This window comes from Pollachius pollachius (genome assembly GCF_949987615.1).
Source record: "Pollachius pollachius genome assembly, chromosome: 17".
NCBI lineage: Eukaryota > Metazoa > Chordata > Actinopteri > Gadiformes > Gadidae > Pollachius > Pollachius pollachius.
This window is the reverse complement of record NC_136950.1, coordinates 4,067,687-4,180,186: the sequence shown is the minus strand read 5'-3', so window position 1 is coordinate 4,180,186 and position 112,500 is coordinate 4,067,687. Positions and strand designations below refer to the sequence as shown.

General features: G+C 42.1%; 5 protein-coding genes across 6 annotated transcripts; 3 read left to right on the top strand and 2 right to left on the bottom strand.

Moving 5' to 3' along the window:
- Nucleotides 1-8,101: 8,101 nt before the first annotated feature.
- eci2 (enoyl-CoA delta isomerase 2) lies at nt 8,102-17,772 on the bottom strand. The gene is made up of 11 exons (XM_079754494.1): nt 17,632-17,772; nt 16,830-16,891; nt 15,338-15,441; nt 15,097-15,195; nt 13,298-13,486; nt 12,732-12,801; nt 12,363-12,465; nt 12,123-12,243; nt 11,868-11,957; nt 10,962-11,105; nt 8,102-9,046 (listed from the first exon to the last, which is right to left on the bottom strand). Exons 1-11 carry the CDS (start codon nt 17,685-17,687, stop codon nt 8,891-8,893), a joined length of 1,194 nt encoding a protein of 397 aa, XP_079610620.1. The 5' UTR covers nt 17,688-17,772; the 3' UTR covers nt 8,102-8,890.
- Nucleotides 17,773-19,369: 1,597 nt separating this feature from the next.
- On the top strand, nt 19,370-23,890 carry rheb (Ras homolog, mTORC1 binding; the record flags this gene model as incomplete). Its single annotated transcript, XM_079755231.1, has 8 exons — nt 19,370-19,547; nt 20,213-20,284; nt 20,601-20,668; nt 20,786-20,868; nt 21,519-21,575; nt 21,756-21,803; nt 22,687-22,768; nt 23,798-23,890. The coding sequence occupies 8 exons, from the start codon at nt 19,370-19,372 to the stop codon at nt 23,888-23,890; spliced, it is 681 nt and encodes a 226-aa protein (XP_079611357.1).
- A 9,292-nt stretch (nt 23,891-33,182) lies between these two features.
- Nucleotides 33,183-35,601, top strand: crygn2 (crystallin, gamma N2; the record flags this gene model as incomplete). The annotated part of the gene is made up of 5 exons (XM_079754349.1): nt 33,183-33,203; nt 33,998-34,089; nt 34,397-34,553; nt 34,952-35,097; nt 35,466-35,601. 5 exons carry the CDS (start codon nt 33,183-33,185, stop codon nt 35,599-35,601), a joined length of 552 nt encoding a protein of 183 aa, XP_079610475.1.
- Nucleotides 35,602-36,037: 436 nt separating this feature from the next.
- On the bottom strand, nt 36,038-49,916 carry nub1 (negative regulator of ubiquitin-like proteins 1). Of its 2 annotated transcripts, XM_079754720.1 has the most exons (15): nt 49,794-49,916; nt 49,388-49,522; nt 49,035-49,202; nt 48,878-48,942; nt 48,481-48,545; nt 47,924-48,088; nt 47,696-47,784; nt 47,429-47,535; nt 46,166-46,352; nt 42,229-42,336; nt 41,988-42,140; nt 40,285-40,431; nt 39,300-39,377; nt 37,729-37,951; nt 36,038-37,549 (listed from the first exon to the last, which is right to left on the bottom strand). In XM_079754720.1, exons 2-15 carry the CDS (start codon nt 49,502-49,504, stop codon nt 37,407-37,409), a joined length of 1,815 nt encoding a protein of 604 aa, XP_079610846.1. In that variant the 5' UTR covers nt 49,505-49,522; nt 49,794-49,916; the 3' UTR covers nt 36,038-37,406. The 2 variants fall into 2 exon arrangements, with proteins under 2 accessions (XP_079610846.1, XP_079610845.1); XM_079754719.1 differs by having other exon boundaries at nt 49,388-49,908.
- A 1,915-nt stretch (nt 49,917-51,831) lies between these two features.
- Nucleotides 51,832-77,916, top strand: xylb (xylulokinase homolog (H. influenzae)). The gene is made up of 20 exons (XM_079755256.1): nt 51,832-52,353; nt 54,051-54,152; nt 54,737-54,819; nt 55,346-55,415; nt 55,759-55,839; nt 56,099-56,185; nt 56,433-56,561; nt 56,789-56,854; nt 57,765-57,837; nt 59,720-59,838; nt 60,218-60,299; nt 60,454-60,494; nt 60,844-60,959; nt 61,916-62,031; nt 62,196-62,269; nt 62,715-62,811; nt 65,184-65,242; nt 69,520-69,607; nt 75,563-75,660; nt 76,760-77,916. Exons 2-20 carry the CDS (start codon nt 54,099-54,101, stop codon nt 76,820-76,822), a joined length of 1,596 nt encoding a protein of 531 aa, XP_079611382.1. The 5' UTR covers nt 51,832-52,353; nt 54,051-54,098; the 3' UTR covers nt 76,823-77,916.
- The last annotated feature ends 34,584 nt before the right edge of the window (nt 77,917-112,500 follow it).

Genomic DNA, 112,500 nt, shown 5'->3' with positions numbered 1-112,500 from the left:
GAGAGAGAGAGAGAGAGAGACATCTGAAAGACAATACTGGTCTGGCTGATCAAACCGTCGTAGCAGGCTCTCCTTGCTTCACTTAAAAATCTGTTCCCAATATGCAAGAGCATTCAGTCTGTGCGCACCCACCATCAGGTACACAATAGTTGGCAATATACAGCCCGGTCCCATACCAGAACGGTGTATAGCTACGTTGGTTCACAGCGAAAACGGAGTAGATTTATCATAACTGCTCTGAAATTGTGAGATGCCAAGATTTATTAGCCTATTGTTTTCTATAGGCCTGTGTCTACTTCACATGAATATTCTTTCAGGTCTCACCAGATAATTGTTCGATTACAACGTATTCCACGTTGTTATGGTGGTAAATACGGACACTGCTGAGGCTGAAAACCAAACGTGGCTGATATTCATTTTATTCTCAGTAGAAAATGCAATATCACGATTTCTTTGGCCTTACAATACGTCTGTACAACATTTCTAGCGAGAAATGTGCCTTTTATTTTCTAGATTCTAGATTCCTGTGATAGGAGCGGGACGCTGTGATGAGGAGCGTTGAAGTACACAATGTATGCTCCGTTCACGTTACTTACGTCGCTTATTCATGCTCAGAGTGCATTGACTATTTCTGTTGTTGAGTGCAATGATCATCGCAAGCAGCATATTTATAGGAATAAGGAATAGAGAACCAGATTAATAGTTTAATTTCTAAGGGTATTTAACTCTAATGTGATATGTGAAAGAGGACCTAAAGCATATATATATTCTCTTATATATGAATCTGGGCATGAAGCTCTGCTATACAATTTGGGGGCTCTATCCCTAGAGTAAAGGCTCACAAAGCATCAAATACTCCATTGATCTAGGTTTGTGCAAATGACACACACTCATAAACTCGTAAGCAACGTGAACGGTTCATCATTGTGTAAATTAATGTTCCACAGTGTCCCACTCCTATCACAGGAACCTAGAATCAATATTCTCAGGAGTTGTTCAGATCATTATGTTCGTATGTCTGGTTCATGGATTAGATACAGGATGTATGGGTGTATGTTAAAGAAAATGAAATAATGGCCATAGGTCGTAAACAAAGCACATGGATATATAAGATAACTGGGGGGCAGGGGGTATTCAGAACAAATATGGATGTCATTGCTCCACATTGGTGGAGCAATATGTGTTATATGTGTTGTTTAATAACATATATCATTTCAATTTGGTCATTTTGTATGTATCAAAACCCATTTTAATGCTGAAACAATCTATAAGAAGAATAGAATAAATGTCATGTTTTGTTTTCAGTGATAGCAGCATCCATATCAACGACCATAGCAACCATTTAAAACATTGTATCAAACTATTTTCTGGCAAGACCTGAAAGAATATTTGTAATTATATTTGTGTAGCGCCCCCATGCCATGGCTATGGGCGTGACCATCTAATGACCTAACAGTTTACTGGGACGCTCCTAAGTTCAATTAAATTAACTGACCACACATAATATGTGGTAATCTACACGATTTATGTTATTTGTATTGTAGTGTCTCGTAGAGTATTTTATAACTATACCCTTTTCAAACTAGCCCCTAATGAATGGGAATAACTGCATGGTAATTACAATAAAAACACACACATCCTTTTTAGTTATGAAAGATATGTTTCTATGTATTACCCGTTAAACATCAATCAAATCATTGTTTCCATCAACACACAGGTAAACCAATTCACACATTGAATCACATCCAATGTGGAAAAATAATGTATAAAACAAAATAAGTCCTATGCCGGCACAAACTAGATTTATCCCCACATTGTGTCGTGTCGTCGCTCGGGTGCGTGGAGGCCAAAACGAGAACGTCCGCTTCACTCACATGAGCAAACAAACATATTGTACCTTTTACCACACTCCGAGAGTTGTGTGTGTGTGTGTGTGTGTGTGTGTGTGTGTGTGTGTGTGTGTGTGTGTGTGTGTGTGTGCGCGTGTGGAAGTGAGCGAAAAGTCACGGCCCTTGTGTCGCCTGGTCTACACTGGCGTCTTCTCTTCACCTCCCTCTTCGTCTTATCCAAACAACCGGGAAGATCCTCATTTCGATGATAGTTATCTATCCGACAACCGGAAACAGTATAACTCTCCTATATCCTAGACAGAGTATTCCCATGTATATATGGTAAAATGGATAGCAAGCTCGAACTAGCCGTCTACACTCTTCCTTCGCACCCCTTCTTCCTGATGCCAGCTTCTGACCTTTGAACCCTCCGGTTCAGAGGTCATATTCAGATATCAACCAAAAACGTATATACTCAAATGAAAATAAAATACAGGCCATAGGAAAATAAAACATTCTGCATAATGCATTCAAAAACATTTTAAGCATTTATTAACACCTTTTAATTTAAATAAAATTAAAGGAAAATATAGCACAGGGATACAGTTGTAATAACTTACAAACAAAAGTGCATAAACAATCACTGAATGAAGAGTATGGCAATAAAATAAACATCTCTCACTAGAAAGGAAATCAAAACCCATTTGATGCCGAACACTATATCAAACTATTGCATTTTCCACTGACAATAAAATAAATGTCAGCCATCTTGTTTATTTTCGCAGGTGACGTGACTTGAAAGGAGGCCTATATAAAGTAATAGGCCCAAAAACATAAGCATCTCATCATTTTAGAGCTGTTTTCCGCTGTGGACTAATGTAACTGTACTCAATTTTGGTCTGAGACTGGGTTGCAACATAACACTTGAGTCTTTGTGGTGCGTCATTTTCTGAAGTACGTGTTTCACTGTAACTTTGTTCACAAACTCCATAATGACCAGAACATTGACTCCAAAAGACGAAAGGGCTACATTGCAATTGTAAATATTTGTGGCAGGCATGCAAATGTACATGCTCGTAATGCAGAGTCTGTATATTGAGGTATTTCTGCCAAATTATACAAGTGACAGAAGTTTTTGTGAAGCCGGGAGAGACATCTACGATTGTCTAATCACACAGACCGGTATTGTCCTCTAAGAGAAGGCATGAAGACCAAGGGACAGAATCAGCGCATTGAAAGAAAATGGGAAGCAGGTAACTAGGAGAGGACAAGGATAAGAGACAAGGAGTGATAGAGGGACTGATTGGAAAGTGAAATGCCAGCCACACTTATATTGAAACTGCCAACGTTCCTGTCATGCAACAGGTTGCACAATTGATAAAAGAACAAAGTGCTATTGAGTAATGTTTACCATTTTCTGTTCCTCGGAACTCCGACATCCACACTGACTTAACACAAACACACTTAATATAGGAATTGTATATTTAGCTCTCAGTTAGCCTTCTCAAGGATCCGGATCCCCGCAAGTGAATGATCACTGGCAGATTTGCAGAGGTCAAAGTTCACCAAACGTGAACTCCGAGAGACACATGGCGAATGGTAGAGAGAGAGAGAAAGAGAGAGTGACGGGAAGGAGAGAAGAGAAGAAGCAACATGGAGAGGGTCTACGAGAAGAGGAGGATGGGCTGGAGGGGACAGGGTCCGGAACGACGGGATGAAGAGAACATGGATGAAGGACGGAGGTGAAGGAGTGCTGGAGGGGAGGGACTTGGGGGGTGTGCCTGATCCCCCTGTGTCTACATACAGGCCACACACACACAAACAATGACAAACACTTCTCTGGCACACACACACACACACACTCGGATTTGTGTGTGTGTGTGTGTGTGTGTGTGTGCGTGTGTTTTTTCAACAAATATTTTAAGTAAGTGGAGGCGTGCCTGATCTCATTTTGACAGAGTAATTATTCCCGAATCGACAAATCCCATAAAAAGGTTCCTATATTGAAATGATTGCTTTGTAACAATATAGTGTCGACATTCCTGAAAGACACAATCTGGAGATTGTCAGCACATCTGTGTATTCCCTTTACTTCTCAAAGGGCTTATTTTAATAAACCACAGGATTCCTGTACCTAGTCTAAAACTAGTGCAATGCAAAGACAGATTTCCACCTTAGTGAAAATTACATTTAACGTTCAGCAGCTGTAAAAAAAATGTAGATATTTATCTAGATGGTGTCAATTCACCCATCAGCCCTAAAACAATGTTCATAAAATAGATGCTTAATCTACCATCTAAGAAATCCACAATTGTTGTTTGTTTGGCCATCGGAACTATTCTAAAAATATATACATGTTTGATTTTAAATAAATACTTACATGTTAATGATAATTTAGCTTTATAATAAACTGATGGGACTATAAGTGGTACGTTGTTTGTGTTTGTGTGTTTGTGTGTATTTGTGTGTGTGTGTGTGTGTGTGTGTGTGTGTGTGTGTGTGTGTGTGGTTTGTGTTTGTGTGTCTGTTAAGCTATGCTACTGGTACTGCCTTCAACCCTTCATTCATTGAGCCCTTGAGCACAGCATTGGTTGTATGCATGGACGCTCTAAGGGAGGGGTATATAATCTCTATTCCAAAAAAATGTTTACCTCTCTTTCTTGTGAAGAATACAGCTAGGATCATTCTAGAAGCATTCTTGTTATGTTTGTTTTAAATGTTTTGACATACCAACATCGATGAATCAATCAAATGCTCTGAACATGCTAGTATCTGTTGCTGTAGCAGGCCTGTATCACCACATCCAATAATTTCATCATGCCCGAATAAAATGATAGGATGGACTGTTTATCTGTCTACCTACCCTGCTACCTTTTAGCTTTTATTCTACCTTTTAGATTTAAGTCCTCATAAAGGCTAGGCTGACATAGTGGTAAAGCTTGCGAGCTAGAATTTACTTTAGCGTCTATCTTTTTTATTGTATTGTATTTTATCCACTGTGTTTTCCACTTCTGCTCGGCTGTTGTAAAAAAAGGAATTCCCCTCCGGGGGATTAATAAAGTTATCTATCTATCTTTCTATCTATCTATCTAGTCACAGGTTTTGGGGGAATGGTTTTAGAGGGAGGGGTGGTATTTATTTTTGTTGAATACTTTGAAAACCTAGCTTACTCCGGCTGGTTTCGGCCTACCCTAGCTTTAATGTAATGACAGCAGTGGACAAAAGAGTGTAGATTCCAGATCCTTCAAAGAAAAAACATCTGATGACAAACCTTTGTGCAACAGGACAGACGAGCCAAAACACAAATAGCTTCCATATACTCCATATACCAATATCATGCATGTCTATATCAAAAAGGTAGTCATTAATAAAAAGATGCAAGCAAAAATAGTTAACAACACCCTGTCAGCTTAAAAACAAAAACCTGAATAATGGAAATGCTTTCTCTGTGTTCTTCTTGGTTTTGTTCTCTGTGTTGAGCTCACCAACGCTGACCAAGGCTAAAACCCAAAGGGTCACACTTCATAAACACATGCCCCCACCTCAGTATATGAAAGAGAGCCCGCCTTATTTCTTGTGTACAAGCCAAAAGAAAAAAGAAAACTCCCTCCCTCCATCCTGGATCGCAGATGCTGATTTATAGGTGTGGATTACCGCCGGGTTTAGAGGAGTGGCTCTCGGGAGGCAGCTCTCTGGTCCAGACCATCCAAACATGTTTCAGAGAGCCGAGACAAAGTGCCTTGTACTGCGCTCTGGCATAAATTCATCTCCAGGGGGCCCCCTCCGAGGAGTGGGGTCGGAGGGGCCCATCTTTGAGGCTTCACCCCCCCACCACCGCTTCTCCTGGAGGTCACCACGACATTCTTAACATACAACAATAGCTTTTTATTTATCGTGTTTATTTTTTAGGGAGTGATTGGGAAGTGCAGTTGTGAGGGGGCGACAAATCCTTCTCTTCCTGCTCTGATGAATTTATGGTCCTGTGTCAAAATCACAAAACAAAGACGACATAGACGTCGGCGTTGACAACCGGTCCCAGCACCGTAAACAAACCGAGGGGAAGAGATTAGTCTTCCCAGTGTCCAGACATATTTCGATTTTTAGTCAGCACTTGAGAGCTTTTGGGAGTTTTTTTTATTGGTATGACTGAGATATAGCACCGATGTTAACCGTTGACTAGCGAGGGTCTCAGCTGGTTTTTTAAAAGAGGTATCTAATGCTAAGGTTTCTAACGCTACGTTAAACTGCCTTGCTAGGCGGTCACAATTGATAGCTACTTCCCGTCTATGCGTCATGCAGAGTTGTCCCGCTATGATACACGATAAGCCCAAAATGTAACATATCTCGGTCATATCGGTAGTGATCGATCGGGCTTACACCGCAGGGGGAAAAGGTGAATGGTCACAGGTTTGATGCCTGAGAGGATCCCCTCCCCTGTGGAGAGCCGTCTTTATTAAACCAAGACACGCCCGCCTGCTCCAAAGAGCTGTCAATGACCCCTGAACCCTCTGTTGAAATATGTACAGTTGGATGTCTGAGAGAGATTCAGCAGGTGTGCGGTTCTCATCTTGCCGTATTTTTTCAAACACTCCATCTGGAACTGTGTGTGTGAGAATCTGTTTCCCCGCAGTAATCTGGTCAATATACAATGGTTTTATGTCTATAGACAGGGGAGATGATCTTTTTCCTCTGCATGGGATGGGAGTAATGTAAATACATGTGTACGCGGTGGCGCCCTCATAATAGACAGACTGAACCGCTAAGTGCGGTGCGATTTAAGATTATGTTCAGGACAGCGGTGGCTGTGATGTCAGGCTAGTGGTGGGCAACATTATTCACTGTAGTCTGCACTCAGCGCCCCTGCTGTGGCCTTCCCTTCATAAACACAACTGTCATCCTAAGGCTTCCCTGGAGTCTGGCAGAATGGTTGCTAGAACTCACTTCGCGTCACCTTTCCATGAGGGAATCATTTCTGCTCTGTGGTCTGCCTCATGGTGACTATGACTAGGGAAATGAATAGTAATTTCCTCCTAGAATATGTCTGTCACGGCAGCACTTAGTCCATAGGCTGATGCATAGCACAAGCAGAAATTTTGGATCAAATAAGGAAAGCAATGAGCCATGTATGGATGTGTGTTTTATGTCCAGAGTTCACTTTTTTCGATCCGCCTTGTCTCAGAGTGTTGTATGTGTATTTCTTCAGTTTTGTCTCGGTGGTGCCACAACTAACTTTTGTTCACAACTATTGACTTGTTAGAGGAGCTACTTTTAAAATACATGTGATGAAGGAGCATGTAGGGGTTGGCATTATGTTCAGGGATACCCTGGGGTTGGAAACCCCAAGCATCAGTCTGCGAGTTGCCCCTATGACACCTACCTGCTCCTTCATGAAATGTATTCGGAAATCTGAGGATAAGTTGCTGTGAATACAAGTTGCCTGCCGAGTGTCGGAGCACGGCAGTCTCTGGTTCATCCAAGCAGACTTGTGAAAGAAATAACTCATGGAAGTAAATCCAGTTGGGATGTGAGCCTGCATTCCAGGACTTACTTTTAAATGAGCATAGATTTAAATTTGGCTTCAACAGCAATATTTTGGTACATTGGATGCCTATGAATTAGTAAGCTTTGAAATGTACATGTTGTAGGTACATTTAATATCATGTGGATTTGACATTTATTAATATAATAAAGAAAAAATTGTATGCATGAGATTATTTAATTTTGATGCAGTAATATCGTTGCCATTCCTGCATTTCTAATTAAACTGATTTATATAGCTAATCTAAGTTTTTGTTTACCTTTTGGCTGGATTTCTTGGCAAAACCATCAACCCTGAGACTGTGAGATAAGAATACTGGATTCCATCAGTAGTCAAGTCATTAAACATAACCCTTTTTGTTACAAATATAGAGTGGCCCCATGTGGAGGAATTGTGAAACCGACTTAAGGTAATACGTCTCAAATGCCACCCTCAGACTTAAAATAATACTAATAGCCACTTTCCCATTTGACTCAATTTCACTAATGTGCAACACGGATGCATTCTATTTCGTTTTTTTACCCTGAGGCTTTGAAAAAGTTCCTATCGCTACCTCCCTATCGCAAAAAGTTGAAACAACAGTTGGCTTGCTAACTTTAGTGGATACACATCGCCATCTGGTGGTTCCAACATGACACTACACAAGGACGATCGATTCAACAAATGTTATGTCAACTCAATTTAATATTTCCAAATGCCTTCAATTTAAAGTTACAATAACAGCAGTCCTCCGTTATGGCATTTTTTTTATTTTTTACAAACCAATACATTTCAATGGTAATCAACAAAAATACACCCTCTAATTAAATTAAAAAGCAGTCAACATTATCGCATAGTAATGTTAACAGCATTAGTTCAATTCATTTGAAGAAGCCAGTGAAACTACGAATGTTGGCAACGAGGTGCCCCTTTCATTCCTTGATTCATAAGGCAGTCTACTTATGACATAATCACATGTATGACATAATCCAACATAGCTATCCAACAGAGCAATACAAATGTGGAGGGTTTCATTGAAAATGTATTTTCTTTACATTTGACACACAATTTTGTGCAATACGACAAGGCAACTAAGTGTTATTGTTTTATAGGAAGGCAGGGAGAGGGGGTAACCTCCTGTTCCTTCGGTCCCCATAATCGACCCTCACCGTCTGACAGTTATACGTTAATGGTTCTTACAAAAATAATTGTTACCGTGTTTTTCCTTACCAAGTTGAAGATATTCTCTCAAAATCTCATGTCCTTTCTTTTTGTGTGCGTGTGTGTGTGTGTGTTACTAGCAGGTCCACGTTCTGATTCCGGTCCTTGGAAGAACAATTATATATCTTATATATATATATCAAACGGCCTAAATTCTTTTTTATCTATCTATCTTCTCACCCAATCTCTACCCCTTGTGCATCTAGACGTTGCCTCACGGTTGCTCATGGCTTTCTTCACCTTGGTCTGAAAAGGCGACCATTATAAAGTGGAGTTCCCCTCTCTCCCTCCTACCCCCACCAACCCCCCCTCCTCCCTGTCTCTACAACTTGGCCTTGCCCTGGAAGAAGCCCATGATGGCGGCCATGCACTCGTCTGACTGCCAGCGCTCCACCAGCCGCTCCACCTCGGCATCGTTGGCTGCGTGCAGCCGCTCCAGCTCCACTGAGCGGACCAGCTGCTTGGACAACGCCAGGGACTGAGGGAGAGGGAGAGAGAGGCGATGTGTGTTAATGGTGGGATAGAGGTGGGCTGTACACCACTACGTCAAACAGTGGAGGGTTCAGTGGCATCTAGCGGTGAGGTTGCAGATCCACCCGGCCTCCTCCAATGACGTGGGAGAAGCTACGGTGGCCTGCAATGGCCTGTGAGGGGCCAGCAGATACTTCCAGAAGGATGGCATTGTCTACAACAGCATATAATAGCCTAGGGTCAAGTGATGAGGTTGCCTGATAGATTAATACATTGTATTAAGTTATTTAGTCCTAGTTACCAGAGATGTGGACTCGAGTCACATGACTTGGACTCGAGTCATGATTTTGATGACTTGAGACTCGACTTGACAAAATGACGCATGACTTGCGACTCGACTTAGACTTGACTGCTATTGACTTGAGACTTGACTCAGACTTTGCCTCTTTGACTTGGAATGACTCGACATGTCTTGAGTCAAAAACATTTATTGTTTTAGATATCTAACCTATTTCCCGCTTAGAGGGCTAGACACCCAAGACGCATTCACTTCCGTGAAGATGAAAAAAAAAAAACAGCGAGCGAAGACAAATCTACACTTCAATAGTATCAAAACAAAATTTCGATATTGTTTTTACTTTATTAAGAATAACAGTTTTAGTTTCATATAGGCTGCGTTTTGAGTTGGTCCCATTGAAGCCGTCTGGCCAGCCTCTGACACTTAAGACATCGTAACAAAATCATTGTTCAACTGTTTACCTTCGTTCAAAAAATGTAACAAATCTACACACTCGTATCTTCAATAATATCTAAACTGAATTTTGATATCATTTATGCTTTCTTCAGAATCACAGTTTAAGTTTCCTATCGGCTTCGTTTCAGTTGATCTCATTGATTTACGTTGACGCTGGAGGTGAGGACGTTCATCATTGTTGCCAGATTGGGCGTTTTTTACCGCCCTATTGGGCTACATTTTGAGGACGGTCAGGCAGTGTTGTCAGATTGGGGGGTTTTCCCACCCTATTGGGCTACTTTTAACAATATAAGATTTTGGCGCATGCGCATATCATAACACATTTGAAGACAGAAACAATGAACATATTATAACTGTATTGATAAGAAATGACTGTACATTAGAGTGATATGTTGAAATTATGATCAATAGCCTTATAATTGCATTAAGTAAAAATACATGGTGACTTGTTCAAGACTTGAAAAAGTTTGGGACTTGGACTTGGACTCGACTTGGCTTTGGTTTGACTCTGACTTGGACTCACTTGCCTTTCCCTGTCTTGACTTGACTGCTAAGACTTGGGACTTACTTGGGACTTGCCAAACAGTGACTTTGTCCCATCTCTGCTAGTAACTATAGGTCTCGGCTGACAAGTAAGACAGCGGTTATGAATATTAATTGAAAAGGCAGCCTCGCTAGAGAGGCTGTTCCTTCATCGTATTGATCCCGCCTCATATTAGACAAACGGTTGAGATCGATTGGTCTATCTCGCACCGGGCAGAAATATTTCTGTAGGGGAGGGGAAACGGACCTTATCTGCAGAGCAAACACACATGAGCCTCGAGATACGTCTGCTTCAAGGCCATGTCTGTTCCGCTAAATGCCCCTCATTTCTACACACTTCACCTTGCCTTCAAGTATGCATTGACTCAAAAAGGGCCCTTGAATGTGTGTCTGTACACACAAGCGTGTCACTGTCTGTGAAAATACTGGGAATAACTAATATACCAAGTTAGGTGGACTGTGATGCTTTGAGCTCTTTTCTCCAAGGTTAATGGATGAGCTTTCTTTGGACAACCAACTAGTGATACCCTCCCCATGCTCCCACTGCTACACGGCTACATCCCAACACAGATGTCAGTGTTGACATTGATTGTATAATGTCAGTGTCTGCAGTGTGTGTCCATACGTTGGGAGGCAGCTGGGCGTAGGCCTTGAGTCTGTTCCACACCTCCGTCTGGAAGGAGGCGTCAGGGAACACCTCAGTGACCAGCCCCTGATCACAGGCCTGGGCCGCCGTCAGCATCTTGTTGAACAGCAGCATCTCACTGGCCTGGGGAGGGAGAGACCGTGAGACACACAGAGGGAGGGACGTGGAAGAAGACAGAAGATGTGCACAAATCTGGTGAATTTAGATTGCAAATCATTGTGTTACATTGGTAATCATGTGTTGGCCACTTCAAATATTGTTAGATTAACATAATCCCAAATTGTTAAGAGTTTATTAGTATTAGCATAGTCACATCATAGTTAAAGGTTTTATCAGCGATTCTAGGCCGAAACATAAATGGTCACATTCATCCGATCTTTCCTCATGATCCGCTAGCTGCCCGCCCAATATACAGGCCGTCAAAAAAAGGCGTCTCTGTAAGCAGTCTATGCTCCGAGATCGTACACAAAAACAAATGGTACTACCAACAGCTCAAAACCAAAATAAATTCTATTCCAACAAATCCCCGACAAGGGGCGCCTGTTGGGGGGTTTTGCGCTGCGTTCATGATGAGGTTTTACTGGATGCAAGAAACACAGAAGGGAGGGGCGAGCGGGCTCTGTTTGTTTGGGATCTCGCTTCAAACACCAACAGAAGTAACGTCACCCAACATCGCTGACACAACCTTTAACATACATTTTGTTAACATAAAAAAAAAAAACTTTACATTTAATAAAGACTTAAAGCTTAATCTATGAGTGTTTCAACAATACATTTTAAGTATTTTTTTTCTAATCCTCAATTAAATTGCCATTGTCTGACAATACAAACAAACTGTAAAGATAGGTGGTTATTCAGATTGCGCTCGCGTAACCTTGTGCGTACCTTGGAGGCCCCCATAATCTTGGGGAAGGTGTATGAGGAGCATCCCTCTGGACTCTGACCCAGCTTGCTGAAGGGAGTGTGGAAGGTTGCCTACCCCCCCGACACACACACACACACACACACACACACACACACACACACACACACACACACACACACACACACACACACACAGTGAGCATAGACCGACAACGCAGTATGGAAATGAATTGACTGTTTTGGTTGTGTGGTATATGATGATGCATACCAACGTACCCTATCTGTGGCATACACCAGATCAAACAGCGCCAGCACTGTGACTGACACACCGACAGCTGGCCCGTTCACCACGGCAACCAGAGGTTTCGGAAAGTCTATGTAAGCGTTGATGTAGTTCCTGTATACAAAGGAAGTGGAGAAAATTGAAATTTAGTGCCCATGACGAAAGTCAATTAATAGGTTGTTAATGCAACAATAATCAGTCATCATCCACCCTGCTAACCACTCTGTGTTCACCTAAGCAGATCCCCACTTTTTTTCGCCAACGCATCAATTCCACCTTCTGGGATCTTGGTGAAGTTAGACAGGTCATTCCCACTGCAGTAAAAGTCCCCAGCACCTAGAAACACACACACACACACACACACACACAAATGTATAAGTGTGATCCTACGATAGCTCCTAAACAATTTTTCTAATCACTATGCATTTACTTCGTAAAATAAAAAGATTGACAGCTTTGAGCTTTGTGGACTGTGAGACCATCCCGATATTTACGTTGCATTTCCCAATAAAACTCAATCTCCAGAGTGAAACAGAACATCAACGACAGAGATCAGGATGGTCTCAAGAGGCTGTGTTTGGACACGTAAACAGTGTAACAACCGGTAATGACTGTGAGCACAGAGCTGTCCTTCGCTGCTTGGTCCAGGGCAGAGATGATCTCATTGTACATCTGAGAGGGGAACAGAGGGAAGGGATGACAGTTGACCATCTTCGCTGCTACAAAAATCCTTTAATAATTTTACCAACAGGCCGATTCAGCTCCTTCGAAAGAAGACCTATAATGCTAACTTAAGGGGACTAGGTGTAGGAGTTTGGATTAAAATCGCTTTGCCTAGGTGATACATGGTAGCATTTTAACATAAAAGAATGTAACCTTCACCTACGCTCTTAATTGCATAGAACTGGTTATGAAAGGAGAAAGGAAGGAAACGACGTTGAAGCGGATAATAGATAATTCATAACTTTCAAATGTTAACAGTTTATTCATGTGATTCTTATCTACTGGACCAACGGAACTCAGACTCTAGTGCTCTGAAGGCAAGAGCCGGAGAAGACTGCAGTTCACACACGGGCCAGAGGGGCCAGTAATGAGAAGGAACTTCTGATTCCTGAGTACCGTTTAACATATAGCCAAAGTATTTTCAATAGGAAGTTTCATTGTTCACCTCTGTGGTGATGGCGTTCTTCTTGGCGGGCCTGTTGAGCATAATGGTGGTGATCTTATCTTCAGTGGTTACCACCAGCTCTTTATATGTGGGGCCGCTACCAGCAGCCTGCGCCACCACCGGAGCGGATCCTCCTTCCGCCGTCACCAGGGAGCCAATCAGGTCACAGTACTGCTGCCTGGCTTCTTCCTGATTGGAGGCAGAAAAAAAACAAGGCAAATGTGAGAAACATCCATTTGTTTTCTTGTTATCTTTGCTTTATCCAAGTTATTGCTGCAAACTAAGCACATTGCCATCAGGATTAGAGTTAATATGCACTTGGTCAGAGATGTTCTCGCAACCCTGTAAGGGACCAAAGACCAGGCCTTAATGGTAACATAATAGCATAATAACCTAGAGACTGGAAACTCTGTAGTTACATCACTGTTGAGAATAAAGGAAATATTATACTTTTGCTTGGAATAGCCACCTTAGAACACCGCATATGTGTTTATTTAGATAGATGTATACTTTATTGATCCCACGGGTAAATTCAAAGACACAGTATCTTGCATAGGCATAGCATACACATAGAACATAAACAAGATGATAAAATAAAATAAAATATCCATATGGATAATATGTACGATAAAAGATATGCTAAGGTACTCTTGGAGAATGTGTGTCCTGATGGCAGCGCAAATGAGTACGTGCAGCAGTGCAGGGATCAAATCTAGAAGCCAGCATTAAATATGGACAATAAAAAGGTCAGTACACTGTTTACGGGAGGTAGTGACAGTGGAAGGGAGGCATATTTTTGCATATAGAGCGGGTAGTGAGATCCGACCACAAGTGTTCACTGGTCCTCACCGCCGTGTAGGAACAATGCCACCTGGTGGTTAGCGGTAATACCGCAACCACACTCCCTTGTGTTACATTTTTCATCTGCACTGATGAGGTAGTTATTTGTGCCGTTGTTTGTCTGTCTGTACGCAGAATTAGAAAAAAGCGATTAGCCCAATGTTCGATAAACCTTGGCAAGGGTGAAGTGTCGCCAAGGAAGGGCAGAGATCCAGGTCTTAAGTTTCACTTTTGATAACATCTCCACCTTCAATCTACTCTCCTTGCGCCCTTCTAGTTCGATCATTGTAATTGTTCCCAAATATGTTCCAATTGTGGAGCTGAAGAGTAAAAGGAGTTATAAATAAACAAAAAAATACGTTATAGATAAAATAAAAAGATGTTGTGCAGTCATGAGGATTTGTTGTGATCACTAGCCAAACAGCCACTTACATACATGTCATTTTTTAATGCAATATTTTTTTACTTAATGTGTGTTTTCTGAGCAATTCATTACATTTTAAAGTGTTGAGGCAGCAAGCCTCCACACAGAAGGATGCATCATTCTCAGATGCGATTTCAGATTAGTTGTGTTCGCTCACTTCACTGATATCTTTCTAAAGAGTCAGTGTACCCAAAACTTTTTTTTTTTTTTAAACGTGGTAATATATATCACATCCTAATGTAATATGCCATTTTATCACCGTTACTAAAAACGAATACGGAAAAGAAAAAAACTAAAATCCTGTGTTCTCCTGTGCACTATGTTAACGTTCCACTCTGCTGTGATGCTGGTGGCATATTTTTGTTGATATCTGTCTTTACAAGGAAGAAAGTTTGAGAAAGTTTAGCTTTTCTGACAACTATAACTTGCCTAAGAAAAAGCGCCTAGTTGAACAGGGCAGGTTTCTAGAAGATATTCCAAGGGTCTGTTCAAACATAGTGCTTTGGTGCTGAGAGAGATGTTGAGAGGACATTACCTGAGATATGGAACCAAGTGACTTCCATGCGTCCCATTTAGCTTTTTTGACAAAATCTAGCATCCCGGGTTTCGACGTGGTGCACTGTCCTTCAGTGGACTGGATGGTTGGTCGGCGGTTGTGTGTTGATTTGGATACGATAGGATGGAGGAGGATAGCATTATAAGAAAAAACAATTCACTTAAATTACAAATCATGTCATGCACAATTGAAGGGAGCCCTGTCGCATGGTCGATGTTACCTGTTTGAAGAGAGCATAGATTTGTAGTTTGGCCATATTGCCTGGGTCATTCTTAAGGGTGGCCAGCTGGCCCTTGGCCAGGTTAAACTGCTCCACGGTAGCACCTGCAAACCCATGGATCACTGCTTACCGATGGGACTTTTCAACCGATGGAATGTAACACAACTGAACAATGGATACAAAATGTCTGGGATATAGTGTAGTAAAATTAATAGTTGTGCAACGGATCTACCCTCACGGTTCGGGACGCAAGTGATCCGCGGATGTGCTGATAAAAAAAGAAAAGAAAAGTTGTGCGTTCACGTGATCGGCGCATGTTTAAAGGACAATTCCGGTATTTAGCCCATTGAGCCCCCTTTCTGGTTTGTCTAGGATGAAATATAGTGGTTGACACACCGAAATGTTGACTATTGGTCCTGTCTCAGGTATTTGGCTCATTTTGAATCGCCCCTGCCTGCTTCAGAATGGCTGGCTTTGGGCATTCACAAACCTGTCCTTAAATCAACTGTAAACGTTTGTTTTCAGAAATGTGCAATTCACCGAGTGGTTAGTGGTGTTCGTTGATGTTCCTAATCAAGTATCGTAGCGAAATACAGTTTCTGTCGTGTTTTATTTGGCATTTTGTAAATCCCATTGAAACGGAAACCGAACCGGAACCGAAAATGCTGTTTTTGTTTGGTTGTAGTCTTTTTGCTCGGTCCTCCGTATCAACAGAAGGGCTAGAACCGAGCGAAAAGACTACAAACAGCCCCTTTCCGTTCCTGGTCAACGAGCAATGAGTCTTCAAACAGAAATCAATGGATTCACAAAATGCCAAATAAAACACAACAGAAACTGTATTTCGCTATGATACTTGATGAAAAAATAAAGATGAGGGTGTCTGCATTGCCTGGGGAGAGCGAAGACTCTAAACTCTCCCAGGCAATGCAGACATCCTGAATTTAAGGTTGTAAATCCAGGTCTGCTGTGCTTCCTTTGGACACAGGTTTTTATTTTTTTTATTTACTATCCATGTTAAAAAGCATTTTTTTTTAATATTTACTATGCTTAAAGGAAGCATTACCTAATTTTTCACTTCATTTGTTTTTTACACATTTGAAGATTTTATTTAAAGTCACATTTGTCTTGTAATCTTTTTTGTTGTTGATCCGAAAATGATCCGACCCGTGACTCAAAAACCGCGAAACGATCCGAACCGTGAGTTTGGTGACCCGTTGCACCCCTAAAAATTAAGATAACAAACACAGAGCTTAGCTGATGTTTTGACTCATATACATTGAGCATAGAGCAGATAACCGCTAAAGCAACATGTGAAGTAATATTAACACGAATACCTTTAAAAAGCTGCAAAACAGTGGTGCAATATGACGATTTCATATGCCATGTGAGACTTTTGCGTGGGCACATCGTGATGTTGTTGCTGAAACGATATGTTGCTGGCCCTTCTAATACCCCAAACACTACATGGATCTACTTATTTACATGTACTCACCCATCAATGGAGAAGCGTTGGTGTGGAACTTGAGCACGGGAACAGCAGTCACTCGGCCAACCCTAGAAGAAGAAAAGTGAGACATGAACATTTGTTGCTACAAAAATAATGTGCCTACCTTGTTTACCATCTATGGGCCAAACTCAGAAGTGGGAGTGAGCCTATTTGGTACCATGCCGCAATGAAGCTACAAAAGTACAATGCGGGTCTCACCTGTAATGAGCTGTACTAAAGCAAACTAGTTGACGCATTACACAATGAACCGACAACTGGCCCGGGGTCACATGATGTAGAGCAAAGGTCGTCGGGACATTGGCTTTACCAGACCTGATCTCAAATGGCATAACATGGCATTAATAACCTTACAGTCACAATAAAGCAACGGTCAAAGACTACTACAATTTAGCAGGAAAAAAACTAATCATTAGAGGACCTTGTATTGAGCGTGGTTGTACGAGCTGCAGGACATCATTGAAGACCTTGTATTCAGCCTGGTTGTACTAGCTGCTATGCTAACTCCCCTTTCATTGAGCTTGCAGACAGAGGATGGCTATTGACATTTAGTCATTTAGCACTCAGTGACATTAAAAAGACTAGTGTTGTTAGTATATGTGAGACAGTTACTCCCTAAAAAACATCAGAGGACCGTGCTACCTAAAGCTAAATCAGCTACCTTGAGCTGTTCGAGAGTAATGCTAAACGGTTTACCCTTGTAACACGCGTTTTAACTGGGTTCAGACAAGAGTGCGCTGGCTCCCAAACACCCAGCAAGCTGTAAGGTTGCCGTGCCGTGTTCTCTTACCTCGACAGTCTGACGAACCGCCACGGGACAAACAAGCTACGAGCCACAGCAGCCATCTAGCAGTCAGCGTCACACGGTGCAAAGTACAGTTGGTGCCCAGAAGGGTTCGCTCTGGGTTAGCGGCAGACCGGTTAGTGTCACCTCAGATGGGCTGAATGAAGGCTCGCTGTTTGCCAACACAACAGACCAAAACAGGCTTGAAATAATGAATAATATTAAACACCAAAAAACTAAAGTTTACGAAAGTAAACATGGGAGCAGCGGTTTTTTTGGGATAAGAAGCACTTCTCTGCTGTTTTCAATTATTTGTTTGTTTTCAAACAATTAGCCCTATGTAGAATATCACGTATGTAACAGATTTAAATTTAAAATGTGCAAAAACAATAAATAGAGGTAGTCTGTACAGTAAATAGAATAAAATTTATACTATTTGAGGTTGTCTTTATATATATGTGTCTGCGTGTGTGCATGAGTTTGTTTGACTTGGTTTGGGGCCCTGTCGAGATCAGTGTTTACAGTCCTGGTGGCCTGGGGAGAGAAACTCAGTCTCTTTGTTTTCGCTGCATGACAGCTGAGGCATTTGCGGGTGAGGGGAATCCTTCATGATCCCACAGGCTCTGGTTCTGCACCTCCTGGTGTATAAGCGAGCAGTACTATTGCCAAACCAGGCTGTGATGTTGCCCGCAATCATGATGCTCTCTACAGCTCCAGAGCAGAAGGATTAAATTCCACAATCATCTCCTTGGTCTTTGTGACATTCATGAAGAGGCAGTTCTCCTGACACCAGAGTGTCAGGTCGGCCACCTCATGAAGGTAGGTCTCATCTCTAGTTTTCAGAGATGAGACCCACCACTTCGGTGTGATCCACAAACTTAATGATGGAGTTAGAGATGAACCTGGCCTCACAGTCATGTAGGGAGTACAGTATTGGGCTGAGGACGCAACCCTGTGGGGATCCTGTGTTCAGGATGAGGGGTTGGAGGTGTGTCTCTCCACCCTGACCACCTGGGGCCTGGCCGTCAGAAGGTCCAGGATGTAGGCACACAGGGGGTAGTTCACACCTAGTTCAATCAGCTTATCAGCAAGTCTGGTGTGGATTATTGTATTGCAAGCTGAACTGTAATCAATAAACAACAGTGTCACATAACCTCCCTTCTGGCTTCATTCAATCCTGCAAGAATATGTTTCTTATTTTAAATATAAGTCATTCCAACCCTAACATCTGACTAAAGCAAACACTTTTTTGTGATCTTCTCATCTCAGCGAGAGGCCAGGACATTTCAACCAAGCAGCATCCCATTATCGCTGAACCATGTCAGAATATCTATACACATTTATCATTTATTTTGTCCTGCCATAATCTCCTTTATTTCCCCCCCGAAACCCATACCATTTTGTGAAGCTGATACCCTTTATACACCAGATGGTTCTTCGTTCTGTTCAAACACAACCATTTGCTCAGTAATGACTTTTGGTTGAACCACGAACAACTACAGCCCTTTAACTTTCGACAGTGCTAAACCAAAACGCTAGGGGAGCTAGGGGGTTTTACTCTGACAACTAGTAGTAGCATCCATCTGATGAAGCCGGGCAGCGTTAGACCCTCCTACTTCCCAGAGTTGTCCACATCCATTGGCTGGAGCGTCAAGGTGTCAAAGTCTTTGATGAATGTGATAGGACCATCAGTCCATGTCCAGCAACCCCATGGTCTCTAGTCCAATTGAAATAAACGTCTATTATGGGAGTGACTTTAATATATTTGCGTGACCAAGGGATGTTGAGTAGGCTACTCATTAATAATGAATTGGGTTTGAAAGGAGAGATCTGCTGTTCGGCCCGGTGTTTAGACGCTTGGAAGAAGATCATGCCGCAGCCAAAATCACGGAAAATCGCCGTATTGGGTTACAGATCCGTTGGTAAGTGACTCTTATTGCTTCTTAAACTATATATAGGCCGACTTCAAGAGAAAAATACGAAGCGAATGATAGGCTACGACGTATTTCTCACAACGCGCATCTGTATGCATTGTTTTAAATAGTAATATATATATATAGCCTATATATCACTCAAATAGGCCAGATGGACTTGACATGGGTGTGTCTGTGTTAGGGAGGAATTACATCCTAGTAAAAAAAATTCAATTGTATATTCAACGTAAACTTAACTAACTATTGATAGGCTACAAACACATCTGTCCAAAATGAAAGTTATATTCATTATCGAAGTTTTAAAGATTGGTCCACACTGGTCTAGCAGGATGTAATGAAGGATGTGCAGTAGACCAGTGGTGATGCTGCGATCATTACGTCAAAACACATGATGGCAGCCCTCAGAGAACAACGTGGTCACTAGTACACTAAAACCCCTAATATCCTTCAGTTGATTTTAAACATGTTGCACTAATAATGTTGCATGCGTTCTAATGCTGATTATCATTTTTGAGTTGGTAATTCATAGTTCAGTTCTCCATTAATAACGGATTGATTATCATCGTTACGACTCATAATATGATGTTCATAATCCTAACTGAATTCTAAACATAAGCCATGTTCAAACGTTGTGAGTGTTTCTGTTTCTTCAGGAAAATCTTCCCTTACCATCCAGTTTGTTGAAGGACAGTTTGTGGACTCGTATGATCCCACCATAGAAAACAGTACGTTGATACGCTATATGTAATAACTGAACCTTTCCTGTACCGGCCTGTAGACTTACAAAAGAAGGAAGAGGAACACAACAATATGACATATTATTGTTACTGCAGTCATGAGTGCGCTATCTGCTGTTGGTTTTTGAAATCCCTCTAGCTGTGTGATATGACATTGCATACCACACACAACAATCAATGTTAATATTTCTCTCTCTCTCTCTCTCTCTCTCTCTCTCTCTCTCAAACACACATGCTCGTTCACTCACTCACTCACTCACTCACTCACTCACTCACTCACTCACTCACTCTCTCACTCAATCAGCATTTACTAAGACTATAACAGTAAGTGGTCAGGAGTACCACCTGCAGCTGGTGGACACAGCCGGTCAGGTGAGCACTGGCATCCAATCACAAGCCCCTTCTTAGAACCTTCTTGTATGGGCTTATGCATCTTCCCTTCTCTCTTTCATTTCCCTCATTCTCTCTTTCTATCTTTCTCTCTTTCAGGATGAATACTCCATCTTTCCTCAGAGTTACACGATTGATGTGGACGGATACATCCTCCTGTTCTCTGTCACCTCCTACAAAAGGTTCTCTACCTCTTCATTTCTTTCATTCGGTTCTGTCATTTTCCATCTTCTATTGGTCCCTTTCACTCCCTGCCGTGGCCCCTTGTTCATCCCCTCCGTTCTTACCCCTTGTCTATTGATTGTGGTGTTGTTGACATCGTTAGAGATCACATTAGGCCCCGCCCTAACAAGCTCTCAGAGAGAGTAAGTGACCTCCTGTTAGTAGAGTGTTGTTACAGAGGCTGATGCAAACACAGGTATGAGTGGTAGTATCCCAGATTCTAGGTATCCCCCACCTATGAATTGACACTTTATCTGTTATCAGAACAATGCACAGCTCTGAATGATCAGAATACCTAATACAAATAATGATGTTTAGTCTCTTATGATAAATAGCCTCACTCATTTGTAGTTCATGTTATTGCTTGTATTAAATTAAGTTTGAAGCGTGTCTTCGACTCAAAGACCAGAAAAGACTAACCTTTGTGATGGTATTGAAGTAAAATTGAAATGACAGCAATAAGCAAGATGTTGGAGTTTTTAGTTATGAGAGAACTGTGGGAATATGTAGTTGGAAGTGTTATTAACACTTGAGTCAATGTTGCCTACCTCATGAATGTCCAGTAGAGTGAGTAAAACGTAAACACGATGATATGTGTATGTTTTCTCAGTTTTGAAGTGGTCCGAGTGATCCACGAAAAGCTTCTGGACATGGTGGGAAACTTGCAGTAAGTAAACCAAATCCCTTTGACCTTTCTCTTCCAGGGGAAAAGTTATTCCCCAAAAGATCCCAGATACACTTTTATTATTATTTTAATATAATACACAGGTCAATAGGTGTCTGTCAATAACAAAATCTCTCTCTCTCTCTCTCTCTCTCTCTCTCCTCACCCCCTGTGCCCTTTCAGAGTACCAATAATTTTAGTAGGCAACAAAAAGGACTTGCACATGGAAAGGTGAGCAACTGTATCTTAACAAACTCACACAAAACTCTGACCTCATCAAATCTGTACCAGGAAACATTAAAGAATTTGCTCTTGCCTTTGATTGGCTTTGTGTGTGTGTGTGTATGTGTGTGTGTGTGTGTGTGTGTGTGTGTGTGTGTGTGTGTGTGTTTGAATGCAGCCAATTAGTTTGTGTGTGTATCATTGAGGAACCAAAGGATGTCAAATGTCCATCTGAATTAATGTTTAACAAAGCATCTTTCTAATAAAATAATATATTACACTGAGCCTTTTTAGTACAATATATGTTTACATTCAAATGTAGGCCGCAACTATTTTTGCTGCGGAAAACACCTTTGAATTTAAAGATTAAAAGGGGGAGCAAAGGAAATGGAGGAGAGGAAGAGAGAGAGAGAAAGAGGGGGCAGCGGGTAGAGGAAGTGAGAGGAGGAGTGGTGAAAGAGGAGAAGTAGAGAGGTCTGCTCGCAGGAAGGGAGGAGAGGACTTTATATGCAAGGCCAGAGCTGCAACGAGATCAATACGTGTGTAAGATCCAATCACCAGAGGAGAAAAACAACTCACAGCAACATGAGTCATGTAGTCACAAGCTCTCTGGAGAGGGACAGTATATGAGGAGGAGCACAAACAACACAGGAGGTGTGCGTGTGTGTGTGTGTGTGTACATGCGTGTGTGTGTGCGTACATGCGCGTGTGTGCGTGTTTTTGTGTGAATAATCAGTGGAGGGAGAGGAAAGGCATCCAAATGGTTTTATAGTTTTTAATACACTGAATCGCTGACGCAAAGATCTTTCTCGCTGTTCTACCATTTCCGGTTCTCCCTGGATCTATGGCCGGGGCTGGTTCTACCGTGTCCTCTGGGGTCTCTCCATGGCAGAGTGATCAGCTTCGAGGAGGGCCGGGCGCTGGCCGAGTCCTGGAGCGCTCCCTTCCTGGAGTCCTCAGCCAAGGAGAACCAGGTCGGGAACGCTGAACCCTGTGCTCATATGTTCACCCCCAAACACCAACACACAGACCCACAAACCGACAACTCACAAACAATGCTGGGAATATAACAAACAAGTACATTCAACTTACACTTTCTATTTCCTTTTTGCTGTTAAGTGGAATGTGTAAACATCACTCGGTTCTGTGATGCTGACTAAAGCAGAGTCAATTTTAAAATTGTACCAATTAACAAACTAACAAGTGTAACGAAACAATTATCGCTCACCAACTAAAAAACAATTCCCTATTATCACTGAGGAAATTAGTTAGGTTAGGCAATTTGCACCCCTGGTAAAATGATCTGTATATGCCATTTGTACCCTGGTGCAATTAAGGATGATGAATGAATATGAAAGAATAAGATATGTCTCCTAGGCATAGTTCAACAATAGCCCATGTTAATAAATTATTTTCTTTCCAAATATAATTTGATTGCATTGGATCAAACTTCACTAACTTTTTTTATCCTCCTGACTCCATAATGGACACAAGGAAGGGTCAATTTAGAGTACTTACATGTACTTGAGACAATTGTATCTGAACAGTGTATCTTTTCAGATCGGTCTTCATGCATTGGATGGTAGCCCTCTGCACTCCATGCTTTCATTGCTAGGTGGAACTCTTCATCTTCAACTGTCAAAGGTCTGCCCTGATCATATTTTTCTCGGCCGGTGTTCCTTTTAAAGAAGAAAAAAACATTGTAGTCAGGTGGAATTATGAGAAAATTAGCAAAAGTGTGACATAAGACACTGATGCAATTTTTGCATTTAAATTGGCAGTTTAGGGGGAGTACATGAAATATAGGGTGTTTTCAGCCCAAATGTTTGAGCGAGGCTAAAATCACTAGGGGTACGAACAGACACCTCCGAATTAGTTTTCACAGTTGGTACATAAAAGTAAATCCACACTTGTATCATAACACATATCGGCAGACCTGACTGACTCACCCTGAATCGTTGTCTACTTCCTGTTTCCTGCGCCTGTCCTTCCTGTGTGTGCAGACGGCTGTGGAGGTGTTCAGGAGGATGATCCTGGAGGTGGAGAAGATGGAGGCGGGGCAGCCTCCCGGTCGCACCTCCTGTCTCATCATGTAGTATATCCGGACCTACAACCCTTTCTTCCTCAAACCTCTGCCCGCTTATTTCACTACCTCCTTTTTCTCCTCCTCCATTCTCTCTATCCTGTCCTTTGTATCCTAGTCTGTCTGTCACTCTTTCTCTCTGTCTTAAGGTAGAGTTATGGTTGGACGTTGACGCAACGCAACGACCACACGGAACCTGTTTAGGTTCTGAGTCGGGTTTACGTCAGGTTTACGTTAGCCGACCAATCACAGTCCTTGCTGCTGCTGTGTTGCCTTGACGCAAGGTTCCAATTTTTGGGAGGCGCACGTCACACCCATGGGTGGACGCAAGGAGGGTCCGCAATGACGCAATGGGTCCGTAAGCCCCCTTGCGTCGACGTCCAACCATAACTACTTTTTCTCTTTCTCTCTCTGTGTCTACCAGTCTCCATCTTTATCTCTCTCCCTCTCTCGCTCTCTTGACCAAACACTGCAACCTTCGAAAAGACCAGCAATATTTCAAGATGTCCAATGAGGAACATTGAAAAGATTGCAATGGTTTGGGCACTAATTTGAGCCAATCAGAAAACAGCATGTGCAATAACCCTTGTTTTCAACCAAAGATTTTTCACTTTGGTTTTAGTATTTTTAAGTGTGTGATCACTTTGTTTTTGTCTAAATATGTTTATGTTATTTATTATTATTATTATTATGATTATGATTATTATTATTATTATGATTATGATTATGATTTCAGTCATTGGTGGAAACCAAAATCCAAAACTAAATAATTGATGATTTCATCCCAAACTTCCAGATTATTACCCAATGTATATCATTTTTTATTTGCGTGAAATCAGACTAGACTAGACTAGGCGATGACTTTTCTATTTTGAGCTTGTCATGCTGGGGCATCAGAGTTACTGTTATAAGTTGATGCAGAAAGTGGCCTTGACTAACACCTGCCAGTTCCTGTCTAGCTGTGTCTTGTGTTTTATCATTAACTCAATTTGCCCATAGGAAGGGAGGGACATTGTTATGATATTATTGGTTGGACGTTTAACCAATAATGCAATGTAAAGGAAGTTTGGTTCATGAGATTTAGATGTTATTAATTTATTATTTTCCCAACCTTGTTGAATGTGAATAAAATGACTATGGAAATTAGCTAACAAGATGAAAAGGTACTTTTAACTTCCATTACAAATAATTAGCACGCTGGACTATTTCTACATGCTGTTGAAACCCACCAGACAGGTCACAGCAGTTCCGGTAAAGACACACACACACACACACACACACACACACACGCACACGCGCACACACACGCACATGCACACGCACACACACACACAAACATCTTTACTTGAAATGGTTTTATATGGAAATAAGAACAAATAAATCCAGGTAATATTGCTTTCATTAAAACTGTGTGCTATTGCCTGTTTAAACATCTGATTGTAATGAAGATGCCTGCCGATGATATTTTATGGAGGTGTTTCATCTTTGTTTTATATACGGATTATTAGTTGACGTGTTAGATTATTTCAACAGGGGGTGCTGTTGATTCAGTAATTTATTACAACTTTCTGTTCTGACAAAGTAAAGGAATAATCATCAATCAAATTCAGTTCATGCCACGGGTACCTTCTGAGCTCAATACAACCATAACACAGTTATATATTATATATATATATATATATATATATATATATATATATATATATATATATATATATATATATATATATATTTATTTATATTATAAGTATATGGGAACTATCAGGATCCAAATGGAACAAATTGCTACTACTGTTTACTACTCTCTGAGTTCCTTCCCTCCTCTGGCACTATTGTGATACTCATACGGATTTAGGTTATATGTCATTTGAAATTAATAATAATAAAATCATTCATAAATATGGCTATGAAATAAATAAATGAGGCCATAAATATATTTAATGATATAAATTATTCAACATATTTAAATTAATAAATGGACTGTAGGACTACTATTGTTTATTTCAATGTTTATTTCTCTTATTTCATAATTCCACATTTATTTCATAATGCCACATTCTCTCATGAAGACTCATTAACCAATAAACGCGAATAAAGAATTATTTTTAATGATAACATAAGAGAGAATATTTTGCATGATAAGTCTTTGCCGTGAGCCCCGTCACGGATCCAGGACGACGTGTGGACTTGGCATATCCTGCCTGGACTAGCAGGGGCGGAGCCTTCCCCTGGACCGGTAGACTGGGGCAGACCTGGTGGGGGTGGGGTGGAAGGGGGAGCATCGAACGAAATACCTATGCAGCAAAGAACACATGTTAGACTACTCTTTATAAAGCAGGTGATTGGTGATTGGCAAACTGGCGCGTGTGAGTTGAGTCCTCCTGGTCGAATTTGCGCTAAAGCTTACATTTCCTATCTGGTATATTCAAATGAGGGGGGCGTGGTTATCCCTGACCAAAGCAACAGCACTGAATCATTGAATATACAGCACTGAATATTAGAGATGCTGGGAAATGTCTGGGGGAAGGAAAGATATTACCTAAGGATAGAGTCCGGGGAATATTTGGGGGGGAGAAGGCTGCAGATGATCTATCCTTAACATTCATCATGAGGTAGGGAACATGTTGGTATTTTGTAGCTTATAGGCTGAAGTACATTCCCATTGCCTGAGATATTTTGCATGGATGTTTATTGGAGAATCAGAAAAGTATGTTCCATGTGTGAGACTCCACTGTCTAACTTATCCCTTTAGAGTTGATTACGCCTTCCTTTACATGAGCCAATTTAGATTTTAGCGCGCAGCTAATTTTTGGATAAATTACGGGATCTCTTTTGTGATTGGTTCTGGGAATCCTGTCAATCGCAGGTGTGTGAAATGCAAAACACAGCGTTGCCAGATTTGGTGGGAAATCTTGCCCAATCTGGCAACACATCTCAATGGTGAAAAAACGTTGCGAGGGAGGAGGCAGAGATGGAGGGGATGTTTGTTTGATAGTTTAGTCCCTAAATCTTGCACTCTTTTTTTATCTGTGCTCCCTCTTTACAACTTTCAAATCGTACCTACAGCACCTTTAATAGTATTACTTAAACAATTACAAAAGGATGACAGAAGTGCTATGTCGTCATTCCCAAGGGCTCAATCTTGGGTCCACTATTATTTAACCTTTACATGCTGCCGCTTGGTTAACTTATAAAGAAGAACTCAATCGCCTACCACAGTTACGCTGACAACAATCAAATTGATCTACCGCTAATGCCTAATGACTATACCCCAGTGGCGTCACTAGGCTGATTAATTAGCCCCGAATCTTATTTTAAAAAAATAATAAAAAAAATCAACTTGCTTTTTCAATTTCTTTTACACTAGAAACAAACATGGGGTCCTAGACCTTCTAGAAAGTCCTTCTGGCAAGAGACTAAACGATTTAAAAACATAACCAGACTGTTTACCACCTCGAGTGAATTAACCTATCCTATCTCCAGTCATATATATATATATATGTAAGGTTTGTCTCACTTGTATTAATTTTACTCTGAAATAACTTGAATGGAACTGATAAGCAGCACAGCAGCCAGGAAGCGATTTAAAGCTATAATAAACTGAGTATTCTGTATATTTATGGAAAGCATTATGAAAAAGTTTGCATGCGCATGAAAGCATACAAATAAATTTGCCGCGCGCCACGCCCGCATTTTCCCTTTCCCTCTGGGCTAAGCCCCGGATATTTCAGAAACCTAAAAACTCCCCTGCTATACCCCCGTTAAAAGTCTCTGTCATTGTATTTATGAAATAGATAAATGGATGTCACAAAACGTTTTACAGCTATAAACTGAGGTTGTATTTTTTGGAAAGAAGGAGGAAAGGCAAAAGATTTCTGCCTTGCTTGAAAGGAAAGGCCTAATAGCAAAAGATGTTGTAAAAAACCTAGGTGTCCTTATAGATAACAACCTACATTTTAGCAGTCACAAAATCAGCATACTTCCATCTTAAAAATATCAACAAACTTAGAGGATATATGTCAAAAGAGGATCTGAAAACATCATGCATGCTTTCATAAGTAGGATTGATTATTGTAATGTACTTTTCACAGGACTTCCAAAAAACAGTATAAAACCACTTCAAATGATACAGAATATAGCAGCCAGGGTCCTCGCAAAAAAAAAGGAGAGATCACATCACTCCAATCTTAAAGTCCCTGCACTGGCTCCCAATTAGTCACAGAATTGATTTTAAAGCACTTCTGCTTGTTTTTAAGTCTTTGAAGGGGGTTGGGCCAAACTACTTACATGACATGTTTAAGCAATGTTCCCAAACAAGGTCCCTTAGATCAGAACATAAACAATTACTACTGAAAACCGACCGTCAGAACAAAGCAGGGTGAAGCAGCTTTTAGCCACTATGACATCCATCTCTGGAACCAGCAAAAACGCCCCATCTGTCACCATTTTTAAAACAAGAGTTAAGACCAAACAATTTTTAGACGCTTTCAGCAGATAATGCACATTATTTTTAAAGGTATTTTTTATTTTCTCATTTACTTTTAAATTCACTCTTTGCTGTTGGTGTTCCATGTATATTTTACATTTTACTTTTATTATTGCTAAAATTGTGCTTGGTTCCATATTTTTATCTTTATTTTTTTCATTTTGTTTTTGTTTGAAGCATATAGGGGCCAGAACAGTCTCATTAATAATGAATGCAGAGGAGGATTCACAAATGTATTTTGTGATTTATACATAAATTACTCTCTTCTCACAAATGCATTTCAATGCACACACAAAATGATAGCGGTATGTATAAATGTAAAATAAATCCATAAACAAAAATAAGTTTCACAAACACATTTCTGATCCACACACAATTGTGTCTTGTTTTAAATAAATGTAATATTAATCCATAAATATATGAATAAAAAAAATATTTGCAATTTTTCATCAAAAAATTATTTGCATGTTGTTACATTTATATACAAACTGTTGAACTTAAATTTACAAGACGCTTTTCATTTGTGAACTTGTTTGCATTTGTGTGTGAACTGGTCTGTATTTATATGTGGATTTTTGGGACTTTCCTGACGCGGCTGGATTAATAAATGCATTTTTTTCAACAAGGAACTCTCTGTAGCCAATCAGATGCCTCCCTCGTTTTCAGCCAATCACATGACTGCAGTGACTGGGTTTTTAGATTGTCGGTGCCGTTAAAGTAGCATTAATAATTGTTTACTACTTTAATGGCACCGACAATCCCAAAACCCAGTCGAAACTAGATGGAAAAAGTGTGTAGTTCAAAACGTGACGCAGCTTTTATTTCTTCGCCACCTAGAGATTGTTTATGTACGACCATTCAAAAACCCCATGTTATTTCCCATAGACATTTGACCGAGGGAACCGGAAGGCTCGGAGGCTTCCGGTTCACATGACTGCAGTCATGTGCTGAGGGGTGTTTCCTGAACGCTCTTATTTCGGAAGAAGGGAAGGTCTACGAAAAGACACGTAAGAGTTAACGAACCTCCGAGCCGTTTTGAAGGCGGCATAAATACAGACCAGTTCACACACAAATGCAAACATGTTCACAAATGAAAAGCGTCTTGTTAATTCAAGTTTAACAGTTTGTATATAAATGTAACAAAATCCAAATACATTTTTGATGAAAACTGCAAATATTTTTTTGATTTATATATTTATGGATTTATATTACATTTATTTAAAACAAGACACATTTGTGTGTGGATCAGAAATGTGTTTGTGAAACTTATTTTTGTTTATGGATTTATTTTACATTTATACATACCGCTATCCATTTGTGTGCATTGAAATGTATTTGTGAGAAGAGAGTAATTTATATATAAATCACAAAATACATTTGTGAATCCTTCTCTGTGCATTCATTATTAATGAGACTGTTCTGACCCCATAGAAGCACAGTGAATTGCCACGTGTATGAAATGCGCTATACAAATAAATATGCCTTGCCTTGCCCTTGCCTATGTTGATCGCCATTGTTACTCTTTTTTTTTTCTTTTTTTTAAAAATTTTCTGAGGTTCATGTGGGCGGAGATACAGATGTTTACCGTCATGGGCCCTATCTTGCATCCGGCGCAATTGACTTAATCACTGGCGCATGTGTCGTTGCTAGTTTGCACCTGGCGCAGAGCGTTCTTTTCTCTCCTGCGCGACGCGTCGGTAAATTAGGGAATGATCTTGCGCCCCAAGGGGCGGTTCGGCGAAAGGAGGATGCGTGTTCTGGCGCAAACGTTCCCTGGTGCTATTTTGCAGTTTCAGAAACCACTTGCACCGCAAACCAGGAAATACCTGGTTTAAACTCAGTGGCGCGTTGTTCAGATGCTTTTTTAAGGGCGCATACATAATGTTGCTTGTGCACCTCGCGCATACTCTTTGCTTCTCTCATCTACATAGCCACACATTCTTGGTAAATTATTTGGGAAAGAACAGCCGATACAGCGGTAATAAGTTGTACTTTTAAATCAATGCATCTGCAAACACCGTACAGCAAACACATATTTTCTTGACACAGACATTGTGTACATGCCCATAACTTTTAGGATTGATGAGTATTTGATCGTGAGAAAACATTGTTTTAACACGAGTGAGTGTTAAAAAGAATGAATGAATGCGGGCGCGCGTTTGTGTATGTGTAAAAGAATTAATGAATGCAGGCGCGCGTTTGTGCGTCCATCTGTTTAAACACACGCAAAAAATAAAATAGCGACATCGCCATAGAACCGCCCACAAAGCTACTTGCGCTTGACGCTTCTCACTTGCGTTTCAGAGCGTTAAAATAGGGCCCCATGTCTTCTAAGTATACGGTGCAAAGTGACTGGTCTACAGAAAACCCTTCATGAACCTGTTACTATTATTAGTTTCTATAGGACTACTTTAGCATGATGGGCCTTATCAGAGATGGCTGCTTAGTGAATAAGGCCCATAGGTTCCAGCCTGGGTAAAACATGCTATAGTATACTTCCAAAAAAAATAATATATATAGGGGTCACCTCTGCTTCACCAATACTGCCACTTTGGGGATTCTTACTTTTTATGAATGACCAACCGGTTCGCAACCATTATTTTGGTTGCATCATTTAAAAAAATCAAGCCTACTCTGGCTAGTTTCTTCATAGTTTCCTACCCCAGCTGTAAGGGATAGTAATGAAAAGTTGAACTTCAAATGGTTGGTAATTCATAAAGAGTAGTAATCCCAAAAGCAGCAATACTGGTGAGGCAGAGGTGACACCATACTAAAGCAGTGCAGCAACCCACAATGTTTTCTCCTAATTACTGCTTATTGAGTAAAGAAGTTGTATGGGCCTTATAAGGTAGCACAAGCATAGTCTCTGTCCCTTAATAACACTTAATAATGGTATATTCTAATGTAACAAACCACTTAAATACAAGTGTTAACATTGTCCAAATAACTCCAAATTAAGTATTTATCCCTCAGAATATCTTCAACATTCTATGAGGTCTTGCTCATATTGCTTGCTCTTATTCACCAGTGGTTTAACACTTGTCAACCCACACAGATTCCCTGTTCTAAAGCTGCCTCCTTTTCACATCTAATTCATTATAGCTCACAGCTAGAGCCTATTCTTAAGTGATGGGTTACACCCTGAAAATAAGTATTCTATTAAGATGTACAGGTTTTATTCTTGTTCTGTGGTAAATGAAAATCAAAGTCAGCAAAGGTAGAATTATCTCTTTATTTATGTCCCAGTTCAGAGATAGGTTTTATATTTGTGCAGTTATATTTTTGTGAGCGAAATGCTAATAGAGAGGTTCACTAAAGTAGACCTACCTAAACCTGAAACCTTTGTAACTTTTCTACTCAATTTTCCCCACAGCGAGTAATGAAAGCTATTACTATTTGGTCAGAAATTAGGCGGGCGGAGGTACAAATAACATCTTATGGAGACAGGCGTGCAGTGAATCTAACCAATATTCTCCAGGGCGTTTCACTCACTAATACCTGGTCCATGACTACAGAATTTCTAACAAATGACACTCACATTATAGCTCTGCTTTGTTGATCTTTGTTGATCCTACTGTAGGATCAAACAAAGTACTGTATGTTTCATCATGTGGGATATAAGGGCTTTGTCCACTATAGACTGTAGCTCATTTCCCAGCGCCCATGGTCACTATGATCATCAGACCCACTCTGCCCGAGGAGGCTTATCAGCACTAAGTTCTCTCTAGCTATTCTTCCCCCTACCCACTGTAGGCCTGAGCTGCTGCTGTTTGAACAATGATAAAACTCTTTTCATAGCCCCACTTTCTGTCCTGCCCAACTTTTCAGTTCCCTCCCTATCCTTTAGCAGCATAACACAATAAATCGCAGATTTGAGGCCTGTACGTTCAGTTATAAACATAAGAGTATGTTGGTGTTTTGGAGAGATGTCATTCCATTGGGTGGTTCTTATTCTGGCATCCCTCTTAGAACACACGACAGCTGTGAAATGACCCAAGATCATTTATTAGCCTTTATTGATACCTATCCAAAGGATTTTTCTTTTTTTGTGTACACATTAAAACAGTTGCTGATATTCACAGAGGATATGGTTATACGTTTTAACTAATATTCATTAAAATTAGGCCACCATTAGATATGTATATACATATGATATGTAGGCCAATACCTAACTGTAACCTAACTGTATATTAAAAAATATATATATCTTGATGGGTAAGCGTATGTGATCATTTAAGTCCCCTACGAGGTCCTCATAAGAGAAAACTGCTCACTGCAGTATCATTGGCCCAGCAAAAGGCAGGCCAAGCACATTCTATTGTTATGTAGTACACTTACACACTCTCCATTGATCTATCTCACTCACGCACAAACACACTCACGCACACACACACACACACACACACACACACACACACACACACACACACACACACACACACACACACACACACACACACACACACTCCTGTGAAATAATCACATAGTTACATGTATTTTTCTTACATGTATTTATTCAGTTCACACACACACACACACACACACACACACACACACACACACACACACACACACACACATGCACATGAGCGAACACAAATGCCTGCATCAGCAGAGCCGCTGGATGAAGAGAAAAGGCTGCGGCAGGCAGAACTTTTGAAGACCTGTCCTTTGTCCCCTGTCTGTCTGACCGGCCCTGCCATAGCCCCCTGCGCGTCACCGGTTCGGCCCTGGCCGTATAAATTGGGGTGTCCAATTTTTTGCTAGTTACATTGAGAGTTTGTTCGTAGGGCAGGTTGGAAAATAACCAGTGGTGAAAATGTCTCAGTACTCTGGAAAGGTGAGTGACGAAGCCGACACAGGCTTCAATAGGTCTCTGTCACTCTCTCTCTTCCTCTCTCTCTCTCTGACTCTCCCACAGTCTAGCTTGAGTTATTCCTGCTGGCCCTCTTGACTGTGGATTTAAATGAGGGGGTTGTTTGTTTAATGGAGCCTCTGCAAAGTGTGGCAAACCTGGGTGAAAGTATGTTCATTGATCTTCAATCACAGTGCACTTTGTAGTTAGTTCACAGACTTTGTAGGCCTAATTTACAAGCATACTTACTATATATATGTATATATATATATATATATATATACATATATATGTGTGTGTGTGTGTGTGTGTGTGTGTGTGCGTGTGTGTGTGTGTGTGTGTGTGTGAAACAAGAATGTAAGAATTGATACAAAAGCTAGAAAATATTTTTTCTAATTATTTATAGTTGTATCCTTTCTTTTATTTTAGCTAATAGCTATGGCTCATAGATCACTGGAACCATGTGTAGCTTTTCTAAAAAATCTTCTCTACCCATGAATGGATTTTGACTGATTCTGTGAACTGGACCTGTTTAATGTAGTCTCGATGTAGCTTGTATTTAGTAAAAATGTCAATATAATATATTTAATATAGCTTTTAAAGGCTTTATACAGCCACCTGCTAGTGGTATTAGTTGTAAGTAATTACATTTACATTAAAGTAGTGAGAATATTTAGATTCCTGCCTCACAGCCAGCGATGGATGACAGGTTCCACTATTCACTCTCTCACTGCCCACCCCCATCCCTCTTCATCCCTCTTCATCTTCTTCCCCTTCAGATCACCTTCTACGAGGGTAAATGCTTCACCGGCAGGAAGCTGGAGGTCAGGGGAGACTGTGATAACTTCCAGGACCGTGGCTTCATGAACAGGTGAGATCAGCCTCAGAGAACACACCCTCAACCTGCTATCAATCTGAAAGTAATCAAGCCAAGAAATGCTTTCCCTCAACAAAAGGCCCAAACAGAGGAACATCTGATTGGAAAAAAACAATATATACATAAATTGTGAATAATATAATGCATGGAATGTACAGGATAGGTTCCCTGATTAATCCTAAACAAAATCGATTTGACTCACTCCACCAACCCCTCTCCTCTCGCCTGTGTGTGTGTGTGTGTGTGTGTGTGTGTGTGTGTGTGTGTGTGTGTGTGTGTGTGTGTGTGTGTGTGTGTCCAGGGTGAACTCCATCCGTGTGGAGAGCGGAGCCTTCATCTGCTACGACCACCCCGACTTCAAGGGCCAGCAGTTCATCCTGGAGCGCGGAGAGTACCCCGAGTTCCAGAGGTGGAACTCCCACAACGACCACATGGGCTCCTGCAAGCCCGTCCGCATGGTGAGTGAGAGAGAGACATAGAGACATAGATGGAGACAGAAAGAGAGAGACTCGAGGCTAGACCTAGATCTGAACGTTTCTGAGGCAGGGCCTGACCGCCAAATCTGGGTGTAGATGATCTGTTTGGTTGAAGGTAGTGGCTATAGGACGTCTCCCACACACATTATTGTGATCTTCAATAACAAACCAATACATGATTGGCCATAACGTTGTCGAGTTTCAGCATATATAACTTTATGGAGGGTCTGCAACAAAAGCCATTCGGTTGGCAATTTTAATCCAAAGTGGTTTCAAATGTTGTGAGTGCACACATTCTTATTATGGCTGGACCCTGGTGGGATAGATTGTGCTGTGTGTGTGTGTGTGTGTTTCTCTAACTTCAACATGTATTCCCGCAGCACGGTGAGCACTACCGCATTGAGCTGTTCGAGGCCTGTAACTTCTCCGGCCAGTGCGTGGAGCTGTGCGACGACTGCCCCTTCCTGCAGAGCCGCGGCTTCTCCAAGAACTGCATCAACTCCCTGAAGGTCTACGGAGACGGAGCGTAAGTGTCGACGGGCTCCTCTGCACACACAGATGTCAAATGGGATGTGAAAAAGGGAACCCTTTCATGAGGACACAGAGAGAAAGCGTCATGGGATCTTAGAGTAACATAACTTTTGTTTTATCCTTCACACACACAGCATAATATATTAATAATCCTGTTCAAATCAGGACAAACAGTCACACACAGATGTCATATTTGATCATTCGATCCTGGCTGCAAACAACCCAAGGAAGCCAATAAGTAAACTCAGCCTGTCGACAATACTACAATGTTTGATTCTTCGTTCTAGTCTTACTCTTAGTGAGTTCCATGTTCTTAATCTTAATCTCCATTTCCTGTGTGTGTGTGTGTGTGTGTGGGTGCAGCTGGGCCATGTATGAGGAGCCCAACTACAGAGGTCGTATGTACGTCGTGGAGAGGGGAGACTACTGCAGCCACAATGAGTGGCAGGCCCAGAACCCCAACATCCAGTCTCTGCGCAGGGTGGTCAACTACTTCTAAAGGCCTCCCCTCACCTCCTACCTTCCAACCCCTTCCTGAACTTGAACTGAGGAACTACTTGACGTCGATGGAAAGCCACTCTTCATGTTGTAAAATTCATGAAAGTAAATAAAGAACAAATACACAACAACCAGCAAGACTCTCTTTTTCTGATCGAACATGAACTTTCTCTGCTTGCCTCTACTGCTTGGCAGGTGTTTGACCTAAATGAAGTAGATTCAAAGCTTTAGGTTTTGATATTTGAGGTTCTAAATCTGGTACTATGGTAAATAGAAGTGTGAACTCAAGGTGTATTATGAGTGGAATAAGGAATATAATTGTAATGAAAAGCCTAAGACTAAACCAGGCTAAATGAGAACATTTGTCTAAAAGTGAGTTATTCAAGTGAAACATTCAACATTCAGAAACAGTCAGACAAACCACATCGACCACTGAAGATAGTCAAATCTGTATTTACTGAATTATAAGAACAACAAATGGCTTCAATGTAACAAAAAGTGCTGTTGCATCGGAAACTTCAATACGATAGAATTCCAAATCAATGCAATGCAATTAAACTCCAGAAAATATGTGCATGTTGATAAAGCAACACAAATGTCTCCCCTAAACAAATGAAGAGTAAAATTTGACATGAAATGAACACTCGCTCAGCATGATATGGCCGGTTATACGGCAAATGTTAACATGTTATTGCAGTTTTAAAAACCACATGAAATAATAATTCAGAACAACAATAATAATATTCTTTACCAACGACTTCAAACACAAAAAACAGACAAACAAAAAATCTTGACCCTTGGTCAACCAATATATTTTTCTTTTTCAATTAAGGAAAATAAATCATGCAAATTGCAATGAGTTCTGTTATAAAAAAACTATATTTGGAGGGCAACATATTTACTAACTTTAAATAAATGACATTGAAGGTGTTTTACAAATCATTATCAGAAACGTTAGTCCTTCAGAAAAAGTCATTATGAAGGCTAAACTGGGATTCATTTCAATTGAAACAACAGCGACCCAGTAACCCTTCTCTCCTTGGTTGGTGGTGGATAACCGATCAAGCTTCCCAACGATTTAAATTTGTAGAAACTTCAGCTCAATATCAAACCACTGTGTAAAAAAACACCAACATCATCTAGGATCTGACATGCTTTATCATCAAACATTATGAATTTCAACATTTCTAAAGTAAATTCATAATTTCAAAGTAAAAGTCAGGCTTAGGACAGTTGGAGTTTAAACAATGAATTTCCCCAAAATAAAAAAACAAATACAAATAAATCTAAAGAAGAGATTTAAATTGTAATACAGCCAAGCAAATATTTTAAATATGAAAACTAATAACAGATCGTCCTAGATCATTTCGTTAAATGTAAAGAATTTATCTGAGATCTTCTCAAATAACTTGAAAACAAAGAATGCATCAAATGAAAAGCCAAAAATTCTGTTGATTACAGAACAACATATTATCATCAGATTATGTATAGGGGAATGAGACCAGGGAAACCACTAAATCCAAGGTTGGCTGTCTCACCTTTGAAGTTATTGCTTTTGATGACATACCCTGTGTGTGTGCAGGTACGTGTGTGGGCAACTGCGAGGCACAATTGAATATTATGAAGCATGTACAGAAGTTCATGTCAACATTGTATGACATTATTGTGTGTAAGACTGTTGAGAGAGTGTGTGTGTGTCAGTGTCTATATTAGAGAAAGAGAGATTGTGTCTGTCTGTCTGTCTGTCTGTACGATGTATGCATGTGTGTTTATGTTAGAGAGTGAATCTAAGTGTTTTTGTGAGTGTTAGACGGCGTGTGTGGCGCCCCGGCTGAGGTAACTCTTCATGGTAGCGATCAGTTCGCTCTCCTCCTCCAGGGTGAGGTCCAGGTAGTCTTCCTCGTGACGAGAGATGTCCTCCAGCACCTCGTTCACCAGCTCCCGGTCCTCTGCGCACACACACACACACACACACACGCACACACACACACACACACACACACACACACACACACACAGAGTTGTGAACAGTTTCTAAGTGGATGGCTGTATCTGTATGGACTAGAATACACATGTAGTTTCCACATCTATATTCTATGCGTGCGATGTGTGTTGGTTGGAGTCTGACCTTTGGCTTTTGAGGAGGTCCTAGGCCGGTGCCGGGAGGTGCTGGGGTCATCCGAGGAGCTGCTGTGCTCCTCTGAGGAGGACGAGGGTGGGGAGGCTGACAGCAGGTCGGGGGACAGGAAGCCCTGGTTGTCTAGCAACAGCTGAGTGGCTAATTGGAGGTCCCCGTCCGTCAATCTCAGAGCCGTCTCAGACACCTGCCTCTCAAAGCCCAGATACATGAGCTAGAGAGCCGAAGAGAGAAAGAAGTCACTATCCATCGCCCAATGAGGTAACTCAATGGTTATGAGCTTATTGACCGCTGATGAAGACAGATTAGGTTGACACATTTGCATTATTATCAACGTTACGAACTGGGTGTTGGCGGTCACACTGTTGGGATCTATGGGGAATGAGCGCCAAAGAGAACAAAACTGAAATCTTTAAGTTAGTAATAATATATAAATATTTGAAATAATTATTTTGATCGCAATGTTTCTATACAAGGGTTAGCAGTCAGTCTAGTCTCACAAATCTGACTTTAGATTAATATCTAAATTAAAGTCTTATATTAATCTAAGGTTAATATGTGAAGTCTCATGGCATACAAACTCTAATCTAGGTGAACAGGGCTTTTCACTTTCTTTGGCTTCATATTTGTGCTGACCGATCATGTTTTGTAGGTGGGGATCTGTGAGCGCATGGTTGGTTAACAGGGAACACAATTTTGGACAACAACATTAAAGTGTCTGTTAAGGTTTCAAATCAAAGCAGTGGAGACTAGCCACTGTCGGAATACACCTTCAAAAAGCCTCATACACTACAAGGGTTAACAGTTGAATATCTCTGCAATGAAACAGGAAAACAGGCTTGACTCCACCCCTTTCAGTTCTCGGGCTGCAGCCCTGGCTCTGTGCCATCCCCCCCAGAGGTTCTGCCATGGCACAGCAGGGCTGCTGGGTCCCAGATTAGGTTGATACAGATCTAGTGACTCCCCTTCTCTTCCACAGTATTTAAAGGTCCCATATCCTGCTTTTTTAGGGTTAATAATTGCATTTGGGGGTATTACAAGAATAAGGTTACATGCCTGTATGCTAGAAATACCCTTTATTAATCACACACTGTTAATTTCTGCAAAACCAATTTCACCGTCTTTAAAAAATGGTCCGTTTTGTATCATGTCGCTTAAAGGCCCCCCTCCCGAGTAGCCCAGTCTGTTGTGATTGGTCAGCACGCCCACTTTGCTGTGATTGGTTGAACGCTTTGCGTGTGCTTCGGCAAATAAACGCCCCCGAGAAGTTGTAAACAATGCAGCTAGCCGGGAGGCGGGACACCTGCCCTTCAGCACCGCCCACTGCAGTCTGACGTCACACTGTTACGGAAGTAAAGATTGAGCGCAAACCACCTGTTTCACACACTTGGGGCGTTCTCGGTCGATGCTAATACTCCCCCTGGCTCAGACTCCGATTTTTGTAGTTATAAGACATAAAACGTTTAGACATACGTCTTATAACAGTCTAAAGCAAAGGGAAAAGTCGAAAAAGCATGATATCACCCCTTTAACACCAACCACTCTGTATGACCTCCACCTACCTGTTGGACCAGGTCTTCACTGACGGGTCTCTCCGAGTTGTTATTGGTCACCACGACAGTTTGGGCATCGACAAGGATCTACCCAGTAACGCAAAGCAAGAGGAAAGATGGGTTAGTCAAGAGATGTTTGGAGATTCAGAAGTTGTGTGGTAATAACTCAAAACACATGCGGACAAAGGAACTATAGGTAAACTATCCTTACAAACGATGGACCAGGATTCTGAATGTTAAGCATTCTGTCAATAAAACACAATTGTATTGAACTGAAACCTACGTGAGTGAGCGGGTGAGTGGGATGCACAATTATGACAAGCCAAACGTTTTAATTATTTTTTTTAAATTGGATTGAACTGAAACCTAGCCGAGTGATTGAGTGAGGTGTGTGTGTTTGGGCTGCACCATTATGAATAAATGGATTATTGCGATACTTTTCCAGACATTGCGTACTGTGATCATTCATGGCGTTTATCACAGTTTGCCAAAGTCATCCTAGCCGAGGAACCGGACAAATCTCGCAAGCTCGAGTAGAAAGATCTGGCAAGAAAAATAAATTCTGCCAGGTACGAAATAGACCGAACATTCACAACCATTTATCTGACATGAGGCAGGATAAATCTGTTGATCCTTCTATAAAGACAGTATTAAACAAAGTGGAAGGTATATTTTAACTGGAGGAAGAACAGACGACTGCACTTAAAGCTAGTTGAAAAGAAACAGGTCATGTTTTCGTGGCTCAGAGCTGAGTCACCCATTTCATAGCTCTGATTGGTTGAGGGCCTGACAATGGCGTCCAGAGGCATTTTGGTCTGCGCCCGTTGGTGATGGCATTTGGAAATAAAAAATGACACCGGGCAGAGCGCGTACCATAAAGGCTCAGTCCTCATCGCAGCGAACCAGGTTCGATTGATGCGCGTGGTCCATTGCTGCATGCCCTCTCTCTCCCATACACTCCTGTCTACCTCACTATCATAATGCAGGTACTCACAGCGTAGGCCCGGTTCACGTCGCCCTGGGCCTGGTGTAGGGCCCTGGAGGCGTCGGCCCTGGAGTAGCCCAGCTCTGTGAGCACGGCCACGGCCTCCAGCCTGCTATTCCTCTTGGCCTCCTCCCGCTCCTTCAGCGCCTCTCGCTCCTGATGGGATTCAACAGGGTCAGCCTCACCGCTTACTGATGGGGTTCACCACGGTCAGCCTCACCGCTTACTGATGGGGTTCACCACGGTCAAGCTCACCGCTTACTGATGGGGTCCACCACGGTCAGCCTCACCGCTTACTGATGGGGTTCACCACGGTCAGCCTCACCGCTTACTGATGGGGTTCACCACGGTCAGCCTCACCGCTTACTGATGGGGTTCACCACGGTCAGCCTCACCGCTTACTGATGGGGTTCACCACGGTCAGCCTCACCGCTTACTGATGGGGTTCACCACGGTCAGCCTCACCGCTTACTGATGGGGTTCACCACGGTCAAGCTCACCGCTTACTGATGGGGTTCACCACGGTCAGCCTCACCGCTTACTGATGGGGTTCACCACGGTCAAGCTCACCGCTTACTGATGGGGTTCACCAGGGTCAGCCTCACCGCTTACTGATGGGGTTCACAATGGTTAGCCTCACCGCTTACTGATGGGGGTCACCACGGTCAGCCTCACCGCTTACTGATGGGGTTCACCACGGTCAGCCTCACCGCTTACTGATGGGGTTCACCACGGTCAGCCTCACCGCTTACTGATGGGGTTCACCACGGTCAGCCTCACCTCTTACTGATGGGGTTCACCACGGTCAGCCTCACCGCTTACTGATGGGGTTCACCACGGTTAGCCTCACTGCTTACTGATGGGGTTCACCACGGTCAAGCTAACTGCTTACTGATGGGGTTCACCACTGTCAGCCTCACCGCTTACTGATGGTCAATTAATTGAACCTTCATTGAGTCAATGCAGTTAATGCACGGTTTCACCATACATTGGGGTAGAAAACACACTATAAATGACTACGCCGTCAATTTAAATAACCATGAACACCCTATACGCTGGTTCATGCTTCGGATAATAGTTATGTTTCTTTAGAAGGTATATTCAAGTAGTTCATAAAATGATCTTGGGCAATGTTGCATTGCCCAACACTTGGTAATCCTAAAGAAGCAATGAGCTTGACCCCATAAATGACATGTCTCTGGAGTTAGTTTGATCTTTTACTTGTAAAAATGGAACAATACAAACAAAGGCATGAAATCCATATACCTCTGTGTTCCCGCGCATGATGTCACTTCTTTTGACGTCATGACTCTACGCAAGCCTTTTGGGTCCATGCTAATATGCAATGTTAATAATAATCATATAAAATAAAAAGCAATAACTCAAAATAGGTAAACTAGATATTTGCTAAATATGGCTCTTACAGGCATCTTGTCCACAACAATGGGGAGCCTGCCTGCGTGTTCACCCGTCTGCGTGCGTGTTTACCCGCCTGCCTGCCTGTGTATTTACCGGTCTGCGTGCGTGTTTACCGGTCTGCGTGCGTGTTTACCGGTCTGCGTGCGTGTTTACCGGTCTGCGTGCGTGTTTACCGGTCTGCATGCGTGTTTACCTGTCTGCGTGCGTGTTTACCGGTCTGCGTGCGTGTTTACCGGTCTGCGTGCGTCTTTACCGGTCTGCGTGCGTGTTTACCTGTCTGCGTGCGTGTTTACCTGTCTGCGGTTGGTGATGTGCATGGCGGCCTCCTCTACGTCTCCCTGACAGGCGCGGAGGCCGAGGCGCGCCTCTCTCTCACTGAACCCCAGGCTCATCAGCTGGGTCATCTTATCAAGGTCTGGACACAGACGGCTGTACAACGACTCCACCTAGTGGACACACAACACGTCTCCAACCTCAAACCCATAACGATGGTTACTTGAATGCCATTTTAGCGCTAAAAGTCTTCTTCTGTACCTTCTGCAACTGTTGTGCGGCCTGGCTGTCGTTTCCTTCTACGTAGGAGAGCAGACTCTGCAGCAGGTACAGTCTGAGGAACAACACCTCCTCCCTGCCTTGGCTCCCCTAAGTACCACACACACACACACACACGCACACGCACACGCACACACACACACAGAGTGGGTGACAGCACTGTGTTTAGGAGTAGGTAAATATGTATCAAAGCGTCTCCAGGCAAATGATGTTGGTTTACTGTAAGAAGTCTGACAAGGACATCATGACTTTGCTAAATGGGTTTGGCTGACTGGTTGACTATAGTCACACTATAAATAACCTTACAACGACAGGAATAAAAATAGGCTCTGTATGTATGGACTTTAGCAGAGAGGTCTGTAAAACAATTTGATTTTAGATGACAGACGATGGTTAGGAGTTAAGAGTGTTATTCTTATTTTATTCAACCTTTATTTAGCCAGGAGAAGTCTGATTGAGATTAAACATCTCTTTTGCAAGAGAGTCCTGGCCAAGACTGGATATGAGTTTTAAAAGAGGGAGCATCATCAATTATAATTCCCAGATATTTATATTGAGACACAGATTCAATGACAGAGCCCTGCAAAGTGGTTATAGGAGGAAGGTCCGAGGGCTTAGATTTAGCTTTTGTGAACAGCATGAGCTTTGTCTTGTCAGCATTTAAAACAAGTTTTAAATCACACAGGTTACGTTGCACAGTGTTAAAAGCAATTTGGAGCTGACAGAGAGCCTGATTTGGGGTAGACGCAGAGCAATATATCACTGTGTCATCGGCATAATAATGAAAATTTGTGTTCGGGGCTTTATAATCCAGACAATTAATGTAAAAAATAAAGGTCCTAGAACCGATCCCTGTGGCACACCCTTGAATACATTAAGAGAGCTAGAAGTAATACCTTCTGCTCGCACACACTGAGATCTGACTGATATATAGTTTTTAAACCAACCGACAGCTTGATCAGACAAACCGATGCTGCAGAGTCTGTATAACAATAAGGCATGATCCACAGTATCGAAAGCCTTTGATAGGTCAACAAAAAGGGCTGCACAATGTTGCTTATTGTCAAAAAATTCAATAAAATCATTCACCACTTTTAAAGCAGCTGTTGACGTACTATGTTGTTTCCTAAAACCAGATTGAAATTCAGATAAAATACTGTTTGTTGATAAAAAGTCCTTCAGTTGTTGGCTTACAATGGATTCCAACACCTTATTTAAAACAGACAGTTTGGAGATGGGCCTATAGTTGTTTAGCACAGTGGGGTCCCCCCCTTTTAACAGTGGGAGAACAAAGGCAGATTTCCAAATAAGGGGTATTCCGTTTGTCTCCAGGGATGGATTAAAAAGATAAGTCAGAGGCGATGCAATAAAATCAGCAGCTAACTGTAGGAAGTAGGGTTCAAGCTGGTCTGGACCTGCCAATTTTTTTGTGTCTAAACATTTCAGGGTCTTATGCACCTCTGAAAGTGTAAAAGTGCCAAAAGTAAAAGCTTGTCCCTCAAAAAAACAACTACTATCAAAGCAAGCAGAAGAGCCTTGAGCTGTGTTTTGAGAGTTAAAAAGTGAACCAATGGCAATAAAATGCTCATTAAAACAGGATGTCAGCCTTTTCATAAATTTGGGTAGAGTCTTTGACAATGCATGGAGGTAGCTCAATAACATTTTTATTTCCAGTTATTGATTTAATGGTTTTCCAGAATTACAATGGATTGTTTAGGTTATTTGAAGTTTCAGTAAGGAAATGATCAGCTTTGGCTTTTCTAATTGCCACTGTGCTTGCATTTCGCAGCTGCCTAAAGAGCAACCAGTCTGATCTAAGACCAGTACTCCTGGCTTTAGACCATGCCACATTGCGCTCATGGAGTAACTTGGATAACTCTGGCGTGAACCATGCATTATCCCTGCCCTTTATTCTATACTTCCTAAATGGAGCGTGCTTGTTAACAATTTCAATAAAACCATCATAAAATAAATTCCAGGCTTTTTCAACATCAGAAATTACATTAATTTTCTCCCAGCCAAATAGAAATGAAAAAATGCTGGCTCCACAAAATGTTTTGTGTCCCGCTTTATGATGACACGCGCTTTAGTTTTAGGAACTTTTGTATTTCTTACTGTTGCAATGACACAGTGGTCCCTGATGTCATTGGCAAAAACCGAAGCAGCGGAATATTTATGAGGAACATTGGTTAAAATAAGATCAATTAAAGAGGACTTTTCCGGACATTTCATATTAGGTCTAGTAGGGCTGTCAACAATCTGAAATAAATTAAACGAAATCACAAAATGCTTTAAAATCGTCTGATGCTGGTAGCAGCCAGTTCCAGGTAAGGTCACCAATAAGGACAATTTCATTGAAGTTCAACCCAGATAAAAGCTCCATTAACGATGGTAAAGAGCAGCTGATAGCTGAAGGTGGCGTATAGCAGCCGACGACAGTGATGTGGAGAGTTTTTGAGATTTCCATGTCAAGAGCCAGAAGTTAAAATTGCTTACTCACTGATACGGAGATGGATCTTCACATGAAATTAGATTTGACATAGACTACAACCCCTCCACCCTTTTTGGGTCGGTCAGTCCTATACACATTATAGCCGCCATCATACTGGGCACATTTAAATGGATGAAACCAAGTCCAGACCTCATTTTAAATTCAGCAGGGGTGTTAAAAATAACAGCAGACTCAGCAGAGCCTGGGCCTGGGTTAGGTTGAACATTCCCTGAAATCAGCAACAACAGAACAATTCTACACATATAATCAGACCTTATAGATTTGTTCGAAGGATCTTTTTTAATCTTTAAAATGATTAAAAAAAAGTCACAAAGGCAACTTGAAGGAATAGTAAAGTTGTCTTGTAAAGCCATCAGGCTGACCAGACGGGCCAGGTCCATAGATGCGGGGGGCAGAAGAGTCATAGGTAACGAACTAATGCCCAGTGGTCTGCCAGAAGCGCATGTCCCCCGGCATGGTAAAACCGGAGTAGAGTTTTCCCCGGTGGCGCTCCAAATTAATAGGAAAAAGGCAGCCACGAGCAGCGTCATTGTACGTTGAGATCCCGAAACACGAGGAGAAAAGCAGCCAGACTATTTCGCCTCAATCAACGACGCCACACATTAGTGCAGGGAGAGTCCTCCAGGAATCCGTTCCGTGGTACTGAGGGCAATACGTGTTGTGTCGTCAGACGTAAACAGGAAATCAAGCCGGTACATCGCTCCGAACAAAGTTAATAAACTGGACCAGCGGGGATCCCAAAACCAGCCGGAGCCAGCCCCGGACAGTAGCAAAGAGCAGCAGGAACATGCACTACCCTGATAGATCAACGGCGTGTCCTCCCAGCTCTGCGAGGCGACAGGCTCCGATAGTCCACGGAGAGGCGTTCCAGGTCTTCCCGAGATAACGAGGAAATAAGCTACTACTTCACTTTAAAAAAAAGTCTTGAATGGAAACATGTCTGAATGATAATGCTTGCAGATGACTTACAGAAAAATCACTCAGCCACTCAGTCATATTAGTAAAACAAACAGACAAACAGACACAGTTAGAGACAGAAGGAGACGTGTGCTGCCATCTTGGATGCCTGAGTGATGGGAAAATACTCAGTGTTGAGTAAGTGAGTGAGTGAAGGAGTGAGTTTCTAACAGAGTACCTTAATCATAAGTGGGTGAGTGAATGAGTGTGTATCAGAGTACCTTAATCATGAGTGAGTGAGTGAATGAGTGTGTATCAGAGTACCTTAATCATGAGTGAGTGAGTGAGTGAGTGAGTGATTGTGTATCAGAGTACCTTAATCGTGAGTGAGTGAGTGAGTGATTGTGTATCAGAGTACCTTAATCGTGAGTGAGTGATTGTGTATCAGAGTACCTCAATCATGAGTGAGTGAGTGAGTTTGTGCGTGCATGTATGTTTGTATCTGAGTACCTTAATCATGAGCAGTCTCTGCTGCTGCTCTCCGTAGCAGTGCAGGAAGCAGTCCTCTGCCTTCTGCAGCCTCATCTTGCCGTCGTCCAGACAGGAGAGCGCCTCCAGTGCCTGGTAGCACCACACGATGTCCAGCTGGAGCACCGCGTAGTTATCCACGCTGGTCAGCAGGGCGGAGCCACAGCGCCTGGAGGAGGACACACCCACAAGGGATCACACCCAAGCCACTGTCAACGGACACACTGCTAGATAAAACACACTAGGGTCCAATACCCGTCTTACTCCCTGGCACCAGAGGGTCCAGTTGAGGGATATATATGCTGTATATAAAAGACACACACACACACACACACACACACACACACCTAGGCGATATGGACCAAAAGTTATATCGATATTTTCAAGCAGATTATCGATATAAGATATATTTATCGATATTTGTTGCGCAATAACATAGTTGCCGCGCTCCAACTCGTCATTCTACATCGGGGAGCCGCTGTGCTTTCATTTCCATCCTGCCTGCATCACTGTGCTCATTAACCTGCCTTGCTGATTGCAAACACAATCCTAAATTTACGGCCAGGCTAGCTAAACATCAAAAAATTAATCAGTCAGAGCAAGATGTGGCAAATGCGTTAGAAATGTGACGCGAGTGGAAAAGCGGGGCCTGGGCAGACTGTGTGGGAGCAGCACTGCCAGATTGGGCAATATTTCCGCCCAATCTGGCAAACCTGGGACCAACACGCTGCACCCAGTTTTGCCAGATTGTGCGGGAAATGTGACCCAATCTGGCAACACTTTGTGTGAGCCAGAGGCAGAGCAGGACGGAGAGATAAGCAAAGTGAGGAAATAACAGGCGCGGCTCAGAACAGCTTTTTTGGAGCATATGCGCTGTAATTTCAACGCAAATGAACTATAGTGATGTTGACGATAGCATCTTGTTCCATATCTCGTTTGAAAAAATAACAATATATTTCAAATATCGATATACCGCCCAGCCCTAACACACACACACACACACACACACACACACACACAAAACTGTTTCACCCACCAAACCACAGTTTGTGCAGTCAACAGATCACATTCGTCTGAAAACTGACACCTACTTCACTTTTAAATAAATTATCCTTTATCAATTCAAGGTCTGTTATTAATCAGGCTTGTAGGTCTTAGGTGGGCCCTAGAGGCTAAGGGTCAAGCACTACTTAGCCTTATATTCCAACAGTATGAGGAAGGCGGGACCAGAGAATGTCTTCCTACCCAAACTGTTGGTCGGCCTGCAGCAGGTGACACAGTGCGTTGTCGTGCTGCTTCCTCTTCAACAGAGATCGACCTTTCTCATGGAAACCCATGGCCAGGATCAGAGCCTGGTGAGGAGACCAAACAATTATAATGACACACACACACACACACACACACACACACACACACACACACAAATACACACACACACACACACTGTTATCAGAAGCAATAACTTCACAGGTGAGACAGCCAACCGTGGCTGTCTCAAATACACACACCAACCTTCTTTTCCTCGTGAGGAATTTGAAGCGGGTTTCCCTTCTGGTCAGCTATCTCCAGGAAGGGTGTGGTCTCTGGGTCTTCACTGCCGTCTGGGGCCAAACCAAAAGAAGAACATCAAATTCAATACAATAAAACAAAGAAGACCCATTAGACCTTGATAATATAGGAACACACACACACACACACACACACACACACACACACACACACACACACACACACACACACCTCGCTCTGACAGAATCTGGAAGCCTTTCTGTGTTCTGTCGATGCTCTCCTTCTGGTTCTTCTTCTGCTCCTCCTCCGTGATCTGTCTCCTGCGGTCCTCCTCGTTCACCCTCAGCACCATGATCTTGCTGTTGTTCCTTACGCCCTGCTCGTCCAGCCGCTGCTCTGGGGGGTGCACAACATTCATCTTGTACAGCCATGTTTCCATTCGGCTAAATGTTTTGCAATTCAAAGCGTTCAGTCAGTTCTAAAGGACAGTATTTTCCTTTCATTCATTTATACTGACCTGTAAAGACGTTTGGCTTTACATGTAATATATGTTAATACTGTTGTTCCATTTGATATGTGTGAAATGTACTCACGCCAGCCCCAAATATATAAAAAAGAAAAACTGAGGCAGAGGCAACGTGCTAAAACACATACGACAGATACCCAGAGCTAAATGTTGATTTGTATGCAACCCCCCCGCTCAGAGAGCAAGAATCCCTGTAATCCCTGTTAGCCAGTAGCCTGTTCTCTATGCTACACCTCCTAGCCCACTAACGGCTAACACTCACCAGCAGAAAGAGTTTTGCCGTTGAGAATCAACTTGATGTACTTGAAGCCGTACTCCTCTCCAATTCTGCAGCGGGAAAAAATCATCAGTTGACCAAGAACACATCACACATGACATGAAACACGACCCTCTAAAACACTTCAACACTTAAACACTTCCTCCAAGAAAATGTCAGTACTTCAGCAACACGCTAGTTTAGACAATATCATTCTCAATCTTCCTAGAATGAAAAATACTAATTAATACCGAAGATTTATTTATTTGGGGAACAAGATCGAATGCATTAGATTATCAATCTCTGAATAATGATCAAACGTGTTAATTGTTGGACCATTTGATGTCCTAATGTTTAGAGTGGTTGAAATGCATTGTGGGAAGAGTGAGATGCGGCAAGTGACCTGTTCATGATCTCCTGGACTGGAAAATCAAGCTTGGTCTCCAGGTAGTTTTTTTTCTTGGTTTCCTTTAAAACAAATAACAGTTTGTTACTCACTTGATATCAAACACACACACACACACACACACACACACACACACACACACACACACACACACCTTTTTCCCATCCCTGGGCAGCAACAGTTCCAATGTGGCAACACAAGTCTCTTTGAAGGCCTTGTTGCCCTGGCCTCTCTTCACCGTCTGGGCTCTGATGGCCTCCAACACAGAGCCCACCTCAGACACAGAGAAGCCTACCATAGGGGCATAGCCTTCTGCCAGGTCCTACAAACCACAGAACAGATCGAAAGAGTAGTAAACAAGCACACATACGTTGCTGAAATGAAACAGCCATGGTCATAGTTACTGTAATGCACTCAAACCAGATTTGCCCTGTTGCGCTAGTGTATATGAAGGCCTACTTCTGGGGGGCGACTAGATAATTTCATTGTCCTGTATGTTTCACTGACCTGCATCTGTGGTTTTCCGGGCTCGTTGTTGTCATTGGTGTACGGTGGGTTCCACAGCTGGATCTTATCTTGTTTGAGGTGATGTTTTAACTTGGCCTCAAGGTTTTCTTCCGCCATGGCTTCTATCAAACAATACTGAAGGGAGCAAACCGAAAGTATCAAGCTCTCTTCCAGCGAGCACGTTTAGAAACGGGAAATTATGACACGTTGCTCCACGTCATCACATATCATTATGATTAAAACATTAATCATGGTTAAACGTAGAACAGTCCGTGGACGGACAACATTGTAGCCAATGGGCTAGCGGTTCACTGTTGGCATATCGCAGCTCATCTGCATCGCTAGGTCCTGGGACATGCCACGGCTAGTTCCTGGTAAATTAAAACACACGGTTGTCATGAAATACCTTTAGTCAATATACAAGCGGAGACACCTGTATTAAAAACTATGTTATATCTCTTTCGGTTCAGGGAGCTACATTGAGCTGTCGTTTCGCCAGGTCGATGTTGTGTTTGTTTTTGTTTTCGTCTTCTTTTGACACGTGACGAAGACACGTCACACAAGCCCCGCCCCGACAGCCGACACAAGCCCCGCCCCGACAGCCGACACAAGCCCCGCCCCCGACGGATGCCCTCATTATATATTAAATGTACACATTATTTAATCTATATCATACACACATATATATATATATATAGATATATATATATATATAATAAACGCTTATATTGTTTGCATTGTATGCATAATATTATATTGCGTGTAGGGCTAAAATAATGCACATACACATTAAATGACAAATTACTGAACTATTTATTTGCCCACATTATATTTTTTACATAAGATTTATTCTACACACATTAAGCCTACTAATATGTAAAGGAATAAAACGATCGGGCGATCAAATAACATTTTTATATGATCAATAATGCACAATGCTGCAATATACCATAACATTATATAATGCTATAGCCTCAGTTGTTTATACAACAGTGCCCAATAGCAAAATAAAATGTTATTGAGCCTCTTATTGCAATTTCCTTAACAGAAATGCAACAGGATACAATCTATGTGTCTTTTAATTCACATTCAATAGTGTCAATATTTCATTGACAGACACCAATATAAAAAAAATTACATTGATTCTGATTTAGTCATTCATAGATTTTCATGAGTTAATATAAGAGATAAATAGTATGGTAAGCGTTGTTAATTTCTCATGTTGGATGACAATTAAATCATAACAGCAACACAGTAGTAGCAGAGAAAAGTGGCAAACGCATCAAATGAAGCATTCCTGAACAGATCTTTTGAGCCAACTACTTTAAAGCAGTGTTGATGACCCTCAAAAGAGATTAGTTAAAAGTTACAGCAGCCCAATCCACGCAACATCTCTGTTGCCCATTGCTGTCTACCTTTCAGTAAAGCATTTCAGGGATCCTACATTACATAGATTCAGAGAGTACAAATTAAAGCATAATTCATAGAGCATGGGTACATTCAACACATCCATTCCTCAACATTAACAGTCAAAGATAAAGAAATAGGAGAGTAGTTCTCTGATGCGCAGGGCGTTTCATTGTGAGAGGGTCTTATCGTCATGCTATTGTTCCACAATCCAATGCTCAGGGTTAGAAGCTGGAATACATGCCCAGTTTCTTGGCTGCCTCAGACTTTTTTATGGACTTCCTGTTGGGGAAAGGATAGTAGGTGGGGTAATGGTGTTGATCAGGAACGCGGGTAGGCCGTAGTGGTTGCACCCCAAAACTCTGGTTTCGGTTGGGGGTTGGCACAGGCGCAGCAAGCCTCCCGAACGCAGGATACGCTAGGCCGTAGCCACCATGGCTATCCTCCAGTGGCTTGTCATAATCCTGGGCTTCATATGGATCAGCGACTGAACTGCAGGCTGAGGGCGTGAGGGAATAACGAGGAGAGGTGTAACTCTCTTCCAAACTTGTGAAAGAGCCTTCAAAGGAGAAGCCCTCCGAGGTGCTGGTGAAGGACGCACCTCCGCCCTCTTCTCTGGGAGCAATCTTGAGGAAACCGTCCAGCTGATGGGCTCCTGCCATGTGGACGTAGCCAGACAGCGGATCCTTAGAGGAGATGTTGGGGCAGCTGCCCTTTAAACCTCCTGCAGAGTCAACATATCCTTCAACTTTGTTCTTCGACTTAAAGCTCCCAGCCTCGGAGAGGGAGGAGTGCCTCCTGGAGAGAAAGAGACAACAGCCTAGTCAGAAAACCCGTCGGTCAGCCATTTTGTTTATTTTGTTCATCAGTTACTTGTTGATTTTTATGTAAGTATAGTTCCAGAATATAACCCAATTATGCCCGTCTTTGCTGCAATAATGACGAGAAACATCAACAACAACAACAACAACAACAACAACAACAACAACAACAACAACAACGAGCCTGTGTGGTGGAGGCCAATGGGAACCAGCGGTGGTGCTGGTCTGTGCCGGGGGTGATATTGTGACCACAGGAGGGGTGCTGGGGCACCGGTGGAGGGCCAAGTGAGCGTGCCAGGGGTCAGGGGTCGCTGGAGTTGGGTCAACAGACGGTAGGGTCAAGTCCGGTGGCCTGTTGTTGTTGGTTAACCACAGCGAAGAGGACAAACCCTGCGCGACGGGGATAATGCGCACGGCCTCAGTGAGGTCCTCTGAAACTGTAGGCAAGATGAAGATGGATATAAAGATAGATATAGACAGAGAGACGTAAAATATCAAAATGGAGAAGAGAAATGGACAGCAAACATCCAGAGCAGGTCAGGTATGAGAGTGAAGTGTAGGTAGAAGGTTACTGGAAATTAAAATATATCAGTTTAGGCCAAAACAATCATCAGAACAAAATATTTACAAAGAACAATCCCATTTGTGGCGTAGGGTAACTGTTTAGTAGGCTCATCAGATAATTTAGATGACCAAGTGACAGACGTTTCCACGCAAAAGCAAAATGAAGCACCTAAGGTACGTGTCCGGGTCTCTTTTAAAACTTTTTATTGGCGTTAAAATAATTTTCGAAAGGAAATTCTCCTGCAAATAGAAAATGCGTCATTCATTTCGCATATCCCTTTATCGTTTTCTCCTTGAATGGTCGTTAAGTAGAAATAACAAGGAAAACATGTACATGCCCCCAAATGTAATCGCAAAGCAAAAAGAAATACTGAACTCCCCATTGAACAAAACAATAGGTCTAAAACTCAGTAACTTAACTTTTACTTATTTGTCTTATTCTTCTAAACGACTGGCAGCTGCACACAGGTGTACACCTTAATAGATAAGCGTGCCAGCGTGGACATCTCACCTCTTCTGAACACGACCACCCGGTTCTGCCTCATCTTGTTCTCTTTGGTCAATCTGTACTGCTCTCTGAGTAACGCTACGTCCATTTCAGTCCGGCTTGTTGCGTATTCCAGATAATGGACCACTTCTTCTGCAGTTGACGGGACGAGCTGCTTCCCTTCGCCTAGTCTATGCGCTGCTGCTCCGAAGGGGTTTGGTGGTGTTCTCACGGGGCAAGGAGAGATCAGACAGCAGCATGAGCACATCCTGACGAGCCACCCTTATCTCTTGCAAAATTCAAAAAGTTTAATCTGATTCATGATTTTTTCATACAAATCTTACAAAAAAAACCAACTAAATACTTTAAAAAAAAAAAAGACGGGGCAATCCTAAAGGGGCCGAGATTTTAAATTGCACGAGATTGTTCTTTCTTGGCTGCTGAACAGAGCAATATGAACTACGAGAGGTCAGTTCAGGTCTTGATCCATTGGTCGCGCCTTGATCCATGCACATAGAGGGTGTACTGTACTTTACTGTTTGAGATTTGATAACTGTGTCAACAGTGGAGCACAATGATTCCGGAGGTCCTTGCTGGCTTTTTGTTTGACATGGCTAAAAACCAAGCACCGTTCACAAGGAAATGCAATTTAATTATCAATAGAATATTTACACAACACAACATTAAATAATATAAAAAACAAGAACATTTTATTCACCTCGTCTACAGGTCAAAAGGGCTTATGTGTTTAAGGAAGCCTATCTTAAAAAATCTTCAGAATGACATCTGTAGTTTGTCCATTTAAAATATGCTGAATATGCTGAAAAAAAGTACGAGGCCCATACTTCCTGTAATTGTTCAGACTTTCCTGCTGAAGTCTAAAATCTCAAAGGGGGAGAAAAGAGATTTCAGAATAATTTATTTCTCGTTACTATACACCTCATAACTTATTATTAGTTATTACCACTGTCTTAATTTATTTTATTATAACTTACTTTTTTGATTTTATTATTATTATTTATTATTGTGATCTATGCTTCTAATTATTTCTTTAATTTTTTTTATTTTTACTTCTCTTTATTTACCTTATATTGCATTTTTGCTACGATGTGGCTGTTGAGGAACCAAGCCTATCAAAGTTGCCTACTTATAATTCTGATTCTGAATCTCATTATGTTTCCCCGATTGTCTGTTAATGGATATTGATATAATTCAATTCGTGTGCGGGTTTGCATCATCACTTGTGCTATTTCATATTTTCTTTAGAAATATTAAATTTTTTCGTCTCACTCCAGGTGGCCTTTCGTTGTAGTGCTCAGAGTGGGACAGGCAGGCAGGAAGACGCTGTCTCTTTAAATATTTAACCCTTTTCTTGACAGTTCAGGACCCTGCTAGTGTGTCCTGCGTGTCTCTCATCAACACACAATCTGCCATGGCTGCCCCAGAGGACTCGCTCTACCTGGGCTTTGACTTCAGCACGCAGCAGGTACACTTTTCGATCTTTAATTTTCGTGCACGTCTACTGACGTGACGTATCGTACGTAAGTTTATGTTGCACATGCGCATAAGCGAGAGAAAGCTGTCACTGTTGTTGACGTTAGCTTGTGTTTAATAAAAGTATACTAGATGTTTGTTTTTAATGAAGCGATTTTCTTTATCGGCGGACTAGTAATTTTTAATCTAATATCTTGGCTGTTAGGGTTAGCTTTTATTTCTTCTTTTTTTCTAACCTCTTCCCACAATGTTGAACCTTGTTCCCTTAACGTTAGTCCGTTAACCCTTCGCTGTGTACTTAACCCGTGCTTGATGGAAACATGCACATTATGCATCTGACTTTGATTGTATCGTCTGTAGGAAATGATAGCATGTTTCATCATTCACATTATAACATGTTAAATGCACACGAGTTTTCTGACATCTGGACAATTCCAGCATTAAGCTAGGCCTTACTATAGTCGTAAAGATGTTCAAGCAGCAATATTCAAACTGTGTTTGTGCGTGTGTTTGTGCACGTTTGCTTGCGCGCGTGTGTGTGTGTGTGTGTGTGTGTGTGGTGTGTGTCCTGTAAAGCTGAAGGTGATGGCTATAGATGGCACTCTGACGGTGGTTCACCAGAGCAATGTGCAGTTTGACTCTGAACTGCCCGATTTCAAGTAAGACATCAAAACTAAAAACGTCTTCTAGTGGTTGGCACACAGATTTATATCTGAATAAATTCTGGCTGGATGCAAAATGATGCCATCCAAATGGCCTAACAATACAATGAGCATGCATTCGTGGCATTCATGGGTGGCCCTGTGAGACTCAAACCCCTTATCCTTGCATTGTTAATACCATGTTCTACCATTTGCATTGCACAATTATATTATATAAATTGAAGATGCAATGCCAGAATCAGAATTAGAGTTACTTTTATTTCATCTTATCTTATAAGTACACAAGAGCCCAATTCTTAGACTTGGTTATTCAACAGCCACATAGCAGTAACAATACAAGATAAAATAAAAAAGTAGCAGCATCAATGGATCATAATAATAATAAATAATAATCATAATAATAAAATAAAATAAGTACTAATAAGTAGAGAATGTCAACATTATCTAAAGCAATATTGTACTCGTCACAGGTAAAAGCTATTTAATCACCTCTCTCTCCCTCTGTTTCTGTAACTATGATCAGAACTCAGGGAGGGGTTCATATCCATGCTGACAGGTTAACTGTCACATCCCCTGTACTGATGTGGATACAGGTAACACACACACACACACACACACACACACACACACACACACACACACACACACACACACACACACACACACACACATACACCCAAAAGACTGGTTAGAGGATTAACTAATTTGCACACTGGTCTTTATTCCCAGAGCAGGAGAAAAGGCCATCATATAGACGTGCTACACAAGTTTGTTTTGCTTGATATGGTTGGGTTGGTATGATGTTATTTTTAGATTATATTCAACTCCATTGTCATTGCACAGAGTACAAGTACTGATACAACGACATGCAGTTTCTCATAACCATAAGGGCAAATCATACGTGCTTGTTCAGTGATTTTTGTTCCTGTCCCAAAGGCTTTGGACCTGTTATTGGACAAGATGAAGAAAGCTGGGTTTGACTTCTCCCTGGTCAAAGCCCTGTCTGGCAGTGGACAGGTGTGTGTGTATGTGTGTGTGTGTGTGTGTGTGTGTGTGTGTCTCTCTCTCTCTGTGTGATTCACCATGTAAATTAAATTATTGTATTGTAAACACACTGCCAGAACCACACTTAGAGGTAAGAATGCCATAACTACAATCACATAATCAGATGTTGTACAATCACATAACCTGATAACCTAAGCTGGTGTGTATGTACGTGTTCATTCATTGCTTTGGGCAATGTCTTCACTCTCTCCAATCACTTCAAACTCTCCAGCAACATGGCAGTGTTTACTGGAGCACAGGGGCCAATCACACCCTCAAACATTTGGACCCAGAGAAGAGCCTAGGCCAACTGATGCAGGTGTGTTTGTGTGTGTTATTGTGTGTTTGTGTACGTGCATATTTGGGTGCAAGTAATTAACCAGAGTGCCATCATTGTTCAAAATACAAGCCAGCAGACCATTGGTAAAACAATTCTAAATTGCATTCTTCCATGATGTTATGTGGAGCGAATTGCAGCTTGGATAGGTGTTTGAGGTTATACTGTTGAGTGTGTGCATGTGTGTGCACGCACAAAGCGAGTGCATGTGTTTTTGTGTGTGGACCAGGAAAGCTTCGCCGTGGCAGACAGCCCGGTGTGGATGGACTCCAGCACGTCGCCACAGTGCCAGTACCTGGAGTCAACCCTTGGGGGCGCCACTACACTAGCGGACATCACCGGTTCCAGGGCGTATGAGGTCATTATCCCCAAAAAACCCACACAGCCGCACACTCTTTTTTTCTCTATTCTATTCATCCTTTGTTCTATTCTTTTTTTTCTTCTTCCCTCCTGCTATCCTTTCTCTCTTCTTAAGACGTTAACTATTCTCTCTCTCTCTCTCGCTCTCTCTCTCTCGCTCTCTCTCTCTCTCTCTCTCTCTCTCTCTCTCTCTTTCTCTCTCTGATGTATTTTCCTCTACTGCAGAGGTTTACTGGGAGCCAGATCGCCAAGATCCAGCAGACCAGACCGGACCAGTACCAGAACACGGAGGTAAGTGTACAGAGTACGTTGACCTTTTAGTTTGACCCTTGACCTAAAGACATTCAGCCCTATTCTTGTGTACAGTTACTGTGCATTGCCACCAGAAATATTCAAATCTTCCTTATAGATGGTATAATGGTAACATGTTGTCCATATTTTATACCTGTTTCTGATGTTATGATTGCGAGTGTTCCACCACAACAGCATTATGATTCTTCCACCGTTCTGTATGCACGTAAATCGTATCATCTTTAAGCATGCACTGAGCATATAAAATGGTCATTATTCAATACTTGGCATCTCCAATTGGCACTGCAATGCTTTCCTTCAAATTCCTCCTGCAGTGAACTCGACGTATGCAAGTAACTGATTTCCGTCAACAAGGTGAAGTGGGGAGATACCTCTAAAGGCACGTACCCCTGAGAGGCCAGCCAAGACTTTTACAATACTTTTAATACAATCCTGATATTATTAGATAATGTCTCTGGCTGAAGTACCCCCCCCCCCCCCCCCCCCCCCCCCCCTCCCTCCCACCACAACTGCTCTCCAGTCTTCATCATCCCAGCATCAAGAACCCTCCTCAGGGCTCTTGTGGAAGCGGTACCTACCATGTACAGCGTCTGCCCTTGCGAGAGGTGCTGGGCCCTGGGCAGCTCTCAGCTGTAACTGTGGGCGGGCACCGGGCGGGGAGTCTGGGAGTCTTGTGTTCTTCTGTCACCACTAAAAATAAGGAATGGATAAGTAAGACGGTGTTGTCGGAGTGGTAAAGAGAGTGAGAGATTACGCCGGAGGTGTCAAACTGCTGGAGCAGTGGTTCCATCGCAATAAAAATCCATTAAAGTCGTGTGTGTGCGTGTGTGCGTGTGTGTGTGTGTGTGTGTGTGTGTGTGTGTGTGGCTGCGCATGCTTATTGTTTCAGAGGATCTCATTGGTCAGTAGTTTTGCTGCCTCTCTATTCCTGGGTGCCTACGCTGCAATCGACTATAGTGATGGTGAGTTTTTCTCCCCCTTCAATCCATGCTCGCCTTGATCTGTGCGTCCCTTAACCCCACCCTCTACCTATCTATATCCATCATCTATTATGAAAGTATGTTATTAGATCAATGGTCGTTGCTGAATTCCAAAAACGTTGACTCATATCCATTCAATTATTTGTTTTATTTTCTAAGGGAGTTTCAAAATTGTCAATCCAACTATCTCCTTTTAGTTACCGGGCCACCAAGCATCTGTCTTTTAACAATCAGTCTAATGAAGTGACTGAAATATCAACAATGCATTCATTTAAAATTAACAATTTATTTATTAATCAAGTACTTCATGTTTTTTAATAAAACCCATACACCCATACATTCATTCTCTCTAGGTTAATTTGGTTCCATTGGAAGGAGAATCTTGAGAGAAAGGAACACAAATGACCTCTAACTATTTGTAAATGACCAAATAGCGGTTCAAAGTGGGAAACATAATTGTATATACAACTAGGATTGCAGTCACACAAGGTATTCACAGCCGATGCACCTCCTCTCCCAGTGGCCGCCCTTTTCAAGTGGATCACAGGTGTAGTCATTACTCCTAGACACAACTATGCCCCCCGCAGGGAAGGGTCCTTGTTATTCACTCACTACACACACACGCACACACACATTCACCCGCACACAGACATGCACACACTAACTATGTACACATGTTAAGGGAGGGGTCCTCTATGTTCCTGGCAAGTTTCAAGTTCCTTACTCATTCCGAAGCGGACTTGCGTTGGAAATGGTCTATTTGAGCTTAGCTTAGCATTTAGTTTGGATTTTCAAATTGCCGCTTCCTTCTGAAGTTGACTTCTGGTTGGTATAATAATGTAAGCAAATTAGCAGATATTTAATATACCATACCTCTACCATTTTTACACGATAAGTATCAATACCAATTCCTGGAATTTTAATCAGACAACGAGTCCACAGATCATGTTTATGAAAACTTTCATTTCAAGTTATGATTCTGAAGAAGACATTTTTTAAGCCTTTCCAAAATGTTCACTGTACATTAGAATAAATACTGACAGACAGTATGGGTCCCAAAATGTTTAGCATGAAAAATAAGGCATGTTTCACCAAGTTTCCGAATTTTTCATAAATCGGGGCGGACATGGCGAGTGTTTAACTAAGACCGGAAGTTATAGCCCCCCCTATGGGAATTTTGGCACCAAACTATTTGGAGACCTGCTTACGGGGGATATGTGTATGTGCTCCCCGTGTTCTGGTGTGTTTCCTCCCACACCTCAAAAAACACGCAAGTTTACCCTCTTCAGTTACTCTCCCCAGGAAATAAAAACAAAAACAAAATAAATCCTATTTTCTGGTTGGGAGGTGACGCATTAAATACTGCGATAAGCATGATTGAGTAAAAACTAATAAGTACGGTGTATGGTTATTTTGACAGTTATATTGCCAGTGCTTGTCCTGTGGGAATTGCACTACACACGTGTAATAGTGTTATTCACAGCTCTCCCTGTCTGCGGACAATTAGAGTGTGACTCTGGAGCTGTGTCTGGTTCAGGCTGATAACAAATGTACATATTCTCTCGCTCTCTCTATTTCTGTCTCTCACTCATACCCACACACACATTTTTAACAGTATGCAATACATTTTTTCAAACGTATTGCATAACGGTCAAACTGGTCAAGGTGTACATACATACCAATGCTGATATGCATATGCAAATACACATGAAAACCACATAGGCACGTAGAAAGTGTGTGATGCACACAAACACACACACACACTTCTCCCTGTTAAATGGAATTAAAATTTATGGACTTTATGTTGATGTCACAATTTATGAATTGATTTATTGGATTTACAGATTGATCGATTTTTCTTCAGGTTCAGGAATGAATCTTCTGGACATCAAGACCCGACGCTGGTCTGACGTCTGCCTGGAGGCCACGGCTCCTGGTCTGGAGAAGCTCTTAGGGGCCCCTCAACCCTCCACTGCAGTGCTGGTAAGAGGACCACAGGCAGGCTGAACCAGGCAGGATTCGGCTCACATTCGCGGGGTTGTTTCACATCTTTGCTCCGTTTAAATTCCCCATCGACTTGGTATCACTTGTACCTTGTTATCAGCTGCTCTTAACTGAAATATAATATGTTGCCAATGAGTTAACGAGCACTGATTCCCATCAACAAGATCACACACTGGAGAAGAATCAATTAGCAGCCAATGCTGCTGCTAATTGGTCACTATTTGAAGATCATTTTATTGGCTGAGGGACTTTAATACCTGGCCTTATGAAACGTAGTTTCAGTATTAAGATGCGAGGATTGAACTAAATGATGAATAGAGTTATTCTCTCTCTCTCTCTTCCCCCCCCCCCCCCCCAGGGCTGCGTCTCTCCTTACTTTGTTGCCAGGCATGGGTTCTCAGAGGACTGCAGAGTAGCAGCCTTCACTGGAGATAACCCTGGTAACCTCAACAATGTAAAACAATGCAACTGATTGTTTGTTTGGAGAATTGCTATTTTTAGTTGAACAATCATGAACATGTCTCACATCTTCTTTCTTTCCTCTTCTCCTTCCCCCTCTCTTCTCTTCTCTCGGGATATCTATCGGCCTCTCAGCCTCTTTTGCAGGGATGGGGCTTCGGGAAGGAGACGTGGCTGTGAGTGCCTCTTTTCACAGGACCGAGTCTCACTCAGTCACGCTGGTTATAGTGGATGTGTAGGAGAGAACACGTCTTACTATGATAAGACACGAAACAGTGGCACGATAGATATGGATGATAGACGCATCAATTACAATTATTTTAGGTTCAGGAGTTTTTTCAACAGTGTAGATGCCAAGCACATAAGCAATACATTTCCTATCTCCCTAGTCCAGTTTGATTGTATCTCTATCAATCTATATAAGTGTGTGTGTGTGTGTGTGTGTGTGTGTGTGTGTGTGTGTGTGTGTGTGTGTGTGTGTGTGTGTGTGTGTGTGTGTGTGTGTGTGTGTGTGTGTGTGTGTAGGTGAGCCTGGGCACCAGTGATACAGTGTTTTCATGGATCAGGGAGCCCCGTCCTGCGCTAGAAGGTCATGTATTCTGCAACCCGGTAGACTGGCAGTCATACATGGCTCTACTATGGTACACACACACACACACACACACACACACACACACACACACACACACACACACACACACACACACACACACACACACACACACACACACACACACACAGAGTTTCACAAAAGCATGAAAGCGAATCACCTGAATTATTATTTTTTTTAATTTTGTGTTTTTTGAATAAAATGGATGCAAATTGTATCACACTGTGAGGAGAGCTGGCAAAGAAAAAGGCTATGTAAGACAGTGTAAGAGAGACGGACAGAGAGAGAGCGAAAGCGGGAGAGAGCGTTGGACAGAGCAGGAATAAGTTGTAAATTAACAACCTAGCCTTGGGTTTGTCCAAAGGCTGTAGGTTGCTATCTTCCACAAGGGCAGAATATCCCCACATTACAAACACTAAAAAGTCCCTGGCAGTTTGACATTTTTTTCTCAAATATTATGGAAATCTTTCCCAGCGGGCCACATATTTATGAGGATCGTATACGCGCGAGCGATAAACACTGTATATGCTACACCACGTCAGTGTATCCACCTCCACAGAGCACATCCATATTCTGTTCATTAATGCTGATACCACCAGCCCTGCTCCTCCCCACGGATCGCCTTCCTAAACTGCACAAACAACGACAATGGAAAGGACAATTTCAATGGGAATGAATTGTCCACACGTCGTTTTAATGAGCTTTATTTTGAAAGACCAGTTCACTCAGCATCCCCATTATGGTTTAGACGGTTCAATTTGGACTGACAGCCAGTCAGTTGAGCAGTTAACATTCAAGGAAAGGGCAGGTTCAGTGAGTTGTGCTTTGGACTCCCAGCCATAAGGAACTGGCTTAAATCTCTATTGTCTGCTTCCTACCTGTAAGCATTCTAGAGCTTTCTCTGGGAAAGCTGGGGTAGAATAAAAAGGCTTTGATCCCCATCTTCATGACGGTGTGTTTGTGTGTGTGTGTGTGTGTGGTATCTAGCTTCAAGAATGGCTCCCTTACCCGAGAGAGAGTTAGAAACGAGTGCGCTGAAGGATCATGGGAGGTTTTCTCCACTGCACTTCGGGATACACCCATCGGAAACCATGGCAACATAGGTAAAGGTTTACCCTGGCAGCTCTCCCTAAAGCTTTGTCCTGTTCTATGGTTGTTGCTCAACTGCCTACTCTCTGACTGCCTTATTCACATGGAAGCTAGATTGTGAAGTTCTTATTATTACACTGTTTCCGTTGTGATTCGTTAATGGCTTTGTTTGTGTCAGGGTTCTATTTTGATGTCATGGAGATCACACCGTCTGCTGTGGGAGTACACCGATTTGACTGCCACGACAACAGGGTCCGTCCGTCCTTCCGTCTGTCTTATTGACTGACTGGCTGCCCTGGTTAGCCAGCTGTCTGAGTGTCTGCTTGTCTGACAGCCCGTCTGTCTGTCTGTCCGTCCGACTGCCTGCCTGCCTGCCTCTTCCTCTCCTGCACCCTCCCGTCTCTCTGATTGTCTCTGCAGTCCCCCCCCTCTGCCCCTGCATATTTGCCTATCTCTGTCTCGAGATTCAACATGAAACGGCTCTGTTGGCATGGAAAACGTACATTTAAATTGGCAATGCAGAAAGGTAAAATAATGTAAAACATAATGATACTCATTAGCACAACATTTGTTAAAAAAATCTGAAATTATTAATACACAATATAATTGAAATAAATGTCAAACCATAACTGTAAATGAACAAGATCGTTAAGCACTCTCTCGCTCTCTCTCCCTCTCCCTCTCTCTCTCTTTCTAGGTGTCGAGTTTCAGTACCCAGGTGCAGGTGAGAGCCTTGCTAGAAGGACAGTTTCTGTCAAAGAGGCTTCACGCGGAGCGACTCGGGTACAGAATCAGTAAGAAAGCTTTGCCAACCTCCCTCTCTCTAATCAGGCGAGTGCTACTTGACAGCGAAGCTCGGTTGACCTTTTAATATTTAACACATAAATCCTGTGATTGTGCCCCAGGTACAATAAGCGGACTAATATCAACGTGCTTAAGTTAACATAAACTGTGTTACAACAGGGCCCATTTCACTGCCGTCCCTGACCAACTGTCAATCACCACGGTCACCTTTTCAGCTTGCTTCTTGACACAACTCCAAGCACACTTCAGTTGATTGTTTTAACATAATTCATTTGATTGATTCTGAAATAATTATGAGGTTTCCAACTGCACAAATGGTACTTGAATAAGCATATACATGCGTTTACACACACACACATGCAGGCAAATGCACATAAGCATATAATGTACCAATAGTCTAACGGGGGAATTACTTCTGGCACAGAGGTGTTGCCATGGGAAACGCTTCCCTTCACGTAATACCGGATCCGTCTGTCCATCTGTCTGTCTGTCTGTCTGTCTATTTTACTAGTGTATCAGTGTTTAAGCAACCCCCCCTCAACACACACACGCACACACACACACTCAGATGCAAACACACACACACTTACACACACTCACAGCCACACACACACACACATGCGAGCACACACACTCACACACGCACAAACACTCACGCAAGCACACACGCACGCACACGCAGACACAGACACACACACACACACACACACACACACACACACACACACACACACACAGGCACACTTCTACTCACTCCACAACCTTTAGAGGAAGATGAAATATGCCTTTGGCCTTTATCTCGGGCATATTCTGTGTCTTTATCTGCGAGTGTATGTGTGTTTCCGTGAGCCCAGGGGGGGAATTGAAGAGCGTAACACAGGTAACCATGCATACAGAACAGGGTTTCCCAGGCCCACTCTCCCACTCTCAGGGCTACGCTTAAGGTTATCCCCTGAGGAGAAACTCCAATCCCCTCCTACACGTTTACATTTTCCCCACACATTACATTTCACGTCATTTAGTGGACAGCTTATTTTTCTCCAAATTGACTTGTATATTGAGGCTGACTACATTCAAAGCATACGACCCGAATTTGAGTACCTTAAAAAAAAAAAATGCTGCACGACCCAATTACAAATATAATCCGAGCTGAACAGACTATCCAAAATGTATATTACTTTGTTTAATTTATCTTTTAAAAAACATTATCAGAGTTTGTTCATTTCATAAGATCATTCAATTCAACTGGTTCTTATCAAACTCCTCATCCAACCTGAATTGTTTTTAAAATCCCTTATCCATGTGATTATTTATACTTAATAAATTCATGCTTAATCCTCATCTTTCCAGTAATCCAGCCTTCGTGGCTGGGTCTGATTCATCCCCCCTCTCTATCACTCCATCAATCCAACTAACAGACAACCGTTTTCCATCAATATAATTGCCTTTTCTTCTCAATGCTTGGCTGGTCATGACTGGTTTCACCTGATAGCCATAGAGGTGAGTGGAACAGAGCTACCAATCAAGTGCCGATTGGGAGTTGACAGGATCTTTTTTAGAGCCCTACCGACCCCTCTCCATTTACATAACTGCCAACGGTATAACTCACACCGTCCACGCGCGCGGAGGGATGTGTTTCAGTGCATGCATGTTGGTGTGTGGGTGAAAAGGAGGGGAATGGGTGGGGGTTACAGCACATACTCATTAGAGCGATGAAAGGATTTGAAAGGTTGAGGAGAGGAACGGAGGGGAAGAAGAGGACAATTAAGGTTAATAGGAGAGGTAAGATGAGAGGAGGCAGATAAAGGTGGGAATAAAGGAGAAGAAAGGGTAAAGGTATATGGGGGAGGGGGGGAATAGAGAAAGATGTGTGAAAGAGGTTAGCCAAGGATGATGAGAATGGAAAAGAAAATGTGTGTGCAAAAGACAGAAAGACAGAACCAAATTGAATAGATGGAAATCCTAAGAAAAAACTTTTTTTTGAAAGCACAGAACATGAATTATTGTTATAAAATCTATTAGTTGACCTTGAAGTAAACCATTTAGAACGTTTGGCAACACACATGAGTGCTCCACTATTTTATGAAGTGTATAACTATTCACCGTATGATTGACAGAACAGAGACCTTGTCGAAAGAAAGTGATAAAAAAAGAAATGTCTCGCAGCGTTTCTCCTGAAAAGATGGACTATACATATTTCCCATTTAAAATTATTTAAATATATTTTATTATGAATTATTTAATATTGTGTATGCATAAAATGTGTGTTCTCTTAATGTTCCAAGGTTACCAAATGCATGTGTGTTGTATGTGTGTTGTATGTGTGTGTGTGTGTGTGTGTGTGTGTGTGTGTGTGTTTTAGTTCCTGGAAGCAGAGTGTTGGCCACAGGAGGAGCCTCTTCTAACAAGGACATTTTACAGGTGTGTGTGTGTGTGTGCGTAGGTATGTAAGTTTGTGTGTATATCGTGGTGTATTGTTTTCAAATCATGTTTTAGTAGGTACGTACCCATAAACAATACAAAATATATATAAATAAACTATACACAGTATATATATATAATGTATACATATATGTGTGTGCTTGCGTGCGCGTGTGTGCCGGTTTTACATGCTCTTATAGCTGTACCTGTTCGCTGCCTATCCATATCCATGCATAACCATAAAGAACATCTGACTATAAATACCTGTTCCCGCACTCCTCCTTGAGCACCTCAGATCGTTCTGTACCAGCCCCCTCCCCAGATGGCTGCTAACATTCTTTGCCACATGATGTGTCATCGGGCAAACTACCCAACACATACATGTGTAGCTACATCGCACTGATTACATATTAATAGCGTATAATAGGAAACCAGAGGCCTGGGTTACAGAACGATGGTTGACTCTGTAGCCGGGACGCCTTAGCTCTTAGTCGTACGCTCCCCTGTAGTAAGGGCACCCAGGGGAGAACACTGTGCGGTTAAATAACTTGAAATGGGCGGTGGGGGCGGTAAAAGCGTGTGAGGGGGGGCTTAAACCTGGGTTTCGTTAGTCTTGTGTGTCCTTAACAACATGGTAATTGAGCATTACCCTGTTTGGTCCCCCTGGATTTATCCATTATCTTTGAGCTTGAATCGGGGGAGGATATAGTGTAGGAGGGGCCCAGGTGTCGTCTCCCTGCCCAAAGTTTCTTGGTTCAAACCCCCATGTCCACAGCCCAGCCTGTAGGCTCGCTTTAGCCAGACGGACTTACCCCCTTCCTGCTCCTTTATTGACCTTGACCTTAACCTTTAAAATGTGTGCTAGTAAATATGTATAGTCCATCTCCAAGGTTTTGGTTGACGACATATTGTAGTTCCCATCCAAACCTTTTCCTTGTGCTCTCCACATTATTTTATACTTTATACTTCCAAGGCGTCTCTCTCCCTCTCTCTCTCTCCCTCTCTCCCTCCCTCCCTCTCTCTCCTTCTCACTGTGTTGTTTGAAGGTTGCCCACGATTCACTTGGTGGTCCAGAGTCACGCTCAACAATACATTCATGTTGTTATGTAATCATTTTCTCCTTTTGGAGTATTCTTATCCTGCCATCACTGACACTAAACATACTCCCCCCTCTCTGTCGTTGAAGTAGCAATGCGCTTTAATCTTTCTCCCGTTCTAATATGATGAAATAAGTATTACTTTCAAGTATCTCAAACGTTTTGTGACGTCAGGTTTGGGGTATTTACAACTATCCCCGGTAAGCAGCTCTTGAAAGAATTTGTTGCCAGAATTCCCATAGGGGGCGCTATAACTTCCGTTCATAGACAAAAACGATCGGCAAGGCCGACCCAGATGGAAAACAATTCTGAAACATAGTGTACAATTTATTTCACATGCTGGACATTTCTGCCTCTTGGATCCCCTGATTAAAATTGCAATGAATGGGTTTAATATGTGTGTTAGGGCAAATTCAATAAATGCTTATTAGCCAATGTTATCCTATCGTGTGTGTGGGTGTGTGTGTGTCTGTGCCTGTGTGTGTGTGGTTGTGGGTGTGTGTGTGTGATTTAGTTCCTGGCAGCATGTGTTGGCCACAGGTGGAGCCTATTCTAACAAGGGCATTTTAAAGGTGTGTGTGTGTGTGTGTGTGTGTGTGTGTGTGTGTGGGTGTGTGTGTGTGTGTGTGTGTGTAAGTTTGTGTGTGGGTATTGTTGTGTATGGAGGAATAGTTGCACCATGGGTTAAAGACTACACCCGTGATTTGCTTGAAAATGGCGGTGCGTGGGCTGTGAATATCTTCTTTTTCTGTTTAAATAAATTAATATTTAGTCATTTTAAGAGACTCTTTAATGCAAATCAAGTTGCTCTGAATTGAAAAATATTCAGAAGCAGATGTGGCAATGGCATTTTCCTCAAGGACGCTTACAGGCTAGGCTCCAGGCGTTAGTGGGTCGAACAAACTACCTGGGTGCGTGTTCGATGTGGGCCTTTATTTGTTTGTCCTTTTTAGTTTTAGCTGTTCCCTGCATACATATACATTCATGCATCTTAGTATATAAGACTAGTAGTAATCATTGTTCATCTTTTTCTTCATTCTTGGTAGCAAAGTTGTTTACATAAATTCAAAACATGGCCAGTGAATATGATTAATGCTCCTAGCTATTTTTTTAATTATCGGCAGTGTTAAACCTCTTTTTTTTTATTTAGGCCCTCATTTGAATATTAATATCGATTTGATGGTTTAGTTGTCCTTCCGTTGACTAATGACTTAGTCGTCACTGAAGGACACCTTATAGTGAATCATTTAGTTGAAAAAATAGCTGCTAAATATGCAGTGGAAGTGGAAAATATTAATAATTGGATCAATCAGATTCATCTGCCAGCATTGACTTTAATATGTTAAATTGATATCCCTCTCTTTCCAATCCCTTCTTCCTTATGCCTTGTTTTCCTTCCATCACTTTTGTCGCTCTGTTTACAGTATATATATTTTTCATCACAATGAATAAACCCTCTCTTTTTTTGCATTTTCGATTTTTTTCTATACACCGTATAGAAAAGTGATTTTGTCACAGCTCCAATATTGAATTTATGCTTTGCTTTTCAGTTTGGGCATGGGGATTCACTAAATGACTCAATGTCAAGTTATGTGAACAGATCTATAGGACACTCTTAAGGTATAATTGATGTAGACACTAGACATGCATAGAGTTTAGGGAGAGTCTGGGAAGAGTTAAAAGACACATACAAGATGCAGTCCTCAAGTCTTGGAAGCACACAGAAGCAGACAACACAAGGGTTTATTGATACAGAGAATGGGGAGGGATGGAGAGAGGAGCAAAGAGCACTGTGTATAGATCGGCTTTATATGAAGTCTTTACACCGTAAGCAGTGTTTCCCCTAGATTTGTTTTGTAGCGATGGTGCTGTGAGTTGGTAACCTCGCTAGGAATAACATTTTGAAAAATAAATTTAAATGGTTACTTCTGGTGAGATTTCTTGGGGAAAAATGTACAGATTTAGCTTCCAAATATGGCATAACAACCAACTGAGTCAAGGGTTCTGCTGAGACCAGATCATTCTGCAAATGTGCCTTGAACTTGGCACAAACTTTTTTTTTTTGCAGTGGCGCTGACAATAGGGGAAACACTGCAGTAAGGGAAGAGAGATATTCAACCATCCATCACGGACGGCATGTGGCTCATGAGGTAGAGCGGGTTGGCTGGTAACCGGAAGGTTGCTCGTTCAATCCCGGCTCCTCCTAGCCGGGAGTGTTGAGGTGTTTCTGAGCAAGACACCTCATACTTACTGCTCCTGACGCCTTGCATTGCTGACTCTGCCATGAGGTTATGAATGTGTGCATGAATGGATGAATGTTTGACACTATTGTGAAGTGCTTTGGGTGGCTACATGCAGTAAATTTACCATTTATCAGTCTTGGTATGTCTAGTATATTTCAACGTGGAGCCATATTCTTCACATTCAAGAACATTTCTGATCTGGTACAAAAGATCGCACGGCTCATGAACATGGGTCATGTCATGTATTTTTAAGTTATGTTAGGAATGCGCATTGTACACTGGCGATTTGTGCTCTCATGTAGAGCAGAAAGGATGCATTCTTTAATTATATGCGGAACTCCAATTTTCTCCTCAGCAACATTGGAGAGATATTGGAAGGCTATTGGAAGCTAGCTAAAGGAGTGTAACGTAACTGAAGAGAAAAACACATTGACCATGTGGTGTAAAACTTGCCTCACGGCTTTTAATTTTTTAGGACTTTTGCAGGCTTAGGCTTAAGTGTTAAAACCCTGGTGGACCAAGTCACTAAATAATATATGTAAAAACAAGTTATTTAATAACTATGAAGATGTCGGCAAAGGCATGTTGTTGGAGAATTACCAGGCATCACTTTTAACTGCACCCTTCGCCTCTTTGCTTAGCACAAGCAGAATGCCCATGTCACCTTGGACACCACAAGCTACTAGCAAGGAACCCATTCAATATTATCAAGTCTGAGAATGTCCACATGCCAACACATATAGGACTAATTACACCTTACAACCACATGGGTGGGAATGGTCAACAGGGCAAATAACAAGTAAGTGGTAACAAGAGCTCATTAAAATGGTGTAATATTGTTTGATAGCGATCACTTGCTGTGACTCCAACTTAAATCTCTCTCTCTCTCTCTTTCTCTCTCTCTCTCTCTCTCTCTCTCTCTCTCTCTCTCTCTCAGGTGCTCTCAGATGTGTTTGACGCCCCGGTTTACATTAAAGACGTGGCCAACTCTGCGTGTCTGGGATCAGCCTACAGGGCTCTCCATGGTAAGACTACTACTATATTGATAATAATTTTAGTACATATGTTATGAATACTAATACTTGTATTATAGTATTAGAATATTGCAACCACACTCAACCTCTGCTTCAACAACAGGACAGCACGGGGTGGTTTATGCTGTTCAAACCACTGTTAACAACATGATTATATGAGTCACTTTCTATTTCTATGGTTTGCATATAAATGCAGACCATTTACTTGCATAATGTTATATATAATGAAATTAAAACATTCCTGTGGGGTGCACGGAGCATATTGCTTTTGAGTTGTCAAGGAAGCATCTGTTCAATAGTTGCACCTTGTACTATTTTGTACTTTGTAGCTCATTGATTCATTGTTGAAAATGATGCCCACCCTTGGATGTAATTTACCAACCAGAATACCTTAGGTTTTCATTTAGAAGGCGATTTCATTGATTGTCACTTACAGTGAATTGATATAGATATCTTAAGTTAAGGTTAAGTCAGGTTTCTCGCTAAAGGACACCTAAGGGTAGGTTGAGGAGATTGGGGATTGAACCTAGAACCTTTCGGCTGTGATTATTCTGCCCTGCTTAGAGCTCTGTCTTTTTCTATCAGTTAGACATTTGACAACCAATCAATCTGGTGAACCGTCGGCTATTGTCTGACGATTTAGCTCTACGGGACAACAGGCCAAATAACAGATAATGATATCAAGGGCCAGACTTCCTCTCCGGTGCCGGTCATTGTTTTTCTGTTATTTCTTTATAGGTCTTTAAGGTTCGGCCGACATTGAAGTTATTCTCCATAAACAAATATCAAAAGTAACTAGACACGTTGCCGCTTGTGTGTTTTCTGACGAAAATGTGTGTGGCTGCGCCAACTCTGTTCTCAATGTTCCGCAAGCATGCTACATGCTAACGCCACGAGGCTAACGAGCAGCGCACAGAGGTTCAGGTCCCTGGGCCGCTCTGAAGCAGACTTGAGATTGAGTTATGGGGCCCCCTCTCGCCGAAGAGGTCCTTTGCTTTTTGGAGACCTTTTTTGGAGACGGTTTCTATACGTGTACCGACTTTGACAACTCCCGGTGTTCCACCTTCTGAATGGTTGAAGTCAGCGATATTTCCCCATTGACTTCCATTGAAAAAGAAATGCTGGTTGAGCAGCTGCAACAGTGTTAAATTGTAATTGACCCTGTGACGTTGTTTTGTTAGCTATCAAACTAAACTTTCCAAATGACTTACCTTACTTAAGGTCGGGCAGTAGGAGGAGTATTTGGACCAAATTACGGGTCAATTTTCAAGGTTTTCCAAAGCTTTCAAGGTACAGCAAAATCTATCCTGACGGACCTTATGGGTCCTTAAGGCAAAAAGATTCAGCATGTCAAATAAGTTTCAGATTTCATTATAATATAGGGTACGGTTAGCGGCCGTATATGTTCGCCCACAAGTTATAGCGCCCTGCTGTCGTCATAGCAAGACATTTTGTTTAGGTTTGGTGTGATTGATTTTCGCGTTTTGTCCCATTAACTTTCCATGTTAAATATGAATATTGCAAATATAGATATTAAAAGAAGTCTGTTATGGTTGGTCTCTAAGAATAGTAGCAAAGTGCACTGATATATGCCTGACGTTTTGAGGTGGTTTGGTGTAAAACCCTCATCTGTAAGAGTAGATATTTAACCAAAATTGGCGGAAGGAAAATAATAAGAAACATGGCTAGTGAGCTGAACCGTCAGACAGTAAACGATGGGTTCAGATATGGTTGCTCTCAACACAGACTGTTTACCTGAATGCAGCTAATGCCCGCTCAAGCGTGATTTGTTAAAACTACAAAGACTATAAACAAAATCCAGAGTGGGTAACACTTTATAATAAGGTGCAATAATAAATAGCAAACTAGTCATTACCTAACCCTTTGTTAATATTTGTTAATTGTTACTAAAATATCTATTTGGTACAAGTTAATAGTTTTTTCATCATTAATTAAATATTAGTTGTTTGCATAACCCTAACCCTAACCCTAACACACGACTCTAACCCTAACCCTAACACACGGCCCTAACCCTAACCCTAACCATAACACACGGCCCTAACCAGCGACACTCTGTGGTCAGTGAAAAAAAAAAGATTAACTTGTGCCAAATAGATATTTTAGTAACAATTAACAAATATTAACAAAGGGTTAGGTAATGACTACTTTGCTATTCATTATGGCACCTTATTATAAAGTGTTACCCAAGAGTGCTTCCAATACCGAAGTCTTGTCCCGTTGCCTACAGATTTAGCACTCAAATGAAGATACTGCCTCAGTTCATAGATATTATTACTAACAAATGTGATTGAAAAAGACGACCTGCAGTCCACACAGATCAACCCTATGCTACGATGTATTAATTTTTATCAAGTCAGACATATATTTCAAAATGGACAATAAAAAAAGATATTGTCATTCTCATGAGATACTTGTCGGAATGACTGCTCACCTGTGGGATAGTAACAGGATTAAGATCCGCTAAGGTGGAGGCATACCATATGTTTTTTATACAGGTTATAAGGTCTTACTCAGTATTATCCTTTGTGGGATCATTTTGTCCTCTGTGGACACAGTACAAATACATTTAAAGGAGGGTTCATCTTACACAATGTCTACCATGTGTGCTGTTACGATTAAGTATTTATCCCCTCTTCTCCCCCTTCCAACCCCCCCACTTGTTTCAGTGTGAGTCCCTCCAGCTCCATCAATCTCCACATGCTCCCAATAGGATCATTAGCGGTTAGCATCAGCTGCGTTACGCTCCTGTTTGAAGTCGGCGCAGTTTGCGTAAGATACTAATATGACCCTGTGTTTTTTTTCACCTTTTCATTTCTCCACCAAATTACTGCCGTAGATGGTGAGATTTATCTTTTATACTCCTTGGTCTTACCAAATTATGTAAAATGGGCCTGCCATCCTAGGCATAAATACTTCATACATATATGTTCCATATCTCGTTCTGGCCTGCATGGCTGCGTTTGAAGCGGGTGTAACACGGTGGGTGTTATTGGGCCGCCTCTCTCTCCCGCACTGATGAAACGGTGCTGTGGGGCTCCACGGAGATCGTTTTCATCTCCTGGTGTACGGACAGAAGTCTCCATGTTGCCTGGGCGATCTTACCAGCCCTCTGCGGAGTCGCTGCGTCGACGCGTACGAGCCGCACCGTGAATCAACTCAAAGAAAGCGAGAGCATGTAAAATGTTCTGTTTATCTTTTATATATGCTGAGCGGAGAAGGCGGCGGTATGTCTGGTGCGCCTGATGCGATAAACAGGCCCTGATGCTGCAATAGGGAATATATGAGCCGGGCCATAAAGGCTGTTGAATATTGCGGCCGTAATATCACATGCAATATCAATATTGTGTGAAAGCAAAATAGATGGATGGAGGGATAGATAAATGAATGATGGAGGTATAAAGGATGGATGATAGATGGATGAATGGATGGATGGCTGGATGGATGGATGATAGATGGATGATTCATGTTTGGATGGAGCGATTGAAGAGGGAGCATGGTGATGACTTCTACAGGCGATGACTTAAATAAATCATAGGTGAATTGGATGTTTCATGTATTTTCCCAGTAATTTCAACTTTGATGAGAAGCATCAATGAAACTAGTGAGCATTTAGGCCTTTGATAGTGGATCCTGTTGAGGGTCTGAACAGCACAACGAGAGAGAAATTAATTACTTTTACATAGACAGACAAATCACTATGAGATAGATACTGGTGTGTGTGTGTGTGTGTGTGTGTGTGTGTGTGTGTGTGTGTGTGTGTGTGTGTGTGTGTGTGTGTGTGTGTGTGTGTGTGTGTGTGTGTGTGTGTGTGTGTGTTTTAAGTGTCTATCTGCATATCCACCAGGGTGTGTAACAATCTCTTCCAGAACTGTCTGTGATTCTCTGATCCCAGCTCTCATGTATGCTTCACTTCAGTTTAGCTAAGATAAAGACTTCAGAGAGAGAGAGAGAGAGAGAGAGAGAGAGAGAGAGAGAGAGAGAGAGAGAGAGAGAGAGAGAGAGAGAGAGAGAGAGAGAGAGAGAGAGAGAGAGAGAGAGAGAGAGAGAGAGAGAGAGAGAGAGAGAGAGAGAGAGAGAGTGTGTTTGGGGGCAATGGGGTTGTATTCAATAGTGAGAGAATGATTTAGTAGTGGAGGTTCAGTTAGATTGATCTTTCAGGTACAGGTGTTGCTACGGCGTGTGTGTGTGTGTGTGTGTGTGTGTGTGTGTTTATATCTTTAATTTGTTTATTAGCTTAGCAAAGAGCCATTTTAAGTCATAAGTCAATAAGCCATAATAATAACTAAGCTTAATTCAGAGCCATAGAAAGACAGAGTTGTCTCAATGGAGGGTCAAATAGCTTGATGGTTGACTGGATTCATGTAGCTCAAGATACTTCCAGCGGCATTTGAATGAGGGGAATTTGCACATGACTTTGCTGACCTACCATGAAGCAGCGATGTTTGGTAACTAGTTAACATAATACAAATTGATTTGGAGTATTGCAAACCGAAGTTAGGAATTGAATATCAGTCCATCTAAACCACGGGTAAGCAACCCGTGGCTCGGGAGCCGAATGTGGCTCTTCCAACCCTCTGCAGTCTACTGCTGACTTGTTTAATAAATAATAAGAACTATCAATATTTTTTATTTCAAATGCAACACCTCTTATTTTGGAGATCACGGTGATACTGATCAAAATAGCAAAATCAAATGTTTCAATATTTTGTCAACTACCAACTGCCAATAAATGTCACATCCTACACCCACACCTTTCATAAATGCAACAAACTATAGGCTATTGGTTATTTCATATGTGGTATAACTATAAATAAACAACCCCTGATATATACAGAGCATTAGCCTCTCCAAGGGATCTGTATCCACCAACAACACTAATGTACAACAAGCATGACGATCAAGGTGTTGCCTTTGAATGCTTGACTGCATTCATGACCTCCTGTGTAGAAGCATACCACTGACTACATCAACAAACTTATAATCATCTCATGATTCAAAATATGAGGCACTAATTGAGGCGCACGTAGAGAACATGACTAGATACAAAGATGAACCCCATTTACGCAGTTGAGTGTACCGTCAATGTGCTTTGAACTGATCAGCATAACAATTTTGACATCCAACTTGATCTGGATGTCAAGATTGTTCTTGATTTTCTCCCTGTAACATAGCTTAATTAGAGTCTACCAACTGCTAAAAAATTAGCAAGACACTGTAAAACATGTTGCTATCTAAATTAATTCTGATAATAACTCCTTTGCAGTGCTGCTGCCATAAGTTCCTTCTGCCAATTTGCCTTTTAGAGATGATGCAACTCCCTCTCTCTATGGCTCTGGCTAAATCTGTGTAGAATGGTGGCGGACGGCTAGTCAAACAAAGTTAAAATTGTATACCCAGTATGTCTGTCGTGGTTGATCGAGAGCGGAATGCTAATCAGGTAGCGTAGCGTCTAATGCTAATCCATGCTAATCCATTTAATGTTCCCAAACTTGCTACAGTCTCAGTTAAAGAGTGACTCCAATGTTGGAAAATATGGATTTGTTCACAGTGCTTTTCTGCGTGTGTTTGGTGCTTTTGTGGTTTTGGTCAATAAAACTTGTCTCCGTCTTTTTCTTAGTATCTTTGGCATTTTGCACATTCCACAGACAAACACATTTGAAGACCTTTCTGGAAGCAACCCAGTATAACCATAGACTTCCACCGCGGTCATACTGGGTCACCTTTTCAGACCGAGAGAGTGAGAGAGAGAGAAGAAGTCAACCATTAGTCAAACAGAGCACCAGAGCACCAACATTTAAATCAGGCCCGGGAGGGGGCGGGCAGGATAGTCATCACAACGCATTCCTAATCAAACATATATTTAAACGATTGACCAGAAAGAAGACGTCCTCTCCTCTGATGTTGTTGGGGTGTTTTTTGTTGCAGGGCTGCAATCTGTAGAGTCCGGGGTCCCCTTCTCTGACGTGGTGAAGAACGCAAAGGAGCCCAAGCTGGCTGTGACCCCCAACCCACGGGCAAAAGAGGTCCACACACACACACACACACACACACACACACACACACACACACACACACACACACACAGGATAACAATGGTGGTGAGCATCATTCATTCGTAATTCTGATTCCCCACCTGGGATCCTACTGTGCAACATCTCATTCATTGTCCTATCGTTCTTATATATATATAATAAATGCCTGTTGGGCTCTGTTTCTTGTTATGCTACCTGTGTGATGCATACAGTACAGTACTGTATGTATTCTCCTTCTGCAAAACAACTTTCCCCTTGGGGACATAAGAGATTGTTCAACTTAGATGAATATGCGTATATATATATTTAAGGAAAAAAGCTTTGTTTGGGGTATCCACGATCTACCCATTGAGCATGATGACATGATAGAACAATGTGGAAGTGCAGTCGCTAGCAGCCTGAGCGCGGTGGTCGCTGCTTCAGCCCCGCGGGGAATGGAAGACTTAAACACAATACTGTGAAAATCAGGTCAGCCGCGCGCCTCGCTGCTCGTCTCGAGGATGTGGGTTGAATCTTAAAATGGGGGGGGGGGGGTTTAAAGAACCCATGACAGGAAGACTCAAGGGAAGAATTGTGTGCTACAATTACATATATATATATATATATATATATATATATATATATATATATAGCAGAATGCATGAACACGCAATGAATGTATGCACACACACATTCAAACGCACAGATGAATAACTACATCCATCACTAATACATACATCCATATTAACAGACATAGGCAAATATGGACACACATGCACATGCTTTGGCACAGACGCACACACACTGACACAGAGTAAGATGCATACACATGCACACTTTGACGCAGACACACACACAAACTACGATGAACAGACTAACACACACACATATTGTATGCGTGTGATTTTTATGCATGTAACAAACACACATCCACAGACACATATAATTGTGGACACACACGTATCCACAGACACGTGTACTCAGAGACTCAGAGATTGTCCTACTTTCAGAAATGATTCTTATTAAACCACTTGTAAGGAGAGAGAGAGAGAGAGAGAGAGAAGAGCAGTTGATATGCCTATAATAATGTTTTTGTGTGTGTTTCTTCCAGGTATACAATCAGATGCTGAAGCGCTACGCTGAGCTGGAGGACAGAATCCTACAGGGAAACTAGTATTAGGTCCGTCAATCACATACGTCTTCCGATAACACCTGATTGGCGTCTGGGACTTGTAAAGCATCACGTAATTTTTGAGGCTCAAGTTCTGGTGATGATTGTAGGAGTTGATTTTAGGTCAGAGCTGAACTGAAATCCCTACTGGGACCCACCCATGCTCAGAATGTATAATGAATGCACTCACGGTATTGTAAGACGCTTCTGTAAAAGCATCCATCAAATGGTATGTATAGTCTTCTGAGTGAGTCAAAATTACAGAGGTACATGACCTTGAAACATTGAAATATACCAGAGAGATGATTGGCCATGGAGTAAGAGAATCTGAAGATGTATTCAGTTTGTGATTGGTTGAGTTGCTACAGGAACAGACGCTAGTGACTGAATTACAATTGCTTGTTTTTTTAGATAAGCTTTTGTGTTTCTTTCCTATTAATTAGTGGTAGCTTTTGATATTCTTATGTTTTTCTTATTTTCACTGATTAAATTAAGCTTTAATACGCCCCACCAGTCGGTATCTGCTTTGTCACACAAGTCAGGAAACCTCATATTATTTCTGTGTTCGGTTGTTGTTGCTGCCAGCTGCGATTGTGCCCGTAATTAGATTAGTAGTCTCAGTTGGTTCATCAATTAATGGGAACCTTCAGAAAGATCATGCCTGAAATAGTTTTGCTTATTATTAATTACTTTCCATGTTTGAGACACCAAGATAAAGACAAAATTTTGATTTAAGTTTTGGTCACTGCCTGCTGTCTCTCTTCTTGAAGGTGCTATGAATATAATATTAAAGAACTATACTTTGAGTGTCATTTTAACCACTGAAATGCAGGGCGGGAGGGAGCAGATTGTGAGTTTGTATTTAATGGTGTTGTTTAGTTTCAGAATGTTGCTTTCTTCAGTTCTCTTTTGCTTTGGCTCATTGAAACCCTCAATTCATACCTGTAGCATCTTGAATTTCTATCTTTAGTTTTTTATTCAAATATTAACTCAAAAACCCAATCACATCACAAGACAAAATTGTTTTTGTTTTTTTCAGTTGTAGGGTACCAACAATGGTACCAAAGACTGTCATGATTAAACCTAACTGAAGAGTTGTTCAGATTCTGATTCAGGAAGCTTACAAGTCTCTAAAGGAGGTGACAGAAAAACAAGACTTGCATCAAAACATAAACACACACACTATCAACAGCACATCTACAGCAGACAGTAAACCAGAGCAAAATTGTTTAAAACGTTTAGAATAACTTTTTTATATTTTTTTGTTTTAGATGCTGTACAAATACAGGTTTATTATCAGGATTATTTTATTATAAATGCCAACCACAGTTTTAACATAGGAGTTCTTATAAGTGTAATCGAACTTTAACAGTCAGCGAGCCCTTAAAGTTGAAGCTCAAAAGACACAGTAGTCAATAGTTGGCATTAAATTGTGTTAATTCTACTTCATTCGTGTTTGCAGATAATTCAGTACGCTTATAAAGAATCGTATAGTTTCTCTGAGTTCTATACTGACATTGGAGTTTGACTGTCTCAAGTATACAGACAGCAGAGCCCTCAGCACCACCCAGCACCCATGTGAGACTGAGGCCGGTCGTCTGTTCCCACCCACTCTTCTGTCTGTCTTTGAAAGATCTAGTCATTCAGCACACACTTTCACCGCAAGTTAGGCTGCCCACAATCAAAGCATACCATCACAATTGAAGTAGCTAAATCTTCACTGTTCTTTACATTCAGGCACTTTAGACCATTGGAATCAATTATGTATGTTGGTGCATGAAGGCAGAAATCTTCTATGAGGGTGAAATGATTTAAACAAATAAAATAAAAGTAAATATTAAACTAACAACAAAAAATACTCTTGATTTCAACTGTATAGGAAATAATTGAATAAAGACATTACATTCTTCATTGCAGTCATCTTTCATACAGTCAACTCATTTTCATTGGTCGCTATTTGATATTTAAAATGCAGACATCCATATGCAATTCATTTTATTTCAATGAATGCAAAATTAAAAAAGCAAAAGTTGTTGGTCAGTGTGAATTTTCTCTTGCAAGACTAACCATTGCCATAACTTCAGTGAAGGACTCATTATTATTAGTCTTTTTTTTATTGATTTGATTTATTTTTTCAATTAGGATATTAAGTAATCAAATTGGACCTTTGCAGAATCATGGTCTTGGCATCCGGTCAGTTGTACCAACCAATCAACTGATAGTATTCTGTATAATTATAACCTGCAAGTTGATTGGTTGGTTTATTTTCAAGTGCAGAGAAAAATGTAAACTCTCAAAATCAGTCAATGTAAAGGGTTATTGTGTGTTCATTTAGGGATTATTATGAATTAAAGTTTAACTATAATCTCCATCTATATAATTTGCGTCAAATAAATCTTGATAGGATCGGTAAAACAAACAAATATTGTGTATTTCTTATGAATTCAATAATTGTTCTCATATTTTTTCCTGCACAAATGAAAAATAAAGGGACAGGTGTTTATTATGTTTAAAAAATAGACTGTCCTTAAAATTGAAGCGTAATTTATTAACACAAATAATATTAATAGTTGGTCAGTTTACAAGGAATTGCTTTGGTATCCAAGCAGCTAGCTAGCCATCTGATCGGGTTATTATATATTCCCCCATCTATTCTATATATGCCATAACGGTTCCCGTCCATATGTTTTTAGCTGGTGCATAAACGATTTAAGGCTTAACAGTCATTCTTTCTCTTCTGGAACAATCTGTCGTCTTGTACACAAGGATGCATAACGTGTTTTTATAATGCACAAACACAAACAACAGTTCAAGGCCTCCTAAATCTCTCGGGATCTTCTGTGTCTAATACTTAATTTGGCAAAACATACTTTATTAAATTTTGTGTGTGTGTGTTTGTGTGTCTAACTGACAAATCCATTTTCGTACTGTGCTCATCACCCTTTTTCCAGAGCTATCTGTAACGAGGTCCATTGCCACACTCCTCCTATGGGGATTTAATGCGCTCCTCCACACAAAAGAAGCAGGTTGGCGATGTTGAAAGCCAGTTTATTGTAGAAGTTTGTCGACGATGAACGATACCTGCTGCTCCATGTTATCATGCAGGAGATCTCTCCCGATTACGCAATGTGCAACAGGTCTGCAGCCTCACCCAGCCTCAGAGTATTAGGCAGGTCAGGTGAGGCCGCTTAAACCAGCCATCATCCACACACACTCCACGGAATCACACGTGTGTCGCACGCACACAGCATATCGGCATGAGGTGCATGTCAGAACAGCTCCTGCTTCAGGGACGGATTTGTCTGTACCTTTACCTATCTATCGTCACACTCTACCTTTTATGCTGGCTCTCTAATGCACTCTTCCCGCTCTTTCTCCTCCGATGCATCTATTCATTTATCTGCAACTGCCGTCGCTCTTGTGTCTCTTATTGACAGTTATCTGCCCAGTCCCTCTCCCCATTCTCCTCTCTCTCTCCCGCTGTTCCTCGCTCTCTGATCCTCCCTCTGTCCATCTCTCTGGCTCTCGCTTTCTTTTTCTTCCACCTTCCCCTCTTCGGTCATTATTCTTGGCTCTATATGATCCATAGGTTACATACTTGTATACAAACAACATTACCTTAATGTGTGTGTGTGTGTGTGTGTGTGTGTGTGTGTCTTCAGGTGTGTTTGTTAGTTGTTCTCATAAGTGCCTTATGCATGGGAGACCATAGATTGTTTAATTGACAGTACAGTGAGAGTGTGGACTGTGAGTGTGTGTCTGAGTGTGTTTGCGCATACGTGCATGTGTGTAAGTATGTTAGCTGCGGCAGAGAGAAAGGGGGAGGTTTGGGGGATGTAGTGTGTGAGTTCAAACGAGGAGACTGCCACTGCAGAGACTAGTCACGTGTGTCTGTGTGTGCGTATGTGTGCAGTGTCCTGAAATGACTCTGGAACACAGTCCCAGGCGCACAACAATGCTAGGAGGATGGGATTCTAGTGCTGTGTGCATTGTGGGCGGCCAACAACATGCAATTTGGATACATTTGTATACACTATTTTATATCAGGGGTGGCGTATCAAAACACAAATGAGAGAGTGTGTGTGTGTGTGTGTGTGTGTGTGTGTGTTTGTGTGTGTGTGTGTGTGTGTGTGTGTGTGTTTGTGTGTGTGTGTGTGTGTGTGTGTGTGCGTGTGTGTGAGTGTGTGTGTTATGTGTATCTGTGTGTGCACATGGGATACAGAAAAAACCCTTTGTCTTTCAACAGTCCCACAAAATCTTGGCATGTAATCAAATAGATCAGACATGTCACTATGAAGATATAAAGTAATCAATAAACATAAGTAAAAGTAGACGCAATATGTGAGGATCTCTGTCTTATTTTATTTACTGTTAAACCCATTGGGGACCTTTTGGAGAGTGAGTATTGATTTTCTGTAAGCTCAGTTGATAGATCATAGATACTGTAATAGGTTAGCTCTCAAGTTTTGAGAATAATAAATTCAGCTTCTATACCAAGATAACGATTCATCCCTCGATCTTCAAAATACAACAAACTCTCTGGGGACCCCATGATGCCTTGGGGTCTGCGCCAGCACGGACATGTTGTGTTGAGATTGGGTGGTTGGCAAAGAGCAGGTGATCATAGGTAAGATATTAGACGGTCTATGGTGGCTAAAGAGCACTGGCATTGTTCCATTACACAAGGCAACAATGCAACAAATTAATTAGCTTGTGTTTCTGAATGCGCAAGCCTTTGCTACGAAGTCAACACCCAGCTGACTATTTTGTGTGTATTAAAGTTTAGAAAGTCAACTCTGTGTAAGGTATTTTGTTACACTTTAAATCTAAAGAATAATCAAAATCTCAAACGTACCCAGCGCTTTGGACGACGGCCATCAGAAAGGTGCAGAACCTAGAATAGGTTCTGCACCTTTCAGACTAGAATCTAAGAGCATGGGTATAAAGTTAGCATGTAGTTATATTTTCTTCAGCCATATTGGGGTGTGAACACAGTCTGAATAATCCATTTAAAAAAGTTATGGTTCCATCGCAATTTTATGTCAGAACTCAAAATGACAAAGATATATTATTGAAATTCATTACTTACATGTGAATTATTTATGAAAAAGTGGACACATGCACATTTTTCACTCGGTATATGGCTCATGGAAACATGGGCTGTTCATGACAGTACAATGAGCATTATCACATTTTTTTCACCCAAATCGCGTTTTAACTAATGTTACATATTTTAACGTAACGTTAAAGTCTTAAGAGATCTGACAAGATGTAATCTTACCAAAGAATGTGATGAAGAAAAACTTATTTTTAGGACACGTCGACCAGCAAAATATTTGATTTACTTTTAGAGTATGATCATGGGAAAGTAAAGGCAGCAAAGTTACAAAGGATACATGCAGTGAGACAATGAGTGAACCAGATTCTTATAGGGAAACTTTTACATTGTGGGTAGGGAATACAAAGGAAACAAAGCTGAGTGGGAAGGACCATCGTGGAGAGTTTAGGATTGCAAGAGAGGCCAAGTTAAACTACAATACACCATGATGAAGTGGATATGTCTGCAAGCAAGGCTGCAAGAAGGAATCTACACAACAAAGAAGTCAGTCGATTGCCATTGCCTGCTGCAGTGGTAATGCAAATGCCAACAATCTCAACACCTCTCAGAGGGATGAAGGGAGGTATCTCTAGGTACAGGGAGAATGTATAACATTTATTTTGAATCGACCAGTAATTATATAAACAAAGTTAATATAATTTGTTTATAATTGTATATTGTAGATATCATTGATATTTCCACTCCCAACTGTTAGTCTTGCAAAAGTAGCAGGCGCGTGCCGTGCATATGAGCAGGTGGGGCAGCAAACTACTTGCAAAAGCATGCTCCCAAAAAAATAGTTCCTCAGTAAATCATTGCTACAAGTCTATTTTTAATAACGTGATTGTCACATTAACTATCTAGTTTCTGTAGATTTTCCAAAATTGTTTGGTCTTTTACCATCAAATTTTGGATGATGGTGGTGATTCTAGTTGAGTTGAACGTGCCATGCAATGTTGGTGCAGGGCAGCTCAGTGACCGCGTTCCTCCGTATGTTTATCGCATAACCCTGCAGGCTGCAATAAGAATTGCAATCCGTGCTAAAAGACGCCTACATGGTCGTAAAGTAGTCTGCCCCATGGTCATATTCTATAACTGTTGTTGTTTAACTCCAATTATTCCGCCAGTATCTTTCGTCGTTTCTATATCAGATGCAGATATGGCGAGTGGTGTTGCACCTGTGATTAACAGTGTTATAGTTTCTGTTAAAAAACACCATTTGAGAAATTTTAATTGGAAGAGAAGTTAGCCATCAAACAACTTGGCCCCGACAGACCGGACACAAACATTATCCAACAAATAAAGGATAGGGGGAAAACTTACAACAGAACTTTCTCTCAAGCATGGTAAGGAAAGAAAAAATGGCCATGTTGTTGCTCAAAGAGAAACATTGTTTTTTGTTTCCCATGTCTACTTTTTCAAGCAAGTGTGTGCACACAGGACAAGGGAATTTATGTACCACGCGTGTGATTGATGTGAAGCAATCATATATATATATAATAAGATATAATACAATATATGTATATAATATGTACAACATATAAAAAAAAACATAAATTGTGGGTGGGGTCATAGACCAGTAGTTTCTGCCCTGAAATGCTACTGAAATTTAGGGTCACCGCACGCTACTGAATAGTAGTATTGAAGTGTCAACACCTGGGATATTTTGGGATGGGGTTAGCATCCGTCCTGTGTGCATTGGTATCAAGGCACTACCGAGAGCAGCAACTATTCAGTAGAACTCATCTAACAAACACATCAAAATTCTTGGATATGTTCGATGTCTGTAACGTGATACAGATGTGGTATTTATCACATTAAAGAGACACGGTGTGATACTTTATCACAGTACAAGGAGAGCGCTTTGGGACGACATCACAGTAAAGTGATACAGATATGGTACCACAGTAGAGTAGTAGTAGTAGAATTTGGTACTTTTTCACAGTACAGCAATTCAGATATTGTACTGTATCACATTAAATACAGATATGGTACTTTATCCCAGTACAGGGATACAGATGTGGTACTGTATCACAGTACAGTGGTACAGATGTGGTACTGTATCACAGTCCAGTAATACAGATGTGGTACTGTATCACAGTCCAGTGATACAGATGTGGTACTGTATCACAGTCCAGTAATACCGATGTGGTACTGTATCACAGTACAGTGGTACAGATGTGGTACTGTATCACAGTCCAGTAATACAGATGTGGTACTGTATCACAGTACAGTGGTACAGATGTGGTACTGTATCACAGTCCAGTAATACAGATGTGGTACTGTATCACAGTACAGTGGTACAGATATGGTACTTTACCACAGTACAGCAATATAGCTGGTGCTGCGGTGTAGTGATACAGACATGGTACGTCGTTGCAGTACAGGGATACAGATGTGCTACTTTATTGCTGTAGAGCAATATAGGTGTAAATTGTTTACGAGTTCCCTGACGGCATGGCGATGGACGGCCTTGCTGAGAAGCCCTTAAACCCGGGTCTGATTGGAAGGCAGAGGACAGCAGGTCCAAGGGCCGATGACTGCTTACTGGAGCCGGGGCCCTGATGCAACGACTGTTATTGTCATGGTGTCACGCTAAAAGGAGAGGGTAAGTGAGGAGACCTCTTTTCCCTTCTTTTTGTTCTTTCTCCCGCACTCTTTCTTCCTCTCACTATGAATAAGATTATCGTTCTCTCGTGTTGACCCTCATTAGTGAAGGAAAGAATCCCTGCTCTTTCGTCTTTCTCCTCCTCAAATTGTTAGTCTGTCCATGTGCTCCCACCTACCACCCTCTCTTTATTCAACCTGCTCTGGTCACTCTCCCTCCCTCTCTCACCTTTTACTCATCCACAGTCTCCTCATTCATTCTCTTCCCTTCTTTTCTATGCGTCCCCTTCTTCTTCAATTCCATTTCGTGACCCTTTTCTCAATCCACTCTCCTAACTGTTTGCCCCACTCTCATCCCCTCACTTCCTACTTTTACGAATATTTGTCCTCCATTTACCCTCCTCTCCCCTTCCCCCATCTATGCTCCCACCTTTGCCTCTTCAATCTCTGCGTGGCTCTCTCTCCTATCGCTCTGTTTTAATCGTCGGTTCTCTCCACCGGTGTGCGTTTGCTCCATATCGATTTGTTTCTTTTGAGGCATTTACCTGGTGAGCATTGATTTCCCCTTCCGCGGCGGGAAAACTCTACCTTGGTGTCCTAGCGCCTTCTGCACTGCTTGGATGTTGTAGAACGTCTGTACCATGACTTCATATTCTATTGATTGAATCTGCTTCGGAATGCAGGAATGGCCACGGATACTGTGCGACCTCAGGGGCCAAGGATCTCAGGAAGGATTCCTGGAAAATAATCAAAGACAGAGGGTACTGGGTTCGTTGGCTGGTTCAGTGAGTCCAATGAAGGCCGAAGCTGTGATGAAAGCTTTCGCAAATGTCTGACTGTCTGTCTCTTTATTTTGTCTCTTTATTTTGTTTTTCCTTCTCTACAGAGCTAAAGTCATACAAGGATTAGTCAGACAGGAGTCATTCAGGGACTACAGTCTTGCAGGGACTACAGTCATTCTCTCTCTCTCTCTCTCTCTGCTGGCATACATTGTAGTCAGGAGCAGGGCTGGCAAAAGGCTTAAGCTTTATAGAAGGTCTCCTTGGGAGAGTCATCCTCTGGGGTGGAGGGTGGAAGGGGGGGTGGCCGGTCACCCTCAAAGGAAAAAAATAAATAAAAACAAATTTGGCCAGGCGCCCTTCCTCATTTTATGCTCACAACGTTTTCCACAATGAAAAGGTCCAAGCTTTCAGGTGACTGATTTATAAAAAATTGAAAAGAAAAGTGGAGGAGGAGAGGATAGCCCAACAAAAAGGTATGTCATCCTATGATAACATGTTTCAAAACATGTTGTTGAAGCAAAACAAAGACGCTATGACTTGACTGTCTTTTTTCAGAATATTTTCAAACCTGCACCCACACTTTTGAATGGAAAAATAATACTTCTTTAGCCTAATCGAGGTTCCTAATGTAATCTGAAAAGGGGAAATGTTTTTGATTAAACCCCTTTTTTTAATTGACCTCACTTTAATTTGAATTTACAATTTTGAAAAATATATATTTGTCTTGAAACCATTCTGGTGTGGATGTTCTTTGGCTATATTTTTACTGTAAAATGACTGGGTGGTGAAGAGGGGTATGTTTGGGGTCTTCGGCGTGAGGTGGTGACCCCAAATGGGCCCGGAAAAAAAAATCGTGGCCCTACAAATTTATCGTTCTTTGCCCATTGGGGCCAACCCCCTGATATCCTTTAAAATGACATAAACCTCTGTGGGGGGAGGGGGCAACAAATCCTCACCTGGCCTAGAGCACCAAACTGGTAAGAGCCAACCAGTAGCCACCTCTCCCTCCATCATGTCCAAGGTCTCTCGTACGAAAATTTGGGGAGCAAAACGGCAGTGTTAGCTTCTATCCGCCCCCATGCGGTGGGTCGGTCAAAGGTAAGAGCCACAGTATTCCAGCAATATCCCACGGTCAGGATGTCGGGGAGGGAAGTAAGGTGGATTGAGACAAGAGGAAGGGCGAGGTTATCTGAGGTAAGGAGCAACAGAATGTGCTCGTGATGACATGATGCATGCATGAGAGACATTAGTGTTCCCTCCAGTGGCCTCTCTCTAAAGGTCACCGTCAGCTCTCTGTTCAGAAGCCAATTGGGGTAAAATGGTATCCAAGGAACCTTCAACACGCACGCACGCATGCACCCACACATTGAAAAAGAAGGCAGCATGAATGTGTACTGGTGTCGTCGCTCTGACGGATGCCAGCTAATTAGTTGGCTCTCAATCTGAATTTGGGAAAAATCTGGTGCTGTAATACACAGGTTACAGTCATAAAGGAACTGCAGCCATACAGGAACTACAGTTATATAGGAACTACAGTGATACAGGAACTACAGTCTGAAATGAACTAGAGCCATACAGACACAACAGTCATAAAATAACTACAGCCATATAGGAAATACTCTCCTACAGGAACTACAGTCATTCAGGAACTACAGTCATACAGGAACTACTGTGAGAAAGGAACTACAGTCAGAAATGAACTACAGCCATACAGGCACAATAGTCAGAAAATAAGTACAGCCATACAGGAGCTACTTTTATACACAGTAGCATGCGTTGACCCTAAATGTCAGTGGGGCAGAAACTACTGGCGTGTGACCACACCCAAAATGTATATATATATATATGCTTCACATCACTCACACCCGTTGTCCATATATCCCCTTGTCCTGTGCACATACTTGTTCTTCTCCCCCTATTCTTCGTTTGTTGGATAATGTTTGTATCCGATCTGTCTGGGCCAAGTTGTTTGATGGCTAACTTCTCTTCCAATTCTAACCTCTCAAATGTTTTTTTTTTAACAGAAACTCAACACTGTTAATTACAGGTGCAACACCACTCGCCATATCTGCATCTGATCTAGACACGACGAAAGATACCGGAGGAATAATTTGAGTTAAAACATCAACAGTTGTAGAATATGACCAAGGGGCAGACTACTTTACGACCATATAGGCGTCTTTTAACGCAGATTGCAATCCTTATTGCAGCCTGCAGGGTTATGCGATAAACATACGGAGGTCGCTGAGCTGCCCTGCCCCAAAATTGCATGACACGTTAATCTCAACTAGAATCACCACCATCATCCAAAATTTGATGTGAACTGTCACGGTAAACGGGTGGCAGGTAGGCAGGTAGGACCCAATAGCAGACAGTTCAGGTAAAGGGTAATTAATTAACGCAAAAAGGCAAGGAAAACCGAGAACACAGGTGACACAGGTGACACAGGTAACACCGGTAACACCGGTAACACACAGGACACAAGTCACCACAAACCATAATGATCCGACGAGGAACAAAGGAAAGACAAAGGCTTAAATACCAAACACAGGGCACGCAACGAGGAACAACTGAAACACATTAGGGGAGGGAGCAGTAATCACACAGGAGGGAAACTTGACAGGACATGGGGAGAAACAAGACAGAGATACCAAAGTAGAACAGGAAACACAGGAAAACACCCCAAAACAAGACAAGGAAACAGACAGACCATGCCAGTCAACAGACAAAATAGTCGGAGAGCCTACAGAAATTATAGATAGTTCTTGTGACAATCACATTGTTAAAAATAGATTTGGAGCAATGATTTACTGAGGACCTATTTTTTTGGGAGCATGCTTTTGCAAGTAGCAGATTTGGCCCAAACTCGTCCGAGGCTCCCAAAACGTTTCAGATGGCCAACGGCTGGCCAGTGTGTTCCACACTTTACAAGCGACTGCAGGGATACAGGGACTGTCATACAGGTACTTGATCAAAGTAGGCATCAAAGTCAAAAGCATACATAGGATCATGCTTGCAGTACTTAGTACACACCAACAAACAAGGATGAAGGAATACAAACTTTGACAACACACACCATCAAACATAAAAAACATTGACCATCAAAGCGCACTTTACCATACTGGATCTGATTATAGAATCAAACGGGATGAAAGACTTGTATTGTCCTTAAGGGTAAAAAAATAAATCCACTCTACATTATATGGTAACATTAAAGGGTTGATATTGTGCTTTTTTCGACTTTTCCATTTGCTTTAGAGTCTAAAGCAAAGATAATAGTCTAGAGTTTAGACTGTTATATGCCGCTTGTATACACGTTTGAAACGACTCTGCGCCCAGCATTTACTGCGTGATATTGTGACGTCAGACTCTGCAGTGGGAGGGGCTGAAGTACAGAAGTCCCGCCTCCCAGCTGTTAGCCACGCCCTCAAACAAAGCTGTTTACAGCAGTGACTGGTGGAGTTTGGTTAGCCACCAGAAGATGATGTTTCATGGCGAAAGCAAATTCCCAAAGAAGACGACGGGAAGAATGAGTGGTTACAATTCATTTTCACCACATCCTCTGCAGTACAGCCTTTAGAAGTTGAGAAGATGGTGTTCAATGTGCATTGTGTTTGCTTTATCTTACAGAGGAACCAGGCTTTATATTACTGAGAACTGCGCACCGTGCGATGCAGGATTTTGGTGTCGGTTAGACCTTACAGACAGGGCAGGTCCCACTTTGTTGGCCAAACCTGGAGCATAAAGGGGACATATTATGAAAACAACACTTTTCCTGGAATTTGGGGTGTTGATTTTGGTCTGTGGTGCTCCAACATGCTTACAAACTTTGAAAAAAGTCTGTACAATTTTTTGAGTGAGAGATGCATTTCAGTGAGTACCCCGCCTAAAGTTACCAAACGAGCGAGTCAGTTTTGGCGCCCCCTCCTACGTAGGAAGGGGTTACATATGAATATTACCTCCCACTTCCCCATCCCCCTCCAATCAGAGAGTAGCTAAGACTTTGTGGACCAGCGGACGAGCAGCTCGGTGGCAGCCCGGCAGCTCAGCTCCGGGAGTACAATCCCTTTCTCCTCCATACCTCCTCCTCCGGCGGAGCTGCCGCCGGAGGAGGAGGTATGGAGGAGAAAGGGATTGTACTCCCGGAGCTAAGCTGCCGGACTGCCGCCGAGTTCCCCCCGCCGGACTGCCGCCGAAGCTTCGGGGAGAGAGAGAGAGAGAGAGAGAGAGAGAGAGAGACTGCCGCCGAAGTGTCGGCGGCAGTCCGGCGGCTCCGGCAGGTGTTCTCCGGGAGCTGAACTGCCGACGGCGGCTCCGGCGGGGGGAGCTCGGCAGCAGTCCGGCTCTTCAGCTCCCGGAGTAGCTCGGCTGCAGTCCGGCGGCTAAGCTCCCGGAGTACACTCCCTTTCTCCTCCATGTCGCGGTTCAAAATGGACTTCATGGAGTCAATGACTTCAAAGGAGTCAAGGCCAAAGTTCCTTTCCCCCAATTCTTTTCAACCATGGCCGAGATAACCCCCACAACAAGTCTTTGCTTGTTGTGGAAGTACTAGGAGCAGTCTTTATGAATCATAATATCATTTGAGGCGCACATAGCTTTTGGCCGTGAAATAAGATATAATACTATATAAATACCTATATATTATATTATATTATCATTGTTATGTTATATTATATAGATATAGAGCTCCAGGAGTCCGCAAACGGCAACAATCACTTCTCTTCCATGCTGTGGTTCACTCTGACAGCTCATTGGTCAATGGGCAGCAGCTAATTTGCATTAAAGCTACAGACACCAGAAACAGCGCATTCTGAAGGGACTGAAACAGAGGGAAATAGCGGTAGGCAAGATTTTTTTTTCTAAAAGCTATTTCCAGCTAACAGCTTCAAAAACTTGTTTTCTGGAACTCATATACTATGTTTACTTGTTGAGAAAGCACCATAATATGTCTCCTTTAAGGATCACAACCTGTAAGTATGCTATACTAGGGTTAAATTGTAGAAAACCTATTGTATTCGTTAGCATTATTAATTTGTTTCTTACTTTTTTGGCTCCAAAGTTATACAAATTAGCAGGTGTGTAGAACTCATAGAATGAGTAAGGCATGCAAAGGATGGTCCATAATAACCTATAGGTGGTACTATAATAAGGTCTGGAAGTTCAGCCTTACACTATAAATTACTGTAAGTTGTACACAAATTACAGTTAGAACTGTTACATCTGAAGTTAGAACTGATACTGTTACATCTGAAGTATGAGACAACAAAACAACGTACTACTGCAGAACGTCCTGCTCCTCTCTGGGTTGTGACTGTGTTTCGGCTTAGGTCTGACTTGATTCTGTATCAAACTTGATTCTCTATCGAACTTGGGCTTGAACAGTTCGGCTCAATCACAGGTGTTGACACCGGCAATGTTTAAGCAAACGCAAAAGATGGACGTGCTGACCAATCACGGCAGACTGGGCTCCGTGGGAGGGGCGCCTTAAAGCGACATGATACCAAAATAATGTTTTTGAAGGGTGTGAGAATAATAAGGGGTATTTTTAGCATACAGGCATGTAACCCTATTCTAGTCGTACGTCTAAATTATTAACCCCATAAAAGCATCATATCAGCCCTTTAATAAGCCTTTACATTTTTAATTCAGAAACAAATTGAGTTGACCTTGTCTCTCTGTGTCTGTTTCCCTCTGCATGTCTTCCTCTCCTTCTTTCACTATGTTTCTCCCTCTCTCCATCCATGACGCTTTCACACCTCTTTTTCCTTATTTTGTAGTCTTTTTTCTCCCTGTTTCTCACCCTTTCTCGAGGCTTCTCTTGCTCTGCCTCTCAGCCTCTCCGTCTGTGGGGAGCTGTTCTCCCTGATGTTGGGCTGTCAGTCAGGCTCGTCTCTGTGTTTATTAATTAATCAACCCATAATGATCTGTTTTAATTAACCTCCCCGGGCCCAGTAAGACAGGTTTGTTTCCCACACAGGGTTGTGTGTGTGTGAGTGTGTATAAATGGACAGATGTGTGTGGCTGAATTCGACATCATGCCCCTAATTAATCCCTGTTCCTTTTCCTTCCCTCGTGCAACCTCCTGGAACCTCTGCTAATCAACGCCCAGATTAGTAATTAGCATATGCATTAATTGGACCAATTAACGTTGTCCTAATTTATTGATTTACACTGGGGGCCGAAAGGCTGAAGAGCCAAACCCCTCTGGTCTGGCCTAAAATTATGTGTGTGTGGTGTCTGTGTGTATGTGTGTGTCTGAGAGAGCGAGAGCAGGTGGTTAGTCTCATACATTCCCTCTTGATCTCTCTCTTGCTCTTTCTCCCATCCATTTTGCTCATGTATTTTCTGACCTTTTTCTATTTCCTTTTCTCCTCCCCGACCTTCTTATATATCTGGGTGTGCCCTCTGTCAATGACTCTTCCCTCACCCGCCTCCCCACCGCTGGGTGCCAGGGTTGTTGCAGAGCTAGGGGGAGAGCTGGGGGGGGGGGCTTTTCCAAGAAATATAATATATATTATTTTTCCATGTAGAAATAATATCAATCCCCAAATGTCAGCATTAAGGGTGTACTCATTGTCCTACAGGGACTGCTCGAGTCACTGCACTCCATTAATATAGCTTCTTAAATGTGTACAACAAGTCACTTTCAGCTTTGAAGCCCGTCCCAGTCAGTAGGCAGGTAACAGTTAGAAACAGTGTTCTGTCCTCTAACTGGCTGTCGGACTGAACTCAGTAACAGTGTTCTGTCCTCTAACTGAATGTGAGACTGAACTCAGTAACAGTGTTCTGTCCTCTGACTGTGAGACTGAACTCAGTAACAGTGTTCTGTCCTCTAACTGGCTGTCGGACTGAACTCAGTAACAGTGTTCTGTCCTCTGACTGGCTGTCGGACTGAACTCAGTAACAGTGTTCTGTCCTCTGACTGGCTGTCGGACTGAACTCAGTAACAGTGTTCTGTCCTCTGACTGTGAGACTGAACTCAGTGACGGTGTTCTGTCCTCTGACTGTGAGACTGAACTCAGTAACAGTGTTCTGTCCTCTAACTGGCTGTCAGACTGAACTCAGTAACAGTGTTCTGTCCTCTGACTGTGAGACTGAACTCAGTGACGGTGTTCTGTCCTCTGACTGTGAGACTGAACTCAGTAACAGTGTTCTGTCCTCTAACTGGCTGTCGGACTGAACTCAGTAACAGTGTTCTGTCCTCTAACTGGCTGTCGGACTGAACTCAGTAACAGTGTTCTGTCCTCTAACTGGCTGTCGGACTGAACTCAGTAACAGTGTTCTGTCCTCTAACTGGCTGTCGGACTGAACTCAGTAACAGTGTTCTGACCTCTAACTGGCTGTCAGACTGAACTCAGTAACAGTGTTCTGTCCTCTAACTGGCTCTGAGACTGAACTCAGTAACAGTGTTCTGTCCTCTGACTGTGAGACTGAACTCAGTAACAGTGTTCTGTCCCCTCTAACCTGCTGTCAGACTAAGCGACGTACACTAGCGTCACTCGGCATGCAGAGTGTTGTGAGGGATGGGATTTGGGAGGGGCCATAGTACGATTCTTGTAGACTAAGAAAGAAGTATGGGCAGGACAATATTTGTTATTTGTAGAATATTTCAGTTGTGTGTCTTATTGATAACATTATTGAATTCGCTATCGATTAGCATTGTACTGATTGTTGAATGACACGGCAGCAAAACGTGATTCACTAACCCTTTGCGGCAAATTTAGATTGATGCTTGGGCCAAACAGCCTATTAGCATTCACTCCAAAAGTCCAGAGTGAACGGCAACATGGAGGTGAAAGGGATTGTTGCTGTTTGCGGACTCCTGGAGCCCTATAGTATGTAATATTATATAATATATAATATCATGGCCAAAAGCTTTGTGCTGCTAGGATGATATTATGAACCCATAAACAAAACCTTTGGGTGAATGAATTGATGAAAGGAAACGTTGTTGTTAAAGGTCCCATGGCATGCTACTTTATGGATGCTTTAATATAGATATTAGGGGGCCGCTAACACAGTATTTTAAGACGTTCCCGAAATCCAGCCGTCGTGCAGAATTACAGCCACTACGAGCCAGTCGCACATTGAGCCGTTTCAGTGTCTGTGGATTTAATGCAAGTGAGGAGGAGAGAGGAGGAGAGAGGAGGAGAGAGGAGGAGGGTGGGGATGTGGCCCTGAGCAGCTTGCTGACAGGGTACCATGCGCTCTGTTTACAGTGGATGTATCGCAATGGCGATGCGCACACAGCCTTTGGCCGTGTTCTGTAAATATTCTACAACACTCCGGGTGCTCCGGCGGGAGTCCTGGAGCTCTTTATCTAAATAATATCATATTATACATAGATATCTATATCATATAATATATATTATCAAGGCCAAAAGCTGTGTGCACCTCCAGACGATAATATGAATCTCAAACGACTGCGTCGGGTTCTCCGACGTCTCTGGTTCATCCACGTCCACATCAATCTGAAGTAGACTGAACCACGACATGGAGGAGAAAGAAATTGTTGCCCGCGATTGACCACCGCCTCGTCGCTGCCCGCAACCCGCTGCCGAGGCACCGGGCAACGCTGTGCCTCAAAGAAGTGTACAACACTTGCGTTACAGTGTGTGTTATCACACACACACACACACGTGGCGCTCGCACGGTCGTAGCTCATTGTCTCATTAGCTGGCCAAATTCTCCTGGGCGGGCGGGCAAGGCAGAGAAGGGGGAGGTAGCTTGGCCCCTTATGATGACATATGGGGCCACATTCCAAATCAGCGCGCCTGAGCTTCCATTTTTTCAAAGGCGAGCAGGATACCTAGTGCTCATTTTACAACAAACGCAAGTTTTAGCCACTGGTGGACCAAAGGCAGGCTAGGGGAACTCATATTAATGTTAGAAAACCTCATAAAGTGAGATTTTAATGCCATGGGACCTTTAACAAGAGAGCCCCTCCTCCACCAATATGCTTAAAAAAAAGTCTTGTGCTGTGTTCCTATATCCATACTTCCATGAGTACATTTAAACGTAGTACACTATCCGCACTCACTAAGTGCGCTAATTTTCAGATGTCAGTGTTGATCCAAACCCAATACTCTTTGGTGCACTAACCGGAAATCACGACCACGACTGCCACCGCGGCTCCTCCCCCGCAATAAACATCCCGCTTTGAACGGCGAAATCTTTACGCCTAACAGCTCAAAAAAGCAATAAAAGCTATAAAAACTACAAAATAACTCTATTAATGCAGGCTATGTGGAAAATGTGCCGACTTTGGCTCAGTCTGGCTCCGCCCTCTTCCGCTACGTAGCTAAGATGGCTGCCGTTGAGCACTTATTTTCGCCCGATCTGAATTGGAACGCCCTACGTACTCAAACTAAGGCTAGTAAGTACAGATAGTATGGATATTGGAACACAGCATTGGTGTGACCGCACAATAAAGATGCATTCACACCAAACGCCAACCTTTCTCGCGAGAGATTTTCAGCATCAAGCGAAAGTAGAATCACACCAAATATGGTTGAACCAGGTCGTTCTCACCGCGCCATTCAAACCATCCACCTGCTTGGACTTCTGTATCTACTCTCACCACGCCTTCGCTTTTGGTGTGAACCCACTGTTCTGGACCCTATTCGTCGCTGTTTATGCCGAGGCTTTTATTTTATCGAGCTGTCTTTATTTATTAGTACTTCCGGTCGGGCATCGGAAGTGGCTATTCCGGAAGTGATTCCGCTGACTACTGAGTTACATTAACACTATAGAAATCACATCTTCCACCATCCTAGTCTTGCTAGCTGTATGGTCGCAATGTTTGTAAGGACTGCAGCTTGTTAAGTCCTTAGCTACGCATTAGCAGCATTATTTTGGTAATTGGATCATCAATTTGTACCATTTTATATGGCGCCAGCTATGTTTTCCATATCTGTTAATTGCCTGTGGAGAGATACAGCAAATCTCTAACTTTCGTTCACTTAGTTATTGCAATATGTTATATTGTATTCTTGCATTTTGAGTGCATCCGGTTTTGTAACTGATATATATTTATGTTTGTGTTTCAGTTTCACTCTTTGAATTTGAGTAAACCTTCCTAATAGGCACCCTGCTTCTTGGAGTTATTCATTATCAATTAGTTTAGCTGAACTGGATTGTGGGATTGCTGCTCAGATCCACCCAGACCAGTACACCCACGGTAGGGGAAACTGGCACCGCGGTATTTGTAGACGTGTGGAGCCTGGGCAGCGTTGGACTTTAGCATCCGAGGGAAAGTTGAGCTTTCCGGAAACTTATTTTATACCGCTACGGTGTGTGGGTGGTGAAGCTCCGTCTGAGCAGAGATTTATTTTAATACCCGCGTCCGAGGGTTAGGATTCCCGGTTACCTTTAGTATACCGCTACATACTTATGCACAATGGCGGTATTAAGAAAGTATCATAAAGTTGCCGTGGGCTGTAACCATGCCAATAACACACCTCCCTCTTTCATAGAACTCTCAGCCAAAACAGATTTTTTTTATCTCATAGTATTCAAATTACCACTGTTAGTTGGTTTAACGGCTCTTTAAACTGTAGTGGTTTTACTAATGCTAGTGCACATATTGCTACTCGGTATCGGCGAGTACCCAAATGTAACTAGTTGTAAATCGGAGCATCCCTGATCATTATCAGCTACGAAATGATAACTACCCGCTGAACCTACTGAGGAGGACCCTACTTACTAAATATATGGGGCTAATAACGTTCTTACTATTGAGTGTGGATACTGTCCATTTCACATATGAAATATTGAGGTTGAGGATCCTCTAATGGAAAATAGTGTGAAATGTATGATTAGCCCCGGTGCTAATCATGTAGCACCAGGTCACCTAATTCTACCTCTGATCTTTAAAAATTGTTTTAATTAAATAGTAATTACTATGGATGTCTGATATTAATAGATGGGTGATTTTTCAGATTTGTTGTGTCTGTACTGTTTCAGGGCAAGAACACAACCCCAACTCTGCTACAAATGAATCAATGCTTATAGCAACGATTCCCTACCTCTCCATAACTCTGTATTATTAATTTACATTTACATTTAGGGCATTTAGCAGACGCTTTTATCCCAAGCGACTTACAACCATTCATCCACACATTCATACACCGACGGCGGAGTCAACCACGCAGGGCGACAGCCAGCTCGTCTTGACCAGTTAGGGTGAGGCGTCTCGCTCCTCGACACTCAGGGTGCTATGAAAATGCCTACCCTCTGTTAAATCTACCGTGGTTGAATCCATAGTATTATGATCCTCTCTACATACAGCCACTACATGGTATCACAGGATTTCATGCTCATAGTCAGGAAAATGTATGCATTTTCCCACTGATGATCAGATGAATGTCTGCTATGTTTGGTTTTTCAGCGATAGCAGCTTCCATAGCAACCACCAAAACAACACTAAGAAATGTAGATGTGTCACATGTTTAGAGCCGTTATTGTAAAACTGTTTTCCGCTGTGGACCAACGTAGTTATACTCGTTCTGGTGTGAGACTCGGTTTAAGGGTCGTGGTTAGTTTGCTGCAAAAATTTGAAAAAATATTTCTATAAGTATCAATAATACATGGCATTTACCCTTTGTTGCATTTGTTGCTTTGACTAATACATAACTTGATGGTGCAAAATACTATGCCGCCATGAATGGTATTCAGTGATAACAATGTCCATAGAAACCCCCATAGCAACGATGGGAAATGTCGTTCAGTCCAGCACGAAAATTGTCAGAAAAACACTCCCATTCAAAATGCATGGGATTTACATTGTGGCACGAAGAAAGTCAGAAAATCTAGTCTCTGGGACAGGATTCAATAGATTCATATTCAGTGACGAAATCAAATGATACCGGGTTGACAGCCAAGAACATGTGAGCCTCGAACTTCCTTCAAAATATATAAGTAATAAGTCACGAGAATGTATTCTATATGGCAGACATTTTGATCCAAATGTTATTTATGAGCAGGTAGGGTGTAAGCATCCCTCCTTCATGTAGACTGTTGATTACTCTTGCTCGCTCGCTCTCTGTATCTACCTTAATTTTAAATTAATAAATTAACAATAACATCAATAATAATTAGTGCTGTCAGTTTAACGCGTTATTAACGGCGTTAACGTAAACCAATTTTAACAGCGTTCATTTTTTTATTGCGTGATTAACGCTCTTTTGGCTTGGCAAACGTTGTAGTTTTTTCACCTGCTGTCTAGCAACAACTAGTCACGTTAGAAAAACTACAACACCTTACCGGTTGTAGCTAAATCGGAAACAAAACAACAAGCACGCCGCACAAACTTGCTGGGGCAAGCAAGGATACGGAGCGGGTGAAAAACTCCTTAAAAGTGTGTGTGTGTTTGTGTGTCAACCTGTTCGAGCCTGCACGAGAGTTCAATGTTGTCATTAGCTGTTTCGTCTTTCTGACCAATCACAGTTCAAGGCCCACCTGGGCTGTACCACTTCGGGAGGGGCCGCTCAGTTACTCCCCTCTAGACAAAATCTACTTGGTTGCGACGTTGACGGTTTGTGATGTTGCGTCTGTTGAGTGAGTGAGAGGTTGCGGGCGCGCAGCTCAGGCTGCCGGACGGCGCTGCAAAGAACTTTTATAAATGCAATATTGTTATCCCGCAGTAATCAGCCCGACAGCCCCGAAACGTTAACGGCCCACCGGGAATTCTCCCGACTACCACTCCGCCACCGTGTGTGTGTGTGTGTGTGTGTGTGTGTGTGTGTGTGTGGGCGTTATTCGATAGCCTGGTAATGTACGTACTGCAGGAATATTCATACAGGTTTAAATAATGAATGTTATAGTATTTCCCATCTTTGCTGAGCAAGAGTTTTGTTCGAAAGTTTAGTGATTGAAACAAATAAAAGCCTGGGCTATTGAAGTTTTACGGTAGGCCTACCTCTGTCATGCACCTACCCGATGTCAAGTGGACCGGGTTGAATTCACTGCGGGTCTCTTCTTATATCAATCTTACCAAATATATTTTATTACTGTCCTTCTCAACACTCTGATCTCACTAAAAGGCTAGCGGCACGAAATCAAGGGATATTTAGAATAGAAAAAATTGTCATAGTCATAGTAAATGCCATAGTTACTATGACATCAATCGCGATTAAATATTTTAATCGCTTGACAGCACTAATAATAGTTATATGAGAAATAATGAGAAATAACAATGCGCAGATTACTGATCAATCAATCATTAAACAAGTATGAAGAGGATCTCATGCTCTCTCTCTCTCTCTCTCTCTCTCTCTCTCTCTCTCTCTTTCTCTCTCTCCCTCTGTTGATCTATGTTTTTAAGAGACCATATTTCTGCTGCTGTTTTCTCCATGTAGATAGTGCTTACTGCTTACTGCGATCACTCCCCACCACAACCATTAATCTGTCAGATGAGATTTATCCCCATTTTATCACACATGCATGCCCACATGCGTTTAAATATATGCAGACACACAAACACACACACATTTTCACATTTAGCGGTACAAGAACACACAGGCGTTGCGTGACATTCAAGTTGGCTTGAATGTTTACTCTGTGTTCACATGCACGTGACTGCACGCACACATGCATACAGCACATACACAAACGCACACAAACATACGCATCACCTAATCTGCAGGAAGAGGTATGACAGCTCGCCACAACAATAAATCTTTGTGTCATAGTATGCTGACACAACACTACCGCCCCCAACACACAACAATATGCACATGCAGTCACACACACACATGCATGCATGCACACACATGCACATCCACACACACAGAGGTGAATACACCATATGGTCAATAAACAACTCTTGATCCTCCCACGCTTGAAAATACATTAATAATTTGAGGTTCAGCAGTCATTAGATCCACACACATACAGACACACACATAAACACACCTGTGTGTCTGTGTTCTGTCCTGGACATTCACACTGTTTTGCTTTCGGTGCATTTAAATGTGCACCCGTCCAACTATTGCTTGCCCGCTAGCTTCCCCTTTTCAGATGTTTGCTCTGCACTGGGAGCTCTGCTCTCCCTGGTTGATTACTAGTGCTCTGATCAATTCCTTTGGAGTCTATGGTGAACCCTGTTTGTACACCAGAGCACACTCAACACAAATCCCCTTTTGTTGTGTGTTGTGTATTGCGTTACAGTTATAAACAATTAAAGCTACCCTCTTTTCTTTTCCTGTCTTTGAAAGACTGTTTAATATCCTAATATCTATGCATGATCCCCGTGTTGTGAATCAACATAGCAACGAAATAGTCAAATAATTCCTTTCTCTGGATAATAGAAGTGTTTGCTGATAATTGTCTAAATAACGGTAATGTAAGGAGAAACATTTAAGAACAGGGCCAAAGCTTTCATGGCTGCAGTCGCCTGTAGACAAAAATAGACATGGAGTCAGTCCTTCGAATGAGAAAGCCCTCTATTTTTCAACTTGACCTTCTCCTAATTTTTTTTCTTCCCATCAAAAGTGGAAGAACAGAAACGGTTAGTTTCTTTAAAGTGATCCAATTTAAACCACGCTTCCATTCTCTGAGTCTTCATGTGAAGTGCTTAAGTGCCAAGTGAATTCCAATCAATAATCAATAATCAAATTATATATTATGCATTGTTGTTTTGCCAAGGTATATATTAGTTCAACCTTAACCCTAAACACATACTCCCTGCTTGGTGCCTCAAACATACAAATATAACATGTGCAGAGAGTGCCTATGTATCAATTTGACTTTCACAATGGTTCTTCTGCCTTAAGTATCATTCCAGCTAGAGGAGTCACACGCATTCAACCATGGATTCTATACTTTTAAAAAGATTTGGAACTGGACAGCTCTAGGCCATGTCCGTGTTTCAAAACTGAAAGTGTTCCCATGAACATATATTTATTCTTATTGTGTGCATATATATTTGTATGAGTGCCCGTTGTCCTTTCTCTGTGTTTTCTCTGTAACCGTGATGTAACCCCATGTTTAACTAGGGATGAAAAAAGAAGAACATCTCAGAGCTGGATATGGAGTAACCATGAAGACTGTCTTCAAACTACAAGGCTGCATTGCTTCCACAATTGTTTGTATTGTGCCATTGTTTGCATTTAGTTTCATGTGAGTGTTCTTATCTTTACAAACTTACCCAAACTCAACTCAGGAAACACACTTAGGTTGGATTCAAATGGACCAGATAGGCGAGCAGTGCGTGTTTGTTGATGACTGAAGGGGCCTCCACGGCCCCAGAGCCCCAGAAAGGTCTGAAACATTGGGCCATATCCTAACTCCCTCCCTCGTGGTTTAAGGGTGTTACGGCGTCTGCCGTAGTGTCTAGCAGGAGCTAGGATCACTGAAAATCTAGGATCAGGATGTTTGTTTTGTCTTTGTTTTTTCATGTTATGGGAGGAGCTAGCGGACTCCAGCTTCTCCGGAGTCCTCCTTCTCCACCTCAACCAGACCCACCTGAGGATCATCTTAATCAAACTTTCCTGTTCATCTAGTCCGGCTTCTCAATCACTCATCGCCAGATCGTCAAACATTCTACCTCCGTTAGTATTGTTCCTAGTTCTCATGTATCTTTCTTCCTGCATTCGAGGTTGTCGGGTTCTAACCCTCTGCACTTGTCCAGACTACCACCACGGCTCTGTTCCTCCACGCCACCTTCCTGGTTCCTACTCCGAACTGGCTGGCCTCCCGCATCAACAAGCCTCTTCTCCTTTCCCATCGGATAATCATCCGTACTGTTGCAACCCTCTGTGTCGTGCGTTTGACTCCTCCAACCTTGCGCCGTAACAAAAGGGTATTCTGAATTCCAGGCGTCCTACTATGTTATGGCAGAACATCTAGGCTGAGATGGCACAGAGTCTGGGCTGGAAACAAGAAATGCAAGGGGCGGAGTGACACTTTGTTGCCTAGTTTTTCTGGAGCTATTCTGCAGAAGAAAACAAATTAGTTTTTGTGGTGCCAGTCAACACAGTGTTGATTTGAAACACTTACAGACACTTTTTACAGTTCACTACTGCTGACCGAGTTTATGTTTGCTAATTACGCACTTACAGAGCCCGCCTAAAGCCACATGATTTATTGAAACAAATACGGAGCTAAAGAAAGTGAAATCGTCACCCATATTTCAACTTCGAGTTTAGATATACATTTTGAGTCTGATTTGTAAGACTAGTCCAGTGGGAACGGTTCTTGCCCTTGAAATAGAATGCATCTCAATAGGTTCATTTTTGGGCACTACTGCCCTGTAGTTACCACACATGTATTAGTGTAGTAGCTATAGGGTGCAAGCAGTCACAGAACTGTGCCTAGCACCCTTTTTGTGCCTTGAGGATATGAGGATCTAAAGAATAAAGGCTGGTACTGACATTGCCTACAGTAGTATTTATATTGCAAACTCCATCTAGATAAATCCTAGTGGGTGTCTATGGCTGGGTACAGAGGAGTTCTCCCTCTCATCACTCTCTATTAGACCAACCCAGACAGCCAGTACCTCTTGTCCTGAAGCCTCCAGTTGTATCAATTGTTCTTCCTCACATTTCTTTTGAACCCACAATCTGTAACAGGTCCACGGATCTCTGGTTTTGACTATTACAGTTACGGACACGTACCGTCCCAAAAACGACCCAAAAAGACCAGCATGATCTTCCACACTTCCTACTGTTCTACTTACCCCTACCCTTTCGCTGTATGCCTAGGATAAACAGCAATAAAACAAATCTCTGGAACATGAACGGGGAAGAGTTGTGTTGTGTGTGTTTGGTGATTCTCTACTCTAAGATTACAGATCAATGTTTTTGTGGTTTAATACCTAGAGCTGGATTCTGAGAGTGAGGACGTTTTTTCACTGTGTGGGTTTCAGGCGGAGGTAATCGAACCGCAGAGCTACTGTGCAGCTGTTGGAATTCTCAAGCCACGATTTGTTACCCGCTAATGTGTCCAAGGGGGACCAGTGCCGATTCGTACGTTTCCTTAATGGTGTCTTAATGAAGTGCAATCGGAGCATCACGCTACCTGTCTGTCTGTCTGTCTGGCAGTATGTAGGTTCCTCCCTTTGCCTGAATTTCTGTCTTTCTCATGCCTCTTTTTACATCTCCATTTGTCTTTTTGTCCTCTGTTTTACCACCCCTGTCCCTCTCTCACTCTCTCTCTCCCTCTCTTTCTCCTGTTCATCATACCTCGGACGCCCTTTCTTCACCTCTAACATCATGTCCCTATCCTCCGATGAACATTAAACTTTTATCACCCAACAAACAGGAGATGGATTTTGTGTGGCCATGACATTCAGGTAAAAATTAATAGGAAATAATTATGACAGGAAGATAGAGGTGATACCCACATGCATCTAACAAAGGCAAAATATAAGTTGTGAATAAATTGTTTGTGTTTTATGGAATAAATGAATTCCTAAAATCAAAATAGCAGGTAAACAGAGAGAGTTGATGGATAATATGGTTTTGAGAGTCTTGATTAAAGGGTTGTCATTGGTACCGTTTTTTTCGTCTTTGTCTGTTTTTCATGAGAACACTAAGGGTGAACCGAGTACATGCTAGACAATTACATTACAACTTGGCTACAGATCCATGAAAAGCATATGTCCTCTATCTGTATAGGTGGGATCTCTGAGTTCACCTACATTTAAAAGAGGGTATTGACAGAGAGATTGAGAGAAGGGGGGGGGCAGAGGAAGAAATGAAGAAAAGGACTGATAGACAGACAAACAGATAGCAAATAAGAGCAGGAGAGACAAAGAGCACACAAGTGTAAGAAAGATAGAAGCATTGAGAGAGAGAAAGGCTTGGTGGAAATAGAGGGAGAGAGCGAGTGGAGAAAAAGGAAAGAAAGAAAGGAGATATACACATAGGAACAGAGAGAGGGGTGGGTGTGGTTGATATAACACTGCCACTCTGATGTGTGTGTGTGTGTGTGTGTGCGTGCATGTGTGTGAGTGACTCATTAAAGCATGCGCGAGGCCAAGTCGTAAAACATTAGAGGGCGAAGATGAGAGGAGAGGAGAAATGGAAGGCAGGTGGGGGGAGATGAGGAAGAGGAAGAGTATGTATTGGGGGGGGGGGTTGAGATCAGAAGGCAATGTGGAGAGAGGACAAGAAAGGAGAGGAAGATTTAAAAGGAGAGGACAGAAGAGGGCTTAGAGAGTAGAATCTAAGAAGGCATCTGAGAAATGTGTGACTCTGTGCAGTGTTGTGTGTGTGTGTGTGTGTGTGTGTGTGTGTGTGTGTGTGTTTTAAGTGTCTATCTTTGCATAGAAATCCACCAGGATGTGTCACAATCTCTTCCAGAACTGTCTGTGATTCTCTGATCCCTGCATTTATGCTTTTCTTCAGTTTAGCTAAGATTATAAAGACTTCAGAGAGAGAGAGAGGGAGAGAGAGAGAGAGAGAGAGAGAGAGAGAGAGAGAGAGAGAGAGAGAGAGAGAGGGAGGGAGAGCGAGAGAGAGAGAGAGAGAGAGAGAGAGAGAGAGAGGGGAAGAGAGACCAAATCAGAGCTCCCGGCCAACTAGATCAGTGCCAAGTTCCTCTTGAATTGAATGATTTCAGAATTCAGACCCTTAAGTACATTTATTACATATGTTGTCCCAAAGCTGTCCCCTTTAATGTTAAATCTTAACATCCAATAACTAATTAATTAACGTTCAACTAACTATATAAATAAATAAATAAAGGTCAATCTAGTGGAAGACATTCTCAGGCCACTTATTATTATCATGAATATGAAACATAGAAAACATAGAAAATATGACAAATATGACAGTTGATGTCACCTAGACAATCAGCCATTAGCTCACTGTTGGTTGAAGTGAAAAACCAAATACAACAACAGCAGTTACACTTTAAACGACACAAGTTTGAAAGGGAAAAACACATCACTAAATTAGATATAACCACCGCGGGGCTGCGTGTAAAAAATAGAAATAGCAAGTCATCAACTATCAACATAACAGTAGCATGACGCAAGACACTGCAAGCTTTATTCTGGTCTCTGTTCTATTCTGGGCTCTAATGAAGCCTGAGCATACGGACCTGTGGTGAATGTTCACCACCGAAGAAAGCTCATCAAGCATCATTATTACCCCCCCAATACCCCCCCGACCCTCCCCCCACCACAATATTCTGTTGGCATCCGACAACCCTGTGTTTTACAATGGTGTCGTGTAAAGAAGGGACAAACTGGTACTGGTCTGTCAAGGTGTCCTTAAGGGAGAAGCTGATTGGAGGACGACCTGGTGAGTCACCTGGGTGGTGTTTAACTACAGCCGTATGACGGTAAAAAAGGGCTAGATGTTGTTTTACTTTCACACACACACACACACACACACACACACACACACACACACACACACACATACACACACACACACACACACACACACACACACAAACACAGACACACACACACACAAACACACACACAGACACAGACACACAAACACACACAGACTTATGCATATGCAGACACACACAACTGCACACACTCACTCACACACACAGACCTGCACACATTCAAAAGCACACACACACACACACACACACATACACACACATGCAAGCATACACACATATGCATAAGCACTCACATACAGACACACACACACACACACACACACACACATATGCACCCTCTCACACACACACACACACACACACACACACACACACACACACACACACACACACACACACACACACACACAACAGACACATGCATAAGCACAAACACACACACACACACACACACACTCAAACAAGCACATACACCCTCACAAGCATGATATAATGGATACCCTGCATCACATATGAATATTTAAGCGAAGGAACAGGTAGCAAAGGAAGTACAAATACTCGGAGCACATGCGCCGAAAAACAACCAGAGACTCACGTGCACACACACACACACACGCACACACACACACACACACACATGTGGGTGAGCCCTGCCCCCTCACGTTCGGCAGAGAGGTGATGGAAGGGATAATTTCCCAAGAGGACACTACCTCTATCGTTTCAGCTGCCGAGGGGAGGAGGAGGTGAACGAGGAGGAGGAGGAGGAGGTGGAGAGAGCTGTCAGGTAGAGAAATATGGAGGAGCAGTTTCCTCAAATGCACCCATCAAAAGACTATCTGAGAGGAGGTGGTGACGGAGGAGTTTGAAGAGGTAGAGGAAGAGGAGGAGGAGGAGGAGGAGGAGGAGGGGGAGGTAAAGGTAAAGTCGGAGGAGTAGGAGGTGGAGGAGGAGGGAGGAGGAGGTGTTGGAGGAGGAGGGTGGAGGAGGAGGAGGTGAAGGTAAAGTCGGAGAAGTAGGAGGTGGAGGAGGAGGAGGGTGGTGGAGGAGGAGGAGGTGAAGGTAAAGTCGGAGGAGTAGGAGGTGGAGGAGGAGGGTGGAGGAGGAGGAAGAGGAGGTGACGGTAAAGTCGGAGGAGGAGGGGGAGGAGGTGGAGGGTGGAGGAGAAAAAGTCGGAGGAGGAAGGTGAGGAGGTGTTGGAGGAGGAGGGTGGAGGAGGAGGAGGAGGAGGAAGAGGAGGTGAAGGTAAAGTCGGAGGAGGAGGGGGAGGAGGTGTTGGAAGAGGAGGGTGGAGGAGGAGGAAGAGGAGGTGAAGGTAAAGTCGGAGGAGGAGGGGGAGGAGGTGTTGGAGGAGGAGGGTGGAGGAGGAGGAGGAGGAAGAGGAGGTGACGGTAAAGTCGGAGGAGGTGTTGGAGGAGGAGGGTGGAGGAGGAGGAGGAGGAAGAGGAGGTGTTGGAGGAGGAGGGTGGAGGAGGAGGAGGAAGAGGAGGTGAAGGTAAAGTCGGAGGAGGTGTTGGAGGAGGAGGGTGGAGGAGGAGGAGGAGGAAGAGGAGGTGAAGGTAAAGTCGGAGGAGGAGGAGGAGGGGGAGGAGGTGTTGGAGGAGAAGGTGGAGGCTGGAGGGCGAGGGTGGAGGAGCCGGAGAAGTAGGGGGGAGCTGGTGAAAGAGGAAGACGGAGGAGGAGGAGGTCGATGAGGAAATGAAAGAGGGCTCTCTCCAGGACAGTTAGTTACGTCAAACAGATGACGAGCGGTAACGTGGTGTTAAGCCCTCCAGGTGTCAGAGGTGGGAGGGATAGAGTGTTTTCAGAACACCGTCCCTCAGGTCACTCAAACATCATATTTACTGTTGACAGCCATTCAGCAGATGCTTGGATCAAAAGCGATAGATGATAATGACGAAGTTACGGTCTCTCACTTGAGGATGCCAATAGGCGGACTGGTGGACATTGGGCTTCAAACCCAGAACCTTTAGGCTCGGAGTCAAAGACCACAACAACTAAACTATCCTCCCCACATCCACCACCTTCGGAATGAAATAATTATTAATATATATATATTTATAATATATGTATATTATATATACATATATTATAGATGTTATTAAACAATATATATTACTTACAGATGGGCGTGGCCCCGCTGTAAGCTTTCCTCAGCACTGACTTTGTGGCTGTAGTATCGTAATAATCCAGATTGGTCTAAACTCAGTATCAGTAGAGGAGGAGGTGTGTGTTAAGCTCATATGAGTTCAGCCCCGTCTATAACACTGCTTCTGATTTATTACTTCAATACATATTTTATTTAATGCGATGCTCTCAGTACTGGGCCATTGTCAGACCGTCTGTCTATTTAATTCTCTTCAACTGTTTTTACTGTTGCTTAATATTTTTTATGACCTATATGTTGGATTTTTCTCCAGTGATTTGAATTGTTTGTCTATTTTTATAAAGGTCTGCTGTGTGTACCTTCACAGAAAACCTGCCTTGTTTCCCTGAAAATAAAATGAAAGAAACAGTTCAAAGTCAAGAAGGGTGATATGAACCCATTTGTCTGAGTCCATGTAAATAAGCACGACTCCCTGGGCCTGGATCACAAACTACAGCCACATACATGGACATAGAATTGAACACACACTCGTATGGCACACATATGTTGAGGTATCTAAAGCATAAGTTTGATAATCTTTCCCTAGTCATGATGTAATGTGCTCGGTTTCTTTCAGAACGGCATGCTAATTTACATCCATGTTATTATTTAATAGTTTTTTTCCGTCTTACACGCATTGCTGTTGCAAGAGTCCTCCAAAAAAATAAGTATATTAATGTTTTAGCTTGTGTAAGTTAGTTTAGTTTCACTTTGAGTGTACAACTGCTGCTGCATCAGTGTGTGTGTGTGTGTGTGTGTGTGTGTGTGTGTGTGTGTGTGTGTGTGTGTGTGTGTGTGTGTGTGTGTGTGTGTGTGTGTGTGTGTGTGTGTGTGTGTGTGTGTGTGTCTGAGAGTGCTTATTCAGTAATGTTTGGGGGGAAATCTATGCATTAGTTATCAACCCCACTCTGCTCTTTATTCCCTACAGCCATATCTGATGCAACTTAGCCAGCACAGTTCTGTCTGCCTGTCTGTCTCCCTGTCTCCCTGTCTATCTGTCTCAAAACCTGTCCCTCTGTCTGACATCACACATGTTTGGCTGGCTTTCTGTCTGCCTCGCTATCTGTCGGCCCATCTACCTGTCTTTCTGAGTGGCTAAATATATGTCTGCCTGTCTTTCCAAACAGTTTGTCTGTCTATCTGTCTTTCTGCCTTTCAGACAGACAGAAAGACAGGTAGGCGGTGCAGCCAGCTATACATATAGGCAGACAGATATGAAGGCAGAAAGACAGACGGACAGATATTCACTGAGACAGACAGGTAGATGGGCAGACAGAAAGACAGCCAGAAAAACATTTAGGCTGACAGTCAGAGAATGAAAGACAGACAAACAAGTTGGCGAAGGGCAGACATATATGTTTTCAGTCAGACAGTTAGACGGCCAGACAGAAGCCATCCAAACAGTGTTGGACTGACAGACAAAGAGACAGGTTGTGAGACAGACAGACAGGCAGACAACAGACATATATATATATATATATATATGTTATATACAATGTATATCTATTAAATATTTTCTATTACGGCACACACTTGTTGCAAGGTCCTTAGCATAAAAAAAGTCTAAATGTCTGCCTCCCTGTCTTGCTCTGTCTAATATTATAGAGCTATTATGTATCTTATTATGTTATTTTATATTTGATTGTTGTATATATATATATATATATATATATATGCAACAATCATATATATATATATATGTATACATATATATGAATTACAACACCTCCCACAAATAACAAATATGCTTCTGTTTTAAATTGTTTGTTTTAAAAACTTTCTAATGACATTTAAGACAGTGTGAGAGCTACTAATGTTTTCAGAGGTGTTGTGTCATTCGAGCTCATGGCAGACCAAAACATGCTATCAGGGACACTTATACAATAATAATAATAGAGCTAGCTAATGTTCTATCCATACATAACTTACACTTTAATACAACATGTATTATATTGACATAGCATTGCATCAGATGATGGCAACCAGGCAAATAGTGACGTGTGTGTGTGTATGTTTGTGTCTGTGTGTGTCTATGTGTGTGTGAGTGCGTGCGTGACGTGTGTATCTGCATGTGTCCCTGCTTGCTAGCAAGTGGGCGTCCACATGTGTGTGTGTGTATGCATGTCTGATTGTGTATGCTTGCCTGACAGTGTATGTGCTTGAATGTGTGTGTCTGTGTATGTGTTCTCTTCCTCACACCTCACCACATCCAAGTCGGATGAAACTTGTGTAACGATGAACCTCCAGTGACCGCGTGGATATTTAAAGCCCGGTTGAAGAAGTATTATTCACACTACTGCCGGGATTGCTCAAAGTTGCCACATTAAGTTCAGAATGTCAGCTGAAAGAGTCATAGCCACACACAGACACGTTGTTTAGGTTCTTTTTCCTATAGAAATGTGTCTCAAGTGCTCCAGGTTGAATGTATTGTATGGTATTGTTTGTTATTTTTTCTCTGTGCTGCGTTCACAGATATGGTGAGCTTCCTTCTCTCTCTGTCTCTAACTGGAGGTAACGTCACTCTCAAGGACTCTCGTTCATTCTGCTTTTCACCAAGCACTAATGAGTCGGTGCCCTGGAGCCGATCAATACGGAGAGAGGAGGGATGGAGGGACATATCCACCTGGATATAGGACAGAGCGAGACGGAGATGAGATGGAAAGAATTGAAAAGTGAGAAGAACACTTCAACAACAGAACAACATGGAGGCATAACTGATAAAAAAAAAACATATATACATTAGGTTATACATTAGACAGCGATATATTGTTTCACTTCTTATGACAAATGTACTTATTGTAACAAATGCACTTATTGTAAGTCGCTTTGGATAAAAGCGTCTGCTAAATGCCCTAAATGTAAATGTAAATGTAAATGTTATTAATAGGTTTATACATCTGTTGCAAAGATTTTTTTAGTTTCAAATCAGCTTGTTATCATTGGAAAGATAATTTGCTATTAGGAAGCCTAATTAAGGAGATTATTTATCCAACAACTCGTAGGGATTCAGATAATTCATCATCATCAAATCATCAGGTAGGGGTGAGGCGTCTTGCTCAATACTGCCTACATTGGGGATCAAACCCAGAACCTTTTGGCCGGGGAGTAACTTTACTATCTCACCCACCCATATGATATGGCCTGGGAGTGGGTGTAAAATAAAATATATGTTAATGGTTAAATCACTATCGAAAAGTCAGATTAAAAGTATTAGTAATACATCCCACGCCATGATACTATCTCAGTTCATCACACACTGCATTGTGCTGTTTGCACCGATGAACTCACCAAAACTTTTTGTCTAACAGTCATATCTCAGGGAGGAGGTGTATTTAACCTTTTAAATCACCTTGTATCCCACGGGTGGCGTTTAAAGGCACATACACACATCACACACACAAAGATCTCACATACACATTAACACACACACACACACACACACACACACACACACACACACCCCCACACACATACACACAGTGTTAAATGTCAAGTTCATCTGCTTATTTTATAAAGTGTGTATGTGTGTGTGTGTGTGTGTGTGTGTGTGTGTGTGTGTGTGTGTGTGTGTGTGTGTGTGCGTGTGTGTGCATGAGTGTGTGTGTGAGGGTTTGTGCGTCAGAGTTGTATATAACCATGAATAAAGGCATGCCAATAAGTATTGTATGTGTGTGTCTGTGCACTTGCCCGAAAATACCAGACATCTATCCATCAATATATATATATATGTATGTATGTATGTATGTATGTATCTATCTATCTATCTATCTATCTATCTATCTATCTATCTATCTATCTATCTATCTATCTATCTATCTATCCATCTATCTATCTGTCTCTTTGTCGCTCTGTCTGTAGAGGTGTGTCTCTCTCCATGTGTGTGCGTGTGTATGTGTGTGTGTGTCTATGTGTGTGTGTGTGTGTGTGTGTGTGTGTGGGTGGGTGTGTGTTTGAATGAGAGAGAGAGATAGATAGTGAATACGTGTGTGTGTATGTCCTTTCCATTTAGATTCCTTTGTGTTTACATTAGATGAATTTATAATAGTTTTGTCTGCAACTGTGTTTTCAGTTTTCTTTTACCAAAAATTATTTTTTATCAGTTTAAATATGTTTCTTCAGAACAATGTGAAAGCTAGGGTAGGCAACTTTGGAGTTAATGTCCAGAGTAAGCAACATTTTTAAAGAATCCAACTGAAAAAAGCCCACCCCACCCTTCGGGCCTCCCTCATAGGCCACTCCCCCAGATCAGCAGACTAGCTCGCTAGCTTTAGCAATAGCTCTGCTCAGCTTTGTCGAAGGGCGGTCAGGCGCACTAAGTACACAGGCAGAACGTGGCAGTGAGCCGGGTAGGTAGGTAGAAAGGTAGGCCATCCAATCATTTCACTCATGCAGAATTAAGTGATTTATCTTACTGGAGATTACTAAATCACTGGAGAAAAATCCAACATATAGGTCATAAAAAATATTAAGCAACAGTAAAAACAGTGGAAGAGAATTATTTTTAGTGATTACAGGCTAGCTCCGGATCACATTTATAATTGTTTATTTCAGAATGCTCGTTATATTGATTGATTTCAGGATGCTTTAGCCCTAAACGTCAACAAATGTAAAGTACCCTAACATTAAAACTCTATGTGCTTTGTGTCCAGCAGTGCTGGAAGCAATCTTTCCTTGGAATACCTGCATAACACAATACTTAATGAACATCATTCAGACATTTTGTGTTGTCTGTGGGATGAAAGAGATTTCCAGGTCCATCGTGTTTCAGCCAGACACGCTCTTATTGTGGTACATCACAGACAATCGGCCCTCCATCAGAATGAATGGCTGGGAAGCCAACAGGCTGTGCTTTCCTGGCTGCACTCCAATACTGTACTTTACTGTTACAACGAATTACAGCATGTGCAACTCCCACACACACTATGCATGATGCACACAAATGGACCCTCTCTCCATATGTGTGCGTGCTTGTTTGTATGTGTGAGTTCACAGTATGTATACTGTCTGTATTTGTGTCTTCATTGTGTTTTCTGCCACACATGATTTAAGTTACAGTTTTTCTCAGTCGCTTTGGTACATTTCTCAGATCAGAATTGAAATTCTCAAAACGACCTGTTCAATCTTCACATCATTGTGTCACTTGTGCACGTCAAAAAAGCAGTTCCTCACTTCTTTGAACAAGTTGCAAATGCTTTGGTACATTCATGCAAATGATTATGTACAATTCTCTGCTCTTTCCTACATTATCAATTGCTTATGTCATGTTGATCAAAATGTATTGTAATGGGTCTCTATTGAATAGTCTCACCCCCACAACATTTAGGCATTAGTTCATTGCATAAGACTTTACATGCAAAATAGTTGAACAAGTTGTCATAATATGTCAGGCATATTTCTATACATTTCCATTAGACTTTTTCTAAATCTGTCCTGAATTTGTAAATTGGTACCAGGTGAATCTTGACTTTCTCTAAAGAAGGGAAATGTGTGAAGCGTTAGATCAAGCAACGATCAACCAACGATCAACCAGTTTACAGAAATAGCTCAAAGGTGCATCTCCTGAACCATGAACTGGCAAGTATATATATAGCTGGAGCACAACACGATGTTACATTGTCTGACAATGGAAAGACAAGGAATTGGACGGGGTTAACAGCCAGAGAGAAGAGGAAGAGGAGTGAGGCTGTGTGAGAATGAGAATTTGTGGCCCAACAGACAGTTACGTCAGGAGGTGTAAGAGACT

Excerpts from the sequence above, each read along its gene's own strand:
- nub1 (XM_079754720.1), bottom strand. The coding sequence starts at position 49,504 with ATGGCGGAAGAAAACCTTGAGGCCAAGTTAAAACATCACCTCAAACAA. Across the intron at positions 48,546-48,877 it reads GTCCAGGAGATCATGAACAG|AATTGGAGAGGAGTACGGCT; the intron begins GTCACTTGCCGC and ends TTCCCGCTGCAG. Across the intron at positions 37,550-37,728 it reads GACCTCCTCAAAAGCCAAAG|AGGACCGGGAGCTGGTGAAC; the intron begins GTCAGACTCCAA and ends GTGTGTGCGCAG.
- xylb (XM_079755256.1), top strand. The coding sequence starts at position 54,099 with ATGGCTGCCCCAGAGGACTCGCTCTACCTGGGCTTTGACTTCAGCACG. Across the intron at positions 55,416-55,758 it reads CTGTACTGATGTGGATACAG|GCTTTGGACCTGTTATTGGA; the intron begins GTAACACACACA and ends CCTGTCCCAAAG. Across the intron at positions 60,495-60,843 it reads TTCGGGAAGGAGACGTGGCT|GTGAGCCTGGGCACCAGTGA; the intron begins GTGAGTGCCTCT and ends GTGTGTGTGTAG.
- eci2 (XM_079754494.1), bottom strand. The coding sequence starts at position 17,687 with ATGGCTGCTGTGGCTCGTAGCTTGTTTGTCCCGTGGCGGTTCGTCAGA. Across the intron at positions 16,892-17,631 it reads CGGTTCGTCAGACTGTCGAG|GGTTGGCCGAGTGACTGCTG; the intron begins GTAAGAGAACAC and ends TTCTTCTTCTAG. Across the intron at positions 12,244-12,362 it reads AAAAGTGGGGATCTGCTTAG|GAACTACATCAACGCTTACA; the intron begins GTGAACACAGAG and ends CTTTGTATACAG.